At 37.7% G+C, this 144,179-nt stretch overlaps 1 protein-coding gene and 1 long non-coding RNA gene across 5 annotated transcripts; one reads left to right on the top strand and one right to left on the bottom strand.

Moving 5' to 3' along the window:
* The first annotated feature begins 76,550 nt into the window (after window positions 1-76,550).
* LOC306805702 lies at window positions 76,551-76,902 on the top strand. The gene is made up of 2 exons (XR_013775273.1): window positions 76,551-76,633; window positions 76,769-76,902. It is a non-coding gene; the product is annotated as an uncharacterized lncRNA (long non-coding RNA).
* A 110-nt stretch (window positions 76,903-77,012) lies between these two features.
* On the bottom strand, window positions 77,013-140,269 carry TTLL7 (tubulin tyrosine ligase like 7). 4 transcript variants are annotated; one of them, XR_013775272.1, is made up of 22 exons: window positions 140,130-140,268; window positions 119,622-119,797; window positions 119,331-119,468; window positions 118,314-118,435; window positions 117,561-117,628; window positions 112,469-112,627; window positions 110,736-110,952; window positions 108,111-108,275; window positions 107,115-107,273; window positions 102,371-102,465; window positions 101,580-101,727; window positions 101,423-101,496; window positions 98,559-98,694; window positions 97,663-97,749; window positions 93,238-93,433; window positions 92,320-92,591; window positions 89,333-89,467; window positions 88,166-88,246; window positions 86,352-86,512; window positions 82,126-82,299; window positions 81,671-81,789; window positions 77,013-78,922 (listed from the first exon to the last, which is right to left on the bottom strand). XR_013775272.1 is itself a non-coding variant. In XM_079313745.1 (22 exons), the coding sequence occupies exons 3-22, from the start codon at window positions 119,644-119,646 to the stop codon at window positions 78,802-78,804; spliced, it is 2,733 nt and encodes a 910-aa protein (XP_079169871.1). In that variant the 5' UTR covers window positions 119,647-119,797; window positions 138,605-138,728; window positions 140,130-140,269; the 3' UTR covers window positions 77,013-78,801. The 4 variants fall into 4 exon arrangements, 3 of the variants coding, with proteins under 3 accessions (XP_079169871.1, XP_079169872.1, XP_079169870.1); XM_079313745.1 differs by lacking the exon at window positions 81,671-81,789 and adding an exon at window positions 138,605-138,728 and having other exon boundaries at window positions 140,130-140,269; XM_079313746.1 differs by having other exon boundaries at window positions 81,750-81,789.
* Window positions 140,270-144,179: the final 3,910 nt, after the last annotated feature.

Below are 144,179 nucleotides of genomic sequence, written 5' to 3'. Positions count from 1 at the left end.
ATATTTGCTGAGCCCAAGGCTGTAACCTGCTGCTGCTGCTGCTTCATCTTTTATTTGATAACCACCTGATGCCACCTGTCTACCTCACCTCATACAGCAATTGGGACCAGAACATCTCCACAGAAAACTGGAGATATGTGTTTTTAACACCACTGATACCTCCTTGTGGAATTGAAGGAGCACAAAAATGCTTCTATCAAAGCTCAAATGGAACAACTTCTAATTCAAATATCGCTGGAAAAGTAGAGATCAGGTTTCCAACATATTAGGATTCATTTAGCTGAGTTACACAACAGGGACAAGTAAGCCATAGGATTTCCTTCCAGACAAAATTGTGGGACAGTTTCATAATTTCCCATTAAAACCTTATTTATCAAATGTACTTATTGTGTGGCAGCAGTGCAAAGAAAGAGCTTCAGAAGAAGGTGGGATCAAGACTAAAGATTTGCTGATCCCATCAAACCATCTATCCTGACTCATCTCCACAAAATTGGGATGCACCAAAGAAAGATTGCATCTCTGTTAAATTGGCCCAGCCCAAGGAGCTCGAAGGAATAGTTGTGTAACTCATTTTCCTATTAAATTCCCATAATCTACATTCTACTCTTTTCCACAAATACCACATATTACAATATAAATTATTGCAAAACCATTATTTTCTTATTAAGAAGTCAGAATTCTTTTGTATTAAAAATGTCAAACTGTTTTATTTAAATGTCTATGTTAAACTAAAATGATATCCCAACTTACATGGAAACACTGTATTGTTGTCTATATTCATATATAGTGTGAAAAAAATGGAAATTATAAAGATAAAATTAAAGTTTCTGTGATTTTTATCAACTATAGATCTAATTTTAGAATATGGAATGGGGTTTAAATAAATAAAAAGAACAAAATAATTTTATCATGTGGGGAAATAGTTACTCCAGTTTTTTAACTTTGGTCACTGAACATATTTATTGCCATCTGCCAACAACAAAACAAGATTATATCAAGAATTTTTATAAGATATATAAAAATATTTATTGAAGTTGTGTCATTTTGTATTTTTTGGAAGCTCATTTTCAGTTCCCTGTATTTTATAAAAATTCAAACTATATATCATTGGTTAGTAGTGACCCCAAATACTGGGAAACAGATAATACAAACCAGCACTAAAGGAAAAATTTAACAGCAGACAATTCTAACTTATTTTTGTATAAATGCTATGTGCTTCCTAATATGATTAAAGGTAATATACAGCATATAACCTTTTTAGTATAAAAAGGCAATTATCTTTTAAGCTTTTCTCAGAGACAACAGAGGGGTAAGAAGCAAGTATATAGATACAAATTGAGTGCTTACAAGATAATATTCAAACTGAAGCAGGGGAAACAAGCAGCTGTTGAATGGTTAATCTCACGTATTTTTACAGAAAAAATATTTACTGAGTTGTGTTTTTTCTCCATTCTATGATCAATAATGTAATTCTTTGTTTACATATTTCTTACAAGTGACTTGGGCTTTATTCTCCTTCCCATCTCCTCTTCACCCTAAGCTTTTCAAAGCTCATTTGTTTAGAAAAAAAAAATTAAAATTTAAAAAAACACATGTAATATTAGGATCTTTTATGGCTGAGAACTATTGGGATGAAATGTAACAGATATTAAACATAGGAAAGTTGTTAAAAATGTGCTAACACAAGTGAAATCCAAAAAAAAAAAAATACAGTGTGTGAGAAGCATATAAAATTTTTCTACACATGTCCTTCAAAAAAGTTTAATACATAGTCAGGTCACATTATTGCACATCAAATTCTCTAGGTCTCTAGCTGCCAGTAGCAATTATCTGTAAGAGAACATATTTTCCCTCGTGACTAGCTATCGGGAATTTTTGACTATACCTAAGCATAGCCTTGAGCAAAATTCCTACAGGGCATATTTGGAAGAGAGTATTTCATTTGGATGAAATATTAAGATTCCTGTGCAATATGTCTATCTATATATTTATACATCTGTTTCAACATATTGATCTGTTTATCTGTTTACTTTAATTACAGGAAATAGTTGTATGAAAATGCAAATCGTTCCGGGCCTCTATATGGCTGTGCAGAGTTTTTGGAGCAGGGCTCTGTTTCCCGAGGCTGCTGCCTGTCCCAGCACATGCCCAGCAGTGGCTGCCACCCCGCAGGGCTGCTGGGGGTGCACCCCAGGGCTGGCTGCTGCCCTCACCCCAAAGTGATGGCAATGGGATGTGCCAGGGCTGCTGTGGTGTGACTGATGGTCGGGTGGGGAAGGGTGGAGTCGCCACGGAATAGGAACACATTCCACCACTGCACAGGGAATATAAAGTCGTATAATTGATTATCTTTAAAAATGTATGAGGCAATCCAGCTTGCTAGAGGATTTTAAACAGTGCCTGCTGTGATGGTTTACAAACCTTTAGATGATAGTTTGTTACCACAGGTTTTCAAACAAGTTCCCAGTTTCAGGGTGCTTAGATAGACAGGAAATGGAAATTTTGCAATTGAGTGATAACGGTCCAGCCCACAGCATACAACATCTACTAACAAGAAACACAGTGAAAATGTGAAGTAGAGTTAATAATGTATGAGTTTAATTTAATTTCTGTCCTGTAAACACAGATGTAACCCCTGCCTTCAAATGAAATTATGTTGGTTTCATTCTGATATGAGCTGGGTCACACCACTACATTAACTACAAGAATGATTACTTGGTGTCATACTACATCCTCTGAAGTCTACAATAATCTTTTCATTGATTTCTAGGCAGTCAGATCAAATCTTTTACATTTATGCATTATGTATGTGTATTTATTGCATAACCACACTTAAAGCTATGACAATATAAGGGTAAGAATTAACAGATTATTATTCAAACAGACAAAGAACTTTATCAGTAGGTTAGGGATTAAAAAAAAAAATCTAACAGCAATAGACAATCACTAATTTTCATCAACACAGTAGTTGAATAAATACAAGAGCAAACACTGCAAAGATTCCAAAAGCTTTTACATGCACTTCTATTACTGCAAGAGAAAACAAACATTACAGCTTTGACAAATGGCTTATTCTGTGAGTCTTTATGGACCTGGTAGAACTATTTTCAAATGACCATGAAATATATATAAAAGCAAAATAGCATAAATTTTCATCTGTCCTGTTAATAATACACTCAGAATCTTAAATTGTATTCTTCCTTCCTGGATTTTTCCAGATCTATTCTATTTATCTGATTGGATTTCTGTCCCATCGTTCCACATATTAGAGCTAATTAGTACCCCCTGATGAGAAACAGTCCACCGATGGAAAAAGCAGTTGGATAAGATCTACATTAACAAATGTAGTTCATTTAATATCATTTGTACTGCTGCATTATTAATAATACATAATTACTCTGTGCAGGCTGCAAAGGGGAAGGATAAAATCATTCATTAATTTCTTGGCCTTTACAAAAGGAGTGGTATATTTGCCACTGGCTGAAAAAAAGGTATTGGACTTACAGAATGTCATCCATCAGTTTTGCATGTCACACAAAAATATCAACTCTTTTTTTGTATGTAAAGTACTGATCTACTTAAATGAGATCCTTACCCTAGCCCAAGATATGATGTGCCATTGAGCCACTGGAAACCTCAGTTGTTATTCTGAAAGCAACTGAACAAAGCAGCAGGACAGCAAATATCTGAAAGCTGAGATTTTCAGACAGCTACTGAAGCTGGTTTTCAATGCATACAAATTCCAGGACAAAACCCATACAGAATTTCCCATTGCCTATACATGGCTATATTTATTGCACAATCAATTGCTTCTCTACTAATCAATCTAATTCAATCTAATTTTTTTTTTCATTTACATGTGTAAGTTACTCCAAACTTTGAACACTGCAGGAAGCAAATGCAGAACTGCTTTAATTTTACCCACACTCCTAAGTCCAAATCAGTACAATAACACTTTACACCACTTACAGAGCAATGTGGATCCTGCTAAATTGCAGGCTGAAATTACCTTTTAGGATATAGGACAAATTCATCCAACCATGCATCAAAATCTGTTGTTCTCACTCCAGTAATAGTGTCAGTGTCACTGCACAGGTTCTGCATAAAGAACCTGTGTTTTGGGGGGGTTGGTTTGACCCTTGCAAGACTGTTACCAAACATACCAAGCTAACCTGGCTAATGACCTCTTCTAGAACTGTCACGTTCTTTAGAAAGAGAGAGGACATGATGCTAAAACCCAGAATTATGTTTCTTTCTTTTTCCTGGGGACAAGAGTCTGATTACACTGATGCTGTGAGTCATGCATATGCCCACATTTTTCTGTGCAGTAAGGGTCTCTAGAGCAGTTTCCCCCTGAGCAGGAGTGGGAGGAACAAGGCAGGGACACACAAAGCATCTGGCTCTTCTTCCAACCAGATTTTGGGTGACAATCAGACTTGCTTCAGAAATGCTTAGCTCACCTCTGGCAGTACCTCAGAAATTTTGGAGAGTATTCCTAGTACTTTCTACATACTTCCTACAATAGATTGTGATTTAAAGAGTCAATTCAGCTGTGTCAAACTGCTTTAAAAAATCCAGAAATAGAACAGTAAAATGCATACATGAGACAGAAGTTTGGGAATCTCAGGAAACTTACAGATACAAGAAAGACTGAATAAAGAGTCCAGAAGCCAGAGCTGAATTCATCTTGAAGACAGTGGGGAAAAAGCTCATTTTATAGGAATTTAATTACCATACCTTCATAACAGAGCATGTGGGAAGGGGCCCAGGACAATTAAATGTGATCAGTAGGTAAATAACAAAGCACAGTGAATAACTGCTTGTCCCCTCAGTTAACCACAGAAAATAACAAGTCACTGAGTCTCACTTCTGGAACGGAACAATAATTCATGTTGAAATTCTTAAATGTTACAGTTTCTTTGGTGGAATATTTAGAAACTAACTTCCAAGCAAAACACTACAGTGAAACTGTTTTTTAAATGAATGACCAAACAGTGAGTACAAGGTCACATGAAACTGTTGGTATCATTTGGTATAAGCCTGAGTAAAAATACCCCACTAGTATTTATTCTAGCAGAAGGATGTGTGGGGGTCATGCTTTACCCTGAGAAATCAGGGCACTGTCCTCAGTCAGAAATGAGACATGCAGGAACAAAGAACATATAGCAACAGCAAGGACTCACATCCATCTGGACCCAGTAAAAGTTGCACAGTTGAAATTATACTGTTTAGAGACAAAGTCAGCAGCCTTCTGTCTGACAGTGCTGAGGAGGGAAAATTAACCCACCTTCTGGAGGCACTGCTGACCCCTGAGCCACCTGCATCCTTTTCAAGCGTCCTCCATCACCTCTCTCAAAAAAACAAAACAAAATCCTCTCACTCACCTAACAATGATATCCAGCGACACAAATGCACAAGAAACTAAAACATCCTCTTAAAGGACATAAAGAAATACTTCCAAAAGAATAAATTAAGTGAAGCAGGGTAATAGAAACTAACTAAAAGTTTGAAGTACAAAATGCATTCCAGAGAGATGTGAAGTGTTTGACATCAAATTCTTCTTTTGGTTGACTTCTCCAGCAACTTACTTTAATCCTACAAAATGTGAGCAATCCTAAAGATTTTGAGTAAATATTACTCATTTTGAAGAAAATAATCTTAATTAACACGTGATCAAACAAGACTTCTAGGTTTGCTCAGATTACCATGTACTTTGCAATGGCCATTTATTTTTTTCTAAGAACTAAAACATTAAGACATTTCTTGTGTGGTTTTTCACTAAAATCTATACAGTGACGTGTGTGTCTGTATCTCCACCTTAATGTAATGAAACAATATGTTCTTAAATCTTTAAACTAAGAATACTTTACATGCAAAGACTACAAATTGTGATTTATTTGAATGTCATTATCTTACGAATACAACAAATGAAAAAGTTATATTTTCCTAAATAATGTAGGAAACGTTTTTGTGATGCATATTTCAACCTTAATTTTGAGAAGTCATGAAATATCATAAAATCCCAAGTATTTTTTCAAAATTTATTAAATTCAGTATACTATATATGTTCAATGTAAATAACATATATTTAAATCCATGAAAGCAATACACTCATATATAAATAATGCAATTCTAAAGGACCAGAATAGACTCCTAATCCAGTTTAAGTCATACAACACAAATGAATTCAAGGTTAACAGAAATTTTATCCTAAATCATGTTTGCTGCCAACAAGTCCTAGTTTCCCTGTATTTACTACGGGATGCTGTACTAAGGATGTATCACAGTATAAAATAGATGTTAACAAATAGAAAAAGCCAGGAAACAAGACAGCTAACATAAAATGGGAAAACCCACAGACAACAACAGACATTAACTTGACAATCAGCCCACATGCCTGCAATATATCTGTCCCATAACTAATCCATCAGGATTCATTGATTGAAGAAAAAGCTTTGAGAAGAGGGGCCAGACAGTACCATCATCAAAAGTTTCTTGCTCACAGCCAGAGCTTCCAGGGAGCAGAAGCTCTTTTTCCTCATTGGAAAAACCAACAAACAAAACAAATCTCTAACACAGCTGGGTATTTCTCAACACATTCTTTCAAGGGTTGGAGACCTTTATTCAGCTTAGCTCACTTGTTGTAAATGATGATCACAAATTCTAGGAGAGAGGAAACTCGTGGGCATAAAATTAAGAAGATGAATGTATCTTATTCTTATCTACTTGATTAAATATTCCAGAAGAATATTCAAAGGCTGAAACTGAAATTATCATCTACTCCCAAATGATCGGAAATTCTTTGGCAGAAATTCAGAGCAAGGAGGAAAAATGGGGGAAAAAAAGAAGTTGCCCTAATCCAGGAGTGTTTTCCACCTCCCTTAGTCAAGAGAAATGGAAAGAGCAAGTCAGAAGACATTCAGCAATTTGACATTGTCTCACTCTGTTCATGCTAGGCTGGGCTGGATGGCTTGTGGGTTTTTTAAAGATTTCTACAAACTTAAGATTCAGGTGAGCTGGGTGCAACTCAGGAACACAGATCACATTGCAGCTTAGGATTCAAAAGCTCTTGACAAAATGGGTATGTCTGTTTCTGCAAAGTGTAAACACCCAGAGCTTGACAAAGGCAGCTCTAATAAATATTGAATATAAAATCCATCAATGAGCAACATTTTTCACACTTTTCCTTCAGGTAGGGCTGACTACATCCCTCCTCACTGCTCAGCCTTTGCTTGATGTCAAAAGACACAGAGAGCCCACAGTCGCTGCCAGCACATCTGTATTGATCAGATTTGGGGGATCTGTGCTGACCTCTCAGTAGTGATCATCCCACACCCTGTGTGCCAACTAATGACTCTCCCCACTAAACAAGTGTAATTTGTTTCCTTCATTGCAACTGCAGCAGCAATGCACACCAGCAGTAACACAGTGCTGAAGACACTGCAGGGAGTAATGTAGCAAAATGTCTTACATGGATGTGGATAATACGGATTTGCTGAGCCCACAGAGCTGGTCTCTGAGCTGTCATCCATAAGCCCCTGTAACAAGTTTCTTCATTCTCCCTTCAATGAGGTACAACTAATTCCTGCGTTTGTTGACTGAAAGTGCTTTACACCTGAGTTTTTGTTTTTCTAAAAACAAAAGGTAGAAAAGCAATGCAAGACCCAAAATTGCATTAATTAACCTTGGTCACATAACACAAACTGCAAAGCATTCACATCATAAAGTCAAAGCTTTGGTACATTTAGTAATATTTGGTCTTTGTTTTTAATTTGTGCATTAGCCAACTGGGATGACAGTATTTTAATGCCCTTGAAGTTGAAACAAATTTTTCAATCAAAAATTTTAAAGCTGTAAATTTTCAATAATTTTTTCAATTTTTAGTATCTGAAATATAACTGAGCCTTGGTCAATCCATTCTCCCTCCCTGCCCACCCAGCACAGGGGCAGTGCTCCCTGCTGTGCCTGCTCCAGCAGCTCTGCACTCCCCCTTCCCTGGCTCATCCACCTGAGAGCAGCACCCTTCTGGTGAGGCTTCAGACCTGGGGCTTCTCATTCTAACCCATCACACTGCAATATCATTTCAACTGGCAAACTACTGCAAAAAAAAATATTTAAAATGAAGGAATTTTAAAGAGGGAAGGCAAAAAAAAAAAACCACTAAAGCTTGCGTTTAATGAAAATATTTCCATGAGTGAAGCCTAACAGTGCAATATTATGTCTAATATTGTGGCATCTCAGAAATCTTGTTAAAAAACTAGAGAGCAGACTTTATTTGAACTTTGTTGCCCTTATATTAGATTCCTTTTTTAGAATTAATTTATTTCCTTGTAGTTCTCATTATGTTTTTATTGCATTCATGGAATAGTGCAGCATTTCTCTAACTAATTTAACACCTGTAAATTCCCACAGCTGCTAATGAAAGACTATGTAGACTACCAGATAAATTCCTAATTCATATTTCAAAGGTTGCAAGTTCAAATCCTATTAAGGTTGTACTTATTAATGTTTCTATTAACTCTTTTCCATCTCTGAAGTTAGAGATTGAATTAATACTGTCAGTTTTTGAAAAGAAGGAAAACACATCTTCTCCAAAATGTCACACAAAGGGGAGATGAGGCAGGAGGAAGAAATGAACTTAGGACAATTCAGATACAATCTCTATGCTTTTCAAAGTGATGTTCATTCTTGCAATTAAAATGAGAAGCAATGAAATATGCATCATGAATCCTTCAAGAAACAGTGAAAATCCTGTTTCTTCTGTATAGTGGAACTATAAAAACTAATGCTTTGGCTTCCATTCCTGTCTTTCAAACATACTTTTCTTCACACTTATCATTTATCTCCCACCACCTCAGTTTATTCATCTCTAAAATGGATGCAATGTTGACTGACCTCCTAGTTAAGTAATCCTTAATCCTTTGGACATCCATAACTACTTCCATTAGAATTTTAAAGCCAGTAAATTAAATGCATCTCCAAAGAGATTTTCTCAGATTTAATTCATTAGTTACGAGAATCTTAATGGAGCAGCTATAGATGTTCAAAGGATTAATTATAGCTAAAAAACAAGCACTTAGAAAACTATTTAGCTATATCAAAAAAGAATATATCACTGGAAATAACCCTGCCCAAGGAGACTAGGAGTGAAGCAGGCTCTAATATTGCTTATGACTGACACAACTTTAAATGCAGCAGCATTCTGGAACAATGGTCTAATTTATGCTGTTACAGATCTACATCTGGTATCAGAATTATTATTATGCAAAAGGTTTGAGTGGTTTTGTTTTTTAAATATATTGTTTTGCATATTAGATAACATCTGAGAAGCTGTATTTTGTGCAGCCATTAAAGAAAATAATTTGACTGGTGTTCAAATACACAATACTTGATTAGCAACCAGTACACAAAATTCCCTTCTCATTTCTTGAGTGGTAATTGCTTTTTTAAAAAATGGATCATTTTCTCTGAGTAACATCCTATTCTCCTCTTGTATTTTCAATTTACAAGTATTCACTGAACTCTAATGTTGACCTTCAAGTCATAAGGCTAAAAAAAGTTTGGTTTAGTTTGCTTCTCAATCTATTCTTATTTATCTGATAGCATAAATTTCCAATTATGCAAAACATTCTACTGAAATTTAAAAGAATTCAGTTGGAGCCACAAGTCTATTTCTACAATATACATGGGTTCAAAAATCCCACCAAAAAAAATCCACAAGAAACACACAGGAATTTTTGAGTCAACCTGAAAAATTAGTTTAATCTGTTTGAAAAAAAGTGAATATATATATATATATATACGCATATCAGAAACACCATTCTGATAATTTTAAATGAAAATTGCTCTCTTATTTGGCTTTCTCCAAATGGTGTAAAATTGCTCAGACACATTGGGCTCCAGTTCTCTGGCAAAATTACCTATTTTACCATGAAAGCAGGAGTCACCAAAACTCCTGAGGTGTGCAGTCTCTGGTGGAAAGGTCTGTGAGCAGTACACCACAAGTGACAGTAAGCTCGTGTCCTGGTTCACAAGAGTCACTGAACAAGGGCAGAAACTTTTCAATCAACTTCTTCCATTAATTTGAGCACTGCTTTACACTGTGCCTCATGTTTGGGCCACAGTTTTACCCTTAGCCAAATGACAGATGCAGACTCTAGCTTCCCTGACAGAATTTGCTTTCAAAAAGACTGACTGACAAGTTCCTATTTGTTCTTTTTCCGGGGAAAAAATACTATTTTCATACATAAAACTGAGGGTCATGCTCTTGGTATTTTCAGAGCTCTAAAAGCTCCAGAGACATAAGGGAGAGAGAGCTGACTTCTTACCATTGATCACAAACTCCATCACAAGGAGAAAGAAGATTGAGACCTTGATGTAGGCTGTCAAGATTTATACCAAGGGGGGCTGTCTTCAAAAGAAGACTGTGGATAAATAAAAGCCAGATAACAGGCTCTTCAGACTGAGCTTTACAATCAGGGTGCATGGGCTAAGGAGCCCCATCAATAGTATTTCTGCAATACAACCTGCCAAAAAACTAGGGAGGCTCTGAAAAATGAGTGAACAGGGAATGGGAGAGTTTATTTATCCATATGGTAACAACATTCAGACAGCTCCTAGTAACATGCAAGATGTAGTAATGTACTTGAGAGGAAATAATTTTAAAATATATTGTCTCCAAATTCTTATGATTCATACTAGCTAACACAATCCTTCGGGCCAAATACCACAGTCCCTCCTCAGCTCTCATTCAAGGAAAATCTGCTCAAAATCAATAGGAGTTTGCTTATATAAGGGAAAAAAGTGAAAACTAAGGATAAAATAAGGCTATGATTCACAGTACACATGAAAATTATTTTGGTTGCTCAAACATGCAGAGAATAAATCATAATAAAAAGATGCTGTACCACTCATGACCTAGTTTTCAAAATCTGTACACAGTTAGTAATGGAACTGAACACAAACTTCAGCAGACAAGAAAAGCCAAAGTCTATCACCTGGCTGACAGTTTTCATTTCTGAATGCCATGGTCTGTTCAGAAACTGTCAGCCCCCTACATTGCACAACCTTTCTTGTTCACACAATTATGGATGAGTATTTTGAGAAAAGACTACATGCTATCAGGATGGGAAACATTCTACTTTTCTTATGATGTTTCTGCATAAAAATAACAGTCTTATAACATTTTTTACTTTACCTTCTAATAACACAGTCTGGGATTTATTTTGGAAGATTTGAGTGCTTCAGAATAATTTATCTCTCACAAAAAAACATTACCATGACAAATATTTAGCTATTATTTCGGTCATGTTTAATTCATTTCACTGAGTAAAATTGTTATTAGTGCAGATGCTTATGAAAATAAGTAGGATTGTTTTATTATTTGAAATTATATAATGAAAATTTGTGAACAAACATGAAATGGACAAAGATATTTCACAAAATATGTAACTCTAAAGACAAATTATTATTTATTTATTTATTACATTTTTTTAAAGGAGGCAGAAAACTCTGCTTATTATCAAAGATGGTGATGCACTTTCAGGGTTTGCTACATTTAATCATCTTTGTTGTGAAGAGTAAACCAATGGTCCCCCAGATTTCAGCCAGTCCTACTTTTATCTCATTAAATTTTCCAACTTATTATTCATTTTAACTTATTACTCTCACTGTTACCAAGTTCTTGTTTTAGACTATGAAACACATGCATTATACAATAAAGCAAAGCTGCCCAAATTTTAGTAGTATGTGTACAATTTCTTTTCCTCTTCAGCTATACTCCTACATTCTGTATTCATGCTCTTCATCATAATTTCCTGCTCACACACACTATTGCAAACCCCTCCCCACCCAACCACTTTCATGCCTTTAATTTGCTTGTGCTCTCAGTTTCTCCTACCAGGTCATTCTTTCAATCTGTTTCATGATACTTCAGTCTCTCCTTTCCCCTTTCTTCTCCCATCTCTTTTCCTCTCTGCTTTTTATTCCTTATAGTCTTTACATCTCCATCATTGCATTCAACATGACACATGTAGGAATTTACCTCTTCTCCTTATCTTTCTGTCAAAATACCCATTCTCTGCCCTGCTGTAAAATTTCTCCTGGATGTTTCATGAAGCCAAAGCATGATTTCTCATCAGCTTCTTTACTGACACATTGCTTCCTCTGCTGTGCAGCAGAACAGGCTGTGTGTGCATGATGGGGTGTGCATGGCAGCAGATTGCAAGGATGGGGTGTTAAATGCATCCATGTGTGTGTATGTGCATGCTCATGTATGTGGGCTCACCTCTAGCTGCCAGTTGTCAGCTATACTCCTAGATCCTAGGAATGACTGCAACTAAAACCTGATCCTATTAAATTCCATTTCCAAGCTATGCTGCAAAAATATTTTGCCTAAAGCAAATTGAAGCAGATGCAAAAGCTTAATATGAAATAGGAAATGCTTCCACCTTATTACCTTTGAATCTTTTAGAGAGTCTGAACCAAACTAGAACATGTGGACAGTACAAGTGACAGGATGATTATATTAAGTGAAAAAAAAAAATTTGAATTGCTGAGTCTCACAATACGATGTCCAAAGGAATGAGGGAACTGCTACCAGACTGCAGAGAGCAAAGAAGTAGCAGGCAAGAGCACAGGGAGCTGGAATCCTTGGGAATGACGCAGACTCTGGATAAGATGAGAGAAAGGAAAAAGAAGTCCAGCTGAGGCAAGGACAGGCATGTAAATGCTGAAATCACCTGAACCTGAGTAAATTTCTAAACTGAAGAGCCCCGTGAATACATGTTTTCTTAAGATAAACAAAATGTGATTTAAATATTTAAATATTAAGTATTTAAATATTTAACTCTTTCCTGGAACCAGAAACTGAGATATGAGCACACATGTAGAATTTTATTGGATATTTCTAATACACACACATGAAAAAATGTTTGTTTCCTGAGGTTAACTGTAATGAGACAAGAATCTCAAGTTTCATTTTATAGATTCCTGAAGCTCCTTTAGAAATTCAAACAACACTCAAACCACTTCATTTTAACAAAATTACTGACGTATCTGTTTTTAAGAAGGCAACCTTTTGAAGTAATTTCTTCACAGTGAAGCACTGTGACTTAGGACACAATGTCTGCTGCTAACCTTTCTCTTCCAAATTTTGCTGTTGCCTCTATTTCCTTGTCCACCTGCTGTTTTTCAGCACAGACTGGTAACCCAAAGGTCACTCTAATCTGCATTAATCCAGCCAACTGCATTGCATGTGACTGACCAATACAGGAGGCACCTGAGTGATACTGCACCTCTCAAAGAAGTACCTGGATGGTTCTCTGCAAGTGTAAGAGGCAGCACTCCCCACTCATTAAAAACCAACAGCATACAGAAAAATCCTTAAAAAGAAAATCATGTCTAAACCCAGTAGTACACTGTTAACCACCTGCCATGTCTAATGCTGAATTGTCACCCCTTTGCTCTCTAAGAGCTTGACAAGGCAAGTTCACCTCCCAAAGAATTTTCATCTGAAAAGAAATTAAACATTCACCTTTTGAGCCCTCCAAGATTTGGAGGGCAAAGGTCTATAGCAGGCAAACAGACTAAAAGGATAAGAACAGTTTTACAATTAAGATACACTCAAGTGTGCTGATTTTAATCTAATGCCCCAAATACAGAAAAATTGTTTCAACTCCCACATCTCGTTTAGAAACATACTTCTCTCTTTTCTTTTTCTCTGTCTCCTTTCATTCAAGGAAGAAGTAATTTCTTCTTCAAAAAGAAGTAATGACACTCACTGATGACACATTTCAAGACAGGTAAGTGCAATAACAAGAATTAAATACAGGACATTGGCAGAATAATGCCAGGAATTGGAATAATTTCATTAATCATCTCACATTTACCTACCCACTCAGTTCTATAATTTGGAACTTCAAGCTAAGCTTTCTATATTGAAATAACAGGTCTTTATTTCGAAAAGAAAATATACATACACATAAAAGCAAATCAAACCTCTTACAAGGCATATATATATATATGTAATGGTAGATTTTTTTTTTTGTTGTTACTATGGCTATGTTGCTGGCTGTGTTTAGTCTGTCACCTTCCTTCAGTTTCACAGGTATATAATTGCAACTACTTTTTTATCAATACCTCATTTACTTTGAAAATAATACCGTCTAGATAGGAAATTATTTTTTGTTTCTTGTCCTCCTTTGCTGCAATAATGAAATATCTCCAGAATTATTGTTAGATATGTTTCTTTTTTGAAATGCCATCCTCACACAGAGCACCCTGACAACCAGAGACAAAAAAAGAATAACTTTCCAGAAGTCACATTTCTCAATCAGCACAAGCTTACAATTTTAACAGTGCCATCAGTCTGATGGACATGGAAGTGATTCTGTATTTCATTAGGTTTTAGAACTACTGTCAGCCAAGAGTTATGTCACATCCATACAAAACTACTATAAATATAATTTTTTTCTTCTATTTTCTGTAATATATTTGCTATCTTTACTGTGCAGCATGTAATGAAGCGACTTGCAACTAACAGCGCATTAACATGTTCAGTATGGAGGAAATCAGGCAGAAAAGCATATTTTTGTGATTTTCAGAAGTAAGGGGACATCTAACATCACCTGCCAGTTGTGCCTATTTTGTCGGAGCTGAACAGAACAGTTCAGGCCACTCAGATGGGCTTCCTTGTTTCTTCAAGCCATCAGCAAAATGTGACAGTTCAAGCAGCTGCAAAGGACACGGTGCAAGGAGCGCACACGGCAGGAACTGCAATCACTCCGTGATGCCCCTGCCATGGCCACTAGAAACTGCAGTGGCTCAAGGCCAGACAGCTGGCACATGCAAAAGATGGAAACATCACATCAACTGCTCCCACGTACTGGGTGAAATGAGTCTTGTCATCTTGATGCATTTATCCACTGTGGGCATTGTGCAAGTTAGTTCTACCCAGAGATGAGCGGTTGTAAACACTCTATTAAATGTAGGAGTCAATATAAATAGTGGTTAATGACTAGCTCAAGATGAGAGTTGTTACTATTTTGGTGGAGGTCTTGGCCCTTTCTGAAACTTCTCTTGCACACTCTTTGCATCTGCAAGGGATTGCTCCTCTAAGCACTGTAAACAGTAGGTAGAAAACAGCACAATTTCTGGAGACAGCAATAGAAAACTCTGATTTACAAGATCAGATTTCTACATCATTCCTGCCTGTCCAGGACTTTGACCATAGTGCATTAACCCATGACTGGTCTCTAGGATGATCAGTGCCTTCCCTCTTCATGCACATTACTTATTTAGACTCCACTGAGTAAATTGCAGGACTATGCACTGTAACATACAATTACATCAAAATTAGTATTTAAAAAGCCGTATTTTTCCTATAAATAATTAATGGAACTAGCACAAGAGAAGAACTTTGCCTATAAAATGCTTCAAGTGGAAAAGATCCCTTGTGTTTTGCTTATCAGAGGAGTGATAGCTGACTGGTGAAAATCCCTTTATTTCATACTTAGGAAGTACCAAAAAATTTATTTTTCTCTGAAATCAATGTTTGGATTGCCTGCAGGAAAAAATATTGTGTGTGCCCAATGCAGTTCTTTACAGCTGCCTGCAGAGAACTAACTTTTTTTATTAATGCAAGTGAAAGAAGGGTTTTTTCCTTCATCTTGTTCTTACCTAACTTATTGCCATTAACCTTGCAGATAATAAGTCTTCCATCTTCTTTAATGACAGAAATGAAATAAACTCAAGCCACTTCAGCACTGCTTTGAAACTCTCCCTTCTGATGTGCCATCAAAGCAGTCCTGAACAGGCTTTAAAATGAGATGGTTAAATGAGCTGCAGTTCTGCCACACTCCCTCCTCCCACCTGTTGAATTCCATGACCTAGAAGTGAAGAACCCACCTGCATCCCTCCTGCCAGCTCAAACTGCTCCATGTGATTACTGCAGCTGTATGAGGGATGCTACAGAGGGATGCAGAATGACAGAAAATATTACTGAGGCAATGGCAATACTAAGTAAATTCCAAAAAGAGAGCACTGTAAGTGGGGGGAAGCCAACTGCTTCCTGGACAGCCAGAACTACCTTCCTCAATACACACTGTAACTGACATGCCACAAATACAGTCTTGACCTGGTAGCATTTCATTTTATTAAACTATCACTGTTCCTAAATTCAGCCAGAATGATCCCAGATCTGTAATTTTTCTTCCACTCAAAAGCATGCTGCTGTTTTGGAAAACATCCCAGTCTCCAAGAAGATTATGAGAAATATCATTCCATTAAGACTGTTCCTTAGGAGTTAATTTCATCTCTATGTAAGGCTATAAAAGGGTTCTTGCATAGAGGGCAATAGAGTTGAACTAAAGCTGTGCAAAATGTACAAAGAGCCACATGAAACTATATAAAACTCACCAGGTTTAAGGAGTGCACTTATAATTTGAACCAGCAGGGCTTTGCTCTAAATTTTATTGAGCCAGAAAACCTTTCATTAAAATCAGAAATGTAATTTTGGTCACTATCTGGAATTGTACACATTTCTGGAAGCTAATTATTTCTCTTTTTCCTCCCCTTCTCCCCCATTCCAGGAGGAATGCTGTGCCTGTTACACAAAGCCATGGGTATAAGTTTCATAGTTAGACTTCTGGAAGGATAATTGGCTCCATGTGACCAACACGAAACCTGCTACAGCTAAGCAGAGAGCCTCTCTGTAGCTGACTTATATAATTCTGAATTACAAAAGTAAGAGTTCTAAAATAAACTCTTTTAAACCCTAGCACCTTGAGTTGCTGACTCACCCAGAGAGATGCTGCTCTTGGTGAGCACATCAGTCCTGCGGCTGTGCTCCCCAGGGATCACTCTCAGGTCCTGTCCCCTGGAAAAGCCATTATGTTCTTACAAATCCCTGCTAGATCCCACACAGTTGCACTACCTGTTTGTGCAGCCAGGGAGAAGGAAGTGAATCAGTGTTAACTCTTTACCTGGGTTTTCCTTAAAAAATAAAAAAAAATAGAATACAGATTCAAATTTGAATGTATATGTATAATGTACATGAATGTGAATGTATAATGTATTCCTTCAATGAGTGAGCCACTGCCACATTCATGTCTCAAGTCTATAGTAAATGCAATGGCAGCCAGCTAGGAAATGCTGGTTTGTTCATTAACTCTTTTGTTAATAACTCTATCTAAAAGTGTCTAGGTATAACATACATTTTCCACTCTCCTGATCACACATGCAGTAGGAGCAACTTAACACCCAAAAATGTTTACTGGTATGCAAGTTCCAGATTCACACATTCTGATGGAAAAAATATAATTTGGATACACAGTTTATTTGGGGGGAACTAGAGCTTCTTCATCAGTCTTTAATATATATATGTCTTGTTTCTATAGCACTTACACAACCAGAGGTATAAAATAACAGCAGTAGCAAAAGCAATTTCTTATATATAAAAATAATAAATAAATACAAGAGGAAATTTCTCCTTAGGAAGAGAAGAATTTTCACAGAAACAGTAACCACACCAGATAAAGTGTGAAAGTCAGGGGGAAGTTTGGCATATTCTCAACACTGTAATTCTTATTTAAGTTGTCACAGACAAAATTGCAAGACTTTTCCTGTTTAAGTATGTTGAACTAAAATTTTTAATAATAATTGATCCTTTTAGACAAAATAGGATCAAAGATTTGAAAACACTAGAATTTATTTTAGTGATCAGAAAATAAGATGTAATTTAATTTGATGAAGGTAATCAGAGAGCAAGATTTGAAAGAAAAAGACATTAAAATTTAGCAAGAACTGGATGACCTTAATAAATGAAGTAGCAAGAGAGAGGTAAAATTGGAGAATAAGATGTTATTAAACTAAAAGCATGGAAAATAAAAATTAAAAATGGCCATAACCAACAGATGACCCTTAGTAAAGTCAAACAGGCATGCTGTGCTGCAAAGCTGTGGTGTGATGTACTTTCAATAGTCATGTATCAGAGTAAGGTTTGCCTTAAAAAAATTAGGAAGTTTGTTGGCAAATGCAAATAATGGCCTTTAACAATCACAGCCTAACAGTAGATACATAGCATTCTGTCGTGCCTCCTGAATATTTGGAAGTAGCTGACATCAGAATTTACTTTACTTATCTTAAGGGTAGACCATTCAGCATCTGTTTAAAATCACAAAACTGTACTAGTAAACATTTTGTGATCAAAAAACCCTAACCATACTGTAGATGGATCCTGAGATCCACCAATGAGGAATACATAACTATGGAGAGTAATTAAATTCTCATCTTTGTTAGCATTTGGAAGTTGCTTTTACCCCACAGATACCAAAAAACATTGAACTAACTTATTTTTTGGTCATTGCCAGTGTTTCCCTTTTTCTTCTCTTTTTTCTTCCTTTAACCTGAACAACTGCTCATAGACACCTTCTGAAATTGGACATTGCTCATCTGTTTACCCAAACATCTCTGTGACTTCAAAAAAGCAAGGTTGAGAACCAGGCCCAAACAACATATGGGTTAATCATCATTATTTCTACCCCTTCACCATCCAGAAGCAGGTTTTTGCTGCAAGTCACTGAAAACAAACTCCACAATGTCTTCTTTCTTTCTATCCACATTTTCATTTCAAGCATCAGCTCACAGAAACATTTTGCAGGGGAAAAAAATAAAAATCAACTTTTCCTGGAGCTTTTTTTTTCCAGTTGATTGCTACTTCTTGGCACCAATTATAAGCAACTGCTTCACAGCTGAACCAAAGCAGCACAGTCAGCAAAATCACAGCCTCTCCATTTGCAAGCAATCAGAGAGACTCAATGCAAAGGAGCAAAGGTGAGACAGACACCATCCTAATAGGCCAAGGAGGAATATGGCCCTTGTCCTGCTCAGCCCAGGCAGCCTGGCTGGTCAGAATGTAAAGCTCTGGTAAACAATTTCACTGCCTGTCTGACAAAGAGCTGCAAACTCAGTAGGAAGCACAAAACCACTGGGACAAGGGGGACTACAGACTCTGCCACTAAAGCCAGTGTTAAAAATAAAAGCATAAAGTGAACTCACTGCCCAGCTGGAGTGAGGCATCTCTGGTCATTGGTCAATAGTGACAGAGGTAACAGACAACAAAGACTACATTCAATGCCTCTTCTTAATGACAGGAGACATCAAACAGCTGTCTGCACAAGCAACCTTGTGGGAATTCACAGTCTGACTCAGTTTCATGCTTCACACCTTGATTCCTAGCTCTGGTTCTTGATCCTGCTTCCTACCTGCTGAGCCATGGTTCCTCTTATATTTTCTTTATTCTATCCTCCCTGTGCTACAGCTTGTCCCTGGCTGGCCTGCTTGGCCAAATCCAGCACTGCCCACTGGCTGCTGCCTTGCTGCTTGGAGTCCTTGGCAGTCTGTCTCAGACCAAAACAAATCCCTCAACCCTGAAGTGATGCATTATTTAATTACTGTGGGTCCTCAGTCATGACCCCAGAGTTGATGTGTTAATCTGTCATCAGCCTGGTCTATCTCAGAAGCACAGCCATCTCACCCAGGTGATGCAGGGTACAGTTCTTCAGCTAAGAATTTCTTTGAACTCCACTAGAAGTCAGCACAACAGCACAGGGGTCTCTTCACATCTCTACTCTTTGCCAGTTTCAGCAGAAAAGTCAGTCTGATTAGGTTTAGCTCAGCCTTCTGGAGAGTGCTCTGTCATGCACGGTCATGTTAACTAATAAGTACCACAGAAGATGAACAAAGAAGCATCATAAAAACAGAGATGCATAACACAGAAAGCAGCCCTGATCACTTTGGAACCACATCCTGCAAGCTGCTGGCGACTGATATGGCTTTAACAGTAATCTTGGGTACAGCTGGGTGATTTTTGCATTGATCACTACAGAAGTGTCTGATTTTACCATTAAGTAATTTTCCTGCTGATCTAGCAGTAGTATTAGTGGATGCTAAAGTAGATTACATTAACCTAGCTCTCTGTATTCATAATGAAGTTCTATATGATCTATCTTAGTAGAAGGTGAAAAACAGTAATCTGCACATCAAGACAGAGCCCAAGCATGAAATCTGCCTAGAGCAGCAGGCTGGTACAGGCAACAATCAGAGGCTCAAGTGAGAAACCCCTTCTGTTCCCACAGGAGCCCAGGTCTCCTCCAAGCTGTCTCTGCAATAGTAGGGCACAGGTTTTATGAAAACATGTTATAACTCTCATGCTATAAGTAGCTGACAGAGCAGAATAAAAAAGTCATGGCCAGATGTGAGGTGAACACCCACTTCTGGGGAAGGATCAGCATACCACACAACCAAGAAACTTTGAAACCATTTGTGGAAAAACAATAATCAGGGCACCGAACGGATTTTATGAACAAGAAATCAATTCACTGTCAGTCAACTCAAACTACAGTATCACAGCTGGATGAGTTGCCTATCCTTGAATGACCAAGGACCACAAGATCCTTTCTGGCATTAGGGTCAGCCTGCTCCACAATCCTTCATCTCTTGGTTAATGCTCTTATCTGTAGGTGCATTTACAGGTCAAAAGTCTAATAGCTGGTGAAAACCTTCGTCTTACTCACTTTCTATCTATACATTGGTCTTGCTGACTTTCCTTGCTTGCTCTGCTATGAACAGTACTAGCAGTGAACTGCTGCAAACAGTAGAGCTCCTCCCACACACACAAGAAACCCCTTCTTCATTTCCCTGTTTTACACTCCAGCAGACATAAAAGCCACTTGCACTACTCCCCCAGTTTGTATCTACATAATTTTTTTACACTCCTGCCCCAAAGTTAACCAGGAAACTTACCTAAAGCCTATCAAAGAATTTTGTCCACTGACCAATCCACAAACAGAAATTTAGGTATGATGAGCAGGGAAAAGCAGAATTGAAGCACTATGTCATGCAGGATATCACAGAAGAGACTCAGAACATTCTGGGAATCACATTTCTTGTGAGGGTAGTCATTTGTAGTGGACAATCCTTCACTGTCTAAGGCAGTTGTATTAAATTATTGTAATGTTTTTTTGTTCCACAACTCATCATAAGAATTGCATTTGAAATTCTTTTTAAACATTTATATCATTTGACAAAGAAAATTCCCATTAATGCAGAAGTCATAGGCTCTACTGAAAGTGATGTTCTCTTTCACGGGTCCTTATTTTTCAAAAACATGCAAAACTACATAACAACCAAACTAGCAAACAGTATTTCATCACTTTTCTTTCACTTTCAATAATTCAGAGCCCTAATATTTACTCTATTACCTGTGCAGTATAAATATTAATGACATGCCACTACAAACTTTGAGTACTTTCTGACTAGATCAACAACAGAGAACTCTTGCCCTTGGCCTAAAGACAAAAGATTGTCACTGTGATTAATAACAAAAGTGACAAAACCTTGTAAGTGCAATCAAGAAACATGTTATTCTAGAGAAACAATTCACTACATCTTAAAAGCACTTCACAAAGGCTTGAAATGTGTTTTTAAAAACATCAGAAAACCCACCCTGAAATTATTGTATTGCATGGAAGCTTTTGCAATCTTTTGACTGCATTTCAATGTTCCAAAAGCTCTATGTCTCGTATTTAACAGGTTTTCCATTTTGCATGTTTAATATTACAATGCACTAATAAAAATAGCAAAATTAAGTCCCAGTTTCCCTGAATGATTAATTTCAACATATTTTCAGAGGAAAGAAAATTTAACTCTTATTTAAGGGGGCAGAATGGAATGCACTCTGCTTCCAAACTACTTACCTATACAAAAATAAACAGGGACCTTTCCCCCAGTTTTTCCTGAATGCAAAGCAACATCCATTTATGATTTCATAGAATTTATCGACTCAAGGTTAGAAAATTCTGACAACAAAAATCTGTTAACACACTGAAAAGGTTCTTGCACTTTCCTAATGCTACTATTTACTAATAATGCTTTATCTGAACCCGCTTTAATGCACAGAAGTCTATTCAGTGCTGTTCAGCCACTTGATGAGCCAAGGTTAACATTCCCACTGTGCTGACACAAAAGTAAGTAATGGAAGTAAAAATCTGCAACTCAGTGTTCTTTAAAGAGTCAGTAGTATCTGGTGAGAGATTGTCACTGTGTGTAGGCAAAGACAATCTGGACTCCTGGATTGTGAACTAATATTTATTCTACTTAGTACAGAGAGCTCCTCCCCTCCCACCCCATGCCCCCCACTCAATTTTCTCCGTTTACTTCAGGAACAAAATGGGCACTTATCTTTTTTTTCTGCCCATTCCCTTGGGAAGCTATAAATCTTGAAATGCATTTCTGACATCTTGACAACTACTGACACTATTAACTGGGGGCTGCCTGAGATGGGCAGAATCCTATCATCTCTCTCATCCACAGTCATCAGGAAGAACTCAAAAACCAAATCAGATATTTAGCAGCAGACGAGTGAAGGGTAGTGTTTTGGCAACCTTCACCAGCCTTTGTTCTTCAATTCTGTCCAGCTTTTCTCCGTGTTTGGCTTACTGATCAAAGTCTAAAATGTGAGGGCTACAATAAGCCTAGTTTAGCACGCAAATGAAAAGATCAAAAGCAGCCCTCCTTTTTACGAGCACACACGCACTGTCTCAGTCAACAACCATATATATCCCACTTCTGGTTTTGCCACTGGGAATATGAGATCTAAATTAGATTCAGAGGACAGGAGAGAGAAAATTAGTGGTATGTCATTTCCACCCATTTTGGCAGAGTTAGCCACAAGTTGTGGCATAAGCAATAAATTATATACTATGAAATTTCAAAGAACCGCAATCAATAAACATGGGATTCCAGTGTTTGTTTGTTTGTTTACTTTGGCCTTTATTTAATTGCTACTCTGTGTATAAAACAATTTTCATGGATTGCTCAATCATATGGAGGCAGGCATATGTGGACCCATGTCCAGGTATGAGACATCAGGTAGAGAAAGTCTTGTGCTCTGGACATATAGAGAGGAACTCACTTTGAGCAGAGAGAAAGAGCTAACCAGTGCCATCCTCTAATGTCACACAGCATACAGATTTAAAACCTAGCAACTCAGATGTGACCAAGAGGAACTACTGTACACAAGGATAAGACTTTTGTCTTTACTTCCCTGTGATTTATGAATTTATAGTGTCCATAACAATGGACCCTTCTGGTTCAGAGAACCCATTTGTAGTTCTGCCCTGATATCCATCAAATTTGCACTTAGTTATCTTCAGGATCAGTGTTTGATAGCTTTTCTAATAATGTCAGTGCAACTCTGATCCTTTTTTTCACAAGGACTGCAATTTTTTTTGGCTTTATTATGAATATTGTCTCTCTATTGCTGGAGTGACTGCTTTTCCTCTCTTTAACAAAGAGCAAATACATTAGAGTGCTTCAGTTCAAAGGGATCTACAGTGATGATCTGGTCCCACTGCCTGATCAGTTCAAGGCTGACCAAAAGTTAAAGTATGGTAGTGAGGACATTGTTCAATTGTCTCTTAAACCCTGACAGGCTTGGGCCATCCACCACCTCTCTAGGAAACCTGCTCCAGAGTTTGTCTACACTCTCTGTAGAGAAATGCTTCCTAATGTCCCATATATATCTCTCCTTGTGCAACTCTGAACCATTCCCACACATCCTATCATTGGATAGTAGGGACAAGAGATCCACTATGGGGAGAAGACCACAGCTTAGAACAAGTGAAGAAAATGCAAGATGTACAGTAGTCAACCATGGAGGAATAATACGAGGTTTAGGTGTTTGGATCACATTCCTGCCCTCCTTCCCTGCCAAAAGGAATGGAGAGTATAAAGAAGAGCTCCCCAGCTGAACATTTTCACAAGTCCTGAGTCAAAATTCATACTTAAAGAGAATGATACACAAAAGTATTTCTACAGAAATACTAGAAACTTAGTGTTACCTTAATCTTATCATAAAGCAGGATGTATTGTTCAGTATCTTCCACAAAACAGACAAAAAAGGAGGCCTTAGCTTAGTTTACCATTTAGTGAATATCTGAATAAGTAAGAGGATCAGACCATTAGGGGAGGAATAAGGACAATTTCTATTGAACCACCCAAGGCTATTTAATTATTTATAACCTCCTTGATTACTTGTGAGAGGGGTCAAATCACTTTTGTAACACATGATTTTTTTATATCATTTTTCAGCTGGTGAGGTAAATGATTATGGCTTTTTCCCTCTAGCTCCAGATGGGCTATAGTTGTTAATGTCTGTTATGTTAATAGAGTATGCAATATTAAGGAATATAAGATATTTATAACAAGTTATAACAGAGCTATGACCCAAACAAATCAGATATAAAATTTTAATGAATTGGTCCCTCAGTCTATTAATTTAGTTGTAGGGTAGAAAGCTAACAAACATATTTTCTCTCTCAGGCACTACAACTGGAGAAAAACATTAGCCAGGGTCAAACTCTGTTGCATGCAACTAAAAGAAAAAAGTACGTTTGAAAGTGAGAGTTTAATTTCAGGAAGATTTCTTAGTAGCATCACTAATTAGAAACAAAAAGTAGGACTACTTTTTCCACAAGTTGTTTCTTAGCGTCATACAATGTTGACAATATATGTATATAAAAGCCAAGAATTTAAAAACCTAGAAAAGACCCTTGATGGATTTACCATTATTTGTAATGGAGTAATGTATGCACAGTTACAATATTTTCAGTTTCTTCTGGAAACCAAAGAATATTTTTACATATGTTATACATATAAAAACACTTACTGGGTTACTGATCCCAAGGACTATTGGGATACATTCTTCACAAATTAGTCCAGATTTTAAAAACTGCTTAGAAAGTATACCATGTTTTTTCTAGAAAAAATGCATTCAACTTCTGTAGATTTTTTTCTAAAAGGTCTTCTAGAAAACACCTAAAGAAATTAATAGTGATTTTAAAATACATTATACAGATCATATTGTAAACTCTAATCTATTTTGTGATTCAAACACTTAAGGGGAGTTTTGTTTGAGTTTTTTTAAGAGTTGACTTGCTACTTTATGTCCAGGAATATGTAATAGTTACACACTAATTCAGTTACCTAACAAATATCAGTCCAACTGCATGGCTTGTAGTTAGACCTAAGTCTCCAACCCAAATGTTTCATGTTGCTCCTTTCTCTCCATCGCCTCCACTTTTATATTCAAATTTCTCATTCATCTTTACCTGACTCAATTACCCTTCAGAATAATCTGTCCATACTTATCTATATACCCACTTAATTAACAGCTCTGCCATTGCATTGTGACTCTCAGAAATGTTACATTGGAAAGTGTTGGAGGTTATTTAATTAAACAGCATTAACCATTCCTTCCCATGATAAATACATTCCTGTGCATCCCCCTGCCCACATGAACAAGCATAGAGAATTTAATTCTCTCTTTTTGCTGGCCCTTGATCACAAAAATCAGTGCTGCACAACTGAAATCAAGCTGATCCTGATCTCTCCAGTTCAGTTCAGCCACTGCAGTGGTGTCAGGACAGCATCACACCAGGTCTGAGTGACAAACCTGCAGCACCCTGCTGCTTCTGGCGTCCGGGTGGCTTCAGGAACAGCTCCCCACGGCTGCCAGGGCACAACGTGCTGGCACCACCTCCAAGGGCTCACACAGACTCCACAGCTGTGCAGAGCAAAAGCTGTGTAAGCAAAAGCTCACCCAGAGAGCTGGGCCTCAGTTTGCCCTCTTGTTTTGGCTGCTTTTTCACAGAAACCATGCTCATTTTGCAGGCAACACTGCCAGAATGTCACATCCAGACAAAAATGACTTTCACCTTTTCTTCATGATATTCTAGAAACACAGCACATTATACTTTATAGCCTAATATATTTGTTGTCCTTTGTGATTCTTGGCTGTCTCCAGGATTTTAATTTTTTTATGTTTCAATTGCCAAATAAACCATTAAAAGCTCCAATAAAAATGAATATTAATGTACTAATAATGCATACTCCTCTACAGTACAGAATAACTTACTTTTACTACAGTTCTGCTTTGTATAGGGTGCAATAAAAACAGCATCTTGGCATTTTATATTCACAGTCTTTCAATTATTTTAATACCATTAATTAAGTTTTAAGTTTACAAGTTAAGTGTTGCTTACTTTTCTGCTTGCCAACATGCAAATACAATATCAAATCTAAGAGTCAAGCTAGGTCATCTTCTGCCTCATGAACCCCAGCCAACAGAAGCTGAATCTCTCAGCTCTTTGCTAAATGTGATCAGTGGAAATTTGCAAAGCAATTCCCAGCTGAGATTTCTGTTTGGAGAAAACTCGAAAGGCAGGGGGAAACTCCTAACAGCTACTTTTTTACTTAGTCAGAAATGTCTTAAATAGATATCATGCTTTACAAGATTTGGAAGCCTTGTGACTGCTGTCTCCCATTTCTCTTCAAGTATTTCCCCAAGGACACAAAGGATTGATCCCCAGTGTAATCAAGTCAAAATCTACTGAGAAATGCTCAGAAACAATCTCTCAGTAACTCAACGTGGAGAATGTTTTTTGGGGTGGGGGGTACAACTATTCGTATATGAACCTTATAATGACAATTTATGAAGTTTTTCTACCATAATATTTGGAAAAGTATAAGAACAAGGGGGATTTCCAGCAAACTGTCAGTCAAGCTTGCTGCCTGGATGCACCACTACCTTGGTGAAAGTTTAATTCAGGATTCCAGGACCCAGACAACTACAAAGAGATGAAAAAAGAAGAGAGAACCAGAAACTAAGGAACATGGCAGGGGTCAGGCTCATGTTTTTAAAACTGCTACATAAGAAAGAAGGCCTCTTTGCAGAAGCTTCTGGCAGCAGCCACAACGTAGAAGCCTAACATGACCAGCAAGGAGAATATTCTCCTCTATTCAGCACACTCCCTGTTCTGTTGCACACAGGACTAGGCTTAGAGCACCACACTTAACTCATCTGCTTCTACACAAAGAGGGAGCAAGAAGTAAAAAGTCAGCCTTAAAATAGTCAGGAGGAATGATGAAAATATGCTCCTCATGATGAAACCTTGGCCCACACTGGGGATAAATTGATAACATTACACACCCCATGTTACATGCAGGAAATTTTAAAGTATCTTCTAAAATCAATTTCTCTCTAAAAAATACCATAAAATTCAAAACACTGCCTATATTTCACAAGCAGTTTACTGCAAAGACAAACATTTTTATCAGCTTACACTGTTTATATTCTTCACCACTCTGAGGCAAGACGTAGCAAGGAAAAAATTCATTTTGTGAATGGTGAAACAACAAAAACATCAACCAGTTGCATTAAAAATCTCATTAAAAAATTTATACTGTGATGAAGTAGCAGAAAGGGAAAACATCTGGATGACAATTTAATTTATCTGCTCCTTTCTATCCATTAATCTCAGGGCCTTTGAAATCTACTATAAAGTTCATCCCTGGACATTAAGTATTATAACAGTCATTCTGCTGAGAGGTAAGCTGGGATACAGAGATATTTTTTATGTCTCAAGTATCTTTAAAAAAAAGGAAAAAAGTCAAGGAAAAAAGCATAATGAAATCAAGAGTTTCTATTCTCTTAGCTATCCTACCATTCTTTCCTCAGCTTTATCTGAACGAAACAAAAAGGTATTCGACATTGTCCTCACCAAGTTACAAAATGATACATGCAGAGCTACTCCTGCCATCCCTTGTTCTCTTCCCAGTCATACAAGTACTAGACCTGCCACCACTAAGTATATAAAGGCTGCATGATCTGTACTGCTTTCAACAACCAGAAAATCTTCCCACTGAGAAGATCCTTCCAAATTACAATAATCTTTTTTCTTTTCTTTTTTTGTAAGTACTGCCAAAGACAGCTAGTATACCTTCAGATCTGCAACCACCTCTGCATGACAGCACGCACAAATACTTTTCATATGTGAAAGCAACTACCCACATTCACAAAGCTAAGACACACTATAAGCACTGCATAAAGAAATAAATAATTTTTTGTTGTTTATTATGTTAGTAAAACACTGAAAAACTTCAAGACTTTTCCTAATGCCTTCAGGTTTGGTTCTCAGAGAACACAAACAAAAATGGGTAAGGAATTCTGATAATATAAAATTTTTAGTATAGGCACAAAAAGATTTCCAACCTATTTTTGATAAAATGCATCACATAGCTAACAATTACATGAAAACTAATTAAATGTTCCCATATTAGGCATGAAAACCTAGAAAAGCACATCTGTATTCTTACAACCATTTAATAGACCAAACACTAGTCAGTGCTTCTGCAAGAGGAAAAAAGGGAATCACTAATCTGTACTAATCAGAAGCTGGGAGCCACAGTGGCTGCCCAGAATGCCAAATCCTACTGACACTGCCTTTCCTCCACCATCCCAAGCCAGGGATAACCCTGTTCACTCGGCCTGTAAACTTCCCCTCTCTGTGACTGCTGGGGTATGGAATACAGAGATAAAAATAAAAATACCCTTTTCTCTTTTTCTCCACTCAGCACTGCCACTCACATAATCACTACCTGCTAGACTTAGGTTTAATCCTAATTATGAGAAAACAAAGAGTCATAATCTCAAAGCACAATTTTAACATATTAATGCCTATTAGTTCAACAGAGTCCATTCTCTTGTCTCAAAAAAACAAACATACAAACAAAAAAAAACTTAAACAAAGAACAAACAAGCCTAAAGACTAGGGGATTTCTTAACACCTCTTTTTCACACTTTACAAGAAAAGAATATTTAGTTTTTAAAAGTTGTTTTGTGGAAAAATGCTAAAGAAATTCTACATTTAATCAGCAGGGGAAAGAATTTAGAAGTTGTATGGCACCTCCTTCAAATAACCATTATTTGCACCAATACAACAGTTTTCTTTATTTTACCTTGATAAAGTAATCTAAACCTTTCTGACCTATATACTGTTAAATTTTGATTAAAGCATTACAGCTAGAACTTTTAGTTCAGATATTCTGAAGATGGTGAGGCTCATTTTCAATTTTCCACTTATCAGAAAGCTTGGTAGAGTTAAATAGTGCTGGATAGAAATTCAGCCTGGAAGCAAGTCACAGAAACATGGCCTTGCTTGTGTACAGTGCACGGACACAGTGTGGCTCTTTCTATTTAGAGATCATAATTAAGTTTTATGAGCATGACAAGTCTGCTAAAAAGTTGATTTTTTTCTTTAAGAAAAAAGACACATTTTCCTTCTAAGCAGGTTGCTTTGCTCATTTTTTATACAACCTTGCAGCCCATCATGAGGGTACTGCATGATTAAATACAAAGTGATAGTTCTCATTTCTCTTGTTTACAGTGACTCTGCCACTTTTTAAAAAAACAGTTGACTTGTGCTTTACATCACTCTTTCATTAGCTCATCTTGCTCCTTTAGGTTACCCTAGCCATTCATCAGCCTGAATTGCATGCAAAAATAGTCCTAAAGTCATCTGATTCTGTATCTTCTCATCCTTTCCCAGCTTCCACCACAAAACATGGGAAGTTATTATTTTAACTATTAAGGGGGAAGAAGGGGAGGGAAAACATGGGCTTAATTCTGGTTCTAACTAAATCTTTCACTCTTCTTACACTATAAGGGAATCATCAAATATTTTAAGGTATTTGTTTACAAATGGCTTGTATATGCATGTTAGAAAATAAACAAGAAGTTAAATATTATCTAAAGTGATAGGTGTTGTACTTCCATCTGAAACCTCCTTCTGTGTCCTGTGTTACCCCGAAAAGGGTGAGCTCTGCACTGTGACCCTTGCTGGCCACTGGAGCCCTCCAAACCTCCCAAGGGGGCAGATGCCAGCAGTCAGACTGGGGAGCTCAGCCTCCCCTCTCAGGCATCCACAGCCACAGCCAAGCCATCATCTTCCCCATCAAACAAAACAAACCCTCGTGAAGCCCTATCCATCTTAATATCCATTACTGAGTGAAAAGCTGCTCCCAACCCTCTGAGCTCTCTGAAAGTAGGTCATGAAATGATCCAACTGATGCCTCACTGCTCCCTTGCAGATGAGCTGTTGGACACCCACCCTGTTAACCTGTGTGATTTTACCTTTCCACTGAGCTGGTTTTAGTTTTGAGATGCCCAGCCTTTTCCTCCTAAAGTCTGTCTTTACTAAAGAGGGGTTTTAATGTATTTTGTGCCAGGTGTTACATAGGTAAAATATTTCAGGCAGCACCATGACTAACATTAAGAAAATACTGAGAATATACACCATGGACTCCAGTCAGGTTAACTTGCAAGAGACAGAACATGTTTACAAAAACCAGCAATGTCTAACAGAAATGAAAATATCTTTTCCACAAATGTTAATAAATGATGCATATTTCCTCTGTCAGCAAGCTGTGTTTTCTCCTTTTAAACTTTATAACATTCAAAATGATATCTAAAATGTAACTCAAGTGAGTATAAATGATGGGGCAAGGAAAATAATGACTATAGGCAATATGGTGACTTGAAGCTCATCACAGAGATGACTGCCTAAATGCAATATTTTAAAATTCAAGTGTTCTGTAACTGTTACATATTTTTCACACTTTCAACAGCATAAATTTTTAATGTGTTTAGCAATTCTGTAGGAATCAGAAAAATATAATTGAAGGTTATGGGATAAGTTAATTTGCATCAGAATAACTACAGATTTTCACAGATTTTGCATTGTCAGGTTTTTCCCAACAACAATATTCTAAATTTTTTTGTAACATTAGTGAAAACAAAACCACATGTAGGAGTGTGAAATAAAGGATGTGAGAGTAAAGGATGGACCAGACTATCTCTTGCTGAGTTCATATAGCCTCTACAGATGGACTTACCAACTATATCATGATCTTAATGGTACCTACATTTGCTGAATTATATTTCTCTTCCAAGGATATACACGTGGAAATAAAAATATATTAAACTTTTTCTTGATTTTTCAGAGATACACGAGTTACATTAATATTGACCATATTTAGAAGAAAAAAAAATCACCAAAAAGTTATTTTTATTTGTTGCTCTCAAGGAAACTTGGAGTCATGATCAAAGGGCACTTTGAGTTGTTTGAAAGTTGTAAATGATCCATTTCCAGATTTCATAAAGTTAGTGTGCAATCTGTGAGTACTTGTGCCATAATGGAGAAGGAAGGCTCTTAGCTTCACATGTCAATGCTGTAAACATGTAAGTCTGGAAAATATTTTCCAAGCAGGCAGCCATGTGTAAAATTTACAGAACCTGTCATGAAAGAACTGCAGCTGCAGAAGTGCAAACTTCTCACTGCATCTTGAAGATTCCAGATGGGGGGATGTGAGAGATATTTTTTTCCACCGTGGAGGGTTCCAGCTGGATTGAGTTGTTGGTGCCATCAATTTTTAAAGCAACACTTCACCAAATAATGAAACACTGATTATCCAATCACTAACAACAGAACAGAGGAATCTCTTTAAAAATAAAATAGAAAAAAATCTGAAGCTAATTACACCAGTATGTGAAAGACTGTGGGCTAATTTATGACCATTTTGCAACATGTCCAGATGTCACTGTGCTGAGACCACCAAAGTTACATTACATTAAACCAAAACAAAACAAAAAAAAAAAAAAAAAAGCAAGGAAAAATACCAGTTCAGAATTAAACAGCAATCCAGACATGCTATTGAAAAGCAAAAAGAACCTGAGCTTTGAACTATATAAATCTAGTATATATTCTTATTGTGTAAGAGAATACATACAAACATGTATGTATGAGATTAGAGAGAATATATGCACACAATCCCCCTCAGGCCCAAAGTGACATTCCTTTACAGTCCTTCTATGGGATTTTAGGTGGAATTAAACTCTGAGCTCCTCTTCACCCAGCTGCTTTCACCACTGCAGAGAAATGGTAGAAGGCATGTTCCTCCCTTCCAAACAATGCAGCCTCTGCCACCCCCAGCACGTTTGAGAGGACACCACCATCAGCTGCTGTAATTAGACACAAAGGAGAATTCTGGGAAGAGAGGAGAGGAGTGATAAGCACATCCCACCCATTTTACTGCACACTAACTGCTCATCTTTTCCAGCTCATCTTTGAAGATGCCAGGAAATAGAGACCAATATGCAGCAAAAGCCTTTGTTGATGCTTATAGCATCATTGTACCACATTACCCAGCAAAGCTCAGTGCAGTAGGAAGTTATGAATTAAGAGTTAATTTCCAGTTGAGATAAGCTATCACAGTTACAACGTTGTTTTACATAAGTGAGAATGTTGCTGCAAAAACACCAAGCAGTCTTAAATAAAAACCACTATTAAACCACATAGTTAAAAATATACAATTGTCAAAGTTAAATCCATGACCTCCCTACAATGATTCGGAAAAGGGTTGGTGTTTTGATTTAAATTCATCCCTTGGCACTGAAGCCAATTGTGGGAGATCATCTGTGCCAACCATCGCTTAAAATCTCCACAGAACTATGCAGTATTTGCTTTCTATTTATAGATATATTAAAAACTTCTTAGGATGTATTTAAAAATGACATGTATAAACTATCAGATGGCACAGAAAACAATGACAATTTGATGAATATAGAAATCAATGCAACTGTTTCTAACACCACCAGTATGTAATATTTGTGATATGCAATATTCTGGTATAATAATATACACTATTTCAAAATGAAATCTGCACTTAAATGCCAATATCCTCTCCTTCTGGCTTCTCACTTTATGACACTAACATAGGATCTCATTCACCAAGCCAATTGAAATTTTAATAAAAGAAAGCTGGAGTTTCTAATAAACTCCCGCAGTGAGCGGATAATACTAAACATCTTTAGCAGCATGCTGTTTTTTATTATTATTTTAGCTGTATATTAATATGCTAGTATTTGTAAACTCTCTAGTGTCACCAGATTTATTTCAAAAGGCTTCTCTGCATTATTCTTTTGTGAAAAGTGTGTGTGACAATGAAATATTAATTTCAGTGGGTCTTTACTATCCAGATGAATAAACTGAAGAAAATACATCTTACCTTAAAAAGGACACATTTAATATTACTTATTTGCCATTTGGGAAGACGGTATATTGAATTTTCTTGTTGAGGGCATAATTTTAACAGGAAGACTGGCAGAGTTCACTGTGTGAAGATTTATTATCAATTATGATACAGATAAACACACATGCTTTGTCCTGCCTCAGTGCTGCATGCACTGCCAGGTGAAATGTGCACAGGACACAGTGTCCAAGCACTGGCCAGGACGCACAATTGCTCCCAGCCAGCAGCAGGCCAGGTAGTTTAAAGAAAAATTGCTTTAAGCATTTTTTCAGACCTCATGAGCTTTACTTGCAGCCCTACAAATGTTCCACCCACAGAGAGCACTGGAAGGCATCACAGCCCAGACCCAAGGTTTTGCTTTCCATCCTGTCAACAAAGAGCTTTTCCTATGGGATTCAGGCTACTGGTATGCTCAGTCTCCTTTCCTGTCCCATAGGCTTCCAGGAGTTTAATGCCACAGGCATTAGTGGTTGCAAGAGACCCCCTGAAGCCTTTGAAATTGATCCCAAAATGGCTCTTTGTCCTCGGAGAACATAGGGTAAGATATCTAGGAATCAAATTCTCTTCTCTTTTGAGCACAAACGTCTGTCTACAGTGCTTAATTCAAGCAGGTTGCCTCAAGTATTTGTGTAGCAAATCAATTAGCAGCATGTTTAACAACATATATATATAAAACCTTGTACTAATTTTCATAGATATTAAATTCAGCTTTCAGATGCTGAAAACGCACATATGCAACTTTTTTATCTCATTTCAGGATAATAGCTGTAATTTTCAGTGACAAAAAAAATTAGTTATTTGATTCCTAAACTGCCTGTACACTACCATTAATTCATTATCTCTTTCATTTTATTAGCTATGTTCTCAAACTCTACAGTGCACAAACATTAATTTGAAGAGTCACCTACCCTTAAAATGCCAAAGTTTGTATTAATTTTGGCAACGCTAAAAAAAAAATAAATGCATTCACTGGCTTGCAAACGAAATGTATTCATGGAAAAAATTCCTCCCATACGCTGAAACAGCTCATCATTAACATTCAAGGAATGTGAACACAGGCTTCTTAGAAAACCATTAAAATATAAGGCAGCTTTCAGCCTATTTTAGGAATTTCAGAGAAATTTTGCATTCCCTTTCCCATGATGCCATGGGGATGTCAGGCTGCATTTCAAATAAAATGACAATGAAATCATTTCAATTCCATGCAATGTGCAAAAAAAAAAAAAAAAAAGAAAAAAAAAAGTCAATTTTTCTCTTGGCAAACTGAAGTCTGAAGTAATTAAGCACTGCTGTGTGGGTGGCAGCTTCTTCTCTGAAGTCAGCCTGAGATAATTACCATGTTAAAGTCAAAACATCATGTGCTGTGCTGATAGATAGATGGATGGAGAGATTGGGCATCTATTAAATGATCCATTTTGTTATGCTCCCTGGGAAATATGCCATTGATGCCAATTAAAAATATATATTCCAAGTGAGTATTTCTTAGTGAAAAAACTTCTATTCAGTAAATTGAATTTATTATTTACTGATCATGAAGTACTTAAAGACATAAAAAATCTGGACAGATAAAATCTGGGAAGAGAAGTTTATGAAGTTTAAAGCCCCTCATTACCCAATTGCCACAGTCATAAAATGTGCTCTGTAAAACCACTTTTAACTAAGATACTAAGCTATTTCTTCTTCAAAATAAAATCCCTAAATAAGGTGGAAACACAACAGATAAAACAAAAATCATCTAAGAATTCTAAATTCACATATATTCTATTAAATTTAAAAAGGTCTCTTTCAATAATAATAATAAACTCTCAGCATATATTCATAGTTAAATGTCTTCAAATCTACATTTTTGGTGTCAGAAAAGTAAATGGACCAAAACTAAGGCATACTAGCAATGATTAATTGGTTCTATTTGTTGAGATGCCTCACAGAGAGGCTTAGTATGATATAAACAAAAGAATTCCAAATGTAACAAGATTTACACACGTATAACCAACACTGTCTTCAGTGCCTACTCCTGTCACTCCAACAGTGAAATGTTTCCACTATTAGGAAGTGAAGGAAATTCTTCCTCTAAAATTTAAAGGGAGCAGTTTTTATGCATCAGATTTGGATTTCATTTGCAGGGACTTCAGAGCACATCCGCCTGCACCAATACCAATTTAGGTGCTACTGGAACACATTTGTGCCATGCTTTAATAACCAAGGGCTAAAGGCAAGGATTTGCTATCAGAAACATTACACAAAGAGATGACTTTCCATTCTACCTACTCTGCAGGTTATGTTTGATCTCATTTAAATGCTTTGAATAAGATTTACTCTTCACTGTTGCTATGATAAAGGTCACAGAACTGAAACTGTGTCTTTTTAAAACTAAGGATAGGAATTTCTGAGACTCTGAAGATTCTTTTTTTCATATTCACCAAACATAAATGAATGTCTTAAAACATGTGCATTAATAATAAAATGCTATTAAGTTTTCTCAGCAAGAAATAAAAACAACCAATATTTTATCTCTAATATTAGATTTAGGTCTTGCTCTGAAGCACCTTGCTCAAGGTACTCAGATTCCAGAGAGGCCAACATTTGAGTAAGCCCAGTATTCGTGTTACTGTTGACAGAAAACTCTGACAGACAATCTTAAGACCTTCCTGTTTAACAGATTTAAGCTAAAATCCTAGGCTGAGTGAAGCTTTAAAATTATCCTGAGAAAAGTTTAAGAATCTGTAAGAGCTCAGTCTCACAGCAACTATAATCCAAATATATGATTTGCAACAGCAAAATTTATTCAGAGTTTGCGTTGTATTTTCAACAGACAATTTTCAATACCAGCATAATTCAATTTTTAACATGTGTATAAAACATGTAGCTTTTAGCATACAAACATGCATATGTCTTTCCTAGCTCTTAGGAGATATTAAACACAATGGCACAGAGCTATGAGAATTTAAAAGAATCTACATGTCATAAAAAAAAGGGGGGAAATGGTTCTGTAAAATAGTATAAAGGCGGGATATCTCAGACTTATTAAAATTTCTCTCATTCTCCACAGCGCAGCAGTCTTGACATCAGGTCTCTAGAAAATAATCCTGTAGCACACTATAAATGCAAGCACAGATACTATCCAGTTCTTTTCAAAGTAATGCTCCCTCATCTCTTTTGAACCCTGGTGTCAGACCCCCCCTGCCTGTCTCCCAGCTGGGGCTATGCAGGGACTGGGATGTGGGAGCCCAGGGAGTGCACAGACAGCTCCCTGCTCAGGTGTGCAGGACACACCAGGAAGAAGCCAGGTTTGCAAAGCCTTCCCAGAGCAGTGTGCAGTGAAGACAGATCTGGACAGCTCTAAATCAGAGAACTACTTGCTCTCTTGAACAGGCTTATTTGTTTGGGTTTTTTTTATTTTTTTCAATAAGCACAGCTATTCATCACTTACTTGAAGCGCTATACTCTCATATGGTTTTAGAACAAATGTAGTATGTATTTGGGAAATCAGCACCATAACTGATATGAGAAGCTTTACAGTGCCTGTACAAGTCTTCATTCTTACAGCATTCTGCCACTGAAATGTCTTTTTTAAATGCAGAAACATTTTCAGTTTGCAGAGAAAGACACCAAGGCTCAAAGAAATAGGATAATTTGTCAACTGTTGCAAAAGAAAAATCAGTACATGGATCAGGCAGACAGCAGAAATGTCCTAAATACCAACATCCATGACCTCTTGCAACCTTAGGTCAGAGTTCCTTCCCTCATTTATCCACCTGACACCCCTCAACAGTCACACCAGCTAAGTGAACCTCTCAGCAGATCCAAAGATCTCTCTGTGAGTTTTGAAGGGAACACAGGCATGTGACTTCCTCCAATGCCACAGGCACAATTTTACTTTATTCTGTCTTACAGTGCAACACCTTTTTGCAGATGACAACTTCACAAAGCAGAGAGTTCTCCAAAAACCCAGCAATTAATTTCAACCATGAGAGTGGCAATTCAGGACAAGTAACAGGTTACCAGGTACTAACTTGCCTCTAGCACATAATTAACCATTTCAGTGTTGAACAGCAGATGAAAAAAAGCAAGGCAACACATGTTGAATGTCTGGGCTGAAGACTAAAGAAATTCTCCTGCAAACTAAAGTGGAAGAACAAGAGCACAACATGCATGGCAAGAAAAATTGAGACCTTCAACTGAATGTACTTTTATAATAACCAACACTGTACTTTAGTAGTTTTATTTGTGATAGCAACACTACAGGTGCTCATGAGAGTGTTACTTTGTTATGCTACTTGCAATTATGTTTTGTTGTAACCCATTAATCTGTCAAAACAAAGAAAGCAATTAGGAATTTCCACATGAACAGGCAAGGCTGCTCCTTCCCACAGAAATGGTGCAAGTAAACACCTTAACTCATGTGCCTGGTGGGAATTAGGCACCGAAACCTCCTCCTGCCTACTCCTGCCAAGTTTTGTGCTGCTCCATGTGTAACACTTATGACAATTATCAAATGAATGGATTTGCAGTTAAAAATAATCTGCATATTAACGAGGAACTTTAGTACAGAGTAAGCAATAGGTGATGTACCAAAAAAATTTAAAAAAAACAAAACAAAACCAAACAAAAAACATGAGGAAGGAACATATACATACTACAGAAAACTAAGGAAAGAGGTAGCTGGGACAAAAATATCTTGAGGGGATGTGGGGTGCAGTCAAAGGTCTGTCACCATCACCACCCCTCTCATGGACAAAGTTCCTGTTTGTCCTTGGTGTCAGCAGCTGCTTCTTCTCCACTTGCAGCTTTCAGGGGAGCAGCCAGAGCAAGAGCAGCGAGAAGTGGCCATATGGCTCCCAGCACATCAGTGAGCTCCCAACGCAAGCTGCAGGGATGGCAAAGTGGCCAGCTCCTGGGTTCTCTGCCACAGAGACAAAATGCAATTTTCTAGCAGCCCAGCTGCAGGAACAGAAAAGTGATTATTTTGCTATTGACAAAAAATAATACATATGAAAACATGTGCGAATTTTAAAAACCTGACAGCCTGGAAGTGGGGTGGCAAGGGGCTTGAAAGCAGAAAGAGATGAGGTACAGAGGAATAAAGAGGAAAATGTTGTTTTGCATCCATTTTCTAGGTCTTTTTGAAAATTGCCGTTATCAGATAGAAATACACAGCCAGGTAGAATGGGTAGTTTCATCCAGTTTTAGAAAGGTCCGTATCAGTTCAGACAGTCAAATTTTTCATTTTAGAACATATTAATCGTTAAAAACTGGACTCCACACAATTCTATTTCCTACAATTAGCAGTTAAAAATCTCAATTAAAAAAGCATTTCATTTTGATGACTATAATTTAGCTTTTCCCTTGCCATAAATAAGGTAAGTGTTCAGAAATTTTTAGAAGTACTGTATCTTTTGTATAGTACAAGGCACAATGTTTGTATTCTTGAAGACAGAGTGACATCTAAAGGGATTTTGAAATACTCAAATCTTGCACACAGAATCCAAACTGACAAAGTCAAGGGCATGTCATATTTTTGAAAACTGATGAGTTTTCAGGTTTGCTGTGGTTGATTGTCCCAAGTAACCATGAAAAGAGGATCAAATTCCAATTTTAATGACATGCCTCAGGGTGCCCTCAGGACAACTGCCATTTTTATCTTAGATTCTGCAGGTCCTCAGTGAACAAAAGAGGGAAATCAGCTTTGAATGGATTCCTTGCACTGTTGTCAAAAGTAATCCAAGTGCTCTAAATATCTATATCCTAAAATATTTTCTTACAGTAGTTCTTACCAACCTGAAGTATTAAGAGAGCAGAATATGTAAATGGCATTTTTAGCTGCCAATTCTCCAAGCAGATCTCATGTTCCCTAACCAATAGGTATTATAACTAGAGTCTTTCATAACTGGAACCTCTCTCCAATACACTCCACATAAACAAAGAAAAATCAAAATAAGGTATCTATACCTAGTTTTGGGAGCCAGGGTGGTATTTTCATGCATACAAATACTTCTAACATATGTTAGAAATATTCCTTAAATTATATCATTCTGTATATATTCCTGAACATAAAAATCAATTTAGGATAAAAAAATCAGCATCAGTTTATAATATCAAAGACAACAGAGCAGCAGAAATGCAAAGCCTGCACATGGTAACAATGAGTCAGGTACCTTTACAATGGGCCTTTATTTCATTCTCCCGTTAAGTATCTTCCTGAACTCACTAACAGGGACAAAAAAAATCCTACATTAAAAACATATTTTTCCCTCTTGAGCTGAAATCACAGTAAACTCTCATTAATTTATTTCTAAGAACTTGGCCCAATGAACTACTTAAATAGCAGACTTACTCAGCAGCAAAGCACTGGCAAGCTTTCTGGCTAAAAAGAATTTACCTCAGCTTTGAAGATATGTATTTACTAAAGGAGAAAAAAACACGAGTATTTCATCAGCAAAAAAAATGGTCACAGCAAACTTGTGTTAAGACAAGAGAGTAGAAAACAGCTCTGGAAACCTGTTCAAAAGAATTTACTGTGCATCAGTTGTAGGAGAGCAGGTTCTTCTGCCTTAATCATGCAAATCACAAAATCGATTTAGTTTTCTGGTTTGTTGTTTGAGTTTTTAAAAAAAAAAAAAAAAATTCAGTCATGCTAAACTTTACTACAATAAACTGCAGTATTTGCCTTTCAAGTCAGAAGTAGTTGGCAAGGCTAATGTAAAACAAAAAGTGGAACCTGAGGCACTCAGACAATAAATAATGACAGATTCTTTCAGCAAATCTTAATCAAGGAGATTAAAGCAACATGTAACTCTAGATGCATGTTAATAAAACAAGTGGTGAAAAATAATAAATGGAACATACAGAAAGATACCTATCTCTGTGCTTCAATTAATCTTTGTGAACACTGTCTTTTTTCTTTCTCCCCCAGCACTTTCAAACATATCGTAACTGTGACTTAATTTTTTGATGCTTTTTCAAAAGAAGAGTTCACATAAAGAGGAACAATTGAGTTTTTATTTTAAATAATTCCTTAATCCAGTAATATTTTTTGGTAATATATTTGAAATGGCCTGTGGTTTGTGCTGGTTTTGGGCCCCGTTCAGATCCTGACCAACTTGCCAGGGTGATCCAGGTTCTCACCCCATCTGCTACAATACTGATAAGAATTCCCAGACACACAGACAGGCCTGTAAACCTTGAAGAGAGAACAGAATAAGAATGGTCTTTATTAGACCATGGATCAGTGTGTCTATGGCTGCACAGAAATTCATTTGCACTATATCTACAATGCAGTTTGAACTTTTCCTTCGTTTGGCAAAGCACATCAAGCCTGATTTAACAATTCTCTTTGTGGCTTTGCTTTTCTGTCTATAGCTTCATATATTTACAAAAGGATGGATGCAGGAAGACTTCTGATAGAGTATAAAAATAACTATCACCATACATGCGCGTATACAATCAATGAAAATTGCATAGTAGAAAGAGTAAGTTATAAAAATCTCTCTGCATATTAAAGTCATGACAATGTCAGCTGCTAGCATTCTATAAGTCATGGTCATTTATTGCACTAAGGAAAAATACAAACCTCACTCTGCATTAAGAAAGCAAGAATTTAGCTCTCCAAGTAAAATTGTGAAAGTAAGTTGGTATTCACAAAGCTGAATGAGAACTGTTACAAACTGCTTACAAGTGGCACACACTGCACAATTCACCTGCTGTCATTACTGTCATACTGACATGGCATTTCTATTTTGAAATATTCCAAGTTAATAATATTCACAAGCAAAACAAACTAGTTCAGTTTGTTTGGCAGAGCAAACTGGAGTCTTGATAAAGAACTGAACTGCACTGGTAGAGGTCCTCTCCAGATCACCTCCTTTGAACACCTCAACATGGAATTAGAAGAAAGCAAGGAACAGAAAGCAGAGCAAGCCAGATTTGCTCCAACTCAGTGGCAGGGAAGGGGTTCCTGGCTTCCCTGTAGGTCACACAGCTTCTTCTTGAGTCCACAAAAGGTCACATCTGATGTGACAAAAGGGCTCATCTGATGGAGAAAAAGAAACAGCCCTGTGGGCAATGCAAAATGCAAACCTATACAGACTGAGAATATTTTTTCCAACTCAGAACTTCAGCTTGGAAGATTTATATCTTCACCATTTTTTCTTTGATTGTTCTTTCTCTATTAAAATTTAAAGTAATTAAGTTGCTATGGAGTACATCAACTGGTGTTCCTGTTTTGATTATTATGAGGATGTCTGCAGAAAAGTATCCACCTCTAGTTCCTTGCAATTACTGAATTCTGAAATGTAAAAAATTAGCCATAGGATTTTTTTTAATCAAACATTCTTTAAGCATATGTGGGGTTTGTTCATTTAATATATGTGGATATATTTATCAATGTTTTTGTAAAGGGTAAGGAGTCTAAGAAAATAATATATTCAGTTCACAGTAGAATGAGTCCCAGATGCAAAATCTCCAATATTCAGCTATTGTTGCTACCACTTATGCACATATCAGTTTCAGAAGAAGTTCAAATAACAAAACGATTGATCAGGAAACAAAGGAACACAGAAAATAAGACAACTGCAAAAATTAATTAAGTATATACCTGAGAACATCTCTTGTGTGCATGAAAGCAGAAACAAACTTCATTTTTTTGTGAATGTCCAGCTATTTCCTCTGGGCATTCTGATGCAAAAATACTCCCCTTCCCCAGTTTTTCTAGATAAATATTCACATTGTAAATTATCTAGAGCCAGGAAGAACTACTCAGTTCCTCCCAGCTACACATCTCTGAGTCAGGATGTGCAGAGAGTGGGCAACAAGGACAGGCATGCAAAACCCTTATACTTAAGAAATATTTGAAAAAATGAGAGAGAAATAGACACTCTTTGCTCAGTCTCCCTCTACTTCTGCTCAATACGTGCTGTGTTCCTGGAGAAAAGAGAGAAAGCAGACAGAGGGTACTGACACATTCAATCCATGCTCCAAACAGCCACAGCATTCCTTCCCTCAGCATGCTCCTGCCCTGTTCTTCTGGAGGGACACCCCTTCACTCAGAGCCAGGAGAAGGACACACGCAAGGACAATGTTCAGCTCTTGTCAGAGCCACAGGCCCTCTTCCTAAATATCCAAGACATTTTTACCTCTCATCTTGGTGCATAGTTAAATAAGCAGATCTATCAGGAAGGACTCTGGGAAAACCATCACAGAACACCATACCACAAATGCTAAATGATGGTCATCTTGGAAGGTCTGAAAGCCAGAGACATCCCAGTTAGACAAAGAACCTCTCTAACACAGGTGAGAAAGCTGCCATGTTTCCTCCCAATTCTGTGTGGAGCTCAGTTCAGTCATCCCATATCAAATACAAAAAACAATGAAAATTTAAAACCAAGCTACACTCCAACAATTTTTAATTTAATAATAATGCGTTAAAAGGGTATATTAGAAAAATTCAAATTTACCAGTATCACTTACTTGCAATTATATTAAATTTGAAGTATAAGATAGATGCTTCTACTTTCTCAATTAAATAAAAGTAGTGATTCAGTGATGACAGTAATTTACATAAGACTTTTTTTCCAGAATTTCACGCAACTCTCTTTATAGTAGGATCAGTAACTCTGATGTTTACAGATCAAGAGAAAAGTTAACCAAAACCAGCTATTCAAATATTCCTAATCCTAAAGCTTGTTTTAAATTACATGTGTAATGTAATGTTTCAATTCGCATGCTCACTCACTGAAAACTGAGATCTCAATACATTCTTCTGACATTTCATCCAATCCAAGAAAATGACATGAACAGAGTTCTTTAGGAACTTTCCTCAGTATACGAAGTACAGTGGCAAGGACCTCCTAGATTATTTAGTGATTGCTGTAACACTGTAGATATGTGCACAGAACAACAATGGTACATGATGGGGAGAACCTTTTCATTTCCAGTTTAAATGCAGGCGATTCATATCTGCTGGTATTTCACCACTGCCCTTCACGATCTATAACTTCTTTCTTTTGTCATAAAATTGGCTCTCCACCATCCTTAGCACTCCAGAAGAATTCTCTAGCCTATCCTATGCTGAATTTAGTATTCTTGAATAGGGCTGATCAACAATAGTTTTCATATTATCTTTCCTACTGGAAATGCAACAATGCAATATCTGATGACTACTATGACCACAGTTATCCCTGCAACTGATTCACATATATATAATTTTCTTTTCTTTTTCTTTTTTCACTTTTTCTATAATCTCTTTATTATGAAACCCTTCAATATTGAAGCAAACAATCTGATGTCAGAAGAAGAGTATTTATCAGAATACTGAACTCTAGGCCATGGCTCCTTTTTTCTGCATGGAGAGGTAAGGAAAAAAATCAATGACCAAATTAAAGAGGCTTTTTACTGGGTGGGAAGGGGGGAACAAAACAAAACAAAAATCCAAATCAAACAAATAAAAACTACTCACAATACTGTATCAGAAACCTTGGCATTACCATATAAGAGGTCAGCTAAGAAATTATTTTTAATATCAGCAGTTTCCAGTGCACAGGTTTCACCATATATAGTGCAGTCCTAGAATGACTAGGTTGCTTTGTCAATGCTTTTCTTTCAGAAGCCAACTCATATCTTCAGAATTACAATATCCTTCAGCCCAAAATCCCCATATTAACTACTTGCTAGTAAATGGAGCCTGTGTTAATAAAGGATATTTCAATTCACTGCCCACACCTACTTGCATGTATTATAGCAGCAGTTTTGTCTCTTCTGAAAAATATATCAATAGGAAAACGCCAAAGCTCACCACCCTCCCCCCCACCCCCCAATCTCTTTCACAGTGTTAAGAATTGAGAAAATCGCTTTATGTAAAAAGTCTGGAATATTCAGTCTTGTTGAGAAACAGAACATAGATAAAAGTTCATCTAACATAAGAAAGAAGGATGGTCAAGAGAAAGTGTGCTTTGTGAGCAGCAAGCCTCAGTGACCCTCTGAATGGGGAATGGTCCTTTCTGAGGTTGGAAGGCATCTTTTTTCACTGTGGGTGATCCAGGATTAATCTCAAGCAAAGTAGTAATGATTACAAATTACAGACCAATTTCTATCTTGCCTGCTGTGACAAAGATTACTGAAAAATTGGTTCACTCACCAATGATGAGCTGTCCAACATTGTGCACACTAAAATTACACAGAACCACCATCTAGATTTTTGGCCCTGATGGAATTCAAATGGCCCTAGAAACACGACCAGTAGTTTCTTCTGCACACAGATCAACATCCACATTTATGGCCCTGTGATTATGAATTCAAGAGCCTTGCAGAATTTTTCTTTTTTTTTTTTTTTAGTTTTACTTTTTCCTGGATTTTTGACAGTATACTGTAGCAATTAAATGCTAGGTAACGTGCTCACACTGTGGGACTAGTCCTCAACAGGTGCCTCCATTAGCTTTTTCACAATGCTTGGGTGGGTCTGGAAGAAACAAAACAAACAATGTTTCATTTCAAGCTTAAATTAATTTCAGAGTGTAACTCATGGCAATTAGGCCTATTCATAAAACCCCATAAAGGAACCAGTTGTTTTTGAAGGTTGTATCACTGCATCAAAAGAAATGAATAGTATTTCCTCCAAGGAAAGGACAGATACTGAAAGGTTGAAAGGATGGCTTAATGGAATATATGATAACTCTAACAGGAGCAACACACAAAACACACGTCTTAAGGAACAGGTCTTACTAGGCTGAAATAAGGTGCTGGATCCTACCATGCTCCAATCTCTCTTCTAACTGGTTTATATATTGTTGCCCTTCGATGCTTGAAATATGTTTTACAAGCTCAGGGGCTTTTTGAGTCACAGAAAAATAAGAGCAAAATTCTCCCACAGAAAAGAGTAAGAGAAGACTCTCAGCCAGCTGGAGAGGAGGGAAGGCAGATTAGACAAACCAGAACAACAACTGAACATGACTGATAACCCTAGAACCAGCTGAATTTGGAAATTACATATTATAAAAAGAAGAAATTGACACAAATACTGAGGAAGCAGGTCAGTGTGGGCTGAAATGGTGAGCCAGTAGTGGGATGGGGCTGTGGCCTGGGGGTGAGCACATCTTTGCCAAAAACAGCCTGCTCTAATTGAGAATTTTAAAGCATTTTAAGAAGAGCAATAAAGCATTATTCTCTCCAGTTTATGAATAAGGAAACTGAAGAATGGTAAGGCAGCTTTCTCAATGTCACACAATAAGATGTAAAAAGGGAAGAAGCAGACCCCAGGTCTCTTGATCACAAAATCCCTCCATTTCATTTAATGAACTTGCCTCCCAGATGCAGAGAGATATTATAGTGCCTTAGGGCAAATCCAGATTTTCATAACTAAGCAGAATGTGAATCAAAATGGATAAGGAATTGCATCCTAAGTAAAACTCTTACTTAAGATATAAAAATGCAAAAATGTTCTTTTAAACGTTGAAGAATTTGGAAAAAGACCTTTGTTCAACAAAGAAGAGGAGTTTTCATTCCTGCCTCACCCTCTACAAACTCAGTGTGTATGTACAAAATGAGCTACCCATTTGGGTACTTGAAATTTTATAAATTATGGAAGATGCAGGAAACTGGGAGCATGGGAAATCTGAGGCGGAGGGAAGTAGAAATAAATGGGCACTTTCAACATTTGTGCAACTAGAAACATCTTCAAGAATGGCACAGTGGGCTGGGCAGGTGAGCCCTAACATGGAAATACATGGGAGGAAGTTGGAAAAAACTTGCAGGACAATTTCCAGTCCATGTTTCATGGGTAGCCCTGTACTTGTAAAAGGCATCAGTACCGTTAGTAGTCAAGAGATATTAAGGCAAGAGTGAGCACAAGGGAGAGCAGAAGGCAGAACATGATGCTATCCAAGCACAGCACTTATTCAGCACTGCCATCAGCAGACCTGCAAAGACCGGAAAAATACTGCTCTAAATTTCATTTGGCCCACTCAAAGATTTGAAGGAAAGAGAAATACAGCTTTATTTAATGTTCTAATCTGCTCTGTGTGTATGAGGAGATTGGACAGCCATGGCAGTTTGTGTTCAATTTGCACATTATGTTTATGTGAGCTTACATCTTTTTAATGCAGCACGGTTACACTTACAGCAGTTTGCAGCTTCCCTGGGAAACCATTGGAAATGGGACCTGTGCCCAACTGTTTTTATCCCAGTTAAGTAAATAAATGAAATATGCTAATTAGCACCCTATTAGTTCACAGCAGGGAGTAATCCAGGGTACTTTTATTGGAAATTATTCTGTCATTCAGGAAGCTGCTCTGTAACAGAATGCAAACTGGCCCAATTTCCTCTTTTTACCAACAGTAGATGTCATCCAAATAATGGAGACACCACTAAGCACAATCTGTAGGACACAGTGTTGTTACATGAAACCTCCTTTCAGTTTCCCAAGAGTCTGGCCTAAAGATATGCTGGCAAATCCCTCACCAGAGATGCTGTCTGCATTTAGATTGAGGGGTTGCTTTGTCAAGCACACTTTTAAGCACATAGTTTATTTTCCTCCCTACAAGTGGCATTTCAAATACTGCTCCAGAATACTTTCTGAACTTATGGCCAATCCATATTAATGTTGACTTTTTTTTTTTTTTTTGTCTCATTTTCCAGAAATACTGAGGCTAGGACACACCAGAGGTACATCTACACAGAACAGGAAAATGTAGCATTAAAAAAGTCATAAATTCCAAACTCGGTATTTTCATATTGCAAGAAAGAAAAATAATGTTTTCACATAATTTGTATTAAAAAAAGTTTAAGTGGATGTAATTATAGATATTTTACCTCCTCACTAACAAAGTAGAGTTACCAACCTGGTTAGTGCAGATCTTTACAATCAGCCTGGCAACAAGATGACATTGGAAGTAATGCAGGTACCAAGGAAAAAAAAGCTTAATAAAAAAGCAGCACGTTTTCCAATCCAGTCTTTCAGAAACACCCATTTTCGAAGAGCTTTGGGGCTTTTGGGGATTAGACACTGACACATCTGTCAGGTTGCCAGTAAGCATGTCAAAATCTCCATCATGGTTTGAGTTATGCAATGAAGCTTACTTATGTTATAGAGATACCAGTAGCACACCTTTCTTTTGTTATCAAATTTATATGAAAAGTTACAGGGATTACCTTGGATTTTCTGACTGCCATTTAAACCAGAGAGTGACTTCAGTTTTTATTCTGCTGAACAACAAGGCAGTTTCAAGTGAGTTCCCCATAAAAATTCTAGGTCTTCCTTCTGAAAAGGCCTACATTCAAGCATTACTATATTGCATAGATTTAAGGCCTCAAAATACCTTTTTTTTTTTTAATACTAAGACTGTCACAATTTATGACAAGCAATTTTGGTTTTATTTAAGCAGCTGAATCCTTCAATTGACGTAGGATCTAATTTTGTTTTGTATGAAATTAGTCTTAATTCATTAATAAAGTTGTCCTGCTCATGTTCACTACAGATCCTGCCACAGTTATTTAATCCTGATATCCATTTACACCATAATTGCAGCACTTATATACATGAGTGCTAGCCACTGGAACCAGTATTTTAAATTTCAAAGGGTCAATTTTAAAACTGGGAAATTCAAATTAAGAAAAGGAAAGCAACAAACCATGAGTAGCACACCACAGTCCTCTAGTATTTCAGACCTACACTAATTACTCTTTCAAAAGGGAATTTTTCTAACATAAAGGGATGACCACACTATTGAGTGGCTAATATAATATGGGTCTCCTGCCTTCAGTTTAGCAGTGCCAGTTAGGTCACCCATGGATCAGGTCTTGCTCATGCATTCAGGAAGGATAGTTTTACTCTGTATGCTTGGAATCCCTGACACAATATGGTTCTGATTCTCAGGGATCCTCTCCTTTAATATCTAATAATATTGTGTGTTGTGCATCCAGGACTGTTCAAAAACATACCCAGTGGGTTTGTTCAAGATACATTTATTTTATTTTTATTTTTCCTTTACAACTGAAATGCTAGGGTCTTCACTGAAAACTAAAGAGGCAACATCAGTGACTTGCAGTATGATGTGACTGGACTCAAAGGACTATTTATAGATCTGTAGAGAATATGTAGCATACATTTCTCTTTTGGGAACAACCCTTTTTATCATTCGAATATGTGCTTTCCCTCATGCAGAATAAGATCCTGGGATTTTTCAATACAGAACAAAAGCTCAGAGCCCCTGCAAAGTGACACAAAAGAGGGAGGTATTTAGGCAAATGGAACAGTTAAGATAACTGCAGCTCTCACTGCACTGCTCCTGCACACAGCTGCACAAATACCCAGGGAGGCAGCCCTGACACAGAACCTGCTGGTGCAAAACCCGCCCGTGGAGTACCCTGTAAATACCCTCACTCCACATCTGAACTCGGAGCAGATCCGAGCCCATCTGTTCCTTCTCTACTGGCAAATGTTCACCAAGGGAAAACTAAAAGCTACATGTGTCTCACCAGTAGTTGATATCATTGACTCAGCATCAGAAAATACCAGAACATCCCCGAAGAAGTCAGGAGGACTGAAACACTGCACTGCCGGCAAGGAGACACCACGGTCAGCTTAGCATTTATCTGCTCCAGTAATTGTGGAACGCATAGTTGAGTATGTCTGCTACATACATTTATTTAACCTGTTGAAAAGTCATGCAGAGAGGAGAATGAGCTCTGAATGCTTTTACACATTTACAGTTGCTGGGAAAAACATTTGCCTTTAAATCCACATGTTCAATATATCCATCTCACTTTGAGGCTGGCTTTCTGAGAGGAAAATTCACAGCCTGGCATTGGGGATGAAAAAACTGAGGGAAAAATCCCTATTGACACATTAAATTAGACATGTTTGCAGGGCCGCCAGAGACAGCAATTACTCTGCTGCAGCTTCTGTGGACAGATTACAGCAGAAAACACTGACTGCTACCAGGTAATTCTACCTGCTAATTACTCAGGAAGACACAGGTACTAAACTGACCTGAATGTTTTCACGGGTCCTGGGACCCATTAAAGGAAAGAACTTTAAAAAGCCAAATAGTGATGCTGACAGGAACTCTGGAGCTGTTGAAAATCCATCAAAAATATTCTTGCAGTATAACGATTAGAGTTCCAGTCAGCCCCAATCTGCACAGGCATTCACATTTCTCAGCAGTTGTAACAAAAAAGAAGTGCTATAATGGGGTGGTGATTTTTTTTTTCCTGCCATATATGTATTTTTTTTTTTTTTAAATTTTGTTTTTTTTTTCCAATTCTGACAATAAAGCGCCCGCAGCCCCCGTACCGGTGTGTGCGGGGCAGCGAGGCAGTGCCGGCCCAGCCGAGCGCTGTTGGGGCGCTGCCGTCCCGGAGCTGCTCGGGGCCCGCAGGCGGAACGCGCCGCGGGCCGGGCCCGGGAGAGGCCTGCACCGGGACCGACGGGGGCCCCGTGCCGAGAAGGAGCAGGCGGGTGGGCCCGCACCGGGAAGGGCCGGCCTGCCCCGGCAGGGACGGGACGGGACGGACACGGGCCCCTCACGGCGGCCCGCGCTGCCCCTGGCGCCCCCTGGCGGCCCCGGGCGCCGCTGCCCGCACCGAGGAGCCCCGCGGAGCAGCCGCGCTCCGGCCGGGAGCTGCGCCGTGTCCGGCTGCAGGCGCCGCTCGCAGGGAAGAGGGCCCGCTGGCTGTCAGCGGCGCTGCACGGTGCACCAGCGAGGGGACAGTGAGCCGCGGACCGCAGCTCTGCTCTGCCGCACCCGTCCTTCTCTCGTCCTCAGCGCAAAGCCAGGGGCAGCAGCTCAGATGGTGAGCCCCCCTGAACCAAGGCTCAGGGAGCTGACACGGGTGGCTTTGCTCCTGAGAATGGCCCGGTGTGCCTTGTCCCAGCATTGTCCCCAGCGGCACAACTGCAGAGCCGCCAGGACTTGGCAGCGCCGAGAGCAGGAGCTGCAGCTCCAGCACCGCTCAAAAGGGCTTCTGGGGAGGATAAAACAGATTGTCACATCTGGACAGCCACCCATTCAAAGAGGTGGTGGCTTGCAGTGTTTTCAGTGCCGTGCTGAGACAATGCCTACAAAGGTCAGAAAGGGGAGCGCAAACAGCTTTCTCCTGCAGCACTGCTACCAGAGAATGCTCTGGTCAGAAAATCTGTCTTTGACGGCTGTTTGCCAAAAGAATTATTAACCGCAGAATGTCCAAAAAGTACCCCAGACCAAGGTGCAAGCGTCTTTCCATCTTAAAAGGTTCTGCATGGGGTTACCAAGGCAGAAAAAAAGCACACAGAAATAATAAGGAAGCTTTCTGTAAATAAACCTGCATCTGCTACCACATTCCAGCCAGGATATTTGTGCATGGGGGACTGGGGTTGTCCAGTGTCAGGCAATAAATCGGGTATCGTGAGGTATCCTGGGCAGGAGCACATAGCCAGCATTACAGACTCACTGTCGAGTTCAGATTTATAAGCAGCATTTCTTTCAGTGTCTTCTATAGTACAAAGGTAAGTGGAAAATTTTGTCAGAACTCCAATACACAGGCAAAGCCCAGATAATCCAGGACCCAGAAAATGTGCATTTCACATCTAAAAATTCAAATCTTCTATGACAAAGACAACCTGCCATTTGCTATTCTGTAAGAATTTGGGTATAATTAAATACTGCTAGAGATGCAAGGAAAGATGTGTTATTTCCTGTGAGGAAAAAAGGGTGACTTAGAGGTTTTTAATATTATAGTTATTGCTTTTCAGAAAGTCTCCTCAGGAAACATCAGAAAATCCCTTCTCTCCAAGTAGACAAGCCTAAAATTACAGATTCATTAAATCAGTGTGTGAGTAAGAAGTTTTTTCATATAGTATCACTATGTTTAAAACAGAAAAAACTCAGCCTCCTTTCATCTGGTGAGGCTGAGCAATCTGTAACAAAAAGAGAATACATAAACAAAGCACACTGCTCCCTGGCAGTCTTTGCTGTCAAAACTTGCTCCTGCCCAGGGTCTGTTTCCCAATCCTACCTACGTGTAAACTACCACCATCCCAAACTGTTATTTCAGGGCTGCATTAAACACATCAGGATTTACTTATTTAGTGAGCAATGATGCCACCAGCCTTTCAGCTTGACACCAAAAACATCTGATCAAGGCTCTGCTACAGAATTTAATCCAGTAGGCAGCTGCCTAACACGTGAAAATATTCTCTATGAGTGTTATGATACCTCTGAACAAAGCTATTCTCTTTACTATATCCAAAAAAGAGTCCATTGATCTTTTTTTGAGATTACAGCATGCATGAAATTATTAAGAACAGTGCAGCAGGAACATTAAATAAACAAGTTATAAATTGCAATATATATAGTTTAGGTCAACCTGGTTATCATCTAGTGAGTGCAACAAAAAGTAAGTATGGAGTAAACACTTCCATAAATACTTTGAACTGCACTAATCTGTCTATTCCATCAAACTAATCTAATTTATCTGAGCCAGTAAACCAACAAAAAATGTGAGCTGCTCACATTTTCCCACACAATCTCTCTTCACATTTTCTGTGACCATCAAAATGCTTGGCCTCATTTAACCACATTTTGGTAAACATTACCATTAGGAATGATTTTTTTTTTTTCTCCTCCAGACTTCGCTTCTGTTCTATAAAATGAGCAGTCATTACCAACATGTGATTTCTCCAGCTAGAAAGGGAACCAGGTGTCAGAACTCAGTGATAATTATGTATATCTAGAGATTCTCTGGTTCAGTGGTTTTTTCCAGCTCCAGAGCCAGCACACAACTCCTGATAACAAGGCTCAAAGGTAGCAGCTTCCCTCTGGCTCTACTTCTGTGGAGATGCAAACCACTTGATGACAGCTTTGTTCAAGCTGGATTTTTAGATTCTTGCCTATGACTACACCTTGCTTCAGCAAGGTCCTTAGATCTGTGTGCTGCTTTAAACAGGACAACAGTCTCACCAGAAACAAAGATCCTAGGGCCTTGAAGTTAAATCTAAGCTCAAGGCCTTGCTTGGTGGCTGCTGCTCCTCACAGTGCTCTGGATGCCAGAGCAGCTCCTGCACTGGAGGGCTGCACAGGAGCTTAGAGCTGCACAGGAGCTCAGGGCTGCACAGGAGCTCAGGGCTGCACAGGAGCTTAGAGCTGCACAGGAGCTCAGGGCTGCACATGCAGAGCTGGTGTCACACTGCAGATATGCTGAGGAAACACAAGGATGCATCTGTGAGCACAGGACAGGCAGATTTGTTTCCCTAAGAGTTGCCCCAAGTTCCAGCAGTAAGAAAATTATTTTGCTTCTAGGGTCTATTGTTGATACATAATCAGCAGATAATACTTGCATAACATTTCACCAACTTCTGGAATATTGCAAACGTTAATATCCATAATGATATTGAGCACAATGAGCAGGGGACTGAGAAGACTTTCTAATGCTACTCCATGACCACCCCAGTGGCTCATTAGCAATTGACTTTACAGTTATACATGCAATTTTCCACATGGGCCACCTCCTAGGGAAAACAGATGGTGAGAAAGAACCTTCTCTCCCCTTACCACCATCCCTGCAAAGAAGTAACTTCTCTATTTTGACAGGTATTTTCCCACGATTAACATTTAACTCCACAAAAAGAAAAAAGTATTGGTGTGTCTTGGGCAAATAAACAGCTATACCCAGGAGAAACTAACAAATTCAAAGCAAAAAGGGTATTTCTATATTTGAAAAATTACATATTTATTCTTGTTTTTATTATTATTTTTTCAGGAAGCTTGCAAATGTTAGTTAGTGCTTCAAATGGACAGTAACACATTTCTGTACAGTAGATGACAAATAAAATTATTTTTTATATCTCTCATTGGCTCACATATTTCTTGGCTTTACTAATTTTGTTCTTGCAGATGTCCAGGAATGCAAGAGAATTAAAATGCATAGCTAGTTCCAGCAGCACAATTCTGCTTCTGACACAGCTCAAATAAAACTGTGTCATATATAAATATTTTGCCAAGCCCATGGATAACTTCTGTTCCACATCCTGGCAGTGGTCCTAATGTCAGGGAGGGCAAGTAAGGCTCATGGACCTCCTTTCACTATGCAATAATATTTATCTGTGAGGTAAAACCACATCTGAATCACTGAGCTTGCTTTCACCTGTCACATGTTAATTTAGATAAAGTCACAGAGACAAAGCTTCCTTCTTCAACCTTCACACAAAACATTCAAAAAAGATATTAAAAAGAGGGACCATCTTTTTCTGAAAGACAGAAATGACTAGTCAAACATGTCTAATATTTGTGCTGTAACTGATTTACAGTTTTTTTTAAAAGACAAAAATTTTGATATTTTATTTGCAAAAGCTATGCAGTTTTCAGCAATTAACTGCTGCTGCTTTGAATGAAAAAGGATGCAAGAGGACCATCACAGGTCTGACACTCTAGAAACCCTCTGCCTCTAGCAGCAAAAGCACATACACTAATGAACTGGATAGCTCTTCAATAACAGCTGATTTATATAAACTACAATGGTTTCTACTGAGTTAAATGTATTTATAACACATTGCGAGATATAAATATGCAGCAGGAGGGGACCCCATGCTTTGCATGTCTTTTGATCAGGCACTGTGTTTATTGTCACTCATTTTAAAATCAGATGCCAAAGTAGAAGGGACTTCAATCACAGTAACCCTATCTCATGGTGGTTTCAGAGAGCACCCTCCAGCAAAATGCCTAATTAGCAGCATTTTCTGAAGATTTGGGGCACCCAACTTGAGACAATCTGTGTCTGATTTCCAGAGATGCTGAACACTCATAGCTCATGTTGGATCAGAAACAGCACAAGGTAGCTCAGCCTGAAGGGCAGAGATGCTTCACAAGACCAGACATACAAGACACAGGATGGGTGGTCACTTCAGTCTGAACACACACCCAGCAGCCACAGAAAACATCACATGGTGCCTGATTCCATCAGCATAAAATTAAGCTTCATTTTTAACAGACAAGCAAAATTAAAAAGCTCTGGTTCATATTTGAATTGCTGTTTTGAAGACTGTGACATCTGTTGTCAAGTTGAGCATAAGCAACATCTCATATACAGACTCTCTTATCTTGGTATGTAGTCTATATTTTAAGTTGTTCTTAATCTCTATGTCTTTGACTCAGATTTTGTATAGAATTGTGATTTTGCAAATATGAGGTACATACAGAAACTACTTGCATTTATTCCTTATAGCAAGAATTAAATTCAAGAAATTTAGGTACATTTACCTAATTGCCTCAATAATAATACTAGAATTAAAAGGATAGAGGAAAAGACTCTCCAGTGCCTCCAGGATTAAGAATACATGTGTCTTTTTTTTTTTTTCCCCTTACTTTTTGGAGGAGGAATAGAGTAAGAAAAATATAAAGACAGCTAAAATGGACTACAGAACAAAACCAGTCACATTTCATCTACTCAGTGTCACACAATCCATGGAATATTTATATCACCAAAATTTCTAAATATAGAAAAGTCAGAAAAATGGGAAATGTGTTCCTGACAAGAGAGTAGTATTTGGGTTTGGAAAATCTAGTGAATGGTATTTTTGCTTTATATCTTCTTTTACAGCTGCTGGTTATGCATCTGATGTGACTGTCATTGACAGAAAGATATTACACTGCTTTTTATTACGGGCAACACGTATCTAAAGGCTGACCTAAAAAAACTCACCATGTTTGCAAAGATTTGAATTCACATTTGAATTTAAACGCTTTCAATTACTGAACCACATTTTTACTTTTTTGCCTAGAAGGTGATGTGGGCACAGTGATAACATCCACTGAGGGGGCTGCAGACACCAAACCCTCTAATGGTGATCTCCAACTGAGAATTATTTGGGCTGTTTCACATATATGCTTGTGGGAAAGTGAAACAACCTTCAAAATTCAGATAAATGTTTCTAAAGCTATTACTTGTCTAGCAGAGTTATTGCTTTACAGACACACATTTCCAATACATGGAAAGATGTGGACACTGAAATATCAGAAGGGCTAGTTCTCTATTCCCTTGAGCACAAACTAGCCCAGTTGAAAATTTTAGCTCATTGTGACTTACAGGTTTCATTGCTCCAGTGAGTAACTGGCAGTGTGTTTATTCACTCCACAAATTATTAAATCCTGTGTGCTCATTGCAATATCTGTTACCAGGTAGGGCCTTTTACTCCCTCTAGAAGGGGCTCAGGAAGGGTAAGCAGCACTGCATTCTCCAATAAACAAATCTGAAAAAAAAACAAGCTGCCAGCAGACAGAGGTGTTAATCTCTTCCACTCCAGAATTGTGAAGAGGAAGGTAATACAGCCTGTAAATTGTGCAGGCAGCCCAAGAAGCTCAGTTCAGTGACATTCCACACACTGATGTGGTCATGGTGTGCCTTCTGAACAGTCTGTGGGAGCCCTGGGGAGGAGGATCAAGGTGAGGGGGATGACTTGTCCATGGAATTCACAGTCTAGAGACATTTGGCAGCTTTTCCTTCCCCACCCCACATTACACACATACTTCATAAACGTTCCTGCCCAGCCACAAGGGATTTTCTCATGAGTTGCCAACTATTTGTTATAGGTTGATTCTTGCTTAGAGGGCAAGAGAATAGAGAGGGCACCTATTTCAAAGGGCTGCTTTGGCACAGCTACAGAGATGTTAAAATAAAAAGTCAAGGTCATGGGGTGAAAATAAAGATCTCCAGTCAGGAATCTCAAACAGATAAAAACAAATGTGATCTCTCCAGAAATCTACAGCAGTCCCTACAAATGTGCCTCTACAGAGGTACCCTACAAATGTGCCTCTCTACTTATGGCTGCATCATTCTTTGGAATAATTCTTCAAATGGACTTCAACTTGACACGTTCTTGTCTTGAAAAATGCTTTCCTGTACTGTTACCCTACTGAAATGAAAAGTATCATGTTGCTCCACAATTTCAGAGAAGCAATGTCAGACCTAGGGCAGAATCTTCAGGTTTAGAGTCAATAGAAGTGCAGACTGTCAAATTCTGCTGCAACAGTTCTGTTCTGGGGTAGCACCAGGCTTTGCCTTGAGAACTGATCCACAGAGGTACCTGGGGTCCACTAGAGAAGAAGCCCAAACAATGGGATGATACTTGCTGTTCAGTCTTATAAAGACTAGACACAGTCAATTCTATTTGGAGGAAGCAAAATATTTTCTGTGTTATTACAATTTGTAAAATGAGCACTTAGATTTCACATTAACAACTATATTCTGAATGAAATCAAAGAATGTACAGTATCACCGTCCATGTTGCACAGATCCAGGAATTATGAAGAGGCAGAAAAGTCCAGTCTGCAACGCTGGGAAAATTTATAAAAAATTCAGAAGTATTTAATAATTTACACAGTTGGACCACTGACCTTAAAAGTTGTGTTAAAAAATTAAGAACCTCAAAGAAAAGCTATTCAAAAATACAGACTACACTTAACATAGATTATTGGTTCCCCAAAAGCTTTAAATGAGAGTGAATTTAATAACAAATTACATATGAACACAATTACATGCATAAGTAAGTGTGATTGGGTCTGAGAACTTCAGAGCAGAGCTATGCAGCATCAGGCTGGGGCAGTGAGTGAGTGTGGCACCTATGGAAAAAGCCTCTCTCAGGCACTAACAGTTCTCATCTGCACTCAGCTGCTGCCTGGCACAGTACTGAGGACATTTCCAGCCTGGCAAAATATTTATTGTGAAACTCATCTGAATTTAGATTTCATTGCAAATGAGACAACAATGCCTTTCTCTACCATACCTCATCTACGAAAAATTCTCTTTAAATGTCAGACCCTTTCTTCCATCTTATTACTCCTAATCTATTCATCACACAGGCCACAGTAAAACAACATCTGAACAATGATTTAAGAAACACAGCTATAATCTGAAATCTGGTGTGCTATGCAAAAGGATCTGCTTATTAAGTGTCACTAACATGGCATTCAATGGAATAAGTGTTAACATCCTACCTGAATTAAATTCAAAACTCAATTAAGAATGACGAATATATTCTTCACATCTCATTAAAACTATTATAGGGATTTATTGGTACAGAATATCAGTAATTTGGTCAGTTGACCAGCAATTAATCCCTAGATATACACTCTATAAACCACTTAAAGATTCACTGTGAAGAAATAAGTACACACTGCAGACATAACAAGCCCTTCACTTGAGAGGAAAATTTTTGGGTTTCAATTTAAAAAAAAAACAACAAAAAAATAAAGAGAAAGAAAGCAGTGTGAACCTGCATGCATGAGAAGTGCATCTTTGATTGCCAGATGCTGAAATATCTTACTCAATTTCCCTTGACTTAGGAAGTGCTCTCTGATCTCAAAAAACCAAAAAAAACAAAAAAAAAACCAAAAAAACCCAGAGCATTGTCTTAAAAGAGCAAAGCAGACAGTACTATAAAAATAATGAGCTGGGAAAACTCTTAAGCCTTTTACATAATAGAAGCTCTCACTACACTGAGGAAGATTCCCTCAAGGCCCAGTGTAGCTCTTTACTTTTATTTTGGTTTAAACAGGCAAACACCACAGCATCAATTAAAAAGGCCACTTATTTACTAAGCATTCAAAGTCTACAGCAGTTAAGAGGATTAATTGTCTTCATGCATATGAAATTTAAACATAGGAGATTAAAGACAAACCAACCTGGTCACACACAACTAACTTCAATTAACCTATCTGCACCCCCTAAGCATTTTTGTTAATAAGCACAGACCACTGGTCCCAATTCTGATGCTGATTTTGTGACAAGTTTTCTCCATGTGAACTGAGAGAGGAGCACTTTCAGAACACAAGGAAAGAATGGAAAAGAAAAAAACAAAACTCTTGGAATAAACTGTAAAACAACAGCTGCAAGAATATGCCAGCTGGACCACAGTGAAAAACATACATGGAGATCTCCTTAGCCACCTTCCAAAACTACTGGCTTTTAAGCATCCAAACACTGGAAACAACTTTAATGTAATCTAAAATTTGAAAACAACTCTGACTGCAATTGATGGGACAGGAAATGCTACAAGCTATATCTGCTCCATTCATTTCAACAACATTGTAGTGCTGAAGTGATTTATACCTATCACATTAAACATCTCCTAATGGCAACTACAGCCATTTTATCCTTAGATAATTAAATTAATAACAGTCAAACTTCAGCTCTGCCTGGTTACAAAGCTGTGTTCTGACCTTCACCACATAAGAGGCTGCAGCAGTACTAATTCTTGAATAGTACACACTTGCCAATATTGGCTTTCAGTATTAGAATCAAGTCCAGTTCTTTTAGTGACACCTTTTTTACAACAAAATACAATCTTGAAATTTTCCTGGGTTGTGCTAATTGCAGTCATTGCAATAGACCAATGCCTAGGAGGGTGGGAGAGGGAAGAAGTGTTAAAGACTCCTGCTAAAAACTGTCAGTGTTGCAACCACTGGGTTTATTTATCAGAATGAACAAAACTTGTCCATAACAAATACAAGAAATTTCATTTAAGCATATGAACAACCTATTTTTATGGCCTTGTAAGGACCATTGAATACTGGAGCACAGACTGCAGTGTTTCCATCCTCGAGGATGTTCAAAACCCAGCTGGACACAGCTTTGAGAACCTGTTCCAGCTGACCCTGTTCTGAGCAGGAGGGTTGCACTTCAGGATCCAGTCTACTCCAATTTCTCTCAGATTCTGCAGCAGTTGTTATAATCATGGTACCCACTGCTTCTGGTCTCTGTGAACATGTTCAATCCCCCAGCAGAACGAGCTCCTTCTCCACAAAGTCAAACTTCTGTAACTCATCCGTGGTATGGACATTTCCCTGCCACCTATCTTCTGATCCTTCTGATCTCAAACCACATCACTTCTAGCAGCCCCCCCAAAAGTGTCAATATACGAGTCCCACATTCAACACAAGATGTCATGGATTGTTCAGTTGATCTGGGTTGTTTTTTTTTTTTTAACAGTGGATACCACTGGCAGCTGTCACACTGTGTGCCTTTCAGTGAACAGCAGGCAAAGTACATGGCAATTAGGTGACAAAGAAGAGTCACATAGTAAAACTGAACCTAGGATCTCTAATTTTTCTGATTAATATTTCACTAGAAGGGGTCTTGAGATTATACTAGTTTTAACCACCAGCTTCATTTGAAGAAGTGTCTATTCAGACAGATAATTTTCCTTCTAGCCCTTTGTAGGTAATCACCTCAGCCAGCTGCAAAGAACTGTGAGTTTTACTCTTTCTGAATTGCCAGCAAAATTGTTGTCTAATTTCACTGATTTCCAACCCATTACACCTGCACAAGCCCATGTGCTCTTCATAGAAGCAAGCAACATCAGAATTTTGCTTGATGTGCTGTGATGGCACAAAGATTATCCCACAGAAATTGTGCAAAGCTGCCAGTTCAGAAGGAATACCTGGCTGTCAATGCTCCCTTCCCCTGATGCCAGGGCTTTCCTCCTGCATTCCCTTCCTACTGACTTTCTACCTAACTCTAGGTACCCGAAGGAGTCCATAGCTCTAGATTAGGAACACTACTTTTTTAATCCAGTTAGAGTAACATACCTCTTTTAAATAAACTCTAATTAGAGCAGGACTATATCTCTTTCTCCTCTAGATAGCTGCTCTAATGTCTGGCCTCAAGTGCACCACTATGGCCATGGGAACAATTAGTTCATTAGTAAAAAAGTGAGGAGTTTCAGTGTAAGAAAGTTTGTGTATTCTCTCCTGCAACATTTCATGGCCAGACAGCTGACTTCATGATTTCTGGGCATTCAAATTTTGGATGTAGAAAGATAACAGTGAATCTAATTGATGACAAATGGACCATGGCACATTTCAACAGTTTCTCAGTGACTGTAACCTTTCTGCAAATAAATAAATGCAGTAAACCTGTGAAAGTTCTTTAAATTAGAAATGGTTAAATATCCAGGGAAATAGAGACTCGAGGCAGAGAAGAACCCTATGTACCTCTTGCCTGTAATTTCCCTAAATATATAGGCAGGACCAGTGAGTTTCTTGTCCCACTTTTAAAGGAACAGAATGATACATAATCTGAAATAATCTTCAAGTCATCTAGTGTAGGTTCCTTGGTTTGTGTTTCCTTCTTGAAGGCTCCTTTATTAAAGCAACATATATCACAACATCTGGAAGTGCTGTAACATGATTCTAGAATCAGGGAACAGGTTTATTGTTTGGGATTTTTTTAAAAGTAGAGCTTCAACAATGTAGCAAACACTTCACAAAAAAATAAACAGTACTCATTTACAGTAACTCTCTCCTATTTGCAAGCAGAATATGGTAACTGTCCTATTTGCAAGCAGAATACATTCGCTATAAATGTCACTAGCAGAGTCAAAAAAATCAGGAACCAGAACCTTAAATTTATTCTTTTAAAATCATGTAATGATTCTTTTATTCAAAATTGAAACTCAGTCATAGAAGTAAGGCCTTATGTGCTTCAAACTATAGCAAAAGGTATATCAAAATTAAGAGGACAGAAACTGTTGTGTGATAGCTGCACAGGAAGATAATATAATTATTAATTTAATATCTTTCCTAGCAACTATGTAATTTAGACAGAAACAGTCTGACATTGCACACAGTCATGCATCATGAAACTCAGGCCACTTGCAAAAATTGGGTGTCATCAAGCAAAAACAGCTGGTTTTGAATAAAGATCCAAATAGAAGCAGCAGATTAAATGGGAACTGTTATGTGGAATCTGACACCTTAGTGCCCCTCTGTAGCTGCCCTTGCAAAGCCACTTCACCCTTGGCTGCAGTGCCTGCACCAGCTCCAGGCAGTGCCCAAACACCTTCAGAACCTTCCCCGGCTGTGACAGGCTGGTGGTGCCCCCTGAGTTACAGGTGGGGAGGAGAGGTGCACAGAAATGAAGGGCTTGATCCACAAAAACAATTTGCACAGCTAATCCTGGGCTGGCACAAGGCTCTTAGTGCAACAGCAGCACCCGTGGGAGCTCCCAGCAGGCAGGGATGGGACACAGGGAAAGAGCCAGGCTGAGAGCTCAGCTGGCTGATCCATCCACAGACAGCTGATAGCCACCAGCCAGATACAGAGAGCTAAGCTCTATGCTCCACCTGCAAGAGCCCACCACTGCTTAATCAGGGGGAAAAAATCCCACCAACAAGTCTAAAATACCTCACAAGCTTGAGTGAGCATTTAAACCATCAAGGTGAGACATGAACAAAAACCCCCTTCCTTCAAAATATTGCTAAGTAGTAGGTGTTTATTTCTCATTGAAACTCCTCTGCTTGATATAAGTAAAATTTATTGTGAGAAAAGATAATATCCTAGATACTTTAGATTATATCCTCTTAAGATACCAGAGACTCAAATTTTGATTTGTACTGCAAGGTAAATAACAAAAATATATTAACACTATTTCAAAAATTTCTCACTATGCAAGTATTCTGGTCACATCTCAGCACACCATAGTTCCTCTGCTTTTGGTTTCAGCTGCTTTTTGCATGAACAGCATTCAACTGCTGCCTGCTCAAAAAGTACCTCTGCAATTCAACATTGCTGATCTTGTTGCAGAGCTCTGATTTCAAACAAACCATTGGCTGTGAGGTATCAATAACAGGTTGAGGTAGCAAGGGCATGATGATTTTAAAACAGTCACTGCCACTTAAAAGGAAGATCAAATGCCTAACAGCTTACAGAGCTGTTAAGTACATGTGAGATTCTGAGCCCAAATTATCATTCAAAAGTCACAAAGAAATTCTGAGCCTCCAAAAAAATCAAAGCACTTTAATCACAACCTGTTATTTTAGCATATTCCATACACAAACAGAAGGCATATCTGTAACTCTAGCAAGACAACAGAATTGGGCAGACCTCTCACCTTGTTATCTACTGCTGGACTGCAGTGACAGTGTTCCCTTAACCAGTTAACTGATAGAGTGTTCCCAGCAATAGAAAAAGTATTAGCCTTGAAGACACATCAGCTAGGTCAAACTGATCAAAATAATTGCCTTAGAACAGACTGCAGTGGTTTCATAAGAGCTCTCCAGGCTGGCTCTATACTCCCCAGTAACACCTCATTTGTTTCAGAGGGATTGGGACAGTACCAAAAGGATAGGTATTACAGAAGAAACAGCCAATTCTGGAATTAAATGGTTCCATAAAAAGATAAATCCTTGCCCTTGAAAACCCTCAATATTCATCAGACAGTAAAATTAACATCAAACCAACCGAGGTTTTCTTTCCTTCAGTTGGTTGGGAAAAAAAAAAAAAAAAAAGACAATTTCTCTTATTTCATACTCCCCATTCTTTAAAGACCCAAACAATCAAATCAAGCAAGTTACTGTCAGACTTGCCTAGGCATTTATACTGTATCACTGATTTCCAAAGAGTGCCTGTCAACACTGAAACAAGGGTCTGAAATCCACTACCCAATCTCGTCAGTACAGGAGAAATACACATGCTCTGGCATGCTGTAGATTAAGCCCAAATGTTGAAGTGTTCATTTGAATCATCAACATTTCCTCAATATACATACAGTAATTAAAAACAAACAAAAATCATAGAGAGCTGATAATTTGACAACTATCAATTCTCTGCAAGAAAAGCAGAGGAAGCCTGACTCCATAAGAAGGGATGTGCAATGCCTGGAGGCCATCCTTAGGCAGCACTGTATTCTATATGAAAAAAAAAAAAAAACTCTTGTCCATAATGTAACATGTCCCACTAAAATAATAAAAACCACTTTTTTTGACTTTGCATTTCTCATTTGCTAGACTGGAAGAACCACTTTAACCCAGAAATCTGTACAATCTTCATTTCTTGTCTTCTTCTGCTTTTATCTTGCATTCTATGTGTATACAGCTAGTATATAAATAACCTTAGCATGAAAAAAACCTAAAAATCACTCAGAAATCCTCACTGTAAAATAAATCACTGCATTACAGGATTAATCTGTTAAAAACATTTTTTTTAAGCTGCAAAAAATATAGAAACTGGCCATGTGTAAAGTCAAGGTTAGCTGCTGAATTCATGAAAGAGAGAAAGGCTGGTGTCATCAAACAAACAAGATGATTAGTTTCTCAGTCCCAGAGTATCATCTCACAAATCTTTGATAACCTCATCAGGTGAGATAAGTCAGTTCACATTTCAAAGATAAAGCCCTAAATAATTGCCTTAGCAAAAGTAATGAGGATTATAAAACCCAGAAAACTGCAATTTTATTGAAAAAAAATGAAAAATATTTTTGAAATAAATTCTAGCTGTTCTTATGTATTCTAAAGCATCTTTTTTTTTTTTTTTTACGTATTTGAGACCACATTGCATTTTTTCTGATGTCAAAATCTCAAACAATTCAGATTTTCTTCTAAACATTTGCTTTCTTTAAGTTTCAGTATGAGTTCAAGTCCAACACCCATGTAATAGCACACAATACTATTTTATTAAATTATGTAGAACACAAATTTATGTGAAATGGTGCATTAGGCACAGGTATTCTAATGTTGATTACCCAAACCCCAGTTATCTAAAATTCCTGGTAGCTGAAGTAAGGTTGTATGCTGCTGTACCTAACTATCAGGGGAACTTATTTAACATGATTAACTGAAACCCTGATCCTCTGAATTCATGTTCGCTCTGACATTTGGATTATTAAAGCTGTAACTGCTCTGAAAAAGAAAAGGCTAAAATGAGCTAAGAGGCAAAGACTTTTCTAATGACTTTGTTATTTTAAAAAGAATGCCAGGTGATTACCCAGGCAAGAAGCAGCCAGAGTCCCCCAGCTGGAATGGCCTCTGGTCACTCGGACACGACGCTGGAGGCACAGCAAGCCCGAGGTACAAGAGTTACAGTAATGTGATTACACGGCTGCACGGCTCAGGAATCTGAAAATCCTGATGGGTCACTTGCAGGTCTGCTGGTCATTTTGTCTGTGTAATTATTATTGATTTACTTCTTGAGAGAATCTCAGTGAAAGCACTAAAAAAATTAAAAATCCAGGTGTAAATGTAGGTTTTAAATAGTATTTTCATTTGGCATTAATTGCTTTAATGTTATTTTTAATTCTGCTAAGATATAATTTTTTTCTCTTGGCTTCAAGTTATCAGATACTGTGCTTTAGCAAAATGAAGCGATCAAGTGTGGAATGGGCACTGAAGGCAAAGACTCAATAAAAGAGCAGCATGCTTTTCAATCTGGCCTTTTAAAACATCCACTATCAGAGGGCTTTGGAGGTTTAAGGGATTAGATACCATGACACATCTGTCAGATTATTATGTAAGAAAACTCTCCTGCTGTTTTTTCTGTGGGGAGAATGTCTGCTGTGGAATATTTTTTTTTTAAATTACAAACAAAAAGTCACCAAAAAAAGGCAGTATTTCATTTGCTTCACAGTGTTTTTCATGGGGGAAAAAAAAAAGGATATAACTTCTTTTTCCTGGCCTAAAACCAAATTATATTTAGCACTCTGACTGCAGCTTCTATCTGAATATGGATTAGCAGAATGCACATGCTTTTACTGTTCACAACAGAGATTATGCAAAGATATCAGGATTTGTAGGTTGGTCTAACTTAGCAATAATTTACAGAGCCAGGAATCACTGACAGCATGCAAAGAATTGCAATGAAATGTGAAATTATAAACCACATGACATTCCAGTTACATGCTTAAAAGCACTTTAAATGACTGCTAAATTTAGGAAGCTTTTCTATCTAAAAACAAAAGCCAAAATAATTTCATGGAAAATACCCAATATCATCCTACCACTCTCATGCTTTGTTTGGGTAACACAATTACATCTCGTCAGTAGTGTGGCAGCAGTGTCCACATCCTGCTGCTGAGGGCACTGCAGAGCAACAGCCAATCTCCAAATTCACATCACACATGGCTGGAAAGCTGCAGCTTCATTAAAATTATTATGAGAAGCAGAAGTCAGAAGCCATCATTCACCACCAGTTGGATACTACAGATTTAAACAATTATTTTAAGTTCTGTATTGGTCCATTCTGCTCTTCAAGTTCTGCAATTCCCATGCCCCTGCTGAGTTCTTTTAGACATCTCGCCCTTACAGCAGGGGACCAGATGATGCAGGGCTGTTCAGGTGGTAAGAGCTACAGCACTGTGCTACACAAACAAGTCACAGAGGCAAACTCAGCAAGAGCTGAATTGGATGTTTCTCCCATTCCAATAAATTCTCTCTCTTCAGCACCTGAAATCTACCTTTGCCAGGAGTTCTATTACCAACCGCACATAACGTTTTAGACTCTGCTTTGCATAGCCAGATGAACAGAAAATAGTTGTCAATAGATAGAAACTAGAGGAGGCAAACTAAAAGTAATCAAAAACCTGGAACACCACTACAGATTATGATCAGGGGAACAGATAGTTGTTTTTTTCAAATAGACATATGCATATCTATATATCTATCTATATATATATATATAACATTTCTCCCAAAGTTGACCTTCACAGGAGCATAGTATGACCATAAAAATGAACCCTTGCTCAAGGATCAATTCTAACTGGCTTTTTATACTGACATTATCACAATTTGGAGCTACAGACTTCCAGTCTCTAGCACTAACCCATTACTCTCAAAGGGGGTCAAAGCAAGAAACTCCTGTGCAACAGCACAGAGTGTATTAGGGCACTTGCTGAGCACAGGAAGCTCTCAGCACTGACACACTCATTTGTTTAGCATTTCAAAAACATCATCCCAGTTACAGAAGGGTCTTGTTTCTTCTAGTTTACCCTACACCTTCTGTGAGTGGGAATCTAAAGGGGGGGGGGGTCTACTTGGCCACACAAACTCATTTCACCAAAATTTCCCTGAGTTTATAATCTATGACTGGCAGTTTCATTGTTTCTCTCTTGGCTTTTCTGTGAACCAGAGCATCCTGAGCAGAAGGTGTGCAAGGTCCAAAAAGCAGAGCAAGAAGAACCATAAAAATACACACTTCACTCCAAATTAGAATGATTCAGTCACAATGTCACAGACTATATTGATGAATATATAACTTGTTAGTAAAGGACAATCACCTTTTGTTCACAGAAACTGTACAAGCTTAGTCTGGAAACATTTAGTCATATTTTGTCTCTGTGTGTACTACTGACTTTCATACTGAAGTCAGTCTAATTCACAATGATAACTTAAATACAGTTAAATACTTAAAATACCATTCATGGCTGATTTTGTGCATACATAGACAGCTACTATAGTGAATTTTAAAAAAGCCAGTTCATTAACAACATTTTTCAGAATAAAATAGTTTCTAGGAAACTGTGTGCCAAAATGTAGATTCAGAAATCCACGAGGGTCGCTCATTTAGATCTCCTGTGCAAACACTCTTCCCTCAGCTGGGATCCCTAGCCTGACTTTATAACCCATGATGAATCTCATTAAATCTGGAAAGAGGGAATACTCTTTGCTCGTATTGTAAATCAGAATTGGGAAAGGGAGTTCCATAAAACTAAGTAATCCATAAGGTTGCAAAGCAGCATTCCTAAAATCGGCTTTTTTAACTATGCCAACACCTTTCATCTGGATAGAATCACTGTACCCCCACTCTATAGAAAACTAGCCAAAATTTACCTTTACAACAGGAGTTTCAAAAATGCTCTGTTTCAATCAAAGATGTGAGTCCTAAGGCTTGAAAGCTTCAGCAGCCCCAGAATTACTAGTCTATACTTCTTTCAAATGATTATTTAGTCTGAAAATATTTGGAAAAAGGATGATACCCTGGCTCATAGTCAGAAAAACAGTCTTTATTGAACAATCTAGTCTTCCAGAAATCTGGATTTAATTATTTTGAGCAAAATTTATGTGTACATGCATGTAGATCTGTAGAAATATACACATTTTGTCTTATTTACATTCAGTCCTCACTTATTTAGACTTTAGGCAGTTCATGCAGACATCTCTTCTAGAGTCATTGAAAAGCAGGTTCAATCCAATGTTTGTAAATCAGCTGGCAAGGAGATGTGAACATGGCTCTTCGGGGGCAGAGTTTGCCTGGCACACACAGGGTCACTCTCTGTGCACAGAGGTCTCAGATGAAGAGCTGCTTATTCCAACAGACACAACACAACAAACAAACATGGGCTCAAAGCCTCCAGCACAGCCAAATCTTGCTGCAGCTTTGCTCAGCTCTCCAGAGCCCAATACACTCTCACTCCCACACCAAGCATCTATTGGAGCTTCCCTTTTGTTCTTCTCAGGGAACTCCCACAGAATACTGAAGTCTGAAATTAATGTTCATTTATCTTTAAGCAAAAGTAAAAATAGGGGCACATACATTCAAAAATCCAGGCTAGAGTAGACTACAATTTCCTTTCCAGTGACACCCACACCTAACACTTCTTGGCTCCAGCAAGCTTTTCATGCAAGGTTTCTCCTAAAAAAAGCCATCATTTGTGTTGCCTCTGGCCACATTTAAATTCAAACATGCTCCTGTTTCACATACATCTCGCATTTCATTTCTGCTACTTCGCATCAGCCACATTCCTAATAACCATGATGGGGTGATGGTTTGTTACAGCAATTTTTCAGGATTTTTTTTCCTCTTTTCCTGTACTCTGACTCTCTCCATACTGCCAAAAGCCTGAAGATGCTATTCAGTTCAGTTTTTGCTGGACCCACTAAGTGCATCCTAGTAAAGGCCTTTGGACTACAGGACCTGTTCAAGAGTCTTTGTGGAGCTCAGGACGTGACTGAGGCTGCCCCTGTTGTTGAGTTGTGGGTGGCCACTGGCACAAGCTGCACTTTGGAACTCCAAACACTTTTGGAACCCTATCACTGCCTGAGGAGCCCAGGGTAGAGAACATCCTCCCAAACGTGGGTCTACAGTGTGCAGCCAGTGTCACTGTACTGAAGAAATGTCTATTGCACATTGAGACATTGGAAGTGACCAGAAAGTTACAGACCTTAGTTTCTAGTGGCTTAACTTGGACCTCTTAATTCAACCTCTGGACTAACAAGGAAAAAGAAATCAAATTATTCTTTCTCTCCTACATACAAGAAAGGAGGAGGAGAAAACTCCCCTTCTCAGCCTGGTACAGGAGAGACTTTGTTGGTCACGTCTCCCTTTCCTTTTGCCACTGCAGTAAGACCTCCCCTCATTTCAGCCTATGGAGATCCAGGTCTAGCACTAAGCAAGGTCACAAGACTGTGCCCCAAACACCTCGATGCCAGCCACGGCCCCCAGGACACACAAATGCACAGAAAATGCAAACAACCCCCAGATCCAAGCTACAAGAAATGACACAGCTAGGTTTTGGACACTCCAGGTGAGTGCTTCCACAAACAGCCTTGTGCATTACAAAGTCCTTGTTCTTGTATCTTGAGGATCATTTATCTTTAGTTTTGCTTTAAAAAAATTCTCAGCTACTAACACAAGATGGACATAATAGTAGGAAAAGGACTTCAAAGAACTTCCAAACACTTACCAAAATAAGTATTTCTGAGTGCATTTACTAGCTTTGGGGCTAGAAGTATTATTCAGCAAAATGAATCTGAATATTAAATAAAATAGTCTACATACTCAGGATAGTGACAAATACCAATGCAAAACAAAACAAAACAAATTTAAAAATAAATTTTAAAAGCTCATTTCTAGGCCTACAAGTGTTTTTTTATCCAAGTCAATCAAACATGTAGCTGATCTCATGCCAAAGCATTTAATAAGACTAAAAATGCTAAGTACATTTTAATGACTTTAGTCAAAGAAAATTCATGAATACAAATTCTGCTGTTGAAAAAAGTTTCTAGCAGGAAAGAAAAGCAGCAATGTTTCAGTAAATGTCTAAGCATGTATCCTGAATGCAATCATAATGAATGAGGAAACATATTGTACATAAACATCTGAAAGACAAAAATATGAACCATAAAAAAATACATCATCAATAACTATAAACCTAAATAATAATTGCACCACATTTATCACATTCAGAGGCAGGTAAAATACAGACTAAAACAGAGGACAATATGTTCCTGCTTACACTGTAAAATGGCCCCTTGCCTGAAGCACATACAGTGTGCCTATGTTGCTCTCTTTTGGTGAATGTGCTGTACTGACACAAATTTCTCTGTTCAAAAATTCCAGCTTTAAAAAAATATTTATTCAACTCTAATTCCAAAACTGATCTAACAGATAACCTTTAGCTTCTGATTTTAATCCTATTAAAATGCTGATTTATTTTTCATCATTATTACATCTGAGAAAAGGCTAATAATGTAAAAAGCTAGCTGCTCTTGTCCTTGCCTCCTCACCAGGCTTATACACCACAGGCTGCTTTACCAAAGTGGCTTAAATACTTTAAAATACATTATCTACATGCACAAAAATATTAATCAAAAATCTGTATGTCGAAAGGGAAGAATAGTTTTGGAAAAAGTACCGTGGTAAATTGTTTTTTAACATGGCAATGGCAGGTGTACTTTACTGCACTGGAGGTTAAGGAAGGAGAAGCAAAGGCCAGCAAACAGTAAAGCATTCACTGAAAAATTCAGTGTAAATACACTTGTTTGTGTGCAGTGGCAGAACAAACAGGATATGAAAATTAAAGCAAATGGATTTGTTCACTTCATGCCTGTTGAGAGACTCACAGTTCAGAGAGCAGAGACCTTGCACAGCATCACATCACAGTCCTTCCCACTTTTTATACTCTCCTGCATCTCACCCTCAGTGGGCCTTCCTACCCTCCCCATCCTCCCAGTTCAAAGTCTTTCTTAGCCAACACCTTCTCACCAGTGATATCTCTAGATCCTTGTTTCCCTTGTCCTGTTTTGTCTCCTCTGAGCTTGCCTGTTTGCTTGTACATATGTTGTGCTATAAAAATGTTTAATAGGAATCCCTGTCCTTTCCACCTGGGCTACAACAGAACTGCAGTAATAATGTTTATAACCAATTCTGTGTGGTAGTTACACAGAGCCCAGTAACCTTCAGGCTATTTCTCATTCAGGACAAATAATCTAAATTAAAGAGATTAATCCTTAGGGTACACATGGACTTAAGGTACTAAAGGAGGGCAAATACTTTGCTCCATTTTTTTTGTGTGAAAAAGTCTAATCAACAAAGGACAGTCTTCTTAATTTAAGCACCTAAAATGAAGCTTTCAAACCTATGTGCATAAAAATAAGCAAAAATAATTCCTCATTAACATGAGAAAAACTTATTGGCTCTCAATTATTTTAAAGCCACACATAGATTTTGCATAAGTATAAAAAGACTAAAGGACTTAGTGATATTTAGAAAAATCTTGTCTTTTAACATATTTCAGAAAATTATTCATTCCACTCGATCCAGATGGACCCACCTAATTCTGTAAATCAAAGAAATCATATATGGAAGTGTGAGTGTTAAATCAATAAGAGTTTCTGAACCTCTTTAAAATTCTCTAAAAATCTGTGGGGAAGCCTGTGAAGTTAAATTGCTGCATCCATAAACAGAACAGAGTAATAGCAGGAGAGCTGTTGTGACCATACCATTTGATTAGTATTCCCACTACAGCTGCTGCCCCAGGAGTAACTAGAAGTTTTACCTAATGCAGATACCATGATGAGTGAAATTTTAAACTAATTATTACATATAAATAGGGAAGAGAGAGATTAATGGAGCCATACTTCAGTCAAATGATTCTGCTAAAGTCATGAACGGTAAGAACATAAACTGAATAATTCATAATCAGCAACACACCTCTGGAGCAGAAATTGTAGTAGCTGTTTTGACTAATGGCCCAAACATGTATCTTTGCAACATACAACAGAATCAAAACAATAGTGCAATTCAGGGAACAGGATACCAGATAAGCTGAAATAATGGAAACTGATCTCAAGGGGAGCAGAATGATTGTAAAATCATAGAGTCATCAATGCAGGAAAATACCTCTATGATCAAGTCCAAGAACTGCCAAATCCACCACTAAACCATATTTCTAAGGGTCTCATCTACATTTTATTGACTACTTCTAGAGATGATGATTCCACCACTTTCCTGGATAACCTGCCATAATGACCACCCTTTCAGAGCAGAAATCTTTCCTAATATCCATTCTAAATATCCTCTGGTACAATTTGAGGCTGTCTCTTCTTTTCACCTGGCAGGAGAGACTTACCTACTGCTCTCTCCAATTAGCTGTCCTTTCAGGTGATCAGAGAGAGCAGTAAGTTCCCTCCCAAGCCTTTTTTACTCCAGGCTAAACACTCCCAAAACAATAGATGTGAAGAGTTATGGGAGAGCCCTGAGAAATTATCTGCTACAGCATTTCTCAGCCCCTCCACCCTCTCAACCCTAACATCTGCCACTTCAGAGTACCTCAGGGCAAAACCAAAGAGGAGATAACCTGGGCTCAGCACAAGGATGAACCTTGTGGGTAAGTGTTTGATATCTACACTGCCTGGTCACCTGTTTTCTCAGGGTGCCCTTGCAATTTGCTATACAGCCATAATTCTTTGTTTCTCACTTTAACACTGCTTGCCAGCACTTCGATGGAGGCCCATGCAATCACTTGAAGCTAGGCAGAGAACAGTGCTGTTCAAAAGGAAAAGTGTATGAATTCCCACAATCTAATGCAGAACAATTTTATTTTTTTTTTTTTTATTATTTCTGCTGCCCTCAGATAGTGACATATGACTTGTAAGGTAAATTCCAACACAAGGAAGCAGATTTTAAAACTACACTGCAATGTGTAAGGACTCATTTTCAAACACTTGAGACAAGTTTAGGTCTAATGACTGCTAATATGGCAGAGTCTCAGTGATGTCCACTCATCCTGCCCTGAGTTTGTCCAATTCCTTGCTCCACTGAGTACCACCCACTGCTGTATCTCTCTAGAAACCAATCCCAACAAACTGCAAGGCAATTTTCTGCACAACTCCATTAATTGTCTCTTGATCCCCACCCCATACAGCTCACCACCCTGCATGTCCTCCTTTTCTGCCATCCTGCAAGCCAGCTGTAGAGAGCAGAAAAGGCTCTGTACTCTCTTCCAGGCTGGAGTCCTCTGCAGCTGGGGCGTGCAGCCTGTTACATCCATGACCCTTCACAGTTCAGTCAATTCCTGCTGCTGATCTGAACACCTTAACTGGAATGATTTCACTTACAGCTGAGCCCAAACATGAACAGAAGGCAGAAGTTTGCTGGTTGCAGTCCCTTGACATGGCTGATATACCCGAGAGCAGCTTTGTGCCACTGAGGCTTTAAGGGTCATACCGATTATTTTGCCGTTTAATTAAGAGTTTACAGAATAAATGCAAACTTAAACACCAAATGCCAGTAATCCATAGGAAGCAGGAAAAAAACATTCTGAAATACTAAGCTTTAAAAATTCAATTAAGAATAGAAATAAATAAATAGCAATCAGTGTTTTTGCAATTATTCTAACTTTGATCTTTAAAATCTCCAAGTTGATTTGTATTCTATTGCTACAGAAATCAAATAATTTTTACAGTTGATAAATGCTCAAGTTTGCTAGTTAATTAAATCCTTTTTAGATTTTTCCACTCTCTTTCAATTTTAATGGAGCAAAAGTTTAAGCTTTTAATAGCAAAGTGGAGCAGCATTATATAATTCTTTTAGTTGATGTTCTTAATTGCAATTACTGGTTTAAACTAGAGAACTCCTTTGGGGGCAGCTCAAGAAGGGTTTTTCTTCCTTAACTAGAGCAGTAATTAGAAAATACTTGGCTTCTCTATACCTCTGATAATCTACCTTTTTCTCCTCCAAACAATTGCTAGTTCCCCATATCACTATAATGACATGAACTAGGTTTACAAGTTAATCCCCAGATTATATGTGACGTACTTAGTTCATACAAGTCACACATTACTGGCATTTCAGACTCCTGAATAACACTAATATTTGATGCTGCATTATAAGATACTAAAAATGCAATTTTCATGTAATGGCACACAACACAAAAAATATAGGAAAAGCAAACTGCTTTTAAAAAGGAGAAAACTTAAGGAAAGAACCTTTGATTTCCATTTTTGTAGATATGTCTGACAACATCTGATTGCACAAATGCTGCTGGTTCTCATATTCCACCTGATAAAATCACACAAGATTATAATTTTTAAAAAACAAAACAAACACCAAACCTGACACTGATTTGTAGAAAACTATTGTTATCTTAAGAACTTATTCTCAGCTACATAGGGGTATGCTCATTTGCATTATTTGATTAAGGAGTGTTAACAGGAATTAAATCTTCCAGAAGAAAAATTTCCCAGAAAAAAATAACTACCAGTACAAAAAAGGCCAGGGTAATTATTACTAGACTGCTCTCTCACTTGGCCTTGGCAACAAGAAAACATTAAGTTGGGAGAAAAATCTCTCCCAACAATTTTGAAGAAAATTATTAAAATAATATTAGTTAAAAATCATCATTGGTGGAGCTAAAGTAATTCCTTCACTGCCACTGCACCACAAAACCTCAGTCCTTTGTGCTGAGGGGTTTGCAGCTGGAACTGGATTATTTCACTGTTTTGAACAAGCAAAACCTGCAGGCTGAGAGAGCCCTCCCTGCTCTGAGAGGATCGGTGCTTTTTCAACGCAGACTTACAAAACTAAAATACAAAGAGAGCCCAGGGTCAGAGGAAGGGGAGGAAGAGGCTTGTGTGGCAGAGAGAGTCGCTGCAGTTGGAAATGCTGTTTGCAGCAGCACAGGTGACACTGCTGGTCCTGCTGAGGACGGGAGGCAGGCAGAGCTCAGCACTGGCAGTGTCAGAGCACAGCCCCTGCAGAGCCTCCGTGCTGTGTCCCGGGGTCCTTTGCTGGCAGATTTACACATGCACTTCCTGAACCAGAAATTATCTCAACACTCGGTAGTTTAAGACCATAGAAGTTTGAAATATAAGTATTTATTTTTTTTTTTAAATCTTGAAACTGAAAGCTTCTATTTAGAAAATAAGGTCCTCTATGTCCTTCTGATAAGCTTCTGAAAGAGACAGTGGATTGTGGGGAATTTTTTAAGGAACAAGCCATGGGGTATAATGATATAAGGTAGTCAGACAACACTGCACCACATAGTTTAAAATGATATATAGCTTTAAATGAAACCATCTGTTCTGCCATGACAGAATTATTTACCATAACAGCAAATAATTTCCACAAAGGTGGGCAGAAGGAAAGCTTTTAATGTGAAACCTTCTCCAGGATAATGTTGTTTTTTTCTCACCATATCCCTTTACTTCTTATATCCTCTTTGGGCTCCAATCTACCTCACGACTGCCACCCTCAGCCTGGAAAAGCAGTGCTTTGCAGCTGACTAACATCCCTGCTGTGGTGCTCAGTGTGCTGGTGCTCAGCAGAGCTGCTGACAGGCTGGGAGCAGCGGTGCTGTGAGGCACAGCAGCAAGGGCGGGCAGGGGGCACTTCCCTGCGCCCCCCTGCCCTTCATGACGCTGCTGATAAATCCTGACAGGGGCTGGCACCGAGGGGACCAACTGCTGTGCAGCCACCTGAGCCTCATGGCATGCTGAGGGACTCTGGGCACCCTGGCAGACACCCTTCCAGCCAGGCACGGGCTGCTCTTCACCCTGTGGTGCTAAAAGCAGGGTGACCCACGCAGTGAGCACTTGGAGCCATACACAGTAGCCACAACTGCATTATTTTATAGCATAAAGCTATAGCAACCGTGTTCAAAGGAGGGCAATACACAATTTTAAATTTTCCTTTCTGCCTTTTGTTTTAAAGAAGAAATGAGGATATGTTAAAAACATCAAAAATGCATCTGCCTTGATTCCCCACAAGCAGAGTATTCTGTTCCATATACGTAAATGGTAAAATTACCCCCATTTCCTTAAGAGTCCTAAAGTGCTACAGGTATTTACACACTAACAAAGACTCTTCTATGTTAACAAGAGATTTCAATAATGTAGAGAACTGCACAGAGGTGGCTGGCAGAGAACAAAGAACGCAGATGCAGAGTAACAACTAACACATGGGAATTTTACCACATACAGAAAAAATTACAAATGACTTTTAGCAAATGCTGAAGTGAAAGATTTTCTGGCAAGAATGCCATTTAACAGCAAATTGTTTCCTCCTGAAAATGGATTCCCATTGTAACAGCTTCAAGTTAACTGTTTTAACAATGCATGCCAAGCTAACTTGCAAATAACTCATATTTGCTAACACCTGAATTAGATGCTATAACTGTCAATGCAATTCAGTCTTTTCACAGAATCGATTAGGCTGGAAAAGACCTCCAAGATCAAGTCCAAACTATACCAAACACCACCATGTCAACTAGAGCAAGTATCATGTCCAGCCTTTTCTTAAACAGCTCCTGGGATGGTGACTCCACCACCTCCCTGGGTAGTCCATTGCAATGTCTAATCATTTCTCTGAAGAAATTCCCACAAATGTCCGAGCTGAGACAGCCAGCCTGAGACTGTACTCTGGTTCTGTCACCAGTTTCCTGGGAGACCAGCCTGACCCTACACCCTCCTTTCAGGGAGCTGCAAAGAGAGCTAAGGTCACCCCTGGGCCCCCCATTCTCCAGGCTAAACAACCCCAGCTCCTTCAGCTGTTCCTCACAGGATTTTCCCTCCTGACCCTTCAGCAGCTCTGCTGCCCTGCACTGCGGGGCCCACAGCTGGACACAGCACTCAAAGTGCCTCACCAGTGCCAGGGACTCTTGGGCATATTTTTAGTATTTTCACTTGAATATGCAAGGAAAGTCATCAACCATGAACTTACGGTTTTATATACAAAAGTGAATTTGTTCTAGAACTCCTAGAACAGATAAGGAGCCTTTCAGAGGTAAGTGTAAACACTGAGTAATTTGTTTACTTTTCAGTTTGGAGAATCAAGCATATAGAGACTAATTTTTCTATAATAAGACATTCTTTCTAGGCACAACAATAACCCAAGGCCAAGGTCTACAAATAGGTGTCCTTATGATCGACTTCAAGTAACACTTCCTCCAGCATCATTTAAATAATGGTTTCAAAAAGTTCTTTTCCTTGCTCTGGATCTCAAATAACACGTGAAGCCTTTGTAATTTTTAATAACTGGTATTTCCGAGCCCATCTCCCCGCTGGGAGTGAGCGCTGCTCCCGCACGGCCCCGCTCCCGGCTGATTAACTGTGAAAACCGTGTCGGGGGAAATAAAACCAAAACAGGGCGATATTTCTGACTAACCAGCAGCGGGGATCCCGGCGGTGCCGCTATGAAGAGCGAGGAGCTCGGCGGTGTGCGGGGCTGCCCCTCAGGGCATCGGGCATGTTCCAGGTGCTGGGATACACCGCTACAGAGCCCATTAATTACCTCCTTCAGTCGTGTCTTAACCGGGTAAGGATCACCGCTGGCAACACCTGTCGGCGTTCCTTTGCTTCCCATCCCAGGCCCGGGGTCCCGCCGCGCTGTGGGACACTCGGGCGCTGCCCCGGCCCCGCCGGCGCTCGCTGCTCCCACACCCTGCTCGGGGCGAGGCGGGCGGAGCTGCGGCCAAAGGGCTGCAGGTGAGCCACAGCAGGGCTCAAGGACACCAACTGAGACTTACCAGGAGCACCGGGCTGATGGCAAAGCAAAGTGCTGCTGTTCTGCAGAGGAAAGGGGCAACCGCTCCCCCTATGGCACCACCTGGCGCTGGGGGCAGGTGCAGCCCGTCATTCACCCGCAGAGCACACACTGGCTCCGAGGAGCTGCAGCCAACTGTAGCACGATGTTTATTGAAGGTATTGATTCACACATTATTAGGAACACATGATCACTTTAGAAAGGTTATCAGAAATACAAATACATTGTCATGTCAGACGTAAACCACCATCTGGTCTGCTTTTGTACATGCTAAATGTATTTTTTTTTCCTAGATTTGTCCATAGGTATGGTTAGCAGCCCTCTTCCTTTTGGCAGAGTATGCTGTACAGACTGACCTGGTCCAGCACTGGTATTCAAAAATAGAAATCATAGTGAAGTTTAAAAATAAATAAATAAATAAATAAAAGACATGTGAACCTCCACAGTGAACCTCCTATCCTAAAGCTCTGTTCGAGTCTGGCAAGCTAAGCTGGAAGCTGATCTTATGGCAAAAAGTAGAATACAATGGAAGCCTCCTCCAAGAAGAGAAAATGTACAGCTTTTATTAAGTGTTACAGATAACCAGAGTATGCTTTAATAGTCACTGTATGGACCAAAAGAGATATACAATTAACGTGAACATACTATATTACGGAACTGTATTACCCACAAAAAATTAAAAAGACTTTACCAGACCAAGAGACTGCTTAGATCTGGTAATTTCAAGAGGATTTTTTATTTGTTTACAAACATTCTTGTTATATAATCTGCAATTCTAGAGCTGAGGCACTACAGCACAGGCATCAAAAATCTCAAGAAAATTCCCAGTTTTTATATATCCCATGACTAAAACTTCTTTAAAAATCATTTCCATACAACTTCAGTCTCAATCTCTTAAGCCTCTTAAATTTCTTTTAAATTGCTGGATATCAAAAAACACTAACGTATTTTCTCCTGAGGATAATTAGCCCCCAAATTATTTTTAAAGTACACCTGAAATACATTGATAATTTACAAACATGTTTCAGGGTTAAATGATTCATAAGTGCATGAGTCTTTGGTAAATAATAACTACTCTCTTCTTTACCCAGTTAAAAAACTTAATTATTTTTAAATCTAGATTAACTGATTTGTTTAATAATGATTTCTCTAATGAATAAGGCTCACATGGCACAATGCTGAGTGGGATGAATGGCTTTATGTATCAAAACCTGAAAGATGTTTCAGGCTAAAAATCCTCTTAATACTAGGTTCCTGCCCTGGCTCATTTTGGTTTTGTGCTGTTCAGCCAGTCTCAGGAATCTAGATCTGAATGAGAACTTTCTAATGAATAAGATTTCCAACATTTAAAGGTGTCAGCAATCTAGAAAATACTGTCCATTGCAAAGATACATTCTACAGTAGGTACTGGATTGCATGCTAAAAACTACAACAAACCAATTAATTTAAGTTTGAAATAATACATTACAGCTGCAGTATTTCCTACAAATGTCTGCTTTACCACTTATGCAGTGTAACAGAAAAACTATGCACTATGCATGCGTGTGGAGCTGAGGATGACTGCTTGCTCTCAAAGGAAACCTAAAGGCACAGGATATAGGTAATGTGAATGAAAACCTGGAAACAAACATTGGCTTCCATTTTATTATGAGAATCCAATTAGGAAGTGAATGCCTAAACTGATATTTTAATGTTTGTGTACCAGATGCCTTCGCTTTGGCTAAAAGATACTATATCATGTCCTTTAAGAAAAACAGCATTATTAAATAGATCTTGTCATTTCAGAGGAGAAATAAAAAATATGTCTGCTTTAGGTTTGGCTTACAGAGTTTTGGGGATTATTTTAAACATGTCCAAGAACTGATCAGATTTTTTCTGATAATTGTTACAGTTTTACTGTTCTACTAGAGTTTTTTAATTATCTGTTTTGTTAAAGGATAAATTACATTTGAGACAATAAATAATATAATTTACAATAAATAATTTTCAAGTCAAAGAGTTGTACTTACAAAATAATGTAATACTGTAATATAATCTTCAAGAACAATTCCATTTTATATATTCTGCAGCAAAAATAACATTTCTAGTAGGAAGGAATTACTTATAAACCTAGCAAGATCTACACATTCACATGTGTGTGTAAACAACTTAATAAGGTTTATTATGTTCCCAGAAAAGCTATGCTTTTAGAGTAGGTTTTCAGCTAAATTTTATTATAATATGATGGTAGGAAATATATAACAGTGCTTATGTTTGGCTCCATCACAAGTTAAAAAAAAAAAGAAATTGAGTGCTATTATTTACAAACAGCCATTTTCCTTTTACTTCACAAGTGACTGTATCTGTGTGTGAACAAAATGTTAGGGCGAGGCATTCCAGATGAACTGCAGCTAAGTTTGGATGAGGATGATTTCAGGATGAACAGGGTAGGTCTTGGCAATAAATACCTAGAAAGGATATGAAAAATACAGCAAAGTTTACAGACAAAGCAACATTCAAGAGCAAAAGAATTAGTTGTTAAGGTGCCAGACTTTATAATTGCTGTGTGCAGAAAACTCAGTACAGTAAATGCTATTTATGAAACACAGAGGGCAATAGGCAAAAACTAACTCAGAAAAGGAATCTAAACACTGTTGTAAGAGGATCAAAAACCTTTCCAGTGCTTTATGATTCAAGCCATGAAATAAATAAACAATGGAATCCTGTGTAAACAACAGAATCCTGTTTAATTTAAACTGGGCAAAAATTGCAGATGACATTAACCATTTTAAAAAAAGTTGGATCATAAATAAAAACTGATTAGAGTCCAAAAGAGATTTTCAGATTTGGTTTCCAGCTCTAATCCTCTAAGAATAGACATGTTATCATCATTACTCTAGTAAAGGAAGAAATGAACCTAGTAATTCACATCAGGGAGTATTTACCTTTTAAATACAGGAAATTCTATAGCTATTATTTAATCTAATAATACAAACAGTCTTTTATCATATGCCTAATATTAATTGCTAAATATTTTCATTCTGTAATTACCTAAAAGTTAATTGTGAAGTCAATTAATTGTGCAAAAAAAACCATCCATACTAAATCAGAATTTCAAAATTAATTTTGTCAATGTTAGAATGGATTAATACAACATATTGTATAAATTATTACTTAAAAATTGTTGTGCAATTCTAGTCAATCATACTGACTAATGATAAGCAACTTAAAAGACTGGTCAGACTGATCTCATGGATACAAACAGGGGCACTGTGTCAAGGGGAGATAATCTATATAAGTGTAGACACGTGCTTTGTTTAAGCTTGAGAAAAACCTTATCACCAATATATTTTTTAAAGAATTTGTGAAAAAGTAAAGTCTGATTTGGAATGGGTTGGTGGTGATGACAGTTCACAGTTACCAGACCAAATCGACCTTTGCTTGGTGATACAGTAAAAAACTCTCATACTTCCCAGAGAAGATGCTGTGACCAATAAGGTCATTTAGCAAACTGTAAGGACCTAGTGATAGATTTATTTTATTTTTATTTTGTAATACAGGTTAATTTATGACTTTTTACACAGTTTGATTTCAGCTAATTTTTTAAGAGACTTTGGTGTAGTTTTTGAGCAGTCCTATTGTTTTATTTACTTAATGTATTAACAGTTAAGAGAATTGAAAAACAATTTGAGAAGTTATTAAAGAACTCTGTAGCATTTTTCATTATCTTTTTATCTCTCCCTGTACAAATAAATTTTCCCAGCTAAAGAGTTATCTATCTGTAAACTGTGAAAGCTTTAGTTTCACAAACTTTCATTTCTTAAACACAAACAAAAAAAATTGGTTTGTGCTCAGAAAAAACAAAGTTCTTCAAATTAGATTTTATAAAGTCTTGAAAAAAAAGCCTTCTCATACATTTACTATATTATACTCTAATATTTTCTTGCACCACACAATTTTATGGACAGTCAGGAAAACTATTATTATTAGTGGAGATTCATTAAAAGCAGAAACCTAAATGAAAAGTGAATTGCTACTGTGGCTCTCCCATTTCTAGAAAAGTAGTTCATTACCCTTACAATTGTAAGCCATAATGGACAAAAGACTTTATTTCTATATGTGTATTTCACAAATTCAGAATATCATGATTAAATGGCATATTGCTGTATTCACTTCTAGATGAAACACTTATGGAGACTAATATAAAAACTGTAACTTTAATCAATCAGAGTGGTCCTGACAGTCCATTACTGATATTTAGGACATAGAGGCCTTAGGTTCCTCTAAGTCTATGAAATTTATGAATAACTTCCATTCAACATCCAAAGAAATACAGAAACTGGAGAAAGTTCTCTTGGACCATCTCTTTCATTGCATTCCAAATGCAAGCCTGTTAGCTGAGTACATTAGAGTAATCTGATCAGTTTGAATAGTTTGTGGTTGGTCATGATGTAAAATTTTCTGCAGTATTAACAGTAAAGGCAATAAAAACATTGAGATTTTCTAGTCTTAGTTAATCCAAATGACTTTACCATACTCCTGCTATAACTCAGTAAATGTGAATATTGAATATGACTGGTTTGTGGCTAAAACACTTCTACTTTTGCTGTGATCAAAAAAATTTAACTTCTGACTGGCTTTAAATTATGTTAGAGTGTCTTAAGATCCACATGTCAATAATGCATGGGTCCAGTGTATCAAATAACTAATCTGAGATATGTCAAGTAAGCAATTAAATCATAAAACAAGTTTAACAGATAATATATTAAAAATTTGTTTTTCACATAATACTTAACTCACAAAGCCCTCCTATGTAACAAATATATGTAAGATATTTTATATAAACAAAGCATTTGTAATTTTATATACACAATAATTAAAATGGGATAGAATTTTGATCCTAAGTAATTTAAAACTGACATTTAATTCTCTATATATGGCTGTTTAATTGCAAATTGTTGACTGCCACAGTTGGAGCATTCTCAGTAATCCCTGTACTGATAATATTATAACCCCTGTTGTATCCAGTTAGGGAACTAAACCAGCCAATGGAGAATCAGGTAAGTGCCAAATAATTCTTTTACTATATGATGCTGTTTTGCAAGGTTTGAAAATATATTTATGCTCCATAAGATGGAATAATAAAACTTTGATCCATAAGTTTTGGAAATCAACTTTGCAAAACTGTGCAATACAGTAAATGAGATGGCACTTACCTGACCCTTGGCTGGAGCTGTGCCCCTAGAGCATCCCACTGCCAATGTGAAGCCAGAAGTATCTGACATGTTAGGGTACCTCTAGGAATGCAAATCTGGAAACACTGACTTTGAGGGATCTGAGAAGGGGAAGAAAGGAGATTTTCAATTCACTTTATGGAAAGCCTCTGCTGCAGCTAGTTAGGCAGTAGGCAGTCAAGAGTTTAATAAGTGTACTTTCCCACAAGATGTGTATGTCCAGTTTTCTTTTGGTAGCACTTCATGACTGGGGTAGTGAGATTAGAATGACTGAAAATCAGGATCAAGGGAAATGTTGGGGAGTTTGCTGGGGTTTTTTTTTCTTAATTACAGAGGGAACCAAACTTAAAAGTATAGTGGTAGCAATCTGGACTAAAACCTGTTCTAGTACTGTCCTTTATATGTATAATTTAGGAGGAATATATTCAAATTTATACCTTGTGTCATCCCAGTGGTGGCTCATCCCAGTTGGGGATCCTCTTGAATCTGATGACTGTTTGTAAACCACCAGCAGGCAGTATTTACAAAGCTGTACTATTCGCTGGCAACACTGGAGCTGCTCAGGAGTCACTGCCTCTGAGCCTTTACTGAATATGGTTTCCCAAGAGCTCCTATTACAGAAAAAGAAACAAATTCATGGTCTCTGACACAAATTGCAATCTAAGAGCTTTACTGCTTTGTATCAGATGTAACAACAGAGGAACAAGAGAAAAAGCACAACCTTGCATGTGTACAGGAAAGGTTTATACTGTTTAACACAAATACTGGCAGATGCTGAGTCCAAAACACAAAGAAGTTAAACTTTATATGAGAAACGTTCACCACCATTTTTCACTTGGTTTGTTCCCTGAAGTGTTTACAGAGCCATGACTTAGGTTTAGCACATGAACAGTTACTTGTATACTTGTCTTATAAAAGGAATAACACAAAACACTTATTCTTTTTAACCACCAGAATGAAATTATGATGTTAAAGGAATTAATAAAAATAATCAATTATTTCCAATGCCCACCCTGCTGCATAATTATACTTTTAAGTAAATTATACTAAAAAACAAATATGAAATTAATTTGCAAGAGATTAGTATGCGCTGTGCTTCCTTATCCAACAAATTGCATGAAGAGAATCTCTCAGTTTAGTCATTCAAATACTGCTTTCTATTTCCTCTGGTCACATGGGGTTGTTTATCTACAACTAAGTGCAACTTGCAAAGAACATCTATAGAAAAATTCCTTTTGTTTTCTTAAGAAGCCATTTTTCTTTGGGAAAAAAAGCCACCAAGGCTCACCACAGCAATATAAACCAGGTGTCTTTCAGAACAGAAGACTACAATAAATAGTTCTTTGGATACACCTCAACATTCTTGCTTGTGCAAAATTCTTACCAAATTATAGATCATTCAATCTGTTTTAAAAGGCAATGTGGTGCTTATGAAGACTTTTTTGGACAAAATTATTATCCAGTAGCACAGATGGTTTGTAAGCTTGAGCTTTTTTTTTTATGTATGAAAGAAGCACTTCACAGAGCGAGGAAAATTTTCTTCATCTGGCTTCAACATAACATCCTTTAGCCTTGCCCACAGAGAACAGCAGTAGATTTCACAATGCCAGTGTAGAAACATCCTTAAAACAACATCACAGAACCAGCAAGCTCACTCCTGCCTAGCAAGATTTTTTTCAAACTGAGCTGCATTTCAATGTGAGGGTGATGAGACAGTGGCACAGGTTGCCCAGGGAGGCTGTGGATGCCCCAGCCCTGACAATGTTCAAAGCCAGGCTGGATAAGCCTTGAGCAACCTGGTCTAGTGGGAGGTGTCCCTGTCCATGGCTGGGGGCTGGGACTACATAATCTTTAAGGTCCACTCCAATCCCTTAACATTGCATGAGTCAATGATTCTAGGATGAGGATGGAATTGAGACCATTAATGACTAATGACTAAAGATAAGCTGTATTTATAGCTAACTTATTTTGTCAGCCTGGTTCCTCTATCTAGATGGCATGTTCCAGATGAAAACATTCAGTCCTACAGAATTTTCATTGCAAACATAAATTCTAATGATGCAAGCATTTGTCCTTAATTATTATTCATACAAGTATTGTTCGTATACATCAAAATAGTTTAATTTCATAAACTGAATAATCATAAATCATTTAGATTGGAAATGACCTCTTAAGATCATTGAGTCCACTACTGCTTTTCTTTAATATGCTTTTTCTAAGTTGTTTTCAGTCTGGGAACTGTCCACGTGTACTTTTACACAGAAATTAATCATTGTCTTCAGTCTTTCCTCATGAAGTCATGTTGGTAGAAAGTAGCAAGATGAAAGTCTAAGTATTACATTAATTCAAGATTCACATTGCTACACATAATTATAATTCACTTCATAAAACTCAGAAATCCTGTAGAAGAAACTTTCCTGCTAAATTCCTTAGGTTGTGGATTTTGTGGTAACTTTTCTGTATTTTTATATTTTTAGTGACAAATAATATATTGCAAGCTGCAACCATGGCTGACTATGAACTAGTGCTATATAGTTACCCTAATAACAAAAGCTGAGATTTGGAAACACACACATGAATTTTAATGAGCTTTCATATAAATGTGCCTGTGCAACCTCCTCCATGTGTTGGACAGATTCAGGTTACTCTCCATTACACTGCAATCAACAAGGATCAGAATTCTGTTTCCCAAGTTCCATTGGTTATGCTGAAATGTTAGCTTCTATAAATTAATAAGAAATCACAGACTCCTGACCAGATACAACAAAGAGCATTATAATGGATTGTGCAATGTGGTCAATTAGGTGTTATACTTTTTGTAACCATCTGAAGTCCACTGGTTCTTCTAGTTATCTTCTATTAGTTTTACTTGTTTATTATACAGTAAAACAAAAGGACCTTCATGAAACCATATACATCACCTTTTTTTCTCAGAGATTTTCTTTATTCTTTGTTTTCATTAAAATAGAACATACCTAGCAGAGATCTAACCAGCAAGAGGAAACCTTAAGGCCATTAGCTCCACTCCTCTCCCAAGACATCTATCTTACAAATATTGAGCGTACTACACTCCTTAATGTATTTTCATATAGTAATGTTTCTGAATCAGCATATTAATACCCCTTTCCCAACATGTTACTCCAGATTCTACACACGCCCTATGTTTATTCCAATCTGTTCTTTAAACTGGCACAATGAACTCTTAGGGAAGAGCAAAGAGAAGATGGCCTCTCTGCTACAGAGGTGCTGTCATGAGTTCTCAGTTGTATGTTATGGGGCAAGAAGGATGCTTGTAACTGAATAAACAACATACTGGCAAAGTGCAAAAGCCTTTTTGTTTTCATCCATGAATTTTATATTATCTGTAACGTATATTACACACAGAGTGATTGCTACACATACTGGATATTTATATATTACTTTTACAATATTTTTAGAATCTTTTATGTAACAACTCCTCTTATAAGGAACTGGGTCTTTGAATAGCTCCACTTAGAATATTTTATGGCAACAAAAGACCTGAGCTTGTACTCAAGACTTCACACACTTCTGCTAGCACAAAGAAAAGAAAAATTTGTAAAGAAACAGTTTGCACAACAACAAGCCTTCAGCAATAAGAAGATGATGGTAAAAGACTTGTTAATCTTTTGGACCCCTCAGATCCCTCTTCTTCTTGTTATCCATTTTCTTGGGAAACAATTAGCAAGGGTAATGTGCAAGTTCTCCACATATGATCAATGACTATATATGAACAAAATATTGACTTGATTCCTTTGTACATACAAAATCCAGCAGCATACTAATTGTTGTAGTTTCATTTTCAATACATCTCTTAGGACACCTTCTGCAAGCTAATAAAATCCCCTCCCGTTTTTTATAGATTTTATATACTAACAGAGAAAATGTCATTTTTGTATGCAATATATTTCATGTTGTATTCTAATTTTATTAATAAATTGGTGGGTGGGAAGAATTGTTTAATGCCCTTGATACAATCCCCCAAATCTGTATTTCAACCAATGCCTTTGATTTCAGGATATAGATTCTGAAGTGTAGGTTATTGAACTTATTTATATGTCCAGATCATTTCTTTGCTGTAGAAAACTTGTATTTGCTACCCAAACCAAAAACACCTGCTTACATGGACATTTCATACTCTGCATAAACTTAACTTTCTGCCAGTATGGGAAATAGTGAATGTAATCAAGCACAGAAATTTGAACTGTTTTTTAGTAAATCACAGAAGTGACATTGCACCTGGTGTGAGATGTCAGCTGCACTTTTGACTGAACTCTCCTTGTGACTCTGGAGCACAAACAGATACAATGATTTCTGTTGATGGCAAGTCCACCTTTCACTCAGTGGTCTGGTCTTAAAATCATGCACTATCCAGTAAAAGAGTTGACTTAGGGCTGAAATATTTTGACTATTAGATTTTTTCCTTAGATTATTACATTTGTAAATACATTACTAAATGTTTGACTCCATTTCTGAAAAGGTTGGCCTTGCTTGCTAGATTTAATTCCACTATATATCTTAAGGTGCTTTTAAAATAAGTCCATTGTATTACATCATTCTTGTGAATAAAAATGAGCAACAAAGTATGCCAGGGTTGATTGTGATTGTGAAGTTGTGAAGAAGAAGAAAAGAAGGTTCAGCTTACCCTGAATTACAGAAACAGTTCCACAGGCCTTGACCATGGCTCCAAAGCAAGCGATTGAATACACGGTTAAAAAGCCGGTAGAGATGTAAATTCTCAATGTCTGGAGCTTTCCAGACATGGTGTAGAACTGCACGGACACTTGTCCTGACTATATCCAAAACCTAGGAAAGAGCATTCCAAGTAAATCAAAGACATTCTGCAAAGCCAAAACCCCACAGATGGCTGATGCCATCCAGACAGCTATCCCTATACATATGACTGAATACATTCCTACAGAAGAGATCTGTCCATTAGCATTTATCAGCAAGGGCTGGAACATCACTAAACCTACATCTTCATTTTTCTAAGTTAATTTCCCTACCTTGCCTCCATCTTTCTGTTTAATTTACATCATTTACTTTAACAAAAATTATCTAGGTACAACAGAACAAGATGCTATGAAAGAACATATTCAAAACCCTCTGGTAACCACCAAAATACTTTTAAAGAAATTATGTAAAGTGATGCAACATGAAGCAGCTGTAAGTCCTCCCATACAAAAATCTCTTTTTAGTGAAAGTTTTAGAGGTTAAATTTCCTTTTAACATGAATTGATTTAATTGGTTTACTCTTAACTTACTTCTGAATGCCTCCTGTACCCAGGCTGTAATGCCAGAATATTACACACTAAGAATATAAGAGTAAGTTTAATTTTTCTATATCGTGTTGAGTGTTAAGCAAATGCAGCTGTCAGGGGTGAACATTGTGAAATCGAGTACATTGCCCAGGTATTTTCTTCTTGTGTGTTAGAATTTCCCAGTAAGTAAGAGTGAAGGGGACTGAGATTCTGTTTTGTATTTCACAGAGTTGCAAAAGGTACCTTTGAGACAGATTCCTTACTTGCATAAATATTCTCCACCTTGCTCATTTCTCCTTCACCCACCTCATTGGAATATAAAACATACTTCTTTCAAATCAACAAAAGACATTTGGCAGTCCTCAGCTGCAATGTCATTGTCAAAGTTAATCCGTTTTTATAAACTACCCTTCTAAGAATAACTATCTGATTGCTTGAAGGGATTGAGGTTAAAAGCAGTTAAAAAAAAGGCAAATCATTTCCAGTGCAAGCAAAGATGAAGGGCTCACTAGTGCTTCAGGAATTATAAGTCTCCTAAGTTGTAAAAGATGTCCTCACAAGAAGAGCAAAAAGTCCACATTTCTGATTGTGCAGTTTTTGCAAGTAACAACCTGGCACATCAATCTCTGTCATCCCGACTTTGTACATGTGCCCTTGGTTTAACATGACTGCCAGTCAAATAAAGGGCAGAACCACCCTCTGTTGGAGGCTTTCTAAAATAATGCTTAAAGGAGAAAATTCTTTGCTTGGTAGATCCATTTTTCATTCAACATGATCTATTCTAACACTGTGGGTCAAACACTCGAACAGCCAAGTACAGTATCACTACCTCTAATGGAGTTTTAATATGCCTGGTCTGAAACTGCTGACTGGTGAAGCTCTTATCAATCAAACCTGCCAAGTGAATACCCTTCTAAGAATGTTAGCTAGAACTTAGGTATTTAAGCACTAATAATTTATTTGTTTGCTTTTTATCCAGCAGAGTAATTTTTTGAGAAATTTATTTTTAAATTACAATCCAGAAAAAATCATGCTTCTCCAAATATGGAGCAACAAAATGTCCTGTAATAGAATTAATGCATATCTATGTTAGTAACAATAGCCAGTATTTTGGCATCTCAAGTCACTCCCAGTGAACACCAGTAGAAACACTGCATCTACTTTAGATGACCTTCTGAAAATGAATTATGTCACTTACTTTTCGTTGCTTTGCTGAATCCAGTTTTACCAACCAATAGGATGACACTTTTGTTTTATGATACTTCCAATTATCCATAATCTATGGTCATTGTAAAACACAAGATAAAAAATATACATGAAAACAACTGGAAGCTGTTCTTTCATTCACAAGCACTCCTAAACCTTAAAAATGTGAGCATCTTAAAGACAGCCATGAGAAGTTTTTGCTAAAAAAATTAACTAAATATTTGCAAATTTATGTGGGGCAGCATTTTCAAAGATCATCACCAAGTCAACCACCATTACAGAAGAATTCCTGTAATGTAACCCACTCCAATGTAGCTGCAGAGATTACTAGAAACATAATCAATATTCTGGAAGCTCTCAGAGCTCAGGACATTTCTGGACAGATAATAAATCAGATGAATTTTAAGACATCAGGGACTGTGCTCACTACATCAGAGCACAGGTGTTAATTTGAATCCTTTCATTTTTCTTCTAAACTGAGAACAGAACATCTACTTTATTTTTCTTTTCCATCTTGTTAGCTTCTTTGCATTAACTGTTTACAAGGTTTTAGACAGCATGCAATTTCTGCTTATATATATAAATATTAAGTATTGGGGTTTAATTGACATTTGTTCAGCATTTTTTCACATGTCTTGATACCAAACTACAAGGCTCAGGACAACATTAAATGTGAGAAAGGCTAATTTAGTAGACTACAAGAGCCATGGAGAATGCATGGCTGGTGTTCTTTATGACCCTCAAACTTCTATTCTGCCTGCAGCACACCATTCTGAGTTCTCTAGTTTGCCTGCTTGAGAGCAAGTTAAACAGGTCAGGATCTGTTTTAACAATATCAGATGAAATATGAATTGCAACATTCTTTGAGGCTTACTTAAAAGTTTGAACTTTCTCTACAATGAAAAACTGAATTCTCCTAACCCTCCTGATTATTTCTCATATATTTTATAAGGACAGAGGAATGTTTTCAGTGCTGCTCTTTTAAGGTCAGAAAGGATGCAAAGTTCCAAGCTTCCAAATTCTTTTGAGATATCCTGAGTTCTGGAAGTTTTAGGGCCACAGGAGCTAATGAATCATAGATTGAGCTTTTTACTTTCCTTAATTTCAGTAGCCTAAACAGTGTCTAGCCTGTTTTTCTTTCTTATTTATAGATACTTACATCTTCTATAATTAATTCAGATTCTTCATTTGTTTTTCCTGGGAACTTGATTCTCAAGTCATTCATAAGGAGAAGAGTCTCTTTTGTCAAAGCAACTTCTTGCTCTTTTGTTTTCTGTTGCAGCAAAGACTCACTCTAAAAACCAGCATGAAGCAGAGGAAAACATTTCAAGCATGCCATTAAATCACATTACAAAGATGTTTGCTTGACAAAAAAAAAAATTATAGAGTGACATAAAATATATTATTAAAGTGCATAGACATATTATCTAATACAGAACTAATATATATCACATACATTAATGCATCACCATTACTTAGCATTGTCAAGAAATCCAAGGAAAACAGCTTAAATGTAAGTTTGTTTGAAATAGAATAAACAAACATATATTCCATATTTATGATGGCCACAATTTAATGTATGAATTTGAAATTCAGATAACAGACTTTGAATTTAAATTCAACATAATAAAAAATATTATTAGTCATAAAAAGCATCCTTTCAGTTCCTCACTTCAACAATTTTTATTGCCATAAACTGGCAATGTATCACAGGGCCAAGATTTCAGGAAGCATTAAAAAGGACACTTTTCTCCTACTTTAGTCAGTAATGGGTCTGACAGTGTCTTCAGTTGTTCAGAGTTTTGTCAGAGTTTTTGTTGCTTTTTACACCAACACTGATCTGAACCCCTGCAGTGTCTGCAGAGCATCTCTGGAGGATTTGGGGATGTTCTTTAAAACAAGACACACAAGTTAGGAGTGTTTCTGATCCTCTTTCTTTACTTTCACATACTTTCAAATTTTCACATTTCCAAGACCAAGTCAGTTTAATTTTAATGTTTTTCAAGACTGAAATTCAAAATTTTTAGGCACTTCTAATCTTTGTATCCTGCCACAACTACAGTACTTAAAAATATTTTTATTTAAGTGAGTGATAAATATTTTCAAGCACAAAAAATACTTTGGTATTTGATACATGTTAATGTGGCTGAAATAATAAGATAGCAAATATTTTCAAATCCACTTTCGTTTATAACTTCTATAAGAATATGTCTGCAATTCCCAACTGTAAGTAATTTATTTTAAATTTTGTTTCCCTACTTTTAAAACATTCAGATCTCAGCAGACTCCAAAAATGGCAGTGTACTGCTCTTTTCTTGCCCAAAGGATAGATAAACTAACACTTTATCATGCACAAATTATTTCTTCTTAGTAAGTCACAGTTTATCAATTTTAATGTTATTCTAGCAGTAATATATATTATATTATTCTTAGTTGCAAAAATAATTATGAACAGAGTTCCATCCAGAATACAGTGCTGAATTATAAGTGGTTCTTATCCATTCTGTAAGTAATTTTATTCACATCATTTTTAGGAAGCATGACCTAAGCTCTATCACCCAAAGTAATTGTTCTGCACATCAAGATCATTTCTGTGGTGGAGCGTTCTCAATGAAAAAGAGAGTATGATTTCTTACTAATGTTAATTTAAGTGAGTAGCCCATTTTTAACATCAGATGGTAAGAGACTGCTTTTAATCTTTCAGTAATTTGTATTTGATATAAAGTTAATGTGAATAGAAAAATCCATATTAGCACTGTCTCATTAAACTCTCAGAGTACATCATGATGATAAAAGGGTACTTTTTAAACTTGAGATAGCTTATGTGATAAAAAATACCTTTAACACATTGTTGTGAAGACACAATCTTAATGTCTTTCCAGTTCTATTTGCTGACTTTAAAGATGGAAAACCATGTTAAGGAGTATTTTACAAGATGTCAGCACACAATTTTAAAAGGATCCTTTTTCATCATTTAGACAAAGCCTCACAGCCAAAACAGACAATGAGTGTTCTACCAGATAAAAATGAAGATTAGAGATAGTAAATACTATGAGGCAAGTTAATTAGCATTACAAAAGGATTTCTCACAATCAAAGCTCACCACAATACAGAGAGGCAGCAAATATGGGTTAAAAGTGCCAATTTGTTTTGCCCCATCTTTGCACAAATTATTTGGGTGATGAAATACATAGGTCAGGCAGCAAAGCATGAATGGAAACGCTCTGGCACCAGCAGGCAGTGCAATCCTGAATGAGGCTGGGGATTGAGCTCTGCAAACACTGCCTAGGGAAAAGTGAATATGGGCTCCAACATGCCAACACTAAAGAAGAAACATCTGGACCATGAAGGAGATAACAAATAGGATGACAATCTGCTAACAAAATGAAAAAATATACATGGTCCAGAGATATACTCTGAAAGTACAACTAATCATACAAATTCTAAATAACTAAAAGTGTTTATTCTGATCTATTAATTATTTGGGCCAGTTGCTTGTCTGTCTCAAGGCAGTTATGCAGTGACAAATCCTGAAGACCACAAGCACTGTATAAATTTTCAGTAGGTTACTTTGGAAGTAGACTTCTGCTGCAGTGGTATTGTATATGCAAGAGGCCCAGTAGGTTGAAGATTAATCTCACCTTCTTCTACAATGGACAACCATACAGAGACTTACTAATGTTTTATTCTGGCACAATCTGTTTACCCTTGGACTATACAAAGGGTTTGAAATCTGGATTTATTTTTGTTACTATAAAGATTTTGAAGATAGGTACAGCCTTACCTCAGAACCAGCAGCCCCCAAACAAATCACAGAAAATTTTTAAGAGAGGTAATGATCCTTTCTATCTTCAAAAGCCTATTTAGGAGTGAAGGTTTCCCATTCACAAAGTGAAGGTTTCCCATTCTCTTAAGATTTCCATTTCCACAAAATGTAACATCTGTATTGCTGTGCCACGAAGACTGAGACATCCCAGCTGGCACTCATCCCACATCACATACAAGTCTGGAGATGCTTGAGTGTCTCTCAAAATAATCTTGATTACAGTACCTCGAGTTTTCTGATGTTGCAAAAATTACTAACATATTTATTGAGTTTTAGAGAAAAATGGAATATATTAGAATGCACTTGCTGTGTTAACTCACCCCTGAAGAGTTCAAGGTGGCTGTCTGAGAGAATCTGGCTGAAGATGGGCTACGACTTAGAGAGTGAGACCTGTTCACTGGGGATGTCCTCTGCATTTGGAGAGATGCTTTGGCTGACAAGGGGCGCTGCTCAGCTGCCTGGGACTGCATAGTGAGAATGGAAATGGAACGAGGGCAGCTCACAGAACGCCTTATTGGGCCTGCAGATGATGTGGGGGATGAGTATGATGGAGACTTTACATTTTTATTTGAAGGTTTGCAGTTCATTCTACCTGCAGACAGATCAAATTAACAATGTGGTTATTTTCTAAACATCTGTTTTTCAGTCTTTGTAACTAACAACACATATGATCAATGTGTGCACAGATGTTGTACTACAATGTGTGTTGACTAACACCTGTCGAAGTCAGTTGTGTCAGATCCCCTAACAGTACAGAATTTACATACTTATTTCTTATTTCTTCCTTATATTCAGTTTGATCAGGTAGACTCCAATCCACTTTATGAGGGAGTGCATGTGCTCTTTAGGTCAAAATGTATGTGACTTCTGTGTGTGGTTTCCTGACTATAAGGATATAGAAACAGGAGAGAAAATTTGCTCAATGGATTTTTGTAGATTTAGTATTTCTCATTTGCTGTGGCATAGTTACACTACTTTTAAATTTACTTTGCAGCTAAATAAATGCTATGAAAAATTAAATTTTCGAATCACCATTATACCTATGCAACTACATTATAAAATTCTTTGAGACAATACACCTCTAAATCAAAAGATAACATGGTATATCTATTAATTTAGAAAAATTTAAATTTTAAAGAAAATGAAACAAGCAAACCGGTTGACACAATCAAAAAGACTGAAGAATATAATTCATTGTCAATGCCAGACTTCCTTGGAAAAGTAATCATTTAACTTACCTGATCGTTCCAAAGATTTGTATTTATTTTCTTCAAGATCATATGAAACTTTTTTCTCTTTTTTCTCATTGTGATCTTCCTTTTCAGTTTCTTCTCCCAATTCTGACAAACTGCTATCACTATCACAGCTACTGTCACTGCTGTGGTTCTTAGGTTTCCTTAAGGATTGTGTACTTTCTGGCATTGAACACAAGGTCTAAAAAAAAAGAAAAAATCACACTAGATCTAGGTTCAGGCAGGATTTGCACAGCTATAAATCCTCCCAAATTAGATTGGAAGTTTGTCCTAAATTTTAGGAAAATTGCTTAAATATTTAATTAAATTCATTTCACTGTAGTTCTAATCTCTGTCACATGAAGAGCAGCATAATATAGTAAGAGTGGGAGGGAATTATTTTAAGTATGAATTGCACTACCAAACATACTGAATTATGGTTTGAAATCATAAATCAATTGATACAGAATACCATTTACAATCAGTTTAGGTTTCTTTTATTTGCAATCACTGAAGCTACAGCTTAACAATGATCAACATGAAGTAGAAAAATACATCAGGGAACTTTGGCTGTTTTACTTTTCAAAAGAAAGTGATTAAACCACATCCTGCAGAGAGCAGGAACTAAAGAATATACAGCAAGCTGTGCTGGGGGGTCTTGGTGCCTCATATGCACGTGGGATTCATTGTCATTAGCTAATTAATCCTGTGCTATTACCAAGGATACTGCAAGACAAAAAGCAAAAAGGTGGAGACAGATCCAAGAACAGAAACTACAACTGAAAATTTTTTGTCTTCCATCTACCATCAGTCAGACACAAAAAATGCAGTATCTTCCATTACATCTGTTATCCTAAGCAGGCTTATGTGGTCACATTTTTTTCCTACACACTTTCTTTCCAGTAACTCTCAGCTATAAGAAGCTATGCTCATGGCCTCACCTACCAAATGGATTGCAGTTAAAGCTGAGATTTAAAAAAAAAAAAAAAAAAAAAAAAAAATTTAATTTCTGGATATATTTTAAATCAAGTGAAAAAGAACTCTCAGGAAGAATTTAAATTTTCCTAATGTCTTAGCATAATGCAATGCACCTAGATTTATTATTATGAGGCTAACAGGAAAAAAACCCCAAAACCTCCTGTTGCTGCAAGATACACTTTATAACTAAATAGATGCTACCTAAACTCCTATTCCAGACAAGGAAGGGAAGGGATTTCTGCCACTAACTAATAGTCTGCTTATGCCATCCCAAGCTGTTAGACCAGATAAGGAGAAGTTAGAGAAGAATATTGCATTGAGGAGAGCCCTGACAATTGTTGTTGCACAAAGAATGTGTTGATATGTATCTGTCTGCCAAAGGGATAAAAGTAAGGTGCCTCAGCACATACCACTTTATTAAAAATAGCTCTTCTTATCATGAAATGCTGTGTATGATGGAGGCATATTGATCAGACATTCCTGAGGAGTTACACAAGGTATAACAAACATTTTCAATCACAGCTCACAGGGGCTTTAAGACAGATCTTATCCCACTATCACATACACGTTCCTCACACATTCTACAGTAAACAATATCAATTAACAAAGAAGATTAAAAAGAAAGACCAAAGAAATTATGAAAAGCAAAAATATTAGCTGAATTTGGGTATAAACTGATCTCTTAAAGAGATATCTCATCGTCTAGCACATATAATCATCTTGATTTTACTCTTACACTAACCCAATTTTTCTGTGATTAAACTCATCTGATCTTATACCAAAATAATTAAAATTAATTTCTCATTTCCTCCACAATATCTGTTTTTCAGTTCCTTAGTCCATTGTCCTGCACACATGGGTAACCCTCACAGTGTGTAGGTGTCAGGAGCCCTCTAGAGGCTATAAATAAACCAGACATTTCCAGAATGCACTTCTCCATCTATGCAAAACCCAGTGATATTTTGAGTGCAGGAAAAAATGCCTTCATTCCGTGAAAACCTTGATTTCTTTTTCCTGCACTGAGTTCCTAATCATGTTCAAATAAAAATAAGGCTGAAATTCATAGCAAACATGGAATAATTTACACCCAAAGCTTGTATTTATTTACATGTACACAGCCCTCAACCTCTCCTGTGTATGGATATGTATAATGTAGATGTTTCTATGTTTCTATGTATGGAGCAGCATGAGGAGGAACACACCTCTCTCTCCTAACTAGTCCAGGTGGTTTGTTAGTTTTCTGAGTCCTGACTGATGGGTTTTTCCCCAAGGAAGTGTGTAACCCAAGGCAGTGCATCTGACCTTAGAGGACCTTCTGTCAGCAGGGCAACCACTGAATTTAAGGGGAGAAAGACTCCATGACCTTCTCAAAGAACCTTTCATGTGGGGTTACATGATGTGAAAAGTCCTCTGGTTGCTTTGTTGTTTTGTTTTGTTTTGTTTTTCCTTTTAGATCCTGCATATCCAAATAGTTTTTTATTTGTAGGATTTATGGTTACAAGATGAGATTTACAGCTGGATTATTCTCTTACCTGACAGATTGACAAGCAATAGTACTTTCCACTGCCTGCCTCCCTTACCAAATTTCTGTATAGATACATACTTAGACATTACATATCTCATAGCAGCCTCTTTATAAAGAGGTGGCCAATCAAATGCAGATGATTTGCCATATGCACCTTAACCCTTACTGGAAAGAAGTGATGCTCTTTTGGAAAAAGATAACAGGACCATCTGCATGGGCATCTGTGTTTCAAAGGGAGCACACAGAACATTATGTAACCAGGGAAATCTCTGCTTACATGGCTTCATTGTCAGCAAGGCTTAAATGATTGAGAAATGTATCAGGACCATAAAAAAGATGCAGGAATAAGAATCCTGCATAGCATGAAGTGTGCACAGTGCAAGGAAAAGAAAGAGTCTCCCTGAATTAGCTATTTTCATTGTTTTCTGTTTTGATTTCATCAGTTGGGGCGAGGGGAAGGAAATTTTGGTCATAAGCAACTTTTTCTTTCTCCTCTAAGTGCAAACAATATTGTACCAGTAAGGCAGCTCTAAGCTACACAATCATTTGCCTGCTATAAAAGAAGACCATGGCATATAATCCTACTCATAAATTAATCAAAATCCATCTTAAAACTAATTAAGAGAGGTTTCTCAGTTTGGGCTTAGTACCCTATTAAATGTTCCAGCCTCCAGCCTGGGGATGCTTTGTGAGAAAGGAGTGTAGAGGTAGAATAGAGCAAGTCAGTGTGCATACAGGCAGCCAGATGGATGCTTTCAAGGGCTGCTGGGAAAAGGCAGGCTTCTGGAAAAAGGGAAAAATGTGACTGAGATGGTACACGTGAGTAACTGACCCCATGTTAAAGAACTGAAAACAAAACTTCAAGGAAAATGATCTCTGGAACATGGACTGAGTGTACTGCTAGCATAGACTGGGTTTTTTCCTCTTGTTTAAATGAATCCACTGCTGTTAAAGCACGAGCTCACAAAATCCCCATATTTTAATGAGGTCCCTGCAAATCTATCTTAATACCAGATTGGGCATGTAGATCCTCTTTCCAGAATGCATGCCTGTAATAAGATGCAGCTCTTTGGATTCTTGCACATATTTAAAGTACTTCTTCAAGCTCAGAACAATTTTCAGCATTCATTTTGTGCAGATATATCCACAGATTTGTACACCATGTCATCAGAAACATAAAATACTGTAAAAAAATTTACATGCAGCCATAAACAAATCCATCAAAGCTCAGAACAGAGATGTAGGCTCTTCTAAGCAGACTTGACCTAAAATGTTTACAGGATATAAAAAACATACTTATTTCAGCCAAGCCCAAACTATTTATCTTTACTGGCTTAGAGATAAGTTTATTTAAGGCAAAGACTCACATGAACTATGCACACAAGCAGAAATCATTAAGCTAAAAATAATACACATTCTCATTAAAAGCAGATTTTGGAATACAAAATGGTTTCAGAGATGTATTGTAAAACCCTCTTAGCAAGTGAGCGAGCTACAGATATATTAAAATTATAATTAATTCTTTGACTTTCCATAGTGCCTTTTATTCTATGATCTCAAAAATCCTAATTTTGGCACTAATAAATCAGAGATGAAGGCATTTTTATGAGATCCACTATTGATATAAAAATCTTTTCACACACTGAAATCAATCCCTCATACAACAAATGTTGCCATGCATATCAATTCCTCCAAATGGCTCAGGGAGGGAAAGGAGGATAGCATATCCCCTTAAAAATTTAATGGGATTTAGTTGGACAAATGGTAGTGATACCCCTGTTCTCACTTTAAAAAAAAAATTAAAAAGGTTAATGGCAGTCTGAGGAAGAAAACTTTCAGCAGGATCAGCTAACAAAACTCCCCACTTCAAATTCTCAGAAAACCTGTCTATAGAGTGAAATAAAAATTGGTATCTAGAAGTCAAATACCTTAGGTCCTCGTTGCCTGGTGCATTTTCCCATTAGCTTTTCATCATCTATTTCACACTGCTCCAGAAGATCCAAAATGTCCTCCTCCTAGAAATGGGGATTTCATTACTATTAATTCAAAGCAGCACATCCTGTCCTTCAAAAATTCAAGTAGAAAGTGGTGGAAATTTGAAACTACTCTGATTACTAATCCTGAAACAGGCCTATGAATTCCCCCACAGGAGGAAATAGAAATATTTCCTTTCATGTATGCATCTCTCTATGTAAGCAACATGAAAATGAGGTTTAAAATCAAGTCCTAACAAATTTTTTTTTTAATCTGAAGAAAGGATTGAACAAAGATTGCTGTAAAACTGCTGGATGAAGCCAACTACAAAGACATAAAATTATTTCTCAGATTCCAAACTACATCATATTAGCTTGTTATTACTATAGCTGCTCTCCTACTTCCTCTGACTAAATAAGTAGGCAAATCAGGTAAAATTTCTGGATGCTTTAAATCCTTAAACTAGTGGAGCTGGTTTTAGGATATGTCTTGTTCCAGTTATTACAAGTGAATGAATAGGCTGGGAACATTACTAGAGGAAGAAGGAGGCAATCACCAGCTCAAAAGCAGTTTCTGCCAAGCTCTGGTTTGGCCAGGGGTAAGGCTGAGGATCAGGGATATGGTAAAGTAGCTTAAAGCTATCAAGCCTGTCTCCACCCTGGGTCCATTGCAGTTCATCCAGATTCAAGGATCTGGCCCACAAGCTGCACAAAGAATAATAATAGGATCATGGAACATTATCAAATGGTATTTATTAACCATCATACATGATTATAGTGAAACTAATCCATGAGGTCATGAATTCAAAGATAAGTAACACCTAAAGCCAGTACTCAGTGTACTTCAGTACCTTCATTCTTTTTAAGGGGTTATTCATTTCCCGCTGAAGTGAAGCTGCTCTTCCAGCAAGAAATGTCTGGAAAGCAGTGGCTAACAAATTCTCATACTTTTCAAGTAATGTCTTATCATCAGGAGGATAAATTCGTCTGAAAAAGGAAAAAAAGAAGAGTTTAAGATAGAAGTTGAGGTATTCATCACACAAAAGTAATGTCAATAATACACAGTCTCTTTTTTAACATGTACGCATCCCATCTATAATAATCATATATAATATCAAATCAAACAAAATATTGTATGTCAAATTCAGAGCCACAAGATAATTTTTATTAGCAATAAAAGGATACAAAATAATTTGTATTAGCAATCAAAGGACACAAAACAGTGAAAATCTGAACAATCACTTTGATCCTATGGACAGGATATAAATTAAAGATTGAATATGTACAGCACTTGAATGCTAAATCCTCCAAAAATTTAACAGGAAGAAATAGGTGCTATAAGAAAGAAGAAAAAAAAAGGTACATGGATACATATGGTGACTGCTTTTCCATTAGAGCAGTTATGCCATTATTCTCAAATCACAGGTAAGAAGATTATGACAATATCAGAAGCAGGACTTGGTGATTTATTCATGTTCATCAAGCAACAATGGGCTTTGAAGAAAACCACATCAATCCATCTGTCATGAATACCTGAAACTAAGCCAGAAATATGGCTAAGATGGAAGACTAATTTTCAATCTACTGTAAGGAGTAACCCATAAGTAAATTTTGCTTGCACTGTGCAAGGCATGGACACCATCTGTACAGTGCATGGCATCATGCGACTTTTATGTATTTGTGAGACTTTTCTGAACTTTTAACAAATTCCTTTTTGTTCTCTTTCTTCCTTTTTAGAAAAAGTAACTCCTTGAAAAAGTATCTATCATGAGGATTTTGTTACAATGAAAAAAAGGATGATTTGATACCATTAGTCTCAGAGCAGTTGTAGAACAAAATGAAGAGGCTTCCAGATTGCATTAAACACCTAAAAGAGATTCAGGTTCTAATTTAGTTTCAGTCAGCCCCTTTTAATGGTGTTGATTCTATTGTAGAAAAAGTGCTTTAAAGAAAGGGTAATATTCTTAATGTATTTGGAAACAGACTGCCAGCTAAAGACCATTTCTAAGCTATGTACATCCTTTCCAATTCCATGTGATTTCACAAGAGCTCAAAATTGTGGCTCCTGCTTCAGCTGCCCCAAGACTCCTACTGGAGCCTGCTGTGCTTGCAGACAGACATAGACTAAGCCAATTCCTGAGCTGATATGCACAAATTAAAACCAAACCTCCTGAGTTTAAGGTTACTCTGGATTTTTATTCAGAGTGCAATATTAATCCATTCAGCAACACTAGCTTCCAGAATTTCCACAATTCTTTGTCAATGCCTGACACAAGCTAGTCCTGCTCTACAGAGGAATATAACATAGAGAAAATAGTGATAACACTCAGAAAAAATTCCTCTTCTTCTCTAGCCAAAATTACTTTCCTTCTCATGTTCTGCTGATTCTTCAGCCTTTTCTCAAAGACAAGGTAATAAGAAAACACAAAGCTGTTCTGCCTTTTTAAAAGTGCAGATTCCTCATTAAGTGACACTTTACTTTTTCCTGAGGAAAAAAAATGTGGTTTTACTGATTTACATTAACCCAAAAACTAAATAAAGAGAACATGTGTCTGATTTTGAGTCAAAAACTGAATAAGCAACTTAAAATGTGATCCATTAATGAGCTAGACATTTAAGTTAGCAAAAGGAAAAATGTGTTAAAGCATCATAGTGCCTCTCTTTCTTTTAGTAGCATGAAAATAACTACTTTAACACTTCATTGTACATCTAGAGGGTTTTTTTACTTACTAGTTCAGCTCCACACATCAAGAAAATACGTAATTAAAAGTTACAAAGAAAGACTTTGTAAGCAAAATGTCAAGTCATCAAAAATGCGAATTTCACAGAAACATCTATCTGTTTAAATGAGAATTTTACTGGGAATTATGGAATATCTGTTCAAAAAAAGGCAGCAATGAAGAACAGCAATAAAGACATACTGACTAGTTCACAATAAAATATGTGAACTCAGACCTCTCACACCCTGGATGAATGTTGTAAAGAGTGGGCAAATATTCCCATCATCTCTTTCTAGCCATACTCAGCTCCCTCTCACCAACTATTCCTAGGCCATGCTTTCACTTCCCAATTAGGCAAATATCAATAAATAATAATAAAAACATCACAAATTTTTTCTTTGTTTTCTGGTCAATGCCTGTTGTAACTGACAATGTAAAGCTCTCTTTTGAACATAACTTTACCGAGGAATCTGAAGGTACTTACAGCCTACTCAGCCTACTGAGATCTAGAATCAAAGTGCAAAAATACAAATAAAGTACTTCAAATGTCACTCTATTCAAAATTATAGAAATACCCAGAATGTTTCTGAAATTTTGGCAAGCCTCAGAGATAAAATTCAAATATGATGTTTTTACAGGGGAATGTTCATTCTGCACCCCGTCACCAAGATAAGAAAGCTTATATGTGATTAGAGAAAGTGTCCACAACAACAATCATGGTTCTTGGTACACTGAATGTGAACAATCATGTCTTTCAAGCAAGTGCCTTGCACAAGCAGTAGGGTGATTGATGTCATATAAATTCCTAAGTGCATGGAAAAATTGAAATCAACAAAAGAACCATCTGAAAAAAGACACCTGATGTACATGTATATATTTTCTATAAATGCCTATAGATTTCTGGCAGAAAATTATCATCTACCACAAATATTTGCTTCCACTGTTCCTAAAGAATATACTGAATACTTCCTACTAATACAGTCAAAAACATTCACCTGTAGTTCCCCATGTGTTTATTTTCATGTTCCTCTTTGGAAATCTGTTTACGTACTTGTGCAAGTCTTTCCTTCTACAAATCAAGAAAGTAAGACAATTAAAACAAAAGAGAGTATATACCATGGGCAAGAAACAGCACTTTTTTCCCCTTCCTACCAGTTCTTGTTTTCTCCTTTCCAGTGTGTGGCGCTGCCTCTCCCAGTCTGAGGAACCTGGCAAGAGTTTTTTCACTGAGCCTTGGCCATAGAGTCTTTTTTGGGCCTCAGCCTTCTGTTGGGCTAAATTTCTTCTTTTATCACTTGTCCTGAAACACAGATGATATTAAGAAATGTCAATTCAATGCAGCCAAAATGAGATGCATTTTCATATCAAGTACATAATCTGCATTTTCCAGTCAGTCATGTGTTTATCATCTAATATTAGAATTGAAACATTCATTAAGATTTTTTTCACTCTTGACTTTCATGGCTACAATATTTTCACACTTTAAGGGATACTTACAGACTCTGTGCTATAATTTAATGTACAAACATGGCTGTATCTATTTTCTTGGGGTGTAGATTTTTTTTCAATGTATTTCAGCTACAAAGTTTTCCTCTAGAGGGGTGTGGCTTTTGACTGAATGCAACATATTACTCAAGCAAATTTCCTTTATGACCACATAACCATGACTGCACCTATAGGCCAATGTCAAGAACTGCTTGAAAAATTTTTACAAAGAAATATAAAAATTACTATTACCATTCATATTTTGCAAGCACAGATGCATGAAGAAAAATTAAATTTAGGTTAATTTCTACAGAAACACTGACAGCAAGAGAAACATTTACATTTTGAAAATAAGAAAGTGGAGAAAAGGTTTTTCATTTTCTTTGAGTCCAATTGGAATAAAAAAAATATCAAAGCAACAGAAACAGAGCTGGACTGAAGAAAAATGGACAAAGTACCGTATGTTGAGAAGCTTTAATGCATTTAGCAGAACACCTCTTTTTACATCATAGTCTATTTTCTGATCCGTTCCAAAGCTTGGTGCACGATTAATCTGAAAAAAAAATGAGACACAGAAGACTCAGGAATGTTCAGGTTCATTGGGAACACACCTATTGTAACAGGCTTTGTAGAAATGGCTCTTTCAAACACAGCAGAGATTAAGAGAATACATGTTGAGAAGTTCTTTTCCATTTGTACATATATTTTTAAACAGAGTACTGAGTGTAACAGATACTGGGAGCTGGGAAATGTGCCCTTTCAGTCACCAGGTTATCCAGACATTTACAGTGAATACCATTCAAGTCCTGCCACTGTGAATCCAGACTAATCTACTCTTGGCTGCTGCCACCAGAGAATTTACCACACAAAGTGCTGTTAAAGACATTATAACAGATTGATGTGCCATGTTATGGTGGTCCAGCACAGCAAGAGTCAAACTCTTTCCTAGTTCCCAGTCTGAAAGAAACTCTAAATACTACTCTAAAAAGTAACAACTATACAAGGACAGAAAGAGGCTCTAATCCAAAGTCTTCTTAAGCATGTTTAAATAACTTTTCAGACACACTTGACAGCAAAACATAGAGATCTAAGTTATTAAATCGGTACATAGTGCAAAAACATAAGGTAATTAACAGCCTCAGCTACAGAAAGCTTATAAACTGAGCACAAGAGATTAAAAATGGTATCATAAATACAGAGAAACAAGGAAAATGCAACTGGAATCTCATAGTGAGACTAAATCATACACTTAACAGTTGGGAGCCTCAACCAGCCATGTTATAACCCTGACAAGTTTTGGACTCTCTGCAAAACCTGTTTTTGGGAAGTTTTGAGGAGGAATAATGATTTATTCTATGAACTCTTTCCAGGCTGGTAGAAAAATTTATACTTGAGTAATGGATACTAATGACAAGCAGGAATCTCACTTTGATAGTGAATGAGCAGTGTTAGTTACAGAAGGGATAGATAAAAAACAGCTTCAAAAGTAAAAACTAATACCTTGTGCCTCACACAAATCAGAAGTGCAATACAGTTTGTATGTCCAAAGCAGAGGGCAAAAGCAGTTTATTTTATATCAGAGCATCTTAGAGCCTCTACAGTTGTGGGACAGAACTGTTTTGGCTGCTGTGCCACCCAGTGTTCCAGCTGCCCCATCACCTATGCTCATAACTGACAGATGCCTTTCAGCTTTGGGAACCAGATCCTTTGCTGCTCTTGCAGACAGACTGGCAAAGCGAGCAGCAAGATCCAATGTTGAAAGAAAAATCTTGAAATCTTGAAATCAGAAACAGTGAAAAGATTTATGCATATTCTTTTTTGGAAGACTTTCATCCAAATATTTAATTGACCAACCTCTTTAGACTGACCTGTTCATCTACTATCATATCCCAAAGAAGACAGTAAATACAGTTACTGACTAATCTGTAAGACTGTGGCATGGTAATCTTGATAAATTACTAGTGATATGCCACAATAGGTATCCATAATTACCGGTTACCAAACCATTGTCTGTGCATCTGTCAGCCAGGAGATGATTATTTAGAGTTCAATGACCTGAGACCTAGGACATGCACAACTAGGTTGTGTTAATATAACTTCAGTAATTGTATCAGCAAGGCACATCTTGAAGATTGTTGTCAAAAACAGGGTTGTATGAGGGACCCCAGAAGTACAAACAAGTGATGATTGCATAGACCTTGAAAATCCAGACACTGATGCCAGTGGCCAAATTGTGTTCACTGCAGGAATGCAACCTTGTAAACAAGATAATACTGGGTCTAGAGGTAACAAAGGAAGCACATGGCATGATCCCACGAAATGTAAAAGACTTCTGGTGAAACTTGGAGACAATGTGGAGTTGCTGGCCAGTAAATGAACAGTCAGTAAGCAGATCATGTCAGCAAACAAAGAAAAATAACCCAAAGTGAAATTAAGAGCAAAGAAGAAACAAAATTTTATCATCAACAATGTGTTCTTTCTGGTGAAGAACATGAGACACTGAAAACTTGGTATAACCACCTACCCATCTCTTTTTTGAGAAGTAGACTTATCCTACCCCATGGTGGCCTTTGGATGTCCAGGGGTACAGACAGGACAAGCATAACACAAGAGAAACAAGAAGATGCCAGAAAGTTTGTGCATGTGAACTTTAACTACTTCATTAATAGGAACTAGCAATAACTAATGGTTTAAGATGTTCACATTAATTTCACCTGGATTGATAACAAAGTTTTGAACGAATTTTGCTAGCTCACTAAGTAATAAATTTCTGAATGTGCATGTAAGGTTTCTTTTGCTTTGCCCACATAAATCACAAGGAAAGTTAGGTACCCTGCACTTGAGGAAGTTACTAAAAGGCATGCTATCTTTTTCTCCAGTTATCAGAACTTTATGATCCTAACTGAATATAACAAAGGTGAACAAGACTGGAGTCCATCCAAGAACTTCAACTGTACGATTTTATTTTTTTTAACATAAAATAAACTAACTTGGAAATTTTGATCAAAAAGGAAAACCAGATTTTCAGGGAATTGAAGGGAGATCTAGATCGTTGTTGCTACTCAGAAAGGATGGAGGCTGCAGAGATCCTTGCCAGAAACATTTGGTGCCACAAGATGGCAATGGTGCATTTCCCACAACCCTCACTAGGTAGAAGGTTCCGGAAGTTCAGTAGCATCAAGGAGCAAGGGAGCTACAATGCATCAAAGCAATACAAACAAAAGTCAACTCAGGAAAGCAGAGTCATTATAATACGTTGCACAATTTATTTCTTTTAATAGTTTGTTACGCTATCTTTATAACAGAAAAGCTGCATGAGGCATGGAAACATGAAACTAATCATCCTAATCCTATTTTGGCAATTTTCCCATAACACTGGGAACATTCAGGGCCTTGTGATTAGGACTTGTTACCACTGTTAGAAAGAATGATTCACTCCCCTAGGGGGGTTTTGGCAAGAGGGAAATGGTGGAAAGAGATAAGAGTGGAAATCTGTAGAAGAAGCAGAAATGTTTTAGAAAAAAAACAATTATCTATATATGTGCATATATATATACATGGACTGTATACACTATGTATAGTCTATGTATATACACTGCAGATCTGACCTTTACCACACTACATACATACAGTGTGCATACATCTACACACTCTGTTGGAAGTGCTGCAAAAACGCATGAACAAGCAAGGCTAAAAAACAGTAAATGAGTATGCAAAATTAATAAGTTTCAAAGTTTGAAATTTCTGTTAGTTTTCATAAATGTGTCACAAAACAAGTTGAAGGATATATGTATCACCAAAAGCAAAAGGAAATACTTGGACTTCTGCTTTAAAAAAAAAAAATAGTAACTAGGTACACAATTCCAAGTCCTGAAGTATTCTCCAACAAGTCAAAATACCAGAGGAGCACTTGCTACTTTACTCCCTCATAAACAAAAGAGTTTGAGATTGCATGACTCAAACCCCCCAAAATCTCCATACCTCATGAAAACATCAGAGCAGACATAGAGGTGTCCTTCAGAATGGACTCCCCGTGCTGGCTGACTCACCACCTCTCACAGAATTGGTGTGTCAGCCCTTGCTACAAGGCTGAATGGAATGTTTCACAGACCCTTCAGTCTGCACTTCAATAACTACACACAGTTACAAGCAAGCTACAGGCAACCTATAGATGATAATCTGGAAGTGCAGGGCTAAATCAAAGGGACAGCAAGCTTCACTGGACAAAAACAGAGGATATTGATGTAGTACAGACTAAGTTCATGTCATGCGCTGCTTTTGGCGAGAACATCAAAGCCACCAAATATGTTATGCCTGCATGGCAACAGTGGAGGAATTTTATTTTCCTAATTAAAATTATAATGAACCCCTGAGAGAAATAAGCATGAAAAAACAACTGTTGACAGTATTAATGGCCTGCAAATGAGGTTATAATTCAGTAAATTAATTGTGTACATTTTATTCATCAGTAGCAAAATCATATTCATGACTTGCTGTCAATAGAAAGATTTTGAATACCATTTACTTTTTTCTCCAAGCTGCACAGCTTCCCAACCAGTTAACAGAATGAAATAAGACCATCTGAAAAAAGACAGGTGAATTTCATCTATGTTTTTAATAGGGCAATATAAGAGACACAACAGAAAGAACTCAAACATTCCTGACTGAAAATGTGTGTGAGCACCACTCAATTTAATTGTACCACTAACAAACATATATTTCTAATCCCATCATACCAATTGTTTACAGAATTTCCTGTACATCAAATTAATTTTCTCTTTTTATGGCAGTGCTTTTAAAAAGCACAGGAGAGGAAAAGAACAGATATCCCCAAAAAGAAGATTAAGTATACAAATACAGAAAAGTTACCAGAGCCATATTACATACCCATACTCATTAAAGAAATCTATGTAGCACCCACTTGCTAGAATCAACTCCCATTAAAACTTTTCCATTAAACTTTTAAAACATCTGAACTGCAACATTGGTCTAATGCAATGATTACCTTTTTTTCAGTATCAAAAATCAGTGCAAGGAGATCCCTGGACTTCTGTATAGATGCAGTAGAAAAGCACCATTTATGTACTCCACAACAGTGCATGGATTTTCTTTGCAAGTTTTCTTACACAGATACAGATTCAGCAGGGGCTTAATTAACTTTACCCCTAAAAATTTACTTTACATCTGTATAAAGAGGTTTACCTCTAGGAGCCATGGTTTTAGCTTTCTGTCCAGCAGAATATCAAATCCCAGGACTTCAAAGCAGACACTGTCACTCCCTGGTGCTTGCCCTGGCCTGCACATGCGATAAGCGTGAAGAACGTGCGGCTCTGCAACTATCAGAGTCTTCACCACCAGCTCCTGCAGGGAGAAAATTCATCAGGAAAGAAAACACCAGCATATACTGAGCTACAGTATTTCATGCTTTAATATTTTAAATTTCATTTACATATCTAATAGGGAAAAAAAAGATTTTAAATTCCAAAGAAATAGTCTATAATAAACAAACTACTCCTATATAGTACCGCGTATAAGTTTATATGGTTTTAGACTATATTGTTGTACTTCCCATGGTACATACAAACTTTGAGACTTGCAGTAAGTTAAATAATAAAAGCAAATTGGTAAAAAAGCAGCCAATCTTCTTCCATTAGTATAGTATAGCCAATAGTACAGTATAACCAATCTTCATTCATCTCATTTTGCAGTATAATTTTTGTTAAGTGTTCTCAGAATCATACAAACAGCTTTAAGCTCTAACAATCTTAAGCCTATTCCTCATCTAAAGACACCTGTAACACAACAAATCAAGCACTTCAATGGTGCTTGATTAAGTCCATAGATACATGCAACACTGACTACAATTTTGTAAATATTCACACATAAAATTCACTTCAGAATAGTCTCCAAGAATTTAAATGGCATGATTCCTTCACATATTGCTTATGTGAATAACAGCTTGAAAGGACTTTTGATCATCAGAAAAATGCTAACATTAAATTTGTAATCAAACTATGAATTTAGTCTTTTAAAATACATAATAATAATTTATAGTACATCCTTTGTGACATCCATTTCTGAGAATCTGGATTACTAAAGTTTTGAAAAATAATTCTGAATTGCAGCAAAGCAGATGGTAGAAGCAAGTAATTATCTAAAAATACACAAAATAAAGAAAAGTGCTTTAGTCTATCTTACTGAAATATCACTCCAGAATTTGGAGACATCAAGGTTATTTGTTTCTAGAAATTCAGTAAACCATTTTATGGAACGCTTGCTTCCTTTGTCTTCTGTTTCATCCCGTTCAAAGCGTTCATTATGTTTATTGACAGAGTAGTTAGTCAGATGCATATACAATTGACTCTTTAAAAAAAAGGAAGAAAAGACATTTTAAAAACTTTTAAAAAATTATAAAATAATCAATTCAAAATCATGTAAAGAAAAGTTGACATTAAATCAATAATGACATAATCAAAGAGCTCATATTTGCAAATAACACTACGTGCAGATTTAGTGTTTCTAAACATTAGTGATTCTGGGAAATTTCATGACTGAATGCTCTCTAGCCTTCTTACAATAAAACCTGGGCTTCTACTTAAGCCAGTTTCAGTGAACTGATCTCCCACTCCACATCTGGTTAGATAATATAATAAATCTGCCATTTTTAAAGGTCTGTATGTAAACAGCTACCTAAAACAGTAAAGAGTAATTACCATAACTTAGAGAACTATTACATTCTACAAGAAGCAAACAATAAAGACAGTATTTTGAAGTGCTACTTTAAAAGTGCTAAAAATCACTCTGGCATCTGCTTTATAGACAATCCCACATTTCAGTTTTCACTGTAGGTTATTTATGAAATGTTCTCATGATAGTGATACTTTAAAATATCTTTTACATATAAATTCATCTGTCATGCTGATATCTGCCAAAATTGCTCATTTTTAACTGGCTGGTAGCCATACATCAGAGGGAGGTAAATTTCAAAACATGCATTACATAAATGACTGAGTGCTACAGTTCCTTCATGGAGCAAAATGTCACTAGCAATAGACTCATGTTATCAGTTGAATTCAAAGAAAGCATCCCCTTCCAAGGCCAATTTATAAATCACAATCTGTACATTTACATTATCTCACAGAAATTCATTCAGCTTTTCAGTTACACTATGGTGATGCCTGTCCTCATCACAGTGACAGTTCTCTGTTTGATTACATACATGAGAGCAGATGATATCCTAAGGTGACCACAAGCCTTCTGGTCCAATTCATCTTTAATAGATAACACAAGCCTTCTGCTATCATTTATATCACTACACTTCCTTATCTTTAAAAAACTTAATGAAATGACCAAAACCAATCAATTTAATTGCAAGCTAGTTAACAGTATATTGTAGTAGTACTAGAAGCAATGAATTTCTCCCATGGCTTCATTACTCCTTTAAGAATCATTCTGAAATCTTGTTGTTTTGAGTCATCTTTCCACAAAATTCAAATTATTTCAGACAAAAGTAATTATTTGTCGGACTACCTAAAAAAAAAAAAAAAAAAGCATTTCTGCATCTGAACTGATAGTCCAAAGTTATTTGGAACAATGTCACTGTAGAAAAATGTCATCCAAAGAATAATGTCATTAGTGACAAGCAGGTTGTTTCACACAATAGACAACCTCCAACATGAGCAGTTCTGAGAACACAAAAACAAATGCCTGCTCTGTTTATCCGCTCAGAGAATATTTCTGTGCTGCTAATGCCCAGATTAGCAGCAATACACAAATATTAAAAGCAAACTATTCCAAATATAGTACTGGAACCCTTCCAAATACAGCATTTGTACTGGGCTTCAAACTGTACCTGTGTTTTTCAAAGGCACACCAAGAGATAGTCACAATTTTAAGTTTCACACAGGCAAAAAGGCTCTATGGTGTTTTTCTGTTACATAATTCCATGGAAGCTGCTCTAAAAGTAATGGAATACAGAGGGAGGTATAACAAACCTTATCTACTAATACCTTCCAATGCTACAAATTGACTTCTTTCTTAGACATCTCCATTTTGGTCTGAGCCAAAAGAGAAGGGTTTACATCCCTCAAGAGGGCAACACGATATACAGTGGAACAAGAAGAGGAAATTGTGCAAAATCTTTAGCATGACCCTTACCATTTCTTGGTTTTCTCTATGTTTATAGGCAGCCCTACTGAATCACCCTAAAGCTGCCAAGTACATATCCTGTCCCTGCTGAAGCAGTCACTGGCAAACTGCAGCAGCAGCACAAGATTCCGTCGTGTTCAAGGACTGCAGTGAGCACTGTCCTTTGCAGTGCTGGTTCTCCCCTTTGTGCCTCAGTTCCCAACACAATGGCTGAAACCTGGCAGGACCCACAGCAAAGGCTCCAAACTTCACAGATGCTAAGCAATGATCTAGCAGGAGATAAACTTTATTACCACCTGCCACCCCAGCCTCAATCTCAGATGAACATAAAAGCAATGTGCCTATTCTTGATTTTATTTTCTTTATTTTTTGGGTTGATATCTTTTGCTTTCCTCCTTTTTCCTCTTTTCCTTTTTAGAATATATTTAAACTATTCAGCATACACACATGTCATATAAAATCTTTATATATAAGCAATAATTTGGCTATATTTGTGATTTTGATAGAAAAACATGTGTTAAGTATCTTTGACATAAAAATTTTTCTCTTCAACGACAATGCAGAAGTTTTTCCAGATGAACTCAAGTCCCAGTTTATTTAATTTTACCACCTGCAAACACTACACAGGTTAAAGCCTACATCATAAGCAATAAATTGGAATGAATTCCAGCTTACCAAATTTGAGTCACTGGGGGGGTGATACTTTTCCGTGCCCATTCTCACCAGTCCATCATGATATAAAAATACTTTTAATGGATCACAGGAGGTTACAAGAATATACACACGTAAATCAAACTTGTAGCCTTCCATAAGAAATGGTTTGTCAAGATATTCCTGAACAATTAAGTGATCCTGAGCTTGTAACTTTTCTCCATTTCTTATTAAAGAGATCCTGGTAAAAAAAAAAAAAAAAAAAAAAGTAATTTTAAAACTCGGACATTACTGTTTTAAATAGATTATCATGGTCACCCAGCCAAACAGTGAGGCTAAAGTCTACCTAGAGAAAGAGACTAAGATATCTGATTTTTAGGGCAGAAAAAAAGTTCCATTCCCTTTCAAGGCTTTTGGTATCCTGTCCTTTATTGAGATTCACTAGATGAAAAAAAGGCAATGAGCCATTTCAAAGTAACTTTCTGCTTGCTTTGATTCAACAATTTGTAATAATGGGTTTGCTCTACACTTAGAAATTGTTTGGCAGAACGACCAGTCTCCAGCTTCTGTGATTATTCCCCATGCAGCTCTAAAAATAGACTTCCAGTCTTTGTCACAACTTCTGCCTGAGGTACAGGCTGCAAAGAACTTTCAGTGCTAACCTTAGGAGATGAAGTTTGCAAAGCAGGAGGCTGGCTGATCTGTATGACTGAGGATGGCATAGATTAAACTCAGGATTTCTGTATTTCCAGCCCCCTCACACCAGAATGAAAAAAAGGTTTATATATGAACTATGAACTTCCAGTCTCTAACTACATAGAGTTTTAAATAGCTGCAAAAGCTAGTATTTTCAGTATACAATTATTAACCTAAAATTCCCAGAACCTTAATGCTACCTTAATCTTATTCTCTATTATTTATCACACATTTCAGAGGTTTGGTGCTGAATACTCCTAATAGGGTAAAGTACTTTGCAGAAATTTCTCTCAACTATGCTGGTACCTTTCCCTTTAGCTTCTCTTTGCCCTTATCAAGAGGACTGAAAAATAAAGAAATGGAAAAGTTCGGGGTACTTACTTTTATTTCTGTAATTCTGACATATGCTGAAAAACTAAGAGCTTTACTATATTGTATAAATCAAATTAATGTTAATTAAAATATTAATTATAATAATTAATTAATAATATTAATTAAAAGCAATAAAACCAAAATATATTTTTAAAAAACTAAAAATGCAATTGCAGCATTTATCTCATTGGATTTTTACAATGCATCCCTGTCACAAACAAAACTTCTTCAACTCAACTGCAGATTACAGCCTCTTAGTGGTGTGCCCTGCTTCCAGGAGGGCAAGTCCAGCCACATCCCCAACAGCATCTCCTCTGTGTCTCCTACACCTTGTGGCTGTTCTCAAACACTTTTCAGCTTCTCTGACTGGCTGCAGTTTGGGAACACAGGGGATGTTTGGGCTGGTTTTCAAGCTGTTAAAGATCCTGACTTCCCACATGACATCCCTGCAGCCTCCAGCTACCAAAACCTGACAATTTAGGCCCAATACAATCTCACCCTATAAATCTAAGCACAGCAGAAAAAATCACAATAAAATAACTCTATTCTTAACAATTATTTGAGTTTATTTAAGGCTTGTAAAGCCTTCACACAATATTCTTACTAATACACAGCTTCTGTTCATGTTGTAAGTAGCCCTGGATTTCACCTCTAACAGGTAAGAAGACTGAAGTTAACTCACAACTCACCCATGTCCCATTGCACCATTAGCAGGTTTGACTATGAAAGTTTTCTGTCTACGTTTTTTCTTCAGTTCTTTTACATAGTTCTGAAACTGTGTGTATTCTGAAGGAAAGATCCACGTTCGAGGAATGAAACTGTACTCCTGAGGCTGACTCTTGATCATTCTGCAAGAAAAGGGTAATTGAGTTACAATCTTTTGACTACTTTGATGTTTCAATTCTCAAGATTAAATAGTACTTATAACAATTTGACAAGGGAACTTTTTTAGCAAAATTCTGTAATAGGAAAGCAAGCTTTCACATTTCTTTAATAATAGCTAGAGGTCTGTTACATATTCAAATCAGTGTGAATATGTTATATTCAAAAGCAGACTACCTTGAGCATTTTTGCTTATGTGCTTATTATGTTACTGGCATCCATCTCGTTTCTTGGCCTCCACCTCACTCCTGTTACAATTTTTGGCCAGTTACTCAGATGATTTAATGCTATTCCTATTCTTAGAAATATTGAACTTATAATAAACCTTGGATATTTTTTGAGGGGGTGCATGGTGGTAGTATTTGGGAAGTATTTTAATTTTCATATTGATAGGTGTCTGAGAAGGTATGAGGATCAACAGACACAAAAAAGAGGAGTTGGGATATTTGGAGTTTCTTCTTGGGTGCAAAAAAGACTGAATTTAAAATTAAAATGGAAGCAGTTAAGGAAGAGGTTTTTGCTCCTTTTGAAAGAATTTTAAAAGCAAAGAATTGTAGTAAATAGACTTGGACACAGGCCAAGCAACTCATTCATTTCCTATGTAGGACACATCACACAAGCTTTGATTAGTGTTTGGTCCTAGCATGTTGGGATTAAGATTCTAAGAGCACCTAATTTAATCAAAAGAAAGCAAAGACACTCTAAGTAAGACCAAGCAGGGAGGGAATAAAGGTGAAGGCATGGAACAGAAGAACTAAAATAAAAATAGGGAATCAAACTGAATCTGGGGAAAGAATGCAGCAGTCCTGGTCTTCCTGCTTTAATAGCTGTGGCAGCTGAGGTAGTGAATGTATCTCATTCTCTATGTCTGTTGTCTGTGAAGGAAAACGGAAGAGGAAGAATGGTAATGAATTCAGGTAGCAGAAGTTTCCATGACCCAGAGCTGTGTATGTGGCAGCAGGAAGATGCACCCACAGCACACTGTTGGTATGGCTGAGGTACACACGGGTTAGCAGCCCAGCTGTAGCAGCAATGGGGTACTATGCACATGGTGACATAGTTCCCAACAGCATAAATTTAGTCTTTGCTAAGTTACACACTGGTGCAGCAAGCTTGTTTCAGGTACTCATAACACCTGAAACTTCCTTCACACAAGAACCTCACACTAAATTATTTCAGGTAACTCTCAACTACTCTGTAGCATAGAGTGAACACATCTAAAATACAAGTATCCACAGACCAACAGAAAGGAATTGGAAGTTTAAAAAGAAATTAACTGATACAGGAAGTTACCCAACTTTGGTATTTTTTTCTTTAATGCTACTATGGTGAAGTTTAATACTTTTAAATTAAATACAGATTTAGGCATATTTCTCCTTTTGTAAGGAGAAAACAGAGCATCAGCATAACTGACGTGTAGAAGAGGTAATATCATTTCCATTTTTCATTTCTATTATGAGCTTACATATCTTGGGCAGATATTTTTCTTTAAGTGGCTAAAATAATAATGGAAAAAACAAAGCTGTCAGCCACACGTGTAGAGCTAGGACTGTAGCCAAGCCTACTGGTATAATGGATATGCTGTCACCAAACCCGTAGCCAGCTACCCAACAAACACTCTGCAGAAACCACAATAGCTACAGCAGTACTGCATGAGGTTCAGTGCTTCTGCAGCTTCATTGTAACTATTATTCTTACAAATCCAGTTCAATGAAAGCCACTAAATATTCAGGAAAACTTTTTTGAAAACAGAAGTAGATATTATAATTCCAGATTCATTTATATTGTTAAACTACTCTCCATCTGCTCTGTCTTTACAAATGTTATTACTTTGCCAACTGAGTATCTTATCTAGGCAGAAATTATGCTATTTTTAGGCAAAAGCAATTTCTGTGTTAGTTTAAATTCCCCTCCAGATTATTTATCATATGCATCCTGTTACATGCTAGAGACCTGCCATTTAACTTACTCAAGGGTTTCAATACACACACTCTCTACTCATTGAATATAGCTTCAAGATATTCCTGATATATTGATATTATTTTGTGACTGAAAGTGTATCAGTTCTATATGTCTTTTCTTTTTAATGCATAACCGGGTGGAATACAAACACTCAATATTATGAAGTGGAATGCTTCAGCATTGTTTATAGGTTCTGGGGCTCACTAAAAGTTTCAAAAAAAGAATTCAGCTCTGTTCTTTCCCTGCAGGGCCCTATTCAGAAAGGGCTTAGGAACATCATTAAGTAGCCTGTGGAATCAAGGCCTATTCCATTACAATAGCCCTATTTTCCAGCACATGGGCTGTCCACTACTATGAGTAACCACTTTTTCACTGTGCTGCTCTATCCTTTAGCCTTTGCTGTTGTTATCAGGAGGTCTGAGAAACAAACAGTAAATTATTGTTCTTCTGAGTACTATTTTAGCTCAACAAATATGGCTAGACTGTGCTCTTGATCTCAGAGTGCTTTCTGTACAAAAGAATCAACGGTGTTGAAGAAAACGTAGCTTACTAAAGGAACAACCTTCAGTCTAATAATGCAGATTCCACTGCCTAAAATCCTCTGACTTTTCATCTATAAAAAGTTAGTGGGTATGTATGGATGAGAATAATTCTTGGCCCATGATCAATTCGTGAACCTTTTAAATACAATCAACAAAGGTGTGGAAAAAACAGTATAACATAGATGGATCTGTGCCCCTTCCCACTCAACCTGTCCACCTTCTCCTCCATTTCCTGAATTCATTTTGTAGCCACACTTATCCTTCACAAGAGGAGCTCTCATCTAAGAGACCCTCACAATGGTCTCTTAGGCACTTCTATTGTTAGTTTTTTTCTTTTCTGTGTTCTGATTATTACCCTTGAAAATTATGTTCATGCCAGCCTTTTTTTCCCAATTACATCCCTCTTTCCATCTGTTTCATTATTTATTCTGTGTTCCTACACTTTCTTTGCTGAGTTGTCTTCTTTCATACTACACGTTACTTATAATGCTGCTCCCTTCCACCTTTCTGCATGTGAAAACCACATTGTCCTGTGATAAAGAATGCCTGCAAAAAGAATTCCTGAAATATTTTCCTCTTAAAGTAAGGTTGATTTGTTCTTTCACTTCATTCCCAACAATTTGCATAAAATGGAAGGGTGAAATCAATACAACAACAAACATGGAAGAAAAAAGTGTACTCTCTACCAAGTCTACTCTCTACCAATTCTTAATATATTTTCATTATCTCTCAATAATAGTAATCAGTAGAATCAGTAATGGGAATAGAAAAGATAGCATGCAGTAGTAAACAAAACAAGAGAATGAGTATTTCTGTACATTCAAATTTTAAAATAGAACAAGAGCTGTAGGAAACAAAATTCAGCATTCTACAGATAAGAGCCTGTTCAACCATGGATCTCAACTGACTTATGATGTTAACAGGCATATCGAGGCATATCGATTTTTATAAAGTATGAATACTAAGCATTGAGTTGTGAGGTCAGTATTGATACAAAAAGAACAGCTAAGCCCTGGTATGTCTACTGATACTAAGTGAAGTCACAATATAGACGTTCAACCCAGAGTTGTAGTGTAAGAGAAATTATTCCCATTTTAACTATATAAGCAATCTCAGCATTGAGTAACTTCAGGCTGTTTTGAACTCAGAATTCAGTAGGTTGAGAGAGGTATCATCAGACTGTATTTGAAAGAATGTTTGCATGATAATAAGAGTCTTTTGTCCATTTTCCATATTTTTTTAAAAAGATCACAGAACTGCAGTAATACACAGGGATACCACTGTGTACCAAGCTGACTGACTGTTTCCAAGGCCTCTCCAAACAGCTGCCTCCATGTGCCATCTCTGTGTTTTACTTTCAGTCTGAGAGGGGCAGTGAAAAGTGCTTGTGCAGTACCATGGACACAGAAGAGCTCTGGTCCACACACAGGACATGGAGACACCACAACAATGCACACAATATTTGCATTATAATAGTTCACACATTCTACATGTTATGTGTTCTAGCTACAAAACAAAAAAGGAAAATTAAATTGAAAGAGAGAGCAAGAGGAGACATCACATTAATTACATTTGCATGAAAACAAATTCAGTTCTGTTAGCAGTTAAGTTGTGTAAGTCAGGTTGAGGGCCAAAAGATTAAGTCTATTAATAATTGCTCTACAAACTAATTTAGATTAAAAAAATATTGACATATATTTGCCCTCAAATCTTTCCTTACCACCAGACTATCAGATAATTATTTAGTAATGTTTTCTTATAAGTCTTACTCAGATTCTCAGCTAGGATAATTCCTCAGAACCCAGTTATTCCACTAGAGTGAGGAGAATTTGTAATTAGACAAATGAGCCTCACTAACTAATTTCTTATATAAACAGTAAGACCCTTCACATATTTTAAATTTGATACACACAAAAACATAGCCATTAATTATTTTAAACAAGTTCTATCATGGAATTGGTCAGGTTGGAAGGGACCTCAGGGTCCTCTGGTCCAGCTCCCAGATGAAGTAGAGTTGTCCTAAAGCACATTGCACAGAATAATCCAGATGCAGTATCCAGCCACATACAGGTTTTTCTTTTTCTGTTCTACTACTTATGGAATACATACATGAGTGTAGTATGTGTCAGGTTTATTTTATAGTAATTCAAGACTCATCTACATTCTGCAATGTTTAGACAGAGAAGTGAACCCATACAATATTCCACTGAAGTCAATTGGAGTAATAAAGTAGCCCAGTCCAGGACCAAAAAGTTATTAAAGTACATTGAAAATTATTCTTGGTCCTCTCTTAGTTTCTTAGTTAAAAAAAACAAGCCTCAAAACCAATAGTTCTGTATATTATTGCATTAAATACTGCAGCTGGAAAAACTCCTAATATTAAAAGAAATATTACTTAGTCATGTTTCTTGCCAGAAAATCTTTCCTGCATATCTCTCCCATTCCTGGAAAATGGTTGATTCTCTGAGGAAATAGAAAAAAAAGAAAAATTAATTGAAATTTTTTTGTTTTTCTGGCATACCTAATTACAATCATTTAAAATATTCAACTGCATGCTCAGGCAAACAAAAGTAGTGTTACATCTAAATTATTTAAGATAGTACCTTACACCATACTACGTGTTCTTAGCAATGCTAAAGATACTGCAAGTTGTATTCTCTTCCATCAGTATAAGCACCATTGATTTAATTTCATACATGAGACTATCATACTTTTGTTCACACACCTATATAGAAACAAAGAATGCAAACACAAGGTAATGGCAAAAAACCAAAATATTTATTCACAGGACTGAGGAGAGAGCTCTGGCTGTTAACTTACTGCTTCAAAGCTTATAAGACACTTATAAATGATATTTTGTATCTTCTTTAAACCTATCATTTACAACATCCAACTGGCAGAAAAAAAGCATGAAACAACAGCCCAAATATTTACACACTAGATTCCAAGTGGTAAGAACAAATCATTCTGGAAAAGACAATAGGATTTTAGGCTAGGCAGTGGTACACCCTTAATGCTGCCTGATTGGCTGTGGTTTGTGTGGGTTGTTTTTCCCCTCACACAAATGGAATGAGCAGTTCCTGACAGTTCCTGAACATTTCAGAGTGAAGCAGTTTATTGAACACCAAAGCTCTGGGCTGCCCTGTACCTGATAGTTGCGCAGCTCGGCGATCTTCTCTTGCTGCACAGCGCAGTCGCTCCAGATCAGATTTGCTGTCTCATCCTCGTCACGCGTCTTCACAAAGCCCATTTCTTGTATCACTACTCGCACTATGGAGAAATCACACACTTAGGGACCACTCTGAGTCCCTAAAACAGATTCCTTTTCAACATTTAAAAAATCAATTAAGATTTTAAACACTGCCAAGATAGAAACCTTTGTCTGAGAACAATGTTAGCATGGCAAGCTATTTATCTTGCAATATTTCCATCAGCCAGTTGCAAACCTGCCACTACAAAATGACAGCACGTTATAGTGAGGCAGGAATCAGCACAACCACTGATGGGAACTGCAAACAGCTTCAAGGTATTCCCCACTCATCCAGCAAAAATCCTCTTGTACAGCAGTTAGATTTAAACTTGGTTATGCCACAAGGTAATTTTAAAACAGTGATGACTGTAAGTGTCATGTAGATAGGGACAAAAATGCCTCCTTAGACAAGGTACAGTGTTACAAAAGCAAATGCATGCATTATTTTAATAATTAAAAAAATATTGATTATGTGCCATGTATAACAGATTCTAGGAAGAAAGATTTTAGTACCAAACATTAAAATACAAAGCATTAACATTGAGAAGTCTCTGTATTTGAGTATTTAACATTGAATTTGCACTGCTCAACTTTCAAGGCTTTAAGTAAACTTCCAAATCCATACATAACACGTATTTAGAAGGTTCTTCCACAGCCTTCTTGATTACCTAAGTTTTTACATTTCAAGGGAACAAGTGGGAATCAATATGAGTAACAAATGGGGATTAATAGATGCACAGTATCAAAAGCTACGAATCAAATGTTACAAGAAAAGCCCAGGTTTCTTACAAAAGAAACTCCTTCAGAAATGTCTCACTATCAGCTTGATGCAAAGTCCATTAATTCACTCCCTTAATCAGTAACTGTCTCAAATCAAAGGCTATTAGGATGAAAACAAAATATGCAGCTTCCTACCAATTTCATATTTTGTGCCAGCAATATTGGCAGTGATGACTCCATTCTTCTTCTTCTTCTTCTTTCTGACTTTTCTTTGAATTGTGCCCTGATAGGGTAGTTCCGAACTCAAAGTCAGAGGAGCAGTTCCATGGTTATCTTTGAAAAACAACGTTGTAACAATCAACATTTTTCTATCTCAAATAACATATACAAATTAACTAAAGGTACAAACAGTACTCCATCACAATTTATGGGTACAAGCATACTGAATAATTCATAGGGCATATTAAAAATCCAAGACTAGCATACCTCCCTCATTAGGAAAGGATGGCATTATAATCTAGGATAGTGCAGAAATAGAGTTCAAATTCTGTTCCAAGTTCTCAGTAAATAGTGAAACTGTCAAAGCCAAATTACTTAAAGCTCCAGTCATGCCATTTCAGTCTCTGGTTGTAGAAAATAATAGCTCTGGAATGGATAGATACCTGTGTTAAAAAAACATAAGAGAGACTGTCATAGACATCCTGAAAAAAAGTAAATAGCAGAAAACTAAATAACTAAATAACACTTTTAATTGCATGTACAAAGAATTGCTTATTTTAGAAGATTGATCAAGCTATTGTAAACACAAAACCTTGTTCATTGCAGTTCAACTATTTTCTTTCTGGAAAAATAATTTTGCAGTGTTAATTTTCAAAATGAAATTATATTACCTCTTTTTCTGATTTTAATTAGGGTAAGGGACATTTTAGAGATGAAAATAGGTAACACTGAACTTAATCAGTACTGCAATTTTCTATCTCCACAAAGCTCAATGAATAAAGAGTCATTTTAAACCACATTTTCAGTAGAAAATTAAAATCAGACATACTGTGTGATAGGTTTTCAATAGCAAATGGGAAATTATTGAAATCACACTAAAAACCTGTTTCCTCTTTTTCACTCTTCAGTGTTTTTTAAAGCATTTGTTCAATAACCATGTAGCAACATGGTTCCAATTCATGACCACTTCATGACACAACAGATGTAATTTGAAGACATTTTGCATTAGCAAACATATAAATTTTCAGCTTTTAAAGTGAGCATTCATTTACATAAAATGATATTTTTTACATCTATGGTCACACAAAATTCCCTTTTTTTTTTTTCCCCTCATGAACACAGCACTACATGAAAAATCCCACATATTAAAAAGTTTTTTAGGTCCAGCTTAAGCACGTAAGAACAACGGGTAAAAATATTAAGGAAAAAAACTTGGGAATATATCACTTCTAAACACACTGCTACATGACTTTGGGCATGCAGCACTATTATACCAAAGTCTGCAAGGAAATAAATGCTGTCCTTGGCCAGCTGCCACAAACAAATCAAGAAGTTTTCAAAACATATATAATGTTACTGATCTTGAAAAGCTTTCATTTCTTTTCTGTAGTTATATGTGTAGCCAAAGTTCCTCACACTTTAGGTCAGTTTATATTCCTGCTTTTGGTAATTGCAAGACTTATTTAAAATAGCTCTACAGAGAGCACAAGGGATTTCTTCTACTATAAATAGCAGAAAATTACAGCAAAGTCAAATTCAGCCATGACTTACAATGCAAAACATATGTGGTCATAAGACTGGACAAGACATGCATTAACAAAATTATTAAAACATTACTTTAAAATCCACATTTTTTCTTTTTCTGTGTATGTACACACACCAGAGGAGAAGAGATGTAAGTATACTCTGGACAAGTCCCCCACATTTTAAGAAAATATGTTTAAAAAATAGATATTTTGTGCTGCAAGATCTAACTTCCTTTCAAGACAGACATTTACCCTTAACAGCCCAGTAATGCAAAAGGATAAAAAGAACAGATTATGCTTCTTTTATGACTGTCACAAATGTACCAGGAGTCAAATTCTGCTTTGTAACAAGACAAATCTCCCTCATGCCCACTTAGTGCTCTTGTGTATTTATCTTCAAAGACCTGGAGATGTTTTATACCCAGATACAATGTCAGACAGCACAAGCAGTAACCCAGCCATTTTGAAGTTTAAATGTTTAGGATGACATTATCTGAGAAGGTGGCCTGAAAGTCCTTGGGCCCACTGGCATACTAAAATTAGACACAGAGATGGGAAAGCACAGCATTTGTCCTCCTTAAAACGGCTGAGAAGGAAAAGCAGTGCTGGGCACAGTGACTCACTGGCTACTGCGCGTTATCGCTTTCTCAGGCTAAGAATACCACCAGAGTACAAGACATGCTTAGTTCCTGGGAATAATACTGAAGAACGTCTGTTAGCCAATTAAGGACTTCTATGAATGTACAAAAATGCCTGGAAGTTGTTTCTTTGCTGTACTGAGTAAAAACTTTTAATATATTTGGATGAATGCTTAGAGGACTAACACTGCCCTGTGAGAAACGCCAGCCCTTTACTAGCACAGAGTGATTTACAAGCTATGATATGCTAATAAAAAGTGAGCAGCTCACAGAACTTTCATTCATCTTACAATCACAGAAAATTATCTGCCCAAAGTTACTATAACACACTGTATTCTGAAGGTGGACCATAAAATTCTAAACTGCACCATGCTGCTGAATTACTCCCTTTCTTTTGATAGACACTATTCTTTTCTTCTCAAAAGAATACTCTTCAGGGTCTAAATAGCATGTACCAACACTCAAGGTCTGTGACCAGTCAATTTTTAAGTGCACACACATGAGTTGATGGCAAAGATTTATGGCCACCTTTAGAGTATTCTAAGGACAATTAGTAGTTCAGCCATATTGAAAACAAAGTAATGGGACTGTATTCTGTACTCAAACTTACTTTAGGATTTTAACTTTTCAAAAGCACCATTTCAGACCATTAAGTATTTGTATTCTGACCTAAGCTTGTACATAATAATTCGAAATTGTTTTACAACTGTTTGACTTCTCTTTACTAGTCCATGTTCAACCAACCATGTCACTGAATACCAAAGCACTAGCAGTTCTCAACCATTAGTTTTCCAAAATATTTTACATAGGATGCAGTCTTTCCCTTTGATCCTTTCCAAAGGGCAAATGTGGTCCAGTGAAATGGGACAGTCTCACTTCACTTCCCACCATGTCAAGTGACACATGAGAGACACTACATCTCATCTGGAGGAGTACCTTACCCAGAGCAGTGAGCTGCTGCTGTGAAGCAGACTTCCCCCTGTTTAGACCCTCCTGCTTTGTGCATCCCCAGTGCAGTAGCATGAGACCTTACAATTCTGCAGCAAGAAAACCCAACAGCACTCTGCTGAGGAAGCTGCAATCTTCCCAGGTAAACTGCAACTGCTTCTCTAACTGCCTTTAGATGACCAACTCTCTAACCAAAGGAATGGATCACTTGGCAGAGACAGGAATACATCTCCCAGAGCAATACACGAAGGGGAGGGGGAGAAAGGAGGAGAGCACTGGGACAGCACTGACGGGCAACGTGGCAGTGCACAGGCCTGGCAGCCACAAGCTCCTACACATCTTTTTTAATTCTATACAGCAGAAATCATCCCAAAATTGCTTCATTCTCCGACCCAAGTCCTCCCCAGGCACCTTCTTCTAGCTCACATCTGATTTTTTATTATTCCCAAACCCTACTCTCAGGTCAGAGCACAGCTGAAGGAGAAGACTTTGCAGCACAGACTGCTCTGCAGGCAGCCTCTGCCAGTCACAGGCCAAAGCTGATGGCAGGACTCACCAGATCATGCACAGTAACAGCAGCAGCATTGTCAGGTTATGATTACATCTGATTCTGAGTTAGTTCTCACACCTGTGACAAGTTTTTACTTATAAAATAAGCATAACCTATAACCCACGTTCAGCTACAATAAAGCAGAGGCATATCTCACTCGTAATCTACCTGAGAGACTTGTTTCTAAGAGACTGCTTTTAATAACATAGAAGAAAGCATTCTATTTTCAAACTGGGACTTTTGGAGCAAGTCAGCTGTCAGAAATCTCTGAGTTCACACTCAGGGAGAAAGGGATTGCAGTTCCTGCTGCATGTACCATTTCCCTCCTGAAATCCTGATACGCATCAACTGGTGAAGATTTGTTGCTCAACCATACAGATTCAAGGGTAGATGAACAAAAATGGTTAACATATAAATGGAGAAATATTTGTGAAGAAGAAATAAATGCATCTTCTTCAGGTTAGCACATTCTTATATAAACAAGCACTTTGACTAGAAGTGTTCTACAGAGGAAAAAAACTGAGATGTAATCTTTACAGCTGCCTGGAAAAGGTGTGAGAGTGACAGCAGGAGAGATACATTGCACACCATCCTGTCCCAGAAAGGCAAAAAAAAAAAAAGAAGGATCTTTTTTCCTCCAGGGACAGAAGAGGCAGGATGCTCTTGCTGGAGAGGGAAGTGTTGCACAAGAACAGAGAACATAGCAGATGCTCTAGTCCATGTAAAGGAACAGTCTGAGCAAGATATGAGAGTGCCTAGGTAAAGAGCAGGAGACAGTGGAAAGAAGTGGTTTCATAGTCAATAGAATGATTCTTTGACAAGCTGTAATATATTCTATATATTCAAAAATTCATAATATTTTATGTTGTTACACAAATTAAGTGCATCATAGTAAGTTAGCAAATTGCCCTGAAAAATATTCTTCTGTCCTAGATTATATGCAGGTATTTTTGAAATTATTTAATTTGATATACTTAATTGTTCAAAATGTAGAATCACCTGCTACAAAATACTCCATGTTCCACCCATCACTCAGTGTACTGTTTGTAATGAGAACTTCCTTCCTTCTCAGCAATTGTGACACTGCTGCCCAGTTTGAAAAGCTCCATGGGTTACATATTGTACATGTGCTTAACATTACACACATGTACAGGAAACAAGACTTCAGATCTTAAACCAGGGCACATATGACAAGACCTCTCAAGACAGCTAACATCCTACATACCAAGGTGCAAAAATGGATTGCCAGGGTAATTTCCTGAAATCCTTGGATAGAGATAAGTACTCACTCATCAGCAGTGGAACATTTTAGAACAGATTTTCAAACTAGCAGACTGCTTTCCTGTGAGCCCATTAGTGCAATTTACTCAGTGCTGTCACAAGCTTTGGAAATGCAGAGGAGCTGGAATGAAACCCACAAAGCTCCTGACATAAGGAGCTTTTGCAGTGGAATGGAGACACACTGGAGGTACAGTTACAGAACTGGGCAGGTGAACACGGGGATGGAAGGACAACATCAGAGTACTGCAATCCCCACTCTTCACTTGGCTGCGAAATTAAATTAACAAAAACTTCACAGAAACAGGAAAAAGAAAGATGTGAACATAATCATCAGAGCACTGACTCAGCAAACATCTGAGTTCTGGGTTTTTTTCAATCTATCATTTAAGTCAATTACCCTTAGATCCTAGAGTGTGGAAGTCTAGACACACTGTAGCGAGGGGTATGCTATTTATTACAGTTATGAAAACCTATAATCTACTGTTGTTCTGGAATTAAGATATAAAATGCAGATTCAAAATGAGATTAAGAAATCAACAAAAATTATAATAGAGAAAAATTCCTTTTAATACCATGCTCAACAAGATAGTAACAATTTTCAGTAATGAAACTGCAGAACTAAAAGCCTCCCACCCCTTCATGATTTTTTAATATATGGCCTTATAAAATGTATGTTGAAATGTTCCTGCTACAAACAAGCATAGCAACCAGTTTTATTGTTACATGTCCAAAGAACAACTTGGTGGTAAGTTCTCACTCTTACAGAGAAACTCTATATGCAAAAAGTAATCTTCATTTTGAGGCTTGATATGTCAGTGATTGTTTTTAAAAGGCTATCTGTCAGCTGCCTTAAAATTGCATGTAATTAGGGCTTGTTTCAAAATATTCTGAAGTCAAATGAAGTCCATTAATTTAAACATCCTTCATTCCCACCATCAAAGAGATGAGACATTTATACAGCAGTTCTTTCAGATAAACAGAATGTCCAGAGTTCCCAGTTATTTTATTTGCTAAACGGATAGATACAAGCTACAAAGGAATACAAACAGCATGATTTACACAACTGTTTTCAAACCATGCCATTCCATAATACAATTCTCTGAACTAATTTATCTGAATGGGCAGCATTTCCACAGCTTCCAACACTTCCCTAAGCCACCAAACCAGCCAAGCAAGCCAAGCTATAGCATGTTATCCTAAATGGCAGGAGATGACCCTGCAGTGCCAGCTCCAAGGCTCAGCGTGGCACAGAGCCCCAGGAGCTTTGCAGTGTTAGCTCAGGGCAGATTTTACTTTGGTCTTCTCCTGACCTTGCACTTCACAGCTTTAGATTGAAAATTTTTATTGTTTAGTACCACAAACCCTCTATGAAATGAGAACTACAGAGTGCCTGATTCAGAAAACAGGAAATAGATTAGAAGCTATTAAAATGGTGGAAGTTTCACATCACAGTTTCACAGGCATTAATCACTTCCTACTTACAAAATACAGCGATCACAATTGAGCATAGAAGCAATTTTTTTTTTTATTTTCAGTGATGTCTTGAAATAATATTGCTTCCTTTTGTATCCATCCATTTTCCAAAATGAAACTTCAAGTCACTGGCCAAATTTAAATCAATGTCAAATCTTTCAAATTTGAAGATTGATTTTCTGTTTAAAAAATGACCTCCAAAGTGTCTTTCATAGCAGAGCACACTATGTGACTATCTGTTAGCTCGTTCTCACCCTTCAAAAGCCCTTTCTAATGTGATAACATATTTCAGACTGTTAGCAAATTGAGTACTATAAAGTTTCATAGTTATGTTTTAAATATTGAACGAGGGCCATCAAAGAAAGCAAGACCAAATTAGAAAACTACAGTAAAAGGTCAATGCTTGAATCTTTTACTTGTTCAGTAAAACACAGAAAATATATTAATTGACAAAGCAAGAGAAAAGAATTTGCATGACTTACAAATCAATAATTCAAAAAATAAAATGCTGTGAACTTTAAATAAGCATTAATTAGCACTGAAAATGGCAATGGGAAATATTGATGAAATATCTCAAACAAACAAGTGTAACAATGCTTTTATACACTAAAATCTAAATTTCAGAAAATACTTATCTCTGTCACTTGCTGCTAAAAAATATCAGCTTTCATGTTCTACTCTCTGCCAGCAAAAAACAGAGACAATGCAGAGATTTTGTACTACTGTTCACCACTTCACTAAGTGTCAATAACACCATAAATCTGTCAGCAGGACATTCCACTAACTCTGGAATATCAAGTATTCCTATCCCCTGATCATAGTAAGTTCCACTTAACACTGCTGAATGGAAGCCATTACATACAATAATTTTTAATATTATATATATATATATTTGAAAGGGTTTTATATAAATATATTATGCTATATACAGCCATTCCACCTTCATTCAAAACAGTATTGGTGTGCTGTAGCCTAGAAAAACACACACAAATAGATCCTCATCCAGCCCAGCTCTGCAAGTGACAGCTGAGTGGCCGGATACCCATGGCCACAGGAGGGCTGGACCCCTGTCACCTCACAGAATCCCAGAATCGTTGGGTTGGAAGAGACCTCCAAGACCATTGAGTCCAACCCGTGCCCCAACACCTCAACTAGACCATGGCACCGAGTGCCACATCCAGTCTTTTTTTAAACACATGCAGGGATGGTGGCTCCACCACCTCCCCAGGCAAACAGTTCCCCAGCCTATAATGTTGCAGGGGGTTATTGTGGCTAAAATGTAGGACACAGCAGTTGGATTTATTAAACTTCATCCTACTGGACTCTGCCCATCCATCCAGCTATTCCAGCTCTCTCTGCAGAGCCTCCTACCTTCCAACAGATCGACACATGCTCCCAGCTTAGTGTTGTCTGAAAATTTACTAATGATAGACTCAATATCCTCATCCATGTCATCAGTAAAAATATTGAACAGGACTGGCCCCAGCACAGACCCCTGAGGAATGTCACTGGTGACTGATCCACCGCTGGATGCAGCACTGTTCACCACCACTCCCCGGGCCCGGCCATCCAGCCAGTTCTTAACCCAGCAAAGAGTGCTCCTGTCCAAGCCATGGGCTACCAGCTTTTCAGGGAATGCTGTGAGAGACAGACACAAAGGCCTTGCTAAAGTCCAGGTGCACAACATCCACAGCCCTTCCCTCATCCAGTAGGTGGATCACCTGGCCATTGAAGGAGACCAGGTTGGTCAAACACAACCTACCTCTCCTAAACCCATGCTGGCTGGATCTGATACCCTGGCCATCCTGTAAGTGCTGTGTGATGGCACTCAGTATAAACTGTTCCATTTCCTTACTGGGTACTGAGGTCAGGCTAACTGGCCTGTAAATGAAGCATTCCCTTGAACCAAACAGCACAAGGACATTTTTTTGCTTTGTGTTGAGGACCGAGTGTAGGAAGCCACACTCACTGATGGACTGACACACACAAAGTGCCAATACTGTGGTGAGACAGCCATGACCTCTAATAAATGAAACAGATATGATAATGTTCCATAATGATTCTGTGTTATAATAATATGGAGGTGTGACACTAACATTGTGAGTTTGATAGGAAGAAAGGTAAACAAGAGAGAGTTAGAAGAGTCATTTGAGTTGTGGCACCTGTGGGAGCATCTCTGCTCTGCTTTTGACTTTGCAGTGTGCAATCCATGCTCTTCATTACAGCATGTCAACACACACCAACAGCCATCACTGGGTGCTTTAAATTGTGTACACCACACACTAACCACTGCTCCTTTCTTTTTCTATCATTCGCTTCTCAAAAGATTTATTTCTCTAGTAAGTGCTAGAGGCCTTAGGGATCTACAAGATAGGACAACTTAACATGTTACATATATCAGCAGAGCTGTCTTAGCATAAGCACTAATCCCTTAATGAAGCTGATATGTTTGCAGTGATTCATTATATTATAAATAGACCCTGGGGAGAGATTTGCTAAGGATCTTGGGGAAGAAAAAAAATGAGAAAAAGATATCTTTAGACCATTCCCCCTCACACATCAAATTCTCCCTCCCTTGCTTCAAGCTGGCAGCATTGGCTTAGTGTGAAAACAACCTCAAGCTCAGGAACACAAGAACACAAATATGGTTAAATCAATTTCTACATAGTTCTGTGTATCACAAGAGCCACACCTCAGCCTTGTGGAATTGAAGCTGGTCTGCTTCAATTCATCTCTTATTTTACAATTCATAGATTCATTCCAGCATCACTAGACATGGGCTGCAATCCTCACACACGGCCCACAACAACTCTGATTGAAGATTGCATCATCCTAATTCACATGCTGCCACATAACATTGTTTTCTAGTTTAACAAGGATGACACTCCCACAACAGTCTGAAATTTAAATTGGCAGACATTAGCCTGTAGTTTCAGCATCCAATGTGCAAATGTTAAGACAATAATAAGGTCTTGAATAAATCACCAAAAAAGAAGTTTCTTGCAATCACAAGAAACATTTATCCAAAGGCTTCTTGACCATGAAAGTACAAGAAAGGTGCACCTACATGAACACCAAATTCTTTATCAGATTATCCTGACATTTTCAACTATGAAATCATTTGCTCAGCTCCACTGGCAGTACTTGCATGCTTGTATGAGTATTGGTAGACCTCTAACATTTTAATGACATCTACTCTGTAAAGAACAAGTGACAGTCAGAAATATTCACACTTGGCCTACAATATCACTGAGACTACTGCAGCCAACACTCAGTGCTAGTAAGAGTTTGCAAACAGCTGATAAAGGAACCAGAAACCCCAGCAGCTATAAAACATTTCACAAAAACATGCTTTCCTCCCCACAGCTTAGTACTTGGAGCTCAGTGGGATATCACTGATTTGAAAACATTTTTGCACATGAAAACAGGAGAACATCAAGCAGTTTCAAAAGGATGTGAGCCCTCAGAAGCTTCTTTAAATGAATTGACCTGATTTATAGAAATTCCCTTAAAGGCTGGATTGGCTCCAAACCCTCTGTGTCACACTATTTTATCCATTGTGGGGGATCTAAATGGAGTGACTGTCCTCATCAGTAGTGAGAGGATACTCCATTATCCTTCTACAGGATTATTTTGTGCAAATACTGCTCACCTGTAGGGAAATATCACATGTAGTCACAAAGTCTAGAAAAATAACGCCTTAAATACTGTTCCTATATTGAATACTTTGAATACCCAAAATAAAAGTTAAGTGCACCAGACTTTATACACACTAGCTTTAATTTTTACTTAAAACATGAGAATAGCCTACAAAAAGTAATTTCCTGGGATTTGCTTGAACTCATAGGATCAGGATAATGTACTTTCTAAATGATAAGTACAGCATTACTGAGGTAACCCTGTAATATTCAGTAGTTTATTTATTGAGTAATTATGCACCATCTCTGAGATGCAGAGCCCATACTGAAAATAGTACCAGAGCTTTTCAATGTAGTTTAAAATAATTCCAAAATCTGAGGAAATAACTGCCCTAAGGATGACTACTTCCTCCATTGCTTTAATCACAGTAGAAGCAGTGTTCCAAATTTGGAACAATATCACAGTTAGTCCTGTCCTCATCCTTCTTGGTCAAGTCCCAAAAAGCTAAAAGTAAGTGGTTCTGGCATGTGTGTTTAACCTTTTTTCTTCCTTTTTATTTTTTTTTTTTAATTAAAAAAAAATAGAAAGCGTTGGTTAAGTTTAAGAGCTAACAGCTACACTTGAAAAGTATTCTGAAAGAGAAGTCCCCAACCAGAGGCTGGAGCAGTGGGATATTCCATTCATTTAGCAAGGCTCAATTTTATTTTCCATTGCTTTAATCTTGTATTTCTTAAAGGTGAATTCAAAATGAAAAAGAAATGCATAAACTTACACAGTCAAATGCATGCTGGCTGCAAAGCTAACTGCTTTTCAAATATTCAAAATAAACAAATACATTAATTTCTTATTATGTTATAGCAACATACATCACTGCCAGCCAAAATAAAACACGACTGGGAACTGAGCCACCTTTTTTTTTTTAATCATATTATCCTAGGCAAAAAAATTTGAAGTTTATTCTTTTGTGCTTCTGACTCTCTCAGACATATCATACCCTTCACACTATAGAAGAATATTTGTAGACAAGAGAGTAGCATATTTACCTTATAACCACAGATAAGAAAAAAAGTAAAAGCCAAACAGAGTCAAAGACATTTTTAAATCCAAAATGATGGAAAAGTTTCATGCAAAGTGTCAATACAAATGAGAATGGAGGAGATCACAACCAACACACCAAATAGAAAAAAAAGAAAAATAAACTGGCATTCATAATTGGCTATTGATGCAGGACTGTGAATATTACTTCAGAAATATAAAACTTCTTCCCAGTTTTCCTAGCTCCTTTGATTGCTCAAAGGAAGAAAAAGCTTTCTTCAGGAAATCTCCCAGTTCCATCATTCTGAAGATACATACAAAAATTACGATTTTTTCTCAAGTCTATAACCATACAGGATTTTCTCTGTAACCCAGTGAAGCAAATATAGATATTTTTATTGACTTCTGTGGACTTTGTATCATGATGTTTCAGTTCCATGACAGACCTGCTGACGACACAATTTAGTTTTGATTATAATTAAGACTCTAGTCTCATCCATGTCAAAACTAGAGTCCATTTAAACCAAACTTTCATCACTGTAGAAATTACAGCTCAAACTCACTGAGTTGCCTCCAAATTTCTCTTTCTTGATAAAGATTACAAGCTTCAAGTATCACTTTCAGAATTGCTTGGGTGTCTAGAGGCAGGACTTGATAGTCCACAGCTCATGCAGGATTCACATGTTTAGAAACAGGGATTACTATGCAGGTGATCTATAGACACACTGCCACAGAAAATGCTTCATGCTGCTCTTCACAAACACATTTTGTCCAACTAACTGTTCACAATTTACTCTGTTCAGTAGATGCCCCTGAATCTAGTTGTCTATTACAAAAAAAGATAAACTGCAAGCTCAAGGATGGATCAGAAAAAAAATAAAAAATAAAGAAACAAGAATCCTGGAAAAAGAACTCATTGCAAAATATATGTGGTGGACAGAATGCATGAGCATTCAAACTGAATGCAATGGATTCCAATTAACATACTCTGCAGTAGAGAGTCACAATGAAAAAATACACATACAAAAAATCACAAACAAACAAATAAAATCTTTGCAGCAGCATGAACGCTGATATATTGAATTCTTCTGCATACAATTACCAAGAGTGCAAAACATTTATTCATCATACATTTAGCTGACAAAATTACATACTGCAGAATACAGTCATACCAAAACCTCCTACTGATATAGAAACAGATTTAAAATAATTCTGCAGTAGAAGCAGCAAAATGAAATCACTTACCGTTAGTGTTGCATTGCTGAAACTATCTGAAGAGTCAGTCCTCTGGAAACAGGTTTTTCCATCAATAATTGACAGCTGATACAGTTTCAGACAGTAATACACCAGGGAAAGACCGGCTGCTGCAGCAGCTCCTTCCCACTTAGCCTGTCTCTAGCACTTTTTAGATCTCTTTCTTAACCCTTTCTAGGTATTTTCTCCCAGTGTTTTGGGTGCCAAGACAAGGGCATGATATAAGAAAACAATGCATTGTTTCCCACTTTATTTAGTGATAAGAGTTGTGGGAAGAAAGTCAGTAGGATTTAATCATAATAGTACGCTAACAAGAAGTAAAATCTAAAAACAGAAAATGACTCAGTGACTGGGAAGAGATATAACAGGGGTATGAGCTACTGTAACCAGGACAATGGTTTCTCCAAACATAGAATTAAGAGGTCAAGATCACAATAACAAGACACTAGTATAGAAGAAGGCTAAATAAGTTAATAATTTGCAATAAGAAAAAAGATTCTCATTCTCTTCCAGGCTTAGACCAATGAGACCTGAGCTTTGAAATCAAACCTATCTGGTTTCAGTGAAGACAGGATTACAATCTTGTGTATCAATTTCTAAACCAAATTAAATACTAAGTGCAGTAATGGAAAGAGAAAAGGTACATCCTTTATTGGAATAGCTGTTTCCATAGTATTCTGAAACCATTCATATTCCTCAAATGAGGTTGTTTTCTTTCACAATGTCAATTTATCCGAATAAGAAATTGTTTTCTGACATCACTTCAAAAGATGGCTTTCCTTTGTCATGCTATTCTTTTATATTAAGAAAAGATTGCTCTGATTTGACAGCTCAGTACATTTTAATGGACTTTGTGGACCACAAAGGATATCTGACAATAAAAGGTTTGGAAAGTTTCTTTGTTCAAATGGATTACTCTTCCCCCACAGAAAAAAAATGAACAAACAAAAGCCACCAAAAATGAACCATGGAAGAAAACCAGAGATACCAAGTGCACTCCATTCTTTTGCATTAGTTTTATAGGAGTCAGGCCCATCAGATGTGCCAGACATGACTGACTGCACCACTCCTGCCATACCTATCCTACAAGGATGTGATGCCTTAATTCTTAGCTTTCATATAATCCAGATTCTGTACTGCATTAGTATGTTAACTGAACTTCATATGAAGTGATAGCAAGTGCTCTTCACAGTTTAGTTAGACAAAACATTCCTTTTCCAGCCCAAAAAGTGCAAACAGTGAATTGAGGAGAGCAATCTGGGAGGATGGGACTTCATAACCTGGAGCTGTAACTGGACAATTAACCCCAATGTGTAAATAGACCAAAGCTTATGAAAGTGTGAAATGTGTGATCCATCATTCACCTTGGGTGTAGCCACAGCCAGGCTCTTGTACTGCCCAAGGTGTGTCCTTTGAAGGTCTTTTAATAAATACCTACTTTATTCCTCTAACACTGTCTAGCCTCTATTCTAGGTAGCCTCTCAAGGTATCAGATGAAGCATTATGGACAGATTCTAGTGAAATGGGAAAGGATAAACTGTTAGTAGTCTTACTAGCCCAAATGCCAGCCTTTGGAAATCAAATGCAGGTAGAATGCAGCTGGGGAGCAGAAGGTGCAAAGGCTACAAAGCATTAAAAGATATTTCCCCTTACTTCCTATCCTCTTAGTTTGCAAATGATAGGAGCAGAAGTTCTCTCTGAACAACACAGAATATCTCTCTTGCTTGCCCATTCAAGAGAAGGATTGAGGCCTCTACTTCAGTCATGACCGGCCAGATGCATCTTCCAAAATTGAAGAATTGACTTCAAGGACTTCAAAACAATAGGAAATTATAGGAGGAAACTTAGTGTGGCCAACTGAGATGCTATTTCATGTGGGAGAATAGAACAGAGAGTAAAATCTGGACATCTTTCCTGAAGCCTCTTCCCACAGATGACTTTTCCCCATGGCTCCTCATATTGTCTTGGTTCCAGGTGTCTTACATCCAGCTCTTGCAGAGACTCAGCTTAAACTGTACTATCAATCTACTATCATCAAACAACTGGAACCCTATTATGCATGCATATCCCATGAATGAGAATTTTTCTTTATCAATGAAACTAAATGGTATGTTGACTATCTGCGTCAGACCTTCCCAAACACACGTACACAAGAATATATATTTTTCTTTATTTTATTTTCATTGCTAATAAATTTTATCTCATTTTCTCATAAAATATCAAGCACTTGATTCCTGTATGTGTTTGTATTCCTGAATGTTGCTTTTGGCAAAAAAGCCACAAAGTCCTTTCATTTTCTCTTCATACCTAGAGGCAACAGAACAAAGTAATATATATGCTTTTTTAATTGACTGCTCGGGGTCATTAACTGCATGATTTCTCAACTGGTATCCAGACTTTCAAATCCAACCCTTCATTGTTCTCTTGCTTGTATTCTATTTCTGCCCTTGTAGATGCTGCTCTGGGTCAGTCTGTCACTGTCTAAACTGAGTTGCCAACTCATTCCCTTCCCCACCACCTCAATCTCCCATCATGGGTGAGAGAATCAGGATTAAAGTAAGAAAAGTCAAGGGTTGAGAAAAAGACAATTTAACAGGGAAAGCAAGAGCTGCATGTACAGGAAAAGTAAACAAGGAATTCATTAACCACTTCCCATGGGCAGGCAGGCATTCAGCCATCCCCAGGAAACCACCATCATGGGCACCAGTTTTTTGGGAAGACAAAAGACATCGCTCCCAACATCCCCCCCTTCCTCCTTCTTCACCCCTCTTTACTGCCAAGCATGATGTCATATGCTATGGGATACCCCTTTGGTGGGTTGAGATCTGCTGTCCCAGCTGTGCCCCCTCTCAATTTCCATGCATCCCCAGTCTCCTTGCCAGCACAGCAGTACCAGAAACAGAAAAGGCCTTGGCTCTATGTAAGCCCTGCTCAGCAATAACAAAAACATCTCTTATCAACACGGTTTTCAGCACAAATGCAAAATGTAGCCCCAAGCTATGTACTGTGAAGAAAATTAACATTTCCCCAGCCAAAACCAGCATGATATCCTACAACATTTGCGACTCTGTGAATTTGAAACAGATTTGTCTTGAAACAGCACTGATTCCTGTATCTCCACACTTTATTTTATTCACTGGATATCTCCCTTCCATCCTCAGAAACATTATTTTCAGTAAATGCTCCCCTTTTTTAAGTGGCACAAAATGTACCAAACTCATGTTCTCAGATCATTCTTTCTCACTTTCAGAAAAAAACCCTTTTTATTCAAATTAATGCCTAATTGTTAATGCTCGCTAGTAATTTATAGTCTTTCAAAGGCTTCAAGTTGACATAAGAAGTTAGGATAATATTATATCCCCCTAAAAACCCCATGAAACAAGATGCAATTCAAAGGGTAGTTTTTCCTGGGTGAGTAAATTGCACATCTTTGAGATTTCTTTCACCAATAATTAACATGAAGTGTATTTGCATGTTTCTCCCACCTTCCGCACCACCAAGATAAGCTTGGAAGGATAAAACACTATTACAAATTCACAGAAATTTCATGTTCAATGAACCCTAAACACTTGACAACCACCCACAAATGCAGAGAAAGCACAGTCTTTTATTTCATAGCTCTATTCTCTATTCTTCAAGAAAAGTTCATTCCGAGCAAGCAGGTAAGAGTGGTTTCCCCATCAAATCTCACAATATTCTGTCCTGTCAGTGCACTTGTTTTTAGTGGTCATAATCAGTATCAAGATCTTTGCCTTTCCACCTGCAACAATGTAGAATTAAGCATTTTATTTCATTTTCTCATGCTGTACTCCAGTGCTTCCACTGCACCCTATAGGGATATAACTGTGCTGGTTTTCAAATGCTAAAAATAAAACAAACACATGTCAACCCAAGGACAAAGTTGAAAGGAAACATACTTTAATGTAACCAAAGAAGAATATATTTAGCATTTTGCTACTAAGCAAGGATTAAAATAAACATGTCAACACATCACTGTGTCTAACTGTGAACCCCACTCCCTACTCAACTCTTTCTGCAGCATTTATTATATATGAAAAGTGGATTTAGTCTTCATTTCTTTCTTCTGAGGAGTGACTGTTAGTACTCTGTTACTACTGCTGGCCACAAAGGGCTCCTGAACTGCAGTGTAAAGCACTTCCATCCTTTTAGGCAGTCAGTTTTTCTACCAACCAACAGTAATGTAGCCATCTAAGGTGCATTTGGACAGTGGTGCTTATGAAACCTCAATTTGGAACCCTTCCAAAACCAAATACAAGCTTAAGTGGGAAGTGGCATGACAATCCACTCCAGAAAGTGAAAAAGTGATCCCTAAATCAGAATGTTTTCTTTTGTCTTTCTTTCATAATTATTGTTAATTTGGGCTCTCTGTAAAGCAGTACTGTCCCTCTGCCCTCAGAAATGAATGCTCATAAAAGCCCCATGTGATTATATTTTTTAATATTGCCTTTGAAACAATGTGGATCTATATTTTAACATTTTCAACTATCTGAACTTTAATTTTTAACACTGGGAAAACAAATAGTACAATTGTATACAGAGGTCTTCATTTTGGAGATCCTGTATTCTGATTAAAGCTGATATTGAAAGCAAGAATCATTATGTCTGCTTTACTTAACCTTTCAAAACACAAAGCAAACAATTTATTCTAACACATTAGAGCTTGTTTCCTGGCATATGGAATCCAAGGCAGAGCAAAAACGATGGTAAATGAATTTTAATTAATGTGGTAGAATTGTGAAACTACATTGTATTGCTGCATGAACACTTCAGAGAGAAGGCAATGAGGAAAACTAGGAAATGCTCTTAGCAAGAAGCTATTAATTTAACCCCTACAGAACCTGTAAGTTCTGCCCTTCACTTCCATGAACAAGAGGATTCAGTAGACTGGGGCACTATGGAATCTGCTGGCATGAAAGATTCTGGCTCCAAGGGGTTGCAACTCTGGTACAGGAACATCTGCCCTAATCCCCACCAGGTTCAAAGGCTGACTCCTTCAGAATGTCACCTTTTTTTCTCACATATCTATTCAATTGCAAATGATTCTTTTACCCATCAGTGTAGCAGACACCAACACATTCCATTGCAAATTTAAAAATACATTAGTATTTTAAATATTAATGTTAAAAAGGTTCACTGGTTCTGGTAAACTTTCCAGGAAGCTCACAACATCTGCAAAAGGAGTAGTTGCAAAGTAGCATTCTGGCAGGGCTTTAGGTAAGCATTAATGGAGCTCTAAAGAGCTCCTTGTACTTAATAAGGGCCATTTGACTTCCATCAGTAGGATTCAAATGGCCCCAATTAACTTCTAGGTATGCAGAAAGTAAAAATTAATAGAGGGCTAAGTATTCTGAAGTTCACAAGGGAAAAACAAAATCCAGCTAATATGCTCCAATATGAATGCTGTGGTACTTGGGTGAAATTTCTTCGTTTTGACAGTTTGTATGCACCTTTCCAAATAAAATGAACTCCCTCTTTTAGGCAAAACCAAACTATTCTTTACCCACTCACATCATTGTAGAGTCACTGTGTCAACTATGGACGATGGAAGTACCTCATCAAAAAGAAAAAGATTGGCAAACATTCATCTGTTTTGTCAGGGACTGATACAAGGCCTATCAAAAAAAATCAGTGTCTTCATTACTCAGGATTGCCCCAAAAGTCACAATACTTCAAGGCACTAACAACACTTGGAATTTTCTGAAGATTTGTGAAAACAATATAGGAGTGAGAATTAGCTGAATTGTTGATTTCTACAAGATATTATTACACTGATGAAATCGTAGCACAAATTTTAAAAAACATTAGTAACTCATATAAAAAAATTATCTTGCAACATGCTGCCATGTGCAGTTTTTAAGACAGGTGTGGCCGTCATATCTTAATCTTAAAGGGTTTTTCCAGTCTTGGTTTCTAAGGCTCAGGTGGGTTTTTTCCCAAGCTAGAGCCTATTTCTCTACTGTAAAAATGAGAGAAAGAATTCTAACAAAGATAAACACCTGCTGGATCCATAAGAAAGACTGTGACAAGAGGTGTCTCCTTCTCTGACCAATGATCTGTCTGTATTTTGTTTTTCACGAACTGTCTTATTTAAGGCAATGGCTTCTTTCAATAAATTGCTCTTTCTTGTTCTTTCTTGCACCATTCAAGACAGTGCCATGCTACTGTGTCCTTCTGCCACTTGGTAACCCATATATAGTAACAGACAGGAGCTTTGCAAAAGTAGTTGCAGTGTAGCTTGGAAGATGTCATCCATTTGTCTATTTCAGACATTAACATTTCATTTCAATTTCTTGTTTTCTAAGGATTTACATACTTAGATCAATGTGTTCTCAATTAGTATGAGACATTTGCAAGTATCTAGTAAATGCAAAAATACTCCTTAACACAACATTGAAATATAGGCAAGAAAAAAAAGAAAAAAAAGTTCAGAACATCAGAAAATGTGGATGTCCAAGAAATCTCCCATATGTATCTTACAGAGACTTTTAAAATGTATAATAAATATCCATGGATGGAGATTCAAAATCAAAACATCATACTTCAGTTATTCTTGATGTTGACAATTCAGAGAGAGCACATTCAGCAGTCAGCATCAGTCGGCCACATTTCACCTTCAAAATTCTATTTATGTCTTTCATAACCAACATACAGCATTAGAAACATCTTATAGAAAAATCCTAACTATACAAAAAACTGCAAGATGGCTTTGTCTCTAACTGCTTCTTGATCATTTAATCTCCCAGTTCTTCAGACTTGTCCACAACAAAATGTATGCTGCCAATTTACCACTACTGGCTTTGGAAGAACACAGGAACAAATTTTATTTTGATTGCAGACTTGAGCCTCAGATTACTAAAATAACTGTTAGATTACTGGAATAATTACCTAATAATTCCTGACAGGCTTGATCTCTTGGCCTCTTCTAACACTCCCAAACTGCTGGGCAGATCCCTTTGGAAATATGTGGAATGTATGCAAACCATCAGAAATCTAGAATAGGGGCATTTTTCTAATCTAAATAAATAAATAAAAGTTGACAACTATTTTTCCAGACTTTCTTGCATAATATGGCCTATACCTGCAGAAAACATATTTTGTTGTTACAGAAGAAGTCACATATTCTGTATTAAATAGCTCATGTAGTTTTCTGAAGCTTCGTAACATTTTTCTCCAGACAATCTTGCTTCAGAAGTAATAGCACCATATGTCATCACAGATATTATATTTACTCACCACAGAGGAAAATCCCTGGCATAATACCTGCTTTTCTAATTTTTTTTTTTTTTTTTTTTATCTTGAACTATCATTGACACTTGTCTTATTTCTACTAAAATCCCCATTGCAGCACTTAGAACAGGGGTAAAAGCTTCTACGGATGCCAAGTCACTGTGTATTTTGAGATACTCTGCAGCATTTGGGGGACAACCAATTCCCACAGGGAAAAGTTCTTCTAATCATTCATGTGTAATGTAGCAGGATTTCTCTGAAATATTATTTAGATAGGTACTAACACTGGTTAATTAATGAAGGATTTAGACAGAAAAGTATACTGAACAAAGGGGGGGGGGGAATATGTGTGTTTGGTTGGTTTAGAGGGGTTTAAGAAGGAAAATATCTAATTTTGGTACTCAAACTGCAAATACATAAGAAAGGCACAAAAGCGATCAATATTGAGACCTTAAGTCAGTTTCACAGAGTTCAGCAGTACGTTCAAATTCCAGCATCCATTGCTTTTCCCTTTGGTTACAATTATGTGTGGTTTCAGCAGTAGAAATCCAAAAAAGATCCCACAGATTATGGGCTTCCAGCTAAGTACAGAAAGCACAGGAAGATATTTGACTTGCATCTCCAGAGATTTAACTTGTTCTACATTTCAGCCTCCGCTGGGTACCACTGCCAAAAGACGATCCCATTTTAACCTTAACTGGCTCTGAAGAGACCTGGCCGTACATGCGATACGACGCGCACGGACGATGGGCTTCGCATGCAAAAACTGGGGGGAGGGGGGCGAGAAGAGAAAATTAATACCTTTAATCCTGAAATGCCTCCTGGCTCCCTCCTGCTCACACTGCGACACGCGCAGTCATCCTCCCTCCCCGCTGCATTGAGGAACTTCCCGAGGGGCCGCTGCCCGCGCTGCGCCGCACCTGCCGGGCCCGGCCGGACAGCGCTGCTCCCGTGCCCCGGGCACTGCCCCGCGCTCCCGCCCCGCAGCATCGCCCCGAGCAGGCGGCACATCCCGCTCCGCAGCCCCCGGCCGGGACGCGGCTTCCCCTCCCCTCCGGCGATGCTGAATCACGGCGGGCCGCCGCTCCGCCGCCTGTCCCCAGGGGTGGCAGCCCGTCCGCCGCCGCCGCCGCAGGAGGAGGAGGAGGTGTCGCGCCCCGCGGGCCCCTCACCCTGACCTCACCTGCCGGGGCGCGGGCGGGCGGTCCTGGAGCGCTCCGGTGCTCGCGGGCGGCGCGTGCGGCGCCTCACGGGCACCGCGATCCCGGGCGGGGCGATCCCGGGCGGCAGCATCCGCGCCGGGCACGGGCGGGAGGAGGAGCGGGAGGTTACGGCGGGGAGCCGGGACAAACCATTCCCTGCGAGGGGACACCGGCGGCGGCCGGGCGGCCGGGCGGGGCGGGGAGCGCGGGCCCTCCCACACAGGTACGTGCGAGGATTGCGCCCGAGGGGCGGCGGGCGGCGTCCGCGGAGCGGGACGGGCGGCGCCGCGGACGGCGGCAGCGCTGCCTGTCCGCCGGTGTCCCCCCGCGGTCGCGGTGGAGCGGCCCGCGCTGTCTCGCTGCCCGAGGACGCGAGCGGAGCCGGCGGCCACGCGGGCAGCGCCCGGGGCGGCCAGCGGCCGCCGGGAGGAGCCGGCCGAGCCGGGCCGGGCCGCGCCGCCCTCAGCGCCGGCTGCGGCCGTGTCCCTTCGGCCTCTCCGAGCCGCGGGACCCGGGGCCGGCTCCGGCTGCCGGGAAGCGCCTTAGGAGCCCTGCGGAGCGCTCCCCGGCCGAGGAGCCCCGCGAGCGCGCCGAGCGCGCCCCGCCGTGAGGCGCCGTGAGCGTCCCGCGGGCCCGGGGCTGCCGGCGGTTCGCTGCGCAGCCCGGCACCTGCCCCATCCACGGATCCCTGCCCGCGGCTCCCAACAGCTTTTTTTCTCTTCCCCTTTGGACCCTTAGCCAAATGTTTTCCTCCCGTGTGCACAAACGCTGTTTGCCACTCTGAAGGAGCCATTTCGGGCTTTTCCTGAAATACTTTGCATCCTCACATAAAGGCACGTGACCTAATCAGACAGATGCAATAAAGATTGAAAAAATAGAGAACCGCTTGCCAAATATATTTTTTTAGAAATTTATCAAACGAATAAAAAAGTTTGACAAAAAAAAATTCTTAAAGAATAAATAATAAAAGCCCAACTGAGATTTAGTCTAATATCTCAGCAGATTATGTAGCATCCTCTGTGTTCATCAGGGTTAGGAGCCCAGTTCACAAGTGCAAGTCACCATGGCATTTGATTTTGTCTGCATTATGTTTGCCATGGAACTAGCTGTAATCCTTTATTGACTTCTTCTGGTATATTAATTAATTATCATACTTTGTTCATACACGCTTACATCACACATTCCTCACTAGCACATACCTTTAAAATCAATTCCAGTCTAGTCTTTTCTGCACAGTCTCTTGGCTAAAATAAGCCCTTCTGTGAGAATGCCTGTAACTACCTTTTTAAGGCAGTTAGAAATAAATATATTCAGTAGGCTTAGTTTCAAGTTTTGTGTTTTTTGATCAGAAAGAACTGAAAAGAAGTTGACAATGTTAAATGAAAATGCAAATTTAATTGCAACTTGATCAGCATTAAGTTTTTTTTATCTCTATTTTAACATCTTTTGAGCCAAGCTGATGCTTTAATAGGAACAGATTGTGGGCTTTTTGCAAATGTTAAAATGATTGTTAAGGACAGAAAACTGCATGAGAAATCCTTTAGGAAATCCTAGAGATGTATCAGACTATTTTCTCATGTGTGGTATCAAGTTGTAACTTGTAAGGTTGAAGAATTTACTTTTTACAGATACGGTAGTTTTACATTGGGTTGGATGACAGATTATCTTGTGGTTTTTATTGATATGCAGAAATTGTTGTTTATTTGGCACTAAAACTTTTGTTGGGCTTGTAAAAAAAAAAAGAAAAAAAAAAAAAGCAGAGATATAATTCCTGGCTTCTGATAGAAGCTCCCATGCTTATTTGCATGGGAAAGTGTTCATAGTGACAGGTCTAAACTTTAGTGGTAGAAAGCCCATGCTGAAGCAGTGGGATCTAAGCTTGTCCCCATGCAAACAGTCATTATTCTCCCAGCCGTGCCAAAGCTGAGTTCCAGGATGCTCCTGGGGCAAGGTTTGATTCTCTTTCCGTTAGTCATTTGGAGTGCTGCCACTGACTGCAGATGAAACCATTTACAAGGCTGTGCACTGGGTGTTATCTGTGGGTCAGAGCTTGGGCTGGGCCTGGAGCAGACCCTGCCTGCTTTGTTTTAGCGGTGTGTCCACATTCCACAGCCCAAACCAGGCTCTCCACCCCAAGCCATGTGCACACCTCTGCTGAGCTAAGGACATCACTGGGAAGAGCAGCAAACCACAAGCAGGAGTTTGTGGATGAGAGATTCCACCCAGCTGTTGCTTTATAATTCACAGGCAAACCTGAAGTTTGGGAATAGACTTGTGGCCTGCTTGGCTCCTGGAGGATTTTAGGAAAAGCCTTCCCTTCCAGATGCAGCCAATGCTTCCTCTTTTCAGAGGGCTGGTGCCAATGGGCGCTGTTCTCAGCTGGGAGAGCACAGCCCATGACACATCCTCCCAGCAAAGGCCAGAGCCTCACAGCAGAAACGCTTTTTCTCCTCTCTATTCCTGGGAGGCAGGAGGCATTAATCTCTTCCTGAATGTGCTTTTAGTTGTTGTTTCCCAGAAGGAGATCAGATTTACTTTTTTTAATGCGATCTGCATTCTGAATCACTCTGAGAGTAAATGGTGCTTGCTACCTCCATGTTGAAACATTAGAGCTAACAAAATGTAGTAAGGAACCAAAGCAAGGTATTAAATACACAGATGCTTAATTAGGAGCATTAAATAGAGTTATATTTTTAATATGGAGCTAGTTTAAATACTGAACATTGATGCACTCGAGAACAGATGTGCCTAGATAATTATTGTAAATAGAACTAGTGATAAAAATACCTTTTATATAGCATGAAGATTATCTTACGAATTTTACAAATGAACAAACAGGAGAGAGAAAATCAGAGATCAGGAAGAATGTGCTCTCAGAAATCTACATATTTCTAAGAATTTTCTTATGTTTTTCCAATTTTTCCATACAGAAGTTTTGGATTAATTTATGAATTTTAATTGTTACAGTAGAATAATGGTGAGGGCAATCAGATAAGTTCTATTTTCAAGAGAAAGATTGATGATTTATTTGAACACAGTTCCTATTTCACCCTTCCTGTTACTACAAACATATTCCCTGAATAATTACGAGCACTGTAATTCTGTATCTATAATCCATCTCCAAGTCAGTAAATACAATGTCCTCAAATTACAAAGAGGATAATTAAATTCTCTAAAGAACACTGGTATTTGAGCAAAGTCACAAAATAAACTTGGAAATGCAGACCTATTTCTCCTGCTTACTCAACCACCAGCTTACAAAGCTGCAGTAAGATGCACAGTCTGATGTGGTCCAGAAAACTTGAAGTTGCATTTTGCCTCTGTTGTTGAAACAGGCTTTATCATTGTGCTACTGTTGTACTGGCAAATGCCAAAAACATTAAATGTGACAATCATGAAGTTCAAAAGCTTTGAAAAAGAATCAGCATACAGATTTATAATAGGAATAATAGCTATTCCTATTAGCTAATAGGTATAAAATAGTGTGTTTTCTTCTGTTTGCACTCATCTTAGAATATATTTACTAAGTAAATAATTACACATTTCTAAACAGGTGCATTTTCCCACTTGCTATAAATGCCATGTCCAAACATAATCTGTGCTGTCATAAACTATCCATTTCCTAGTGTCAGCCTAGAAGACATTTCCAATGAAGAAACAAGGTTCAGCTCAACTTCCATCCCTATACTTTATATATTCCCTTAGGATTCTTGCTAGACTACTCAGGCCATACATAATTTTTGCTTCAAAAAGCACGACCCATTTCTTTTATAAGCCATCTGCTCAGTGTGTTAGCAAAAACAGTGCAACAGCTTCCCATCAGCACCAACACCTGCTAACAGGGGATGGTGTTTCAGGCAGATATTGCCAGCCTGCCACAGCTTCTTATCTCCTCTCTCTCTCTCTAATCTTCAGAGTACTGTCTGGGATTATCTCCTGGAAATCAAATGCCCAGCAAGATGGCTTGTTACTTTTTTATGTATCAGCAAACGTGTACTTGAGTGAGTTCATTAGTGCTGTAAACATCTTTT

The sequence above is a fragment of the Erithacus rubecula genome, assembly GCF_903797595.1.
Source record: "Erithacus rubecula genome assembly, chromosome: 10".
Taxonomy (NCBI): domain Eukaryota; kingdom Metazoa; phylum Chordata; class Aves; order Passeriformes; family Muscicapidae; genus Erithacus; species Erithacus rubecula.
Note: the sequence above shows the minus strand (reverse complement) of the source record. Positions and strands in the feature narration are given on the sequence as shown.

Coding starts and splice junctions, on each gene's coding strand:
- TTLL7 (XM_079313745.1), bottom strand. CDS start 119,646: ATGCCATCCTTTCCTAATGAGGGAG. Junction 110,953..112,468: donor AATGGTGCAATGGGACATGG/GTGAGTTGTGAG, acceptor TTTTTTTACCAG/GATCTCTTTAATAAGAAATG. Junction 101,728..102,370: donor TTAAAGCTTCTCAACATACG/GTACTTTGTCCA, acceptor TCTGTGTTTCAG/GACAAGTGATAAAAGAAGAA.